Raw genomic sequence first — 136243 nt, 5'->3', positions numbered from 1 at the left:
CAAACAACAATAACAACAACAAATACCTCATGGTATTACTATTTACCCTCTGTTTTACTCTTGTCCTGGAATCCTCAATCTCTTGAATCATACCTAAGTCTGTAAGAGTAAAACAAACTTGAGAACTGAAAGATTTTTTTTTTAATTCTCTTGTACAAAAAAACTCTTCTTAATCTAAAGGATCTTCGCTGTGAAAGTGCAGCTGTTTTGTTTTTCAGATTAAAAACAAACACAATACAACAAAACAAAACAAAAAACCTTGGCCTATTCCTACACAGACATAGAAAAGTGATAAGTTCAGTAATTTTCCTGAGAAATTGTCATCATGACGACAGGCAAACCAGGCCATTGGAACCCTCTCCTTCACATATTCTTCCTGAGCACTTTATTTCCTACTGGCATTTGATTGTGACCTCTTCTCTTTCCAGCCTGTATAGACAAGTATTCCTGGGTGAGAGCAGACCCAATGGGAATTGTGTCGGGAAGGTGTTTTATGGGGGTGGAGTGAGAGCAAGCACTTCAGGAAGAGCTTCGTGTCTGTGTTCTGGGCTGCCTCTTCATTTCCAAAGGGCAGTGAGAATGAAAGGGGAACCCCAGACATTCTGTCCTCATCTTTAGCTTCTGTCTGAAGAAGTCTAACAATTACATTTTTTTAATTGAGGGGTGAATTATTCAGCTAATCTCCCTAATCCCCCTCTTCCCCCTTGAAGGCATCACAATGAATGATCTTTGTATTAACAAAGGTGAGGGTGAAATGGAAGGGGGATATGAGTGACATATATCATTCTTAGTTCCTGTGAAATTCACAGAGCTTAAAGAAATTGACCTAGAAGTAGTTGGGATAACAAGGTATTTAGGGTGGCTAGGGTTCCTGTATGTGATGGAGACAGTTTCTCTCAGCTTTGGAGGAATGAAGAGGAGAGGGGTGGGAGCAGCATTTACTCTGTTTGGTGAGTGGACACTTGGTGGCGGTGGGGGGAAGGAGAGGCACTGAATTCTTTTCCTAGAAGACTTATGTCAACAGCTGGTGTTAACCCAAGAAGGGTTCTCCTAGAGCTTCCTTTGGTGAGCAGACCCTGTGGACTCTACCTCCAGGGGTCTGACTCCCTGTATCTCCCATCCAGGATCCCTCAACTTGGATGTTGTTAAGTGGCTCACAACACTGGGCACTTAGAGTGATTGGCTCCCAAGCAGGCTGGCTTCACCTGGACACTTTTCTTCTGTAGCTGTTGGTACAGGTCTCAGATTCCTAGGGCAGAGTCAGTGACCGAAGACACGAGGCCCCACTCAGTGGCCAGTGCCCACCACAGTTTTCTCCCTTCCTGCCATGCCTTCCCTGAAACATACAAGAGAACACCTTCCCCTGATAATGGGACACAGTTTGTGCTAATGGATGCCCTAGTGATCTAAGCGCAGGAAGGAGGAATTTTCCTGAATACCTACAATCCTCGAGGTCCTCAGACCAGGGCAAAATTTGTAGGGATCCTTTTACGGGTGCAGGATTCTAATAATGAATGCTGTGCAGAACTATATTGGAACCTGAGGCAAAAGGAAGAATCAGTACTACTGGCCCCATGTTTATTTTAAAATGTTTTATTTATCATGCATTTTTTTGGCCTTCATTTCGATTTTTTAAACGTTGTATTAAAATATTATTTACCTCCATTCCGAGGTATCGAGGTTCCCCACACACACGCTTTTTAAGTTTTCACCAGAGGCAACAGATCTGCGGCCTCACCTTAGTCGTGGCCTTGATAATAACAGAGGCGCAAGGGACTAGGGGGCAATTGGTCTGTGTCCCTGCCAGAATCTGGCTCCTATACCGTGCTGCCGCCTGGGGCACACAGCATGGTCGGTCCAGGCTCCAGGCATGCTACTCACTTCGTGCTGCCCGGCTTCTTTCTCCCCCAGACGTGGTTCCCCTACAGCCCGAGGTGAGCAGCTACCGGCGTGGGCGCAAGAAGCGCGTGCCCTACACCAAGGTGCAGCTGAAGGAGCTAGAGAAGGAGTATGCTGCCAGCAAGTTCATCACCAAAGAGAAGCGCCGGCGCATCTCTGCCACCACGAACCTCTCTGAGCGCCAGGTCACCATCTGGTTCCAGAATCGACGGGTCAAAGAGAAGAAGGTGGTCAGCAAATCGAAAGCACCTCATCTCCACTCCACCTGACCGCCCATCCGGCCACCCACCCCGTCTATTTATGTCGCCGCTTTGTACCATTACCGAACCCAACGAAGGACACTTCGCCGGGTGCAGACGAATATTTAATGTTAACAAGAAAGAGGGACTGCGCCGGGAGGCAGGGAGGCAGAGAGGATTGGAGGGCGTGCTCTGCAGCCCCCTACTCCCCACCCCATCCTCAACCCCCAAACACCATGCAGATGGGACCTTGCAGGTGGGTTGGGGTGGGCTGTGGGAGGCAGGTTCAAGGCCTCCACTCTCCTTTGCCCTCATCCCTCACCTTGCCAGAAAGCTGACTGGTAGGGGGCAAAGATCCTAATCATTCCAACCAAAGCAGGGTTGGGGAACCCCGAACGACCCTATTCTTGCCTCATCCTTTGCCCAGGTAGGTTGATGACCCTCCTGAGGGTGGGGCCTCGGTGCAGGACCTGGCAAGCTCATACTGTCCTTCCAGTTCCTCCTCTTGTTCCCTGTCCCTCCCGCACTCCTTAGTTAGCCGAGATTTCCCAGGTAAGATTTTCTGTGCATATTTTAAAAGTCGCGTTAATATTAATAATAACTGTTAGGGATCTGGCATCGTGATTGGAGTACAGACAGCGCATAGGTTTTCTTTCTTTCTTGTTTCAACAAAAGCTGGAATTGGTGGAGGAGCTGTCTACCCTCACCTCAATCAGGAAACTGAATTTCTCCGGAGCCAACTTTGCCTCCACTGCCTCCTCTGTTCTGCTCTCTCAGTCAATGTGCAGAAATCCATGGAGGATGGAAACTCCAACCACGCTGCTAAATGTCTGTCTACTGTCTCTCTCTCTCTCTCCCTCCCCCCCAACCCCGTCTCCCTCCCTGCCCTCCTCTCTCTCTCTCTCTCCCTCCCTCCCTCCCTTCTCTCCCTAACTCTCTCTACTGGGGATCAGGCCAGGCACAGAAGCAGAACGTTTTTCTAAGGAAAGGACAAACTTCTCTTCCTTGGCAATGGAGAGTGTGTCCCCCAGCAGAGCCCCTCTCCAGTAGCTTCTCCATGGAGGCGGTCACTGAGGAGAGAGCCTCACACTTTCACTTTTACTGATTGTCCGGAGGAAAGCAGTTTTCTTCCAGGAGGCCAAAATAACCAGCCCCCAATTAACCAGCTAATGTAGACGCTGCCTAACATATCCCTCCTCAAAGGCGGACTTGCTGCTGAGGGGGGAGGTCCCTCACCTTCTCCCTTCCCACTGGTGCATTACAAAACAGTGTTCTTTTGAAATGTTCATCAGAAATAGGCTTTTTTAAAATGTTGTGTATCTGTATATAGTATTGTGATGTCTGAATGACAATGTACTGAATGCAAAAAGGAAAAAAAAACACAAACCTGTTTTTAAAATAAAATCTTTTTTTTTTTTTGCCTTGATTTTATTACTCAGATTCCTTCTGCAGACCCTTCTGTCCACTGGCTCATCAGGGCCATCTTTGCTGCCCAGACTCAGCCAGAATGGGCAAGGGGAAGAGTGTAAACATCACCCCCAGCTGCATAAATTTCAAACTCATATTTTGTTTCACTCACGTTCTTAAAGTGAATTATTTGCATTATTGTGGTGATCTAACTATGAGAAAACTTCTTTAGAATAGAAGAGTGTATGTTGGGGAGAGAAGGATGTAATCTGCAAATGGGAAGGCCTGGAAGCAGGTAAGTGAGAAAGTACGTTGCCCGTGGACTTCAGTTACCGGTTGAGACTCACATCCAAATTTCGGAGCTAAGAAGGCAGCATCCAGCCAGCTGGAATTGGACACTGTGGCAGTAGCAGTGGGGGCAATGTGGGGAGCTAATCTTGGACTCCTGGGGCCTTAGTGCCCCCAGATGGTCTGCAATCACTCCAGCCAGCGCAGGGCTAGGACTGGGGCAGGGAAGGTGTGGGCACAGCCTGTCCTGCTGGGTGGCAGCCGCAAACTCAGCACTCCTAGGCTGTTCTCTTTTCTTCTCCATCAATTTATGCAGAGATATCCAGCAGCTAGGACCCCTTGCCTGCCCCCCCCCCCCAGTTCATAAGCCAATCCCACCTTTATTTTCCAGCATTCCTGGGGACCACAGACTTCTAGGCCGCCAGGAGCCATGTAGATTCTGCCATTAATTTGTTTTCCCTGTCGTGTCCCTCGTGCCTATCTCCCTATCTGGCTGAGTTAATGAGATCGTTAAGTTGTCAGGTTAAGAGACTTTTAAAAAGCAATATAGCCTAAAACAATGTTATCTCAGATTAAATCTTTACTGCAGCAATTTTTATTTATATATAATATTTTTCCTCTCCTGAGACACAGAAAGACTGGAGGCATTGGGTTGGAAATCAGTGCTCTCTGATAGCACTCTGCCTGATGGCTGAAGTTCTTACAAGCTTATTTAAATAAACATTTCTGGGGGTGAAACACACACACGCACATGCACACGCACACACCGTGCAGTCTGAGAGAGAGACAAAGAGCCTGAAGAATTTATCCTCCATAGAGATTCTGCTACTGTTGTGCCTGCCAGTCCTGGTTTACTCCATTTCAACTCTATTAACTATCAGAGAATCACAGGCTGGGAAGTGGGGGTTTAGGGGGTATAGGTGAACCTCCCAGGAATAAGGTTCATTCTTAATTCCATCTTCCCTTCTCTCACCACCTGCCAGCTTCACCTCTTCCCAAAACTCTGAGTCTCTCCTAGGATGGAAAGAGTTGAAAATTAACTATGTGTGTCAGAAAAAGAAACTGAGCAGAGCAGAATCCTGGGGCTCTCTTGATATGTGCCCCCATCTCTCTTCACTTGCGAGTGGGTACATTGGCTTTGTCCCATTACAGCTGTCAATACAGAGGAAGATGGAGACTGTAGGGAAAGACAAGTCTAGAGTTCTCCAAGGGATGGGCTCTCTCTACTTCACACAAACTCAGAGTCTGATGAGTCTTCCCATACAGAAAGACCCTCCCTAAGGCCCCAGAAGGGGGCGATGGAAAAAAGGAGAAGGCTCATGCAGGCTCATTGGAGTTGCATTGGGACACTGAAAATCCAGGCAAAGAAGGCAGTCCCTCTGAAGTCCCTGGGAGCCCTGGTGTGCCAGGGGTGTTTAGGACCATCTCTTACATTGGATTAAGTATGTCTGAATGGTTTTTGGAGGATTATCATGTCTGGATCAGTTCTGGAGATTCCTCTCCCATAAGAGTAAGCAAGCATCGAAACTCCTATATAAGACAGGTAGTGGATGAGTATGTATTCTGGGGAGGCAAAGATGGGAAAATGTATTATTCTCATTCCTGGTTGTGTTGGTCCCTTACCTTTCCTTCCTCCAAGAGCTGGCATTCTCTTTGGGGACTCTGAGACATTCCTGTGAAGGTTTATCTGTGCACGTGCACACCCATGTGCATGTGCGTGTGGAGAGAGATTTTGACCAGTGGAGATTTTCCCATGTGTATGCAAGCTTGTAAGTAGGAACGTTGTCATCTCAGGGTATAGAGTGTATTTACTTTTCTTCATTCAAATATGTGAGATTTTTCTCTCCAAGGTCAATCTTCTAGCGCTGATCTGAGAGCAAGACTCCACCATATACGACGGGGTAGGGGGACATAAGAGGTGTGAAGGGCTAAGAACAGAGGCCCTGGAGACAGACGGTCTTTCTCCTCTGGGACTGGGGCTTCAGTGATATTTCTCACAATCCTGGTCACTCCCCACACCCCATGGCTACCCGCCACCCACCCCAGGCCAGGACTGAGGGACCTGGCTGAGCTGGAGACTCACAGGACTCTCCATCCGGAGGTCACTCTACCAAGCTGCCAGGGAGGGCTCAGATCCTTTCCTGGGTTTGGGGGAAAATCCCTTCCCCACCCACATTTTAGTCCCCAGACCTAGCACAGGCAGAATGGGCTTTCCAGCCTGTAGTCCCTCGGCTAAGAACCCACCTGAGGGAGCAAGGCCAGCAGTTCTTGGGGAGATCCCTCCAGGACTGTCTCCAGACTGTCTGCTTCTGAGGCTGATCCACAGTCGGTGGGATCAGCAGGCCAGTGTGGGTGTGAGGCAGGGGCAGGCCCTGGGATATTCTCCATCTCTAGGAGGACTGAACCTGGGAATCCTGCGGCAGGTTCCCCAATTCAAAACCGAGCTCCCCACCCTAGGATCCACCTGTGCCGAACTGGGATGGTGTCCGGAGCCCACCCCTCAAAAAACTCCAAGTGCTGGTTCAGGCAGATGTGTATGCAGACCTGCGCTGGTGGAAGATTGAGGGGCCCTGGGGAGCGAGGGGCTTCTGGGAGGAGGAGGGGGCCAGAGTCTTTTCGCAACCAACCAGGCTCTTCCTCTTTTAGCCTTGACCGTGACTAGGTCTTTCTGACCTTGACATCACAGGGAGTGCGGGGAAGGGGGGCTGGGTGGAAAAGGCCTTGATCTTCCGGTGGCCAGAGAAGGGGAGGGCCGCTCGCCCCCGCGACGCGCCATCCCCCTTCCCGCCAGAGCCCGCCGCCTCTGTTTACACACAGAGGAGGTGTCGTCTCCAGTCTAGACAGGGGCGCTAATAACGCCCATAAAAGGCGGCCTTACTAGAGATGTTCTGTAGCTCGGCTCCCGCGCGCCTACCGCTGGCGGCTCCCTCCGCCTTCTCCGCCCCGCCCTCCTCGGATACCCAGGCTGGGCCTGCGGCCGCCCTGGGGAGGGGGCACCCAGAAGGTTTCTAGAGGCTAAGAAACCCCGCCCCGCACCCTTCTGATCCTCTTCTGTCTCCAAAGGTAAGTAGACCCCCCGCTCTTCCAACCCAGCCTCAAGATTAGCCGTACATCCTCCCACCGCCACCCGCCAGGCCGATTGCCCCCACTTCAGTCCACCCGTGCCCCACCTCCCCGGGACTGGGGGCTTGGATTTGGGATTTGTAGAGGTTGGGGAGAGTAGACCCCAAATAGATCTCAGCCTCTCCCCAGTGCTAGGCCTGGCGACAGGCCATGGTCACAGCGAGCCGCTGGCTGTGGGGCAGAGGGCACTTGGGTAGTCCTCACCCCATACCGAGCTTCGAGGTCGCAGAGACCAGGCCCGGGGCTCCCGGATACAGTGCAGGCGGCTGTGGGTGTGACGTTTGGTGTGTGTGTGTGTTTTAACTCGGTCCCCACACCTTTCCTGACACTCAGTAATTCACTAGGCGGAGGAGATCCTCTGCTGGCGGAGGGGGAAAATGTCAGAGTCCGGAAACTATTTAACTATTAATGTGCTGAAAGGACAGAGAAACTGGGGGGAATGGGCCCATTTAGGGATGCTCAGGTGAGGGATGGAGAGATGGTCTCCCAGATATTCCTGCCTGGGACCCCCACCCCCACTCCCTTCCGGAGTGGCAACCAGGCTGGGGTCTTAAGGAGGGAGAGCCCCAGAGATGCCGCAGAAAGTTTGGAGGTAAGGACGCTGCAGACCCCAGGACACTTGTGTGAGCCTGAAAGCCTGACTGGGCCCCCCACCCCAGTCTCTTCTGACGCACCGCCTCCCCACTCCAGGCTGCAGATGCCTAGAAGGCAGCACCTGGAGAAGGGATCTCCCATGCTTCCTCTTAAATCCTGGACACTCGGAGGGGTGGCTGGCAGCCAGGTGGGCTCCAACCCCTGGAGGAGTTAGCAAAGGAAAGAAAAAGGTGACGGAGCGCCCCCTCCCACCCCTTAGCCTTGTCTGAACCCAACAAAGAGGCTGTACCAAGCTTGAGCTGCCTCAAAAGAAGGAAACAGAGAAGACTGTAGGGTGGGGGGGGGGGCGACCTTCCTCATCTGCCGCCCTTCATCTCCCCTCTCAACGCCTGCTCAGTTCCTACTCACACTCCGTCAGTAGCCCTGGCCCTGCCTCATTTGCATACGCAGCAGAACCGCTTTCTGCAAACTGGGCAGTGACCTTGAACTGGGCCGCCAAGGCCTCTCGACTGACTATGGAGAAGGCAGCACCGCGTGGAGTACTTCTGACCTGGGGTCCGCGGGGGAGCCAACTCCCTGCAGTTCGCAGCCGCTCCATGGTGGCCTGAGCCTCCCGCAGCTGCCTTGCCCCTGCCACCAGAGCGGGCATGGATGTTATAATTAACTCCTGCCGCCGGCTCCGCTCGGCCGGGACTGGAGGCCCCGCGCAGAGGCCGCGAAGATGCGGGAGGGATGAAGGCACAGACAGAAGGTGCGGGAGAGGCGGCGGGACAGCCAGCTGGTGGGTGCGCGGGAGCGGGAGGGCTGCCTTGGGTCTTCAAGAAAAGCCTGGGGCCACATCCTAGCCTTCAGTTTTAATTAACCCCTGAGTTAATGAGTGGGGCATGGTTGAGTCAGTCCAGCTGCAGCAGGAGCTAGAGGCTCAATGGCCAGCAGGCAGGCCGCCTCTTCAAACCTTGGGATTTGATGAATGTGCGGGAGAGCAGACGCACAGAGCCCTCAGCAGTTCCAGAGCCTGGGTCTGGCCAATTATAGTTTTGCGTGTGGGCTGGAAAGTGCGGGTGGATAAAACTCGGCTAGACGCGGCTGCCCAGCGCTTTGGGTTACGAGTCCCTCCAGGTCCCCTTCCCGAGCCCCAGTTGGTTCTTGGCAGGCGTCTCCCGCCATGGCCGGATTTAAATTTGAAGCTTTGCACCCGAGCCTCCCGCCGGCCCCGGGGACCCAGGCTGGGCGCCACGCTCTGGGGCGCGCTTGTGGGCCCCCGAGTTAAAGAGGGGGCTGAGCGGTGCGGTGCCTTAAAGGTGGACAGATCCACGGTGGTGCACTTAGATTGCCTGTGTCCTCGCTGGGATCCTGGAAACCCCTAGGCTCACAATGGATCTCGAGGAGTAGAACACAGGGGATGTGAACGTTGCTGAAGGTTCCCCGAAGCTCTCACTGAGCGGAAATCAGGGTCAGCTGCACGCCGCGAAGAGGGGTTTGTCCGTGTGCCATTGGCCACAGAGTGGCAACCCCCGGGGGAAAATGCCCTTTTCGGATGGGGCCAAATCGGAGGGGGAGAAACTGTGTTCCTGGAAGAAGAAATCCCTCCCTCTGTTCTCAGTTCCCCAGGCATTGCCTCTGCCGCCCGGTGGCCGCTGCTCTGTGTGCTCCGCAGCCTGGCTGGAGGGCGGTGTGTAGGGCTGTGGGCCGGAGGTTCTCGGGCTAGAAAGGGACAGGGAGAGTCAGGGACCTTCCTCCTGGGGTCCCCTTTCTGGGAGACTGGAGTCATCTGGAAGAGTAAAAGAGGATGGGGAGAAGCCTCTACCCGACGAGGACTAGGGATGACTGTGCACAGCTCAGCTCCACGACCCTCATACCAACAATAGCCGCGGAGCACAGAGGCCCGAAGGCCCGGAGACCTTGCAGCCCGCGCAGTGTTCTGATAGAAAACAGCAACAATATTCAAGTCACACCCTGTTTATCTTTATTACCAAAATAACCCCCAAATAAAATTTTTAAAAGTTAAATTTTCAGTGGTGCCCATTAATGCATCTGGAAACGGGGGCATGCATAAGATGCTAGAGATGCTGTGACGTGGAATTTGCAGCTCAGGGATGCTCCTTTCTGCAGCCGCGCAGCCCCTTAATCAATTAAGCACAAAAAGGCCAATTCAGGCGGTCTCCTGCCCGCCGCTCGGTGCCCTGGCTCGCGCCGTTCTGACTGGAGGTGACTGCGCGGGGCTAGCATCTCACCGTTCGGCCTCGGTTCCGGCAAGTGGGCTTGGCGAGTGCCGGGCGCGGGGCGGGCTCCCAGGGGCGGGAGGGCCCTGGCCGGGACCGGCGGCGGTCAGGGCAGGAAAGGGGAAGTGGAAGAGGGGCGGGCGCCGCGCTGCGAGCCCTGAGCTGCGCCGGGCAGGGCGACGCTCGCTCGTGCGGACACATTTCTGTGCGAGGGAGCAGTTCTGGTTGGGGATATGAAATCGCCCTGCGAGCTGTGGAATTCAAAGAATCTGCGTTTCTCTCTGCCGCGTCCTGCAGAGGAGAGAGAGAAAAAGGGAGATGAGAATCTTCGGCTTCGGTTTGCTTTTGTAGCTTGGGCTCATTCCAGATACTTAACTTTCACCTACATGGGTTTCTTTCTGCCATATTCTTGCGTAGACTCTCGGTTTCTCCAAATTTCTCTAGATTTTCTAGTGTTTTCCGCATTTAGACGTTTTCTGAACTATCTACTTTACCCTATATTACTCAAAGCCATGCATTGTATAGGAGCTTGGAACAAGCAAATAGAAATCTAAGTATTTTGCCTACCAGACACCAATAGAATACATCTAGTTTTGAAGGCTTTGTTTTGGTTTTCACTTTCATCTACTTATCTGTGTTCTGTGGACTTGCTTGGGATGGGTTTGTGGTTTCCAGATGTCGATTAATCTCATCAACGGCCGGCGTTGGATTCTCAACCTTGTCCGGAAAGAGCTGCTGAGGTTAGCACCATAAATATAATTTTAAACCCCAACAAGGTAATTCTCCAGAGTTTTCTCCCTCACTCCCAGCATACTTACTGGGATTGGCACTGCTATCTGATGGTCACAGCAGCAGGCTGGGCTGGTTCTGGTGTGTGGGGGTCTCTTCTGCTGTGGGAGTCGTGAGCCTCTTAGGCCAGCCAAGCCCTAATGAGGTCCCAGAGCCTCTTGCTGCAAAGACTCTGGAAGACCTGCAGAAGCCCATCTGACCCACAGAAGTCAAAGGCAAGAGTAGTTCAGGCCCCCAGATTTTCAGGAGCAGGTAGTCAGGTACACCTAGAGTCAGGCACCTCCTTTTTTTTTTTTTTTTTTTTTTTTTTTTTTTTTTTGCTTCTTCTGCCTCCTTTCTGCGTCCCTCCTCTAACTGTGAGTAGAAGTGTGAGGCTGGCTCCCAGCTCCAGGGGCGAGGGATACCCAGCATTAATAATTCTCCCATAGTCCTTCCTAGAGGAGAGGACCCCAAGTGCCTCCCAAAATTCTTGAGGAGAAAGAGCTGAGGAAGAGGAGCGCGGCAGCGGCGGGGCTGGGAAAGACAGTGGCAGGAAAATCTGTCCTTACCCCCACTTTGCCTCTACTGTAAATAAACCCAGAGCCAAAGGGCTCATCCGTCTCCTTAAACAGCCAGTAAACTTTATATGACACAATATCTAATAGTAATTTATTGGGGAGATATTGTAAATTCCAACGGTTTTAGTTAATAAAGGAGCTAATTAAAGAGGGACAGGCTGTGCTTGGCCAGCTGTTGGCGAGAAGATAATACATCTGGGGGGAGTGCATGGTGCAGAAGTGCAGATGTGTGGGTATTTTTGGTGTGGCTTTTTCCCTCTTGCCCCGTGTCCGGCGATTGCCTCACTCTCTGCATTAGGTTTTATATGATATTTTTAAAAACCAGAATCCAGCGAATAAATCTGCCCCAGCATTTTGTCCCCCCCACCCCGAGTGGGGAAGGGGAAGTTGGAGTTGGTGCGGGGTGGGGGGGATTCGCTGTCCCCACCCATCCCCCTGGCGGCGGCGCCCACGTGAGCTGGATGGCCAATGGGTGGCTGGTGCAGGTTTAACTATGTTTAATGTCAGATAGCAATAAAGTAGAAGCTGCCGGTCGGGCCCCGCGGAAATGGGCGAGCATAATCTCCTGAATCCCGGGTTTGTGGGGCCGCTGGTGAACATCCACACGGGAGACACGTTCTACTTCCCCAACTTCCGCGCGTCTGGGGCGCAGCTGCCAGGACTGCCTTCGCTGTCCTACCCGCGCCGCGACAACGTGTGCTCGCTGCCCTGGCCGTCGGCGGAGCCCTGCAATGGCTACCCGCAGCCCTATCTCGGCAGCCCGGTGTCGCTCAACCCGCCCTTTGGCCGCACGTGCGAGCTGGCGCGAGTGGAGGACAGCAAGGGTTACTACCGCGAGCCCTGCGCCGAGGGCGGCGGCGGGGGCCTGAAGCGTGAGGAGCGCGGGCGCGAGCCGGGCCCGGGAGTCGGGCCGGGGGCAGCGTTGCTGCCCCTGGAGCCGTCGGGGCCGCCCGCGCTCGGTTTCAAGTACGACTACGCGGCCGGCGGCGGCGGTGGCGACGGTGGCGCGGGACCCCCGCACGACCCGCCCTCGTGCCAGTCACTGGAATCCGACTCCAGTTCGTCCCTGATCAACGAGGGCAACAAGGGCGCCGGCGCGGGCGACCCGGGCAGCTTGGTATCTCCTTTAAACCCCGGCGGCGGGCTCTCGGCCAGCGGTAAGGACCCCAGCCCACTCGTGAGGCGTACTCAGGACCGGACAGCTCTCGGGGGCGGGCAGTGTAGGACTGAGCTAGGGCCGCCTGGGGTGACAGAATGTGTGGCGAGGAAGGGCTTCTTTTAAAAAGAAGTACGGGGTGGGGGGGGCGCCTATAAACATGTAAATATCCCCATAAAAGAACTGCACAGACTCCCCTTTTCGCCGATCTGCGGCTGGAGGGGGCAGGGATCTCCGGAGAAGGGGACTCTGACCGACATTTCCCCATGCCTGGGGTGGGGAATGAGACCTTGGTCCCTCTCTCTAGGGCCTCTCCCTCCGCTTTCACACAGGCTCCGTTAGCTACATTTTTCCTTTCAAGAAACGTCAGTGGACCTGGTTTACTCTGGCCACTTGCTCCTATCTGTTCTAGCTGATCAGGGACCCCATCCTGGAGGATGTGAAAGGAAAGGGCTAGGATATCCGAGAGAAAAAGAGGTTTGGGGAGAAATGAGGGGATCAAAACCCAGAAGGGTTAGAGATACTACAGTGGGAGGTAGGGTTGAGGAGGGAAGGACCAGTGAAAAGGGAAAAAGAGAGTGATGAAGGTGGGGGAGTTGATGGGGATGAGGGTCTGTGTAAAAGAGAGGGGATGAGACAGAAGAGCCAGGGCCTAGGGGTGGGCAGTAGGCCAAGGTGAAAAGGGCTGGGGAAGGACCGAGGGCACTGGGCTTGTCACCTCTTGGTCCTCTGGCCAACGCTGCCGGTTCGTCTCCACCCAGGCGCGCCCTGGTACCCGATCCACAGCCGCTCCCGGAAGAAGCGCAAGCCCTATTCGAAGTTGCAGCTGGCGGAGCTGGAGGGGGAATTTCTGGTGAACGAGTTCATCACACGGCAGCGCCGGAGGGAACTCTCAGACCGCTTGAATCTTAGTGACCAGCAGGTCAAGATCTGGTTTCAAAACCGGAGAATGAAAAAGAAAAGACTTCTGTTGAGGGAGCAAGCTCTTTCCTTCTTTTAGGGGGCAAGACATGGGCACCGGCCCCGGACTGAGCCTGTCTCTGACAGAGAGCAAAAGGGGGCGCTGCCTGGGACACAGTCCCCGCTTAGAACGCCAGGCATCTCTGGCAGGCACTCCTTGGACATCCTCTTGTCTGTTTTGTTTGTGGTTCCCTCCCACACACCCCTCAGCAGGCCCTGCCAGGTCCCAGAGAGAAGGGAAGAACCCAACCAGGGAGAGAGGAGCTGCAGGCTGGGAATAGGGACAGGGAAAGCTGAGGTGCTGGGGAGGAGCTGGTTTGCAGTGGAACTGGGGCATTTGGCCTCGGTCTGAGGTTCTGGAGGAAAGGTAATCTGCCCCCCACCCCATCTCCTTCCATGGTCTTAAGTCAGCCTGCGGTAGGCAAAAGTGGAGACAGTGGAACCGAGTCTCCCCAAAGTCCCAGTAGCTGGGGTTAGGAGAGGGAGAGAGGAGGCAGCAAGAGTGGAGGGTCGGTGGAGAGATTGGAAGGGGTTAGGGTAGCTCTGGGAGGGTAGGAGGAAGTGCGGGAACCTAAGAGGAAGTGCAGTTTGGGAGAACAGAGTGATCAGTAATGCTCAAGTCCACTGGGGTCTGGTCCTCTAGGCCTGGAAATGGAACAGGCAGAGGTGCAGGCACTTGGCAGACCTGGCTGCGGACAGGGAGATCATCAGCCTTGTGTCCCCTCTGGGGCAGCCTGCTGGAAAAGTCTCCTGGTTCCTTCTCCCCATGGCCCTGCCCTCCCATTCGCTCACAGGTGTGCAGCCATCCACTCTTCCTGCCGCCTAGGCGGCTGCGGACCGGAAGCCGCAAGCACCGGATTGCGAGCTGAGCGGATGCAGCCTCAGGGTTAGTAACCACCCCAGGGACCCTCACCTGGCCCACCAGGAATCCCAAGAGGCTGTGAAAGAGGCTTGCGAACCTAGCATTGATTGGCGGGGAGAGTTTCTGGCAGCCGCGGCTACCGCGGCTGATTCTCCCTTCCCCGCTGGCGTTCACGGTCACGGCCGGCCAGAGGCTGGACCGGCATAATTTACGAGGCAGGAGGAGAATCTGCCCCTAAAGGGGCTACCGGCCGCGGAGGCCCCAGCTCAGCCCGGGTTTCCCAGGCTGGTGACAATGAAGGAGGGGGCGCTGCTGCCCCCCCCCCCTACACAACTCCTTTCTCTCTTTTACCCACCCCCACTCCACCTGCCCCCCAGCGTTGCCCTTTGTCTCAGGATCCAGCTGCTTGGGCCTCACCCTAGCTGGTGAGCCTCCCAGTAGGAGGACCAGAGTAGGAGGAGCACATCCCCAGAACCGGCTGGAAGCCAGAGTGGCTTCTTTAGCCCAGGACATTTTATTCATAGCCCCCTTCAGGCCCCAGCCCCAGTCCAATAGATCTAGGCTGGCTTAGGAGAGAGAGGCAGAAGAAGCCCAGCCGCACCTTCCTGCACTCTTGGTGAGAGTCCCTGGACGTCTGCCTCTGCTGACCCACCCTTGCCAGGAGTAAGAAGGTGAGAAGAGGGGACTGATGGGAGTTAAGCCCAGCATACACAGTGTGAACTGGCCTGCTAGCTTGGAGTTCTTCCTGCCTGGGAAGAGTGTCCCCTAACCCACCCTCAAAAGGCAATCCCCAGAGCCTCCCACTCTCCCACCAGCACACAGCTTCAGGTCCCCCATAAGGGATTGTGCAGAGGCATGGGCAAACACAGGCACAGCTGAGCCCAGCACTCCCATGGGGCCTACGCCACTTTCCTGACTGTACTTGTAAGCAGGCAGCCTCATGTCCCCAAATACAGTCCTGCAGAGTGGCCATACAATCACTTGCCCTCATCCCCCACTGGGCACCTGACACACTTCCCTATTGATGTAAACTTGTTTCACCTATGTACCAGTTTGCAGAAATCAGCATCATTCCAGCTGTCTGCACAACCCCTTCTGGGCTGACCCTGGGTACGTGGCACTCTCCCCTTTGCCTGGTCACCCATTACCCCTTCATGCAGCAGCCCCCCCCACACATTGTGGGTTCTGGGGTGCTGGATTCAAGCTTCACCACTCCAGCCTGATTCCTACAGCCTGGTAGAAAAAAGAGATCAGAACACTCCAAAAGGGGTGAGGGTACAAAGATATGCAATATTCTCTTCCTGTCGCTTTAAACTTGACTTCTGTGAGCTTCTCTGTCAATCTGTGTCCTGTTCTCTGTATCCGTTGCTAGTACCTTCTGTAGTCTCTGTGGGTAGATGCCCTTCCCAGCTCTCTGTTGTGTGCCCTCCTATTCAAACGTCTGTCTTTAGCACGTTTTCCCTTTATATAGTCCTTGTACAGAGTTGCTTCATCATATTAATATTAATAATAATAATTAAAACATGACCGAATGATGATGTGATTTTTTTGAGAAATAATTTTAAACTGAGTCCCCACACATGGTCTCCTCTGCCCAGAAAGAAAAGAATGGGATCCCCATTCCTAGCCGCTCTCCCCACTTGATTGTCTCCAGCTCAGGTGAATAATAAAAATAATAAATGTATAATGATAAAGGAAGAACGGTGCAGGGGCAACAAAAATATACGAGCAACAAAGATCTGTTGATGAGCTGCCATCTCTGGTCCCAAGCAATTACTAGCAGAGAGAAAATTGGGGGATAGAAGATTAGGGGGGAGGAGAGGGATATCTGAGGAGTCATGGGGCCATAAAAATAACGTAGACAGCCCAGAGGAGGCTGAAACCACCTTCAGGGCCTGAAAGAGGATGTCTGAGCTGCAGGATCTCCAGGAAGTGAAACCAGGGTAGGGGCTCAAGCAGGTTGGGGCAAGGATGGCAAGAATGCCCTGGGATATGGGGCAGGGGCTGGTGAAACCACACTTCAACCCCAGGGTCTAACCCCATGGCTTAACCCCAAGAGCACATTCTGTGCACAGCAAAATGACTAGATAGGGGACTAAAGGCCCCTTGGAGCTGGTGAAATAGACGTCCTCTCCCTCGGCCAGCAACTGCCTCTGGGCCTACCTTGCCAGAGAGAGGCCCAGGTGGAAGCCAGAGTCTGGGTTCCAGCAAAGCCCATGGCCCCTCTGCACCTCCACTTCACCCTTTCCTTCTGGGTGTGACATCTTCCCTCTGCCTCTACCCTTGTGTCTCTGGCCCTTGAACTTCCCTTTCTCACAGCCTGGTTCCAACCAGGGAGTCTCCACCAGATTCCCTCTCCACCCTCCTGGGTCTGCTTTGGAAAAGCAGAGGCCCCCATCGAGCCCAGAGTCCAAGTCACAACTCCTGGCTGGAAATCTTTCTCTCTCTCCCTTTCTTTCCTTACTCCTGCAACTAGAAAAACTAACAAATTTAAATTGAATCCCACTCTCCTTTTGCTCCTAACACACAGCTTATCTGGTGAAGTTGAAGGATTTGGGCAAGAAGGAAGATCCCAAGCTTTGGGAGGTCACCATACAAAGGTCCTCACAGAGTACAGGCAAAGCTGGGAACAGAATAGCTTCTGGCAGCTGAGCTGCCAGAATAGCTTCTGAGCTGGGGAGGGACTGGGTGGCTGGCTGTGCCTAGGTCTGAATTAATTTGGTGGGGGGGCAGGAGTTGAATCCCAGTGAACCCAGGTATGGGTTCTCTTCTTAGGACACAACTATATAGGAAGAATTAACAGTGAAGGCATTTCTGGCTAAAAAGAAAGGAGGGAATTTTAGGAGGTCGGAAATAACTGGCCTTTAATTTGTTCCCTTGATTTGACACTGCGGATCTGAGAGAGGAGGTACTTTGCTGGGTGGTGTCTACACAGGTCCCCAAACTCAATAACTGGGGAGACTGTCAGAGAAGGAACGACACTATAACTTCCTCCTAAGGGTTGAAAAACTTATTGTTGGGTATCTGGGCCAAAGAAAATGTCATGTTTGAGCCTCCATCCAAATACTCAGGGCAAGGCTGTATTCAACCTCTGGGCAAGGGTTGCATGTATTTTGCAACTATTTTTCTGGCTTAAACCCTCAAACTACAATTTGACTTTAAGACAAAGAATCTCGTGTCTCTAACTGGGTCTTGAGGAGCAAGAAACGGAGACAATTATCTGGATAATTCAGGTAGAAAATATTTCTGCTGTTGTGTATTTGTAAGCTTCTATCATCTCTGGCCCCTGTTGTCCACCAAGTTCTACTCCACTCTGACCTGCGGGCGGGAGATGGGTCCGGCAGCCGGGGTTCTGTGGATGCTAATGCAGCCGGAAACCCGGCGCGCGATCGGTGGCTCAGACCCAGAGCCGAGCAGGGACTGCCAGCCCTGTCTACGAACAAAGCAAACCCCTCGGGGCCTTGGGTTCCGGACTGGCCGGAGCTCCTGCCCATCATCCTCCCCGCCATTACCAGGAAAGTAGGAGCGGTTTTTAGGCCCCGGGCCGGCGCGGGAAACGCATCCCAGATCCCCCAACCCTCTCTGCATGGCTGGCACATGGAGGCGCCGGAAGGTCGCATGTAATTCAGCGCGCGGCGGGCTGCAGGCGCCGGATCCCGCAGCCACGCGCCTGCCTAGCCTTAGGCCGACGCGGCCGCCTTCCTGCGTCTGCCTCGGTCGAGACAGAGCTGCGGGTTTTCCGTGAAGCGTGCGGCCGACGCCAGCTGCCCCAAACGTCCCGCACCGCTGTGGCCCGCCGCCGCGCTCGCGGTCGCCGCTCAGGAGGAGGCTCCGAGACAAAGGCGCAGCGGCCGCTGGTGAGGACGCGGGCGCCTGGAGCCCTCCGTGGCCTGGCCGGGTGGAAAGGGCTCTGGGAGGTCGATCAGCGTCCCCGGCCGGCCCCAGCCCTGGCTCCCGTCCGCTGCAGGGCCCCCGGGAGGGGAGACCCGACGCGCCTCTCAGTCCCCGGCTGCCCCGTGCGGCTCCCCGCCCAACAGCAGTCCCCCGCTCCGGTCGCCGCCCGAGGGCAGCCGGGCCCCCGCGAAGGACGGGATGACCCCTGCTGGCCGGAGCAGAGGAAGCTGGCGAGCGCCGCCCCGCCCAGCCGCTCAGCCCCGAGCACCCCGGGCCTGGGCGGGAGTACTCCCAGTTTGTGGGAGCCCTGGAAGAACAGCCCGAGTCTCAGGCGCTGCCGGGTGGCTAAGCGCCCTCCCTCTGCTGGGTACGCGGCGTCCCCACAGCGGCGGTCCGCCCTCCCGCTGGGCTTCTCACCGCCGGCGGCTGAGGCTCCTAAAGCCTGTGCCGCCTCAAGGAGCCTGGCACCAGAGACGAGGAACTGGTCTCAGATGAGACCAAACCTCTAGCCACTGTGACCCAGCCGCTGCCGGTGGGTGATCCCTCCTCTCAGAGCCAGAGGCACTTCCTGGAGACTAGGAGATCAGCCTTCAGTATGTCAGTTTCCACGTCCCCGAGTGCAGAACTTCCTTTGAGGGCAGATCTGCGCGGATGGAACTCGCCGGCAGTTCTTGCTAAGAAAGCTCCTGTGAAAGACGCATAGTCCGTATGCGAGGCACGGAAAAGATGTTTCAGAAAACGCACACTTGGCGGGAATGCCAACATAACAGATATATTGAAACAGTCTAAAATGCACAGATAGCTCTATTACATGTACATACTGGGCATGGAAAATATATTTCTCTATAAAACATACATACAAAGGCACTCTCATTTGTACGGGAAAGCAACATTCTGAGAAAAGGTTACACACAGCATGGATAGACACCACACGTAATTTACATAAACAGTACACTTGCATGTATATCCTACACAGGAAATATACAGTCCTCATCTGTTTAGCTACATAAATGTATATATTCCATAGGGCGTATAAAATCACGCATGGAAAATGCATCCAGATATTAACTGTCCACATAAAAAAGTGCATGGAAAATACATCACATTATTATACACATATAAATTGAGTATCTACGCAATGTATGAAAAATACGTTCTGTAAATTAGTTTGTTTACATGGTGTGTGCATACCAAATACATTGCAGTACATTCTTTGAGCTCACATAGTATTGCATTTATAATACACATTTATTTGGCTGTCTTACAGACAGAAGCAGGAGGAAGCTCAGGCATTGGCACTGACAGTCTCCAACAGCTGAGCCTCTTTTCTGTCTTTCTGTTTTTCTATTATTTCTGTCTTTTAAAACCCCTTCTATGTCTAATGGGATTACTTATATAAGTGTTCTATCTTGATTTCCTTAGTCCATCTCTTGCCGAAATCAGCATCTATATTTAGAATCCCAAGTCCTGTTTGCAGCAGGGTCTGACTGCGTAAACACAGCCTATATGGAATGAGCATTATATAATTAAGTTGCCCTGTGTCTCAGGACTTGTTCTTCTAGACCTAAGATAAATATATTAGAGCATTATTCTGGGTTGTGAGTTAAGAAGTGAGGGGAGGAGAGGAAAGTGCAGTGACTTGGCAAAGTTGTGTAAGAGGCAGGTTGGGGTAAAGGCAAGTTCCAGATGTGTGCTGGGCACTCAGAGTTCCTGAAAGCCACAGTTTGTTTAAATTTTTTTTTTAATTTATTTTTAAAATCTCCAGTGGAGAAAGATGGCATGAAGTAAGGGCTGGATCTGGTCTTCTACATCCCTCTCAAACCCCAAAGCAGCTCCACTCCCTCTCAGCCAACCCAGGAGAGGATTCTGGCCCACCCAGTTCTTTAGCAGCCGGTTAGCATCCTTCATGCTGGCCGGGTCTATACAGGCAGCAGGGAAAGTTTATTCTGGAACCCAAGTTTTTCTCAACAAGATCCACTCCTAACGCTTTCAGAGATGGAATCATAGCTTAAAGCATTTTAGAACACAGAGCTAACTGTTTCAGCCCCGGAAAAAAATGAATCCCACTTAGGTCTTTCTTTAGTAGCTAAAAATCCGAAACTACCTGACACACCCTATGGAAAATTTCTTTGAAAGGCAATGCACTCATACCCCGCACAGATATTGTTTATGGGTTCCATGTAGACACTGACATATTTTACTGTCCAAAGGAATCAATTTATTAGTGCCTCGCCAGTCCCAGAGCCGGCCGCTGCTTCGCTAAGCGGGAGCGGCTGAGATAGACACGAGTGGCCAGATCGCTGGTCTTGTTAACAAGCCTCGTCATAAAGATGGAGAAGATAAGGAGAGCAAGGAAGCCCTGGCGGCCACGAGGGGGGGCTTCGAGGGCCAGCCCACAGCGTGTGGGGCAGCGGCGGTCCGGAGTTGGAGCCGGAATTCGGCTCTGGCATCGCTCCTCGCTCGCATTTATCCGGTCTTCTCCCCTTCTGGGGCGTTCATGCTGGAACTCCGATAATTCCCTCCCCTCTCCGCTCCTCTGTATTTTCCCTTTTCTTCATCGAGCCCCAAATTTTTTTTTAAAAATTGTAAATAAAAATGTATAAACCTCTGTCTGTGAGTGCCTGTCTTGCTCTCTGCCACATTTGCTCATTCTGAGACCTGCTGCCTCCTCCTTTCTCTGCATTACTCCGCATCGTTCCTTTTTATCTCTGTCTGGAGCTCTCTTCCATCTCTGGCTTCATGGTTGCTTTTTCTACTGGGTTGGTGCTGGCTCAGGCCCCAGTGAGCTTGTAAAAAAATAATAATAATACAAATAACCCTTGGTTATCTTGTGGCAGAGTGAACACCCCCTGATAAGCCAGACCCCATGGAGGAAAAAAAAAAAAAAAAAAAAAAAAAAAACCTTGAATGTAATTGCTGGTTTGGGTTGCAACACTTAATTCTGTTTATTCTCACCAATGTGCATACTTAACGAAGAGATATTGATATTAAAGGGCAGGGGGGAATTAATTTTACTTTTATAGTCATCTATTAAGAGCACAAGATGATCTGAGTCTCCTTTAAAGGGACCAAAAAAGGGGGAGGGAGAGAGAAAGAAAGGGAGGGGGAAGGGAGAAATATGACTGAAGGCGAACAAAGATCTTTGCCTGAAGAAACAATGTAACACTAGACAGAACTATAAAGTCTGGGAATGTAACAACACAGGACCCTCTCAACCTCCCCCATTTGGAATCCTGTCCCCTGCACTTCCTGCTGAAATCCCAATCCCGACTACACAACAGTATTCAAGGAAAAATTCATGCAATTATCTGGATAATTGTAGGGAGAAGGAGAGAGAGAGAGAGAAAGCATTTCCTTTTTATTGTCTGATCCTCTCTGGTGTCAGTGCAAGAAGGGTGGCTATATGGGATATGGAGGAAAAGGAGGTAGTAGGGTCTCCCAATGTCACTCTGTGACCTACAAGATGGCTACTCCTGAACCAAGAAGGTCCTAGGCAGGAGCTCAGATATTCTTAAGAGATTTTGAAAGCCTCAGTGATCCAGTTTCATTTTCCAAAATATTTGTTTGGTTTTACTTTTTCTGTATAGACCTGCCTCATCTAGTATTGTAATTAGCACAAGTAAGCGAATAATAGATAATTATAGGGGTGTCTATAATATCATTTATTTTACAGCTGCGCAAGATATGATTAGAGTTAATGTCGGAGGCTCTGTTGGAGCCTGGAAGGCAGCAAGAGACAAGGTAGAGAGAGAGTCCTGATTGTCTTTCTCTTTCCTATTTTATGTGTGTGAATCTCCAGAAATCCCCAATTCTCTAAATTCCCTGCCCAGATGTCTTGAGGGAGATCTCTACAATTTTAGGGGTTGGGAGCTCAGAGAAAGGCAAACAACAATTTGGTACTTAAATCTTAGTCTCAGGACCAGTAGTCTCTATTCTCCCCATGTCCCCCCACAGTGAAAGACTTCAACCTTAGTTCAAGACTCCTAAGGTCACAGAGACTTGGCAATTTAGGCCAGTGAGAGGAAGGCAGGGTCTTACCAAAACCAAGTTCATTGTCATCCCCAAGTGAGCACTAGGTTCTCAGTGAAGCCCCCTTTGATCCCAGTTTGGCCTTCCTTCTTGGACCTCTTCCCTAGGGACACCTGGATGGGGGTAGAAGTCAGGCTAGGACTGTGGAGGTTGGTTGGGGTGGGGATGGGTAAAAAAACTGAAAATATGCTTTCTTGTTTCTGGGATTCAGAAGACTAGAAGCCAGGAGCCTGGGGGGAGGGGAGAGGAAAGAGGGAGGGAGAGCCAGGCAAGAGAGATTCAAGGAAAACCACGAGACAGGAAGACAAGAATAAAAGGAACAAGTGAAAGAAAAGGGGCAAGAGGAGAAATCACAATAAATAAAGGAAGGAAATAAAAAAGAAAAGGCAGAAAGGAAATAAAAAGACGGAAGGAAAAAAAGGAGGGGGCATTTTAAAAGGAAAGAAAGATTTGAAAGCAAAAGAGAGGAAGGAGGGAGACAGAGGCCAGGGTCCGGCGGGCCGCACGATCTGCCGGGCAGCCTGCAGCAGTCTGGGTGGGCGGGGGCCGCCATGACAAAGTGAAGGTCAAGTTAGCATCGTACCTTATAAGGAAGGCTTCGGTCCTCCATTTCAGCCTTTCTTTCTGCCAGGACAAGGCCGTAGTATTTCTAGTCTTGTAAACACTGGATTCTTTGGGGCCTTTAAAAAAAAATAAAGACCCCCTTCCTTCCTTTATTGGGGGTGAGCTCCGCCGGCTGGGGGAAGCAGTGGACAGGGAAGTCAACTAATGAAGACTCCGGGAAACTTTTCTCTCCTTTTCTCTCTCTCTCTGGCTCCGCTCCCGCCAGCTGGGACTCCCTCCCTCCCTCCTTGTCTCCCTCCCTCCCTCCCTCCCTCTCACCCTCCTCTCCCCAACCCAACGCCTCTTTTGCTCTCTCTATCTCTTGGTCTTCCGTGTCTCTCATCACAGTCTGGGCTCCTTCTCTCCACACTCCCCTCTCCTACTGCAGACTTCTAAATCCGTTCCACTCCACCAGGAAAAGGAGCAGGACTTAAGAACTGGAAAGAAAACTAGCCGTCACAAAGAAAAGTTCATTTACAGCCTAAATGTCTAATAAGATTTCCTTCTGAAAACAAGGCGGTGCACTCGGTAAGGAGGAGGAGAAGTGAGGCAGCGCCAGTGGGGAGGGCTGAAGAGGTAGGAGGCTTGGATTTATTTATTTCGCAGATCCAGAGGTGGAGAGAAAGGAGGAGAAGCAGGAAAGCGAGAGAGAAGCGCTTTAACCCGGCAACTAGCAAAGGAAGCTGCAGCGGGCGGGACTGGGAGCCAAGCGCGCGGGCCTAGGACCCGGACCTGCAGCCGCTCTCCTCGAGCACAGAGCGGGCTCAGCCTAGGCCTGAGGTGCGGAGAAGCGAGCATACCCAAAATCTGTCGCCCTGTGAAGTGTGGGAGATTCAAGGACGGAGGGAGGCAGGGAGAGACAGAGAAAGGCTGCGCCCCAGCCGGCCAGCCAGAGGGAAAGTGAGTTCCGGACCCTGGGGGCAGTGGCGGCGACCGGGCTGGCTGCAGGCTGGGGGCAGCAGGCGGCTCAGCCGAAAGCCAAGGCGCCAGAGAAAGAAACCTGAAGTGGAGTCTTAGATCTTTTCCCTGCAGAATGGCACTGTGGGGAAAGAGGGAGGGAGAGAGAGAATATAGCATAGGGGTGTCTGTGAAGGGTTCACCTCCTTTTTCCTGGCCCTGTCAGTGGATTTCCTCTTGCTCACAGAGCCCTTTTTAGGCCTATCTGTTGCTTTTAAAATGGGAATTCTAATGACGAGGGAAGGGAGAAATGCTCAGAAAGCAATTCTGGGGACTTCTGGTTCAATGTGATACTCCTCAAAGGCCTAATTTTGTCACATCCACCCTTCTCAACTAGAAACCAGCCTCTAGGATCCGCCCCCTCCCACTTTACCTACCTGGCTAAGGTGCCTAAGGGCTACTAGGGACCCAAAGTAGGACCTGACACCCAGGTGGAAGTAGCCGGGAGCACTGGGGGTGGTCAGTAGAGCTCCCAGGCCTCGGGGCCTAGAGCCCTCCCACCCTGTTTCCTGATAATGAAAAACAAAGAGGGAGGACTTGATTCTTTCTGATGGTGTTCAAGGATCCAGGCTTAGATAAACAGCACCTGACCCCGAGATCTAAGGTGATAGGCGTCTCTTCCACAGACATTTAATCTGGGCAAATGTCCTACTGCTTGAGCTCCAGGGGCTGAGGAGGTGAGCAGGGTGAGGACATTTGCTAACAGAAAGCCCCAGGGAGGGCACGACAGGCCCGCTTCGTATTATGTCCAGTGGTATGGAGAGTGTTTTAAAAGGTTGGAATGAACTGCGGAGGCCCTTTCTGATGTACCCCTCAGCTCTGGGAAGGGGAGCCCCAGGAAGTGAGGGAGTTTATGAGCTGGGACATTTCCCCCTAATGTGGGAAAGACAGAGATAGCCAGACCTCATCCTGCAAAAATGTGTTTCATGCCTGTGACAGAAAATTGGTAGCTGCTTGGGAGATTTCCGGACTTTTAGGGAGTAGAGCAGGGCCAGACGTTTGGGGGAAGGCAGAGGCTGAGGTGTGATTTAGGGTAAGTAGAGGAATCTGAGGGAGCAAGACTAGAAAGGTATCACCCAAATCCATTTTCTCAGAGAAGACACACACACACACACACACACACACACACACACACACAATGGGCTCAATATTGAAAAACACCAGATGATCTCCTTGGAAGGGACATAAACAGGCCAAGCGGATGCAGGTTCATAAAACCTGCAAAAACCCAGACAGGAACACTTAAAATGCCCCCAGAAACAAAGCGCACCGTGACAAATTCTCACCCAACGCACAAGTCCATGCACCAGAATGTTCCCAGGCACAAAGAGACCCTCCTCACCCTGGGCCTCCCCACTGGGACACTCAGGTGTACCTGCCCAGCTCCAGAAACACACACAAATTTGTGCACTTTCCTAAACCTACCCACAGCAATCTCTGGGAGACAAGGGGCAAGCGCTGGGTGGCACACACACTCCCCACACAGAGCCAGACCCGTATCCCCTGAGCCTCAATAATGCAGGATCCATACCCGGAGATAAAAGTCTAGACAATAGACGGCTGTTATTTGCAATGGGGCTCTCCAAGTTTGGAGCCAGGCGATAAATCTCTGGTGAATCTTCCTGTAACTCAACTTCTGGCTGTAGAGACAAGAGAACCACGGAGACCGCAGAGAAAAAGGAGCAAAACGGGGGAGACTTTGAAATCCTGAGCAGAAGGCGACTTCCCCGCTGGGGCAGGAGAGTGCAGGCAGCCACGCTCGCTCGCCTTACATGGCAGGTCCACACTGTGGAAGTTTTCAGATCAAGCTCCAGCACACAGGCGAGTCAGGTTTCCCAGCCCCCCGGAAATCGGGGCGAAGTGTACAGGCAGATGGCGGGGCCTGGAGGCTGGAACAGACCCATAGACCATTTTTGCTGCAGGCAAAGGTTTTGTTTTTGTTTTTGTTTTTGTTTTTTGTCGGTGGTGGTGATCAGAATCTTCCTGCTATGTGTCACCTGAATGTTTTCGCCCCAGTACCCCTCTTCTCCCTAATGTTCTCTCTCTCTCTTTCTCTCTTTCCACCCCCCCCCTTTTCCTTTTTGGATTGATGGGCTGTTCCCTTTTGCATTTTCGACCCAGGCGTCTGATTACAAGTAAAGAGCCACTGAAGTTCATCTCATAAAAATGCCGCGAGCTCACTTTGATCTGCACGGACTGGGTCCGAGCCTAAGTAGGCGCTAAAGCCAGGGAATGGCGGCTCCGGCCAACCGGCCTCCGCTCGCTGGCGGCGGGGAGGCCAGAGATCCGGGTGGCCCAACAGGGCAATTCCACCCAGAAAAGACATTTCTGTGGGTCTGCAACTGGGTTTAGACACCAAGGTCCAGTAGTAGCGGCTCCAATTCAGACTGCTTTTAAGAGATTTCCTTCATTTTAGAGCATTTGGTGAGGGGCCCAGTGAAACTGGCTCATAAAATGGGACTTTTATAGGGAGAAATGGGGTCGCGTTGCTAGCCTCCTGGGACAATCCCTCAGCGGAGGAAGGTGGGTGGGGCTGCGGGGGCGGAGAAGCTGCCCGTCTCCCTCCCCCTGTCACTTCCAGGGACCCAGTAGCCGAGGAACCTCGGAGCAGCAGCATCTACCGGCTTGGGTGACCTGACTTGGGCTCTTGGGTTTGGGACGATGGCCAGGGCTGAGGAGAGGTGGGGGCCAAGAACTAGTGGCTGGGGGTGGGATGTGTCCTAAGTGCAGGGTAAACGGCTGACCTGAAAATCCCCAAGCACACTAGAGAGGTTATTAAACGCCTCGGATTGCTCTAAGGGGAGAGAAAGACGTACAAGAAGGTGCGAGCCGATTTCTAATGAGGGCTCATCCTTGCTGGCCAAGCCTCCAAGCACTGAGGTTGTTCACGGCCTATTGCTTATCTTTTACTGACCCCACACGGGACTGTACTTAGAGTCCAAGCCCACCTGAGCTCTAACGGTCCCTCTTTCTCAGCTCTGGTTTTGTCCTCCCCGTGCCTGGTCTGTGGTATGGGTCCCTTTCCCTGGTTACCCCAATCTACTTTCTAGAACCGGGAGGTTTACAAGCTGCAAAGCTAGCCAGCGCTGTGTGTGGGGTCTCCCGTGCATGAGGGGATTCAGAATTCAGGAGATACTGCCCCCTTCTGAAGCCACCTCTAGTGTCTGTGTGTGGAAGGGAGTGTCACTGGAGTCTGTTTGGGTCCTGGCCAGAGTACCATATCAGCTGCCGGACCGCAGCTGCCTGGAAGCAGCAGGCGGGCTGGAGGTGCTGACTGAGGCCACCAAGAACCGGTGAGCTAGGTAGGATGGCCCTTCCCTGGAGGAATTCAGGTGAAAGATGGGACTCCAGAATTGTGGAAGGGCCACAGGCACCCATGAGATAGGGGAGGGGAAGCCACCTCCTGCCAGGGAGTGGGGCTTGCCAGGGCTCTTAGGAACTGATTTTGGACCACTGCTGAGTCTCTTATTGGGGGATGTACTGATGCCCCAGGATGCGCCCTGGGGCAAGTGACCCAGCCTATGCTTTGGAGTGGTCTTGGACCAAGGGGTGGGCAGTGAAGTGGCCAGCACACACTGTGGGCATTTTTGCCCATCAGTGCCTTGCTGACCTCAGCGTCCAGGGCTTTCTTTCCTTTACCCCAGCAGCAACCTCCAGTTGCTGGAATTTTTAAACAGTTGTTGAGAAATTAACAGACCAAAACTAGGCTAAATAAATAAATAAATAAATAAAGAACTTCGTGTCTTTTAGGGGGAAGAATATTAATTCTCAGAAGCCTCTGTTGGGAGACCCTAGAGTTTCCGGACATCAACTTCTTTGACATTCTTTTTTTTGCCTTCTTTTTTGTTTCAAGGAAATAAAGCCGCCAGTGGCTCCTTGCAGCCGCCTGGCTCACTTTTATGGTGGCCCTGGAATAAACTTTGGTGGTCAAATTCAAGTGCTCAGGCCCACAGCTGGCTCTTCACAGGAAGCGTACCCCTCCCCACTGTCAGCACTGGCTGTACAGAATTTGCCTTGGGGGCTCAGGCCCCACAGTGCCCTGGAGACCAGGATAGAGAAGGAAGCAGGGCCCTGGGGGAACTGGGAAAAGCCAAAACTGAGACTCTGAGCCTTTATCCCCACCTCTGCAAGGGATGGGGTGCCTCACACTTCCCACTTGCTGGTTCCTATCACTGTTTGGGGAACATTTTGCCTCCAATAAACCTGAGTTTAATGAGGTCAGCATGAACCCCATAAAAGCCATAGTCCTTAGTTCCCCATCATTATAATTAAAAACGCTAGCCCCAGGTCACCCTATAAAAAGAGGTAGAGGAAGGAGGAAAAGCAACAGATTTTTCTTCTTGCAGCTCCTGATAGAGAAGTTCCACACTTTAGCAAAGCCCCAATCTAGTTCCTATTTGCCATCATTTAAGATCTGGCCAGGACTAAAGAAGGGTTCAGGAAATATTGCCCAACAAATAATAATGGGTAGAGGGGTGCTGGAGGTCTATCGTTGGGTATCTAGATCCTGCCCAAGAATAGGACCCATGGTAAATGCGGCTCCACTCCAGGTGATGCTCTAAAGGCTGAGCAAACTTGGGGACGTAGGAGGATTGAGGAGTGGATTTAGGGAGTTGTATTTGGGGACACGATACAATTTTTTGTGCCTCCGTCTGGTTTTGGAGCCTCAGTACCTCTCCTAGCTCGGCAAGGAAAATCAAATCCAAATAATATTTTTAAAGTAGAAATCAGTTTTAACCAAGAGTTAGGGGTAAAAAGAAGGTCTGGGTCATTCTGGCTTTCCCTGAATCCTTTTGGGGCTTCAGTCTCCCCCTCCTACCTGAGCAAATCACAACCTGGCAGCTCCTCCTTGGATCCAAGGTTGCTTTTTGCTTATGATGATTGCTCTGGCCCCCTGGATCCAGTCCGGAACCTTCCACTAAAGTGATTCTCTGCTGCCTAAATGTGTCCCATAGTGCCCAGAGGGATGGAAAGCAAAGGAGGGCAAAACCACTGAGTCCACCTCTTGGGCCATAGTTATCTAGGAGGCTAGTGGACATGGTAGAGGGCAGGAAATGACCGAGAAATGGGAAAGAGGTACCAAGGACTGCCTACAGCCCCCTGGGAGCAGGGCTTGGGGCCTCCATTAGGGAGTGGCACTTGGCCTTGCCCTGTACACCCAGGTTCCTCAGCTCCCTTCCATTCCCCTGCTAGTCTGTCCAACAGACCCACTACTCACCTCCCAGCCTCCAAATCATTCAAGGATAGGAGCCCCCAACCCAGCACCCCCCTCATATTCTTCCTGGACCCTGACTCTGGGCTTCTTTTCTGCTCCCAAGCTAAGGCTGAACCCCCGACCCAAAGGACCAGACAGAGAAAATACATAGCTCTCATTCCGATCTTTATCTTTGGGGTTTGAGATTTCAAAATCCACAGTGGATGTAGCTTTCTGCACATTGATTGACAATAAAGGCAGGCATGAAATATTCACCCAGGGCCACTCTCTCATACTAAATATTTAACACAACATTAGAGAAGGTTTTTCCCAGACTTCGCCAGGCACCGGCTGGGCGGCTGGCGCACTGCTTACCACTCGTTTATGACTAATCTGAGTCCCTAGCCGCAGGCAGCACAGCAAGCCAGACAAAGTTGGGACACTGGCTTGCTGCTGGGCTGCCTCACCTTTGGGAAACTTCACACACTCTTCTGAGGAGTCTCTCCAAAGGGGAAAGGGAGTATTGACATACAGCCGGCCAAGAAAAGAATGGACTTCTTCAAACTCTTGTAAACAGGCACTGGCCCTCTGTGGGTTGGCAGGGTAAGAGATCTTGAGAGTTGGGGGGAAGGATTCACATCTCCGTGGGGAACTCGGTCTTCCTCCCCACCTCAGTCTTAGGCTCATCACTGGGAAGAGGGAAGACCCCCCATATGTGGGACCCCTCCTCCTACACCCAATCCTGTGGGGGGGGGGAGAGCAGCAGCTAGAAAAAAAATACAGTTGCCCCCTCCCAGCCACCGCCCCTGCCCATCCCACCACCCACTCCACCCCAACCCTCTCTTTCCTTTGCTCGCTCTGTGGAATGGAGAGGAGGGGAGTGACGAGAGAAAAACGAATACAAATCTGCAATTGATTTTCATAATGTTTCTGCGGTGTTTGCAAACCAATCGCCTGAACGTCCCCATCTTACCTAAGAGAGAACCCCTCCTACGTCTGCGAAGTGCTCCGAACTGATATATGACAATATCTACTTTGGATCACGTGCTCGGGGAGAGAGACTAAGACGGATAACGCGTCATCTCGCCTTCCCAAATTTTCCCCCCTCGCTAGATCGGGTCCAAAACCTCCATCTGGAGCCGGCAGGAGAAGAGAACGATGTTTAACTCGGTCAACCTGGGCAACTTCTGCTCGCCGTCGCGCAAGGAGAGGGGCGCTGATTTCGGCGAGCGAGGGAGCTGCGCCTCCAACCTCTATCTACCCAGTTGCACTTACTACGTGCCTGAGTTCTCCACGGTCTCCTCCTTCCTGCCCCAGGCCCCCTCTCGTCAGATCTCCTATCCCTACTCAGCCCAAGTGCCCCCGGTCCGGGAAGTCTCATACGGCCTGGAGCCATCCGGCAAGTGGCACCACCGGAACAGCTACTCCTCCTGCTATGCAGCGGCCGACGAGCTTATGCACCGGGAGTGCCTGCCTCCTTCCACGGTCACCGAGATCCTCATGAAAAACGAAGGCTCCTACGGCAGCCACCACCACCCCAGCGCCCCGCACGCAGCCCCCGCCGGCTTCTACTCCTCAGTCAACAAGAACAGCGTCCTGCCTCAAGCCTTCGACCGTTTCTTCGACAACGCCTACTGCGGTGGCGGCGACGCGCCTACCGAGCCCCCCTGCCCAGGCAAGGGAGAGGCCAAGGGGGAGCCTGAGACGACCCCGGCCTCGGGACTGGCGTCCCGGGCTGAGGCGGGGGCCGAGGCGGAGGCCGAGGAGGAAAACACGAATCCCAGCTCGTCCGGTTCAGCCCACTCCGCGGCCAAGGAGCCGGCCAAGGGAGCCGCCCCCAGTAGGTAGCAGCGGCCGGGATACTGGCGGGCAGCGAGGGAGGGAGCGGGAGAGGGAGGGCGAGAGCAGGGGGGAGGCGAGGGGAGCGGGGACGGCCTCGTGTTTTGGGTCAGTCCGATTTTATGTGGAGTTTTATAAGCATTCAAAGGATTTTATTATAACCTACAAAGCCCTCTCTCCCAACGACTCGACTTTTTACGATGGAGAAGGGGTGGGGAGGGAGGGGAAAGGGCTCTTTGGAAAAGCCGGGTGAACCCCCCTCCCCGTTATCTCCCTCGGTCTGTGAAATTTTTAAAAGCGCCACCATCGCGAGCGATATTAACTTTGATCGTGAACTTAGAAGAGCATTTAAGGAAGGATGGGGAGCCGGGCTGCCGGGGGGTGGGACGGGAGGAGGGGTGGAGGGGGAGTAAGGGGAGGGCGAGGGAAAGACAGGGAGAAACTCAGAGAGGGGGAGTGGTGGGGGAGAGGCAATGGAGCAGAACCTGAGACCGGAGAGGCCGGCCAGGACTGCTCTGTTTCTTTAAAAAACTATTTTTTGAAATGTTCAAACTATGTGTTCACGGGTCCTTGAGCAGAACCCCAGCAAGCCGGGGGTCATGGCGACAAAGGGTGGGGAGAGCCAGCTCAGGGCTCCACGCGGCTCCAGGGCCGGGGTCTCACTGTCTCCCTGCGGTCCGCGGCCTCGGCGCCGGCCTAGCCCGGTAGCTTGGAAGGCACGGCCCGCCGGGCGTCCCGGGGCGCCAGGGCCCCCGGAAGCGGCTCTCGGGTGTCTTTGGTGCCTACTCGCTCGCTTCCTTCCCGTCTCCCCACTGCTCTCGCCCGCTCTCACTTCTTCGTGCCTGTTCTCCGCGGTCCCCCCAGATTTCTGGAGGAGGGGTGGGTGGGTGCTCAGAGCCACCGGGAGGGCAGTGCAGGAAGGGGCCGAGGACGGCGGCTGAGCCCGCGGGTCCCCGGGACGCACTTGGCCCACCCGACTACCTTCTCCCCTAGACTCCAGTAGCTGAGGGGAGGGGCGGCGACCCCGCGGTGGCCCGGGAGCTGCCGAGCCAGACCTGGCAGGGGGTCCCGGGCTTGCCCCAGCACTGTGGCCCGAGCGAGGAAAGCAGGCCGGCCTGGCGGGAGGGCTGCCTGACGGTGGGGCTGGTAGAAGGGCCGCTGAGAGCTCGGCGGGCTGGGGTCGCCCGGGTCTCACGTGTCTCTCTCCCCTCTCCTCGCACTTGCCCCCTCCCCTCCCCTCCAGACGCCCCCCGCACCCGCAAGAAGCGCTGCCCTTATTCGAAATTCCAGATCCGGGAACTGGAGAGAGAGTTTTTCTTCAACGTGTATATCAACAAAGAGAAGCGGCTGCAGCTGTCCCGCATGCTGAACCTGACGGACCGACAAGTGAAAATTTGGTTTCAGAACAGAAGGATGAAAGAAAAAAAACTAAGCAGAGACCGGCTGCAGTATTTCTCCGGAAATCCTCTGCTGTAACTGCAGACCGGGCCCTTCACGGGGACGGGGGTGGGGCGGGGAAAGGGGAAAATTATTTTATTTTTATTTTTATTTTTTATTTTCTAACTCGCCTTCTTTCCGCGGGTGGAAAACTGGACTCTGGCCAGGGCTGGCCCCCACTGCCGATGCCCGCACTTCTTTCTGGAACCTCCTTCACCTTCCGTCTGACTCGCTGTGGGACAGGGACCGGGCCTGGAAAGAGGGTGAAGGGAAGTGTCTAACCCACAGCGAGTGGACTTCGTTGGCGCCAAGGCCAAGACTCTATTTAAAAGAAAACACACCTTGCGACACTGTCTTGCTGCTCCGATTGGGTGGGGGAGGGGCGAGAGTAGTGGGCGCCTAAGTGAACAATCCTTGAACTAAAAGCCTTCCCTTGCCCCAGTGATAAGATCTGCTAAGACACCGAGTCTGCGAGGGGAGACTTCTTGCGCTCCCCACCCCTACCCCACCTCGCCCCACTGCTAGGGGGCAGCTAAATGTGATCCTGCCTTGCTGTGAAATTTCTGTACCTTCGACCTGGTGTTAGGTGTGCAAAGTCCGTGTCCTACCTCCTTCGGCGCCCAGGCCCCGCCTGAGCCTAGTTGTTCTCCCCGTGACCGTGTAGAGCCCTTCTTTTGAAATTTCTTAACTGGTGCATTGAGGTTTCCTAACCTATTTCCCAGCCGTGCCCCACTCCATGGATTTATAGCTATAGTCTATGCAGTTGTTATCTCCCTTTAAAAAAAAAAAAGAAAAAAAAAAAAGATTAGGGTGGAGGAGGCAGGAGGGAGGTGGGATTGGACGCCTCCCCCATGCTGGGGCCTGAATTTTTGTAAATAAATTTCACAAGCGTTTCTTTTTACCCAGAGGGGATGGGGTGGAGGGGGGGGGAGGACTCTCCTGGAATGAGATTCAAATCACCCATCTCTCTCCATGAGCGTGAGTGCGCGTGTACGTGTGCAATCCCCACCCGGCTCCCATCCCAGAGGGATTGCTGTGAATTTTTTTTGTGTGTGGCAAATAAAGATATTTCATTCTGTTCAATATTATGATTTTATTTGACCCTTTTATTAGCCCCTCTCCTCTTAAAATCCTCAGTGCTCCCAAGGCGGAGGAGGAGGCTGGAGGGTAGGGCCCAGCTGGTGAGGACAAGCAAGGGAAGGTGAGGTAGGCCGGGGCTGGTGGGCCTGCCGGCTCTCCCCGCAGGCAGGGGAAAGAGCGTGGCGGTAGCTTCCTCCTGCTCTCAAGCTGAGGACATTCCACGGCGACTCTTAAAGCTCTCCTTTCTCAAGTGCAGTTCGAGCTGCGTCCAAACGCCCAGCACCGCTTTCCGTTTAAGTACACGTTTGTTGTGGAGTTAATTGTAACCATCATCGAATTTAAATTTATAGGAATTTTCTTGGCTCCACCGCCCTCCCGCCAGATGTCTCCGTCTGTCGCAGTTAAATGTGCAGGGTTGAGGGTAGGGCTTTCGGGTTTTTTCCCCCCCTCTATGAGAAGACTGTATTGGAATTTTTATATACAGTTTTGAAGGAGGGAGGGGAGAGGAGGGGAAGCCAGCCCCCTCCCTTTCCTCACCGAGGCTGGGCCCCTTCCCCTCAAGCACAAATGGCAAGGCTCCTCCAGACACAACAAGACCCTATATTGGGGCCACCCTGATGTTTGTACATTGGGTCTCCCAGAGTAGAAAGCCCCAGAGATTTGTTTTGTAAGGGGTGGGGAGGCGGTGGGGCACTGAGTAATGGGGTGATCCATGGGGACATTCTCCATACCCATCTATATTTCCTGCATGCTTTTTTTATCCCCCCCTCTGTAAAAAGATAACCATAGTCCTTTCAAGCAAAAAGCAAGGGCGCTCGGCAGTCTTGGTTCCAAATTCGTTATTTAGGGGCAAAGATTTGGAAACAGTCTCTCTTCTCTTTTCCCCCTCTTTGGAACTGTTCTTACAGAAATCAAAGAAAATGGTGTTGCCAATATGATTCTGTAGAATGACAGGCAAAACGCCCTGATAATGGACAGTCACAACCAGGCTCCGCCGTTGTTTTCGATGACAGGGACCTGTGCGGCTTAGCTATCTGTAATTTGTCAATGTGAGTCTTGAGATAAAATCCGAAAGCCAAAGTGTGCATACAGCCCCACAATTCCCTTGTGTGTCCCCACCCAGGTATTTTAAGTTGGTGTACCTGTGTGTACAGAAGAAGGAAACTTATATGTACATTTCTGCCCGTGCTGTGGAGTAAGCCTCACCTCATGCACATCCAATGCTTGTGTTCTCTATGGTGTATAAGCCTTGGCAGTGTTTATGAGTGTCAGCAAGAATGAAGCTGAGGGTGCTCTGTGGGTGTGTATGTGTGTGTGGACGCGCAAGACCTCATTTATGCCCTAGTCATATCAAGGAATATTGACATGCTGGCCATGTTTCCTATAAAATAAGGTGGGGCTAACTCTATTGAGCAAACCTGTTTATAGAGCAAAATGTTGATCTCCAAATGGATTCCAATTTTGGAGAAAAATATTTGAAACCTATAGCTATCCCTTGCCTGCAATATGCAGCCCAAAAAGCTCCCCGGCCCCAGAAGGGATTTCGGAAGGCTGGGGGGGGGGGGATCATAGTGAAAGAAAAACAAAGGCTTTTGTGACCCAGGCCCAGAAACCTGCCTGTCCTTGGCAACCCTCTAAAAAGAGAAAAAAGGGGTCTCTGTCCCCCAAACGAACCCATCTTCTGGCCCCTGGGATGTCCAACCCCCCTTGTGGGTCAGGAGCACTCTGGGCTCAGCCTTTCTGGGTAATCCCCTCCAGCCGAGGCGCTGCCAGGGAACAAAAGATCTTCGTCTAGACGCCGCCATAAAGCACCCCCCGTGCCTCTAAACCCAGTTTCATTTCGCCCTTAACGACCCAGTCTGGCCTGTGTTAGAAAATGCTTCCGCTCTAAATAGTAAACAAACCCACAGCGGATGGTCTTGGCTCCCCCAACACACCCCAGACCCCCATGCCATTACCCTCTTGCTCCACATCTTCCCCCTCTTCTCCTCCAGCTTTTCTCAGCTCCCAGCTCCCCAACCCCCACCCCCCCAGTAAATAAACCTGAGGCCGAGTTCAAAGTTTCTTGGAGCTAAGGAGGAATGTTGGTTGTAAAAATCCAAGTTTATAGCGCACGTGGGAGTTTACAAGGGTATTAAGTGGTGTGGGCTGAGAGAGAGCACTCTGGGCTCCTCCCCCTCTCGCTATGGGCTTTAGGGGTACAGAGAGAACCTTGGGGACTTGAAAGGAGAAATGGCTTGGGGCCAGCCTTGTGTTTGGGGTTTCTTTGTCCCTCAGACCCCTGGGTTGCTGAGGAATGGGGATGCAAGGGCCTCTTAGAAGACAGCTCACACAGGCACCTCTGAAAGCAAGCCCACAGGTTTCAGATGTCCCAGATGGAGAGGATGGGCAGCTCTGCTTTGAGAAAGCAAAAAAGTGACAGATCAGGTGTCTGAAAGGTGCACAGACATGGGGATACCTAGAGCCCCTTCTCAACCAGAGGGAGAAAAACTAGCTGGGGCTAATTTCTTGAGTGGGCTGAAGGCAGAGGGGGATTTTCTCACCAGAGCAAAGAAGAACTTTGAACTTCAAGAAGTCAAGGGCGCCACCCCTTCCCTTTCCCCGCCCCCTCTCTGGAATCTGTAGGGCAATTCGTTTCTGGGCCACTATTCCTTCAAGGGGGCAGTCCCTGGGGTTTCCTGGTGCCCCAGGGCTGGATAACACTGTTTGCTGAAACTTCTCTGCTTGGAGCCCGCCAGAACCGTGTGCACGCGACTACACTCTTTATTATTCGTATAAACCTTTGGAAAAGGCAACGCCCGGGAAGTTTTTATAACTTTGTTTGGCATAAAAGTTTTACAAGATTCCTCCTCCCCTTTTTAAAAACTTTTAAGTTTTGGTCTTTCCACGGAATGAAAACTCAGGATCTTTAGGAGGTTGTGGGGAGAGAGGTTCTGGGGCCCCGGTGGGGGAAGTGGGCGCTTCTGAAGCGGACTCCGTCTGCCTATGGCAGAATAAGGCTGAAGACTGTCGCCAGTCTTTGCCTGAGGCCCAACTTAGACCGAGCTTTGGGGGCTAGCGGCTCACAGCCACTACAGGCCTGCAAGACAGTGCTGGCCGCTCCGCTCTCTAAGCACGCTCTTGCAGACTCCCAAAGCTGGGCCAGACCTTTCTCTTCATTCCCTCTGTTCTCCTGCAGGAACCATTCTCTCTGTCTCTCTGTCTCTATACACAACACAGACACACACAGACACACACACACACACACACACACACACACACACACACACGCACAAACCAAACACTCCTTCAACCCACTACACAAAGTGGAAACCCATAACCTTGACTCAGACTGCGAATTTGGGAGAGTTACACACACGGCCTTGCATCTCTGTTTCTTGCAAATTCTCCAGTGGGTCAGAAGAAAGACAGAATTCAAAACACCGAGGAATTCCTGTCCAGAGGTTCCAGAGATTGCAAGACTGACAGAGGAGGGCTGGCGGGCTGCAGTCCGGAAGCTCGGAGAACAAAGGTGCCCATGTGCGGACATGGCTTTGGGTTGCTAAGTCCGCGGGTGGCCCCTCGGATCTTGACCCCCATCTGGGACTGACAGAGCCCCACTCCTTCATTTCCCCTGACTCCAGCCTTGGGGACTCCAGTTCAGCTCAAACTGAAGCTATTTTAATGTTCAGCTCTGGAGGTCAGGACAAAGATTGAGCGACTTCTCCAAAGAAGCGTCTTGGAGGCAGTGGGACCAAAGGTACCTGAGCCCTGGGACCAGGCATGTCAGGGAACCATCAGAGCCAGTAAGAACGTGCCCCCGCGCCAGCTTTTCCTTCCCTCTAATGGCGACTGCTGAGGCCTGGCCGCTGGCCGCTGGCAGCTGTACACTTCGCCTTGTGAGGAGCCGAGTTATTAAGGCTGAAGGCCGGAGAAGGTCAACTCCAAGCCTGAGTAGTAAGGCTGGGAAGAGACGCACCCGAGCCTGGGGCTTTCTCCTCCCTGAGCTATGCATCAGAGAGAAAAACAAGAAAGGCTGGGGAGACCGAAAGTCAAGGGGGAACGAAAGCACTGAGGAGGAAAGAAAAGAGCAAAGAATAAATTGTGTCCTAAAGAAAAAAGGAAGAAGGAAATAAAGAAAACAATGAATTAAGAAAGAGAAAAGGTCAGGAAAAAATGAAGGGAAAAATGTACTGCAGGAAAAAAGAGAAGAAAAGAAAAAGAGAAAGAGAAAGAAACAAATAAAGAGAAAGGAGGAAGAAGAAAAAGGAAAAAAGGAAAGCAGGAAGAAAGGAAGAAACAGAGAAAGAGGAAAAAAAGATGCAAAATGGATCTTCGGAAAGGAATTTAGCCGGTAAGGGAGGGGGGGTGGTTTCTTCTCCGGAGCCAGTCGGCCCAACTACAGCCCTGACTCCCCACTGGAAACCCAATCTACTGGGGCAACTTGGGAGCAAATCCCTGAAGTGGGGGGCCAGGCTTCCCCCAAGCAAGACATCCTCCCATCTGTGTCCTTCTCTCAAAGCTTCTTTCCGAAGTGTTTGCTGTCTGGTTTCGATTCAGGAGGCAAAGTTAAATAACTGGCCGCCTTCGGCAGGGCAAAAGGGCCCGTTGTGTTGGCTCAGGTTTATCGGACTTCAGGATGTGGGGATCCTGGGGAGCACGTCTCTTAGGTAGAGGTGAATATTTGTTGCCGTGTGTGCACAATGGAGCACGAGTTAGACAAGTTTGTAAACGGTAAATTCCGTAGCATCTGGGTGCAATCGTGTAGTGTGCAGTGTCCAGATGTGAGAGGGACTCTGATGGCCGGGCTGCCAGGGTGGCTTCGAGATCCCGAGTAGACCAGAGGCACCTCCAAGGGTCCTGGGTCTCCCATGTCTCTCTTGTACCTTTTTGAAAATCTCTATCTTGGGCTTCTGAGCATTCTGCAGTTTGCCTGGTAGTTCAATGTTCCCCCACTCAGCCTGGGCAGAGCCCCGTGTTTGTGAAGGAGAAAAGAAAAATTTTCCTTCAAGTTTTGGGATGAGAATGATTTATCTGGGTCTCCAAAACAAGAGGAAAAATGCCTGCAACTTTACTCCCTTGTGTGATTTTGTTTTTCATTTCACTTGGAGAGATTTCAATACACCAACTTTACTACTTTATTTTATTATTTTACCCCAAAGGGAGAGACGCTCTTCCTTTTTTCACTCCACCTTTGGAATTTTCCAGATGATTTCCTTAAACTGTTGGGGAAACTCTCCTCATTTTCCTTGGAAAAATCGGGGTGTTTCTGGGGCACGTTGAGGGCTGGCGCCAGGGAAACAGCCCGGTTCCTTTCTGTTCGTTGAGCACTACATTTTCCTTCTTCTGTTTTCACATGGGGACCCCTAGTGCCCCAGCCCTCGGCCTGCCCTCTGGAACCACAGATCTTCCTGGAATATGCTAGGATTGAGCAAGGGGCACCCTCCTCCTCTCCCTGGCTCACAATCCCACAGGCAGCAGGAGGCTCAGTCCCCTGTCCCTGCTGCCCTTCCAGGTTCAGGGTACCAGGAAGAAGCAACCAGAGTGAGAGGGCTTTCGGGGTGGGTGGGATTGGTCAAGATGTACGTGCAGCCTGAGCCCTGCTCTGGCCTGCCACCCCTGGATTTTCATAGCCCCAAGTTGAGGCAAGAAGGGGGAGCCCTGAAGTCTCTCAGCACTCCCAGAAAGTTGGGGAAATGGTTTAACTGGCTGAGCGAAGCCACACTGATTTCTCTTGACCCCAATCCAGTTCCCCAGGGGTGCAGGCCTGAGGGTCTTGGCTCTGTTGGGCAGGACCTGTGGGTGCCTGGCAGAGGCAGCAGGCGGGACGGCCGTGGCAGCCCGAGTGCCTTTGAACGCCAGGCCCGGACAATAGGACGGAAACGGCCTTTGCTCCTGGCCTCGGAAAGACTGAGCCCAAGGGGGCAGGGCTGGAACACACATCCAACCGTACTTTCCTGGACCCGCTCAAATGTTCCCCTTGCCTCGTCCTCACCCTCACGTCTTCCTCTCTTTCGCCTCCACTGGGGCAGAATCCCAAAGTCTGCAAAAAACCAACAAGTTATTCGAGTCTGCGTCCGCGCTTGCCGCGCTTGGGGTCTTGTTTAACAGCTCCGGGTTTGCGTTTATCCTGCGTAATTAGAGGCAAACATTTGTCCCACCGGGGGTCCCACTTAGGCTGATGAATTTGATTTCTTTTTTCATTAATGGGCCGTGTTTATCATACTTCTAATTATTTCAACTTTAAACACTATTCGTTCTAGTGAGGAGGTGAGAGCTAGGCGGGAGGCTCCTTCTCCCGGGGGGATTATTTCCATTAATAATGGCAAGAATTCTGAAGCAGCTCCAACCCCTCCAGGGGCTGAGGTAAGGAGTGAGTTTGGGATGGAGGTCGGGCTGGTAGGGAGAGACAGGTCCTGAGGCGGGAGTGACTCTTCCTCTCCCGTTGGTTCCCCAGCTTAAGTCTTAGGGCTTGCTGTGTTTTGAGAGGTAATCTGGAGTTCGTCTTCTTCACCCTCCGCTACCTCCCTCGCCCCTCCCAGCCTGGACTCAGATCCTTCCCCTGTGAGCCTCTTGGCAACCTTCCACCACCCCAGCCAGATCCCAGCCTGGCTGGGAAGAGGCTCAAGGAGCCCTATCCCAGCCCCTAGCTGCTAACACCGACAGAAAAGCCAGGAAAAGTTAGGGTTGACCAAGCGGTACCTGGGTGTGGAGGAGAGGGCCCAGTAGACCCCCAAACGGGGGGCAAGGGCAGGGGACTGTGACGCCAAACTCCATGGACAGGCACACCAGGCGGGAAAATAAAGGAGATGTGAAAGAGCGGGGGAGGGAACCCCCCCAAGGCCATATAATTCTCAATTGCTTTGGTCTTTAATTTCATCGCCCCATAAATGAGGAAATATCAGTTCCCATACTAAATTTTTATCCCCGGCTGATAAATATGACGAGGAATTTTCGTTGGGTCCTCGTAAAAGCGAACAGTTTCGATCAAACTGGTGGGGAAAGACTTATGCAGATCATACAAACAGAGTGGCCATAAAGTCTCCGCCGTTTCCCGCGGGGTGGGAGGTGGGACAAATGGTTCTCTGTATTGACGGCTGCCCAGGCTGTCCCAAGTCTCGTCTGGGGCCTAAACAGCCTAACCTTGCCCCAGCCAACCCCTGTGCCGAGCCCACTGCGACCCCTGCAAATGAAAACACAAAACCATTTCTAATCTCCCCTGGCTGGTCCTGCAAGCGAGTCACACATTACACATTTTCTACCAGTGTTCCCGGGGTCCATGGACCCCTGTGGTCTCCTCTCTTGCCCCCTGGCTGAGGGAGTTCCGTGGATTTCTTTCCGAAGTCCTTTTCTAGCAGCCGCGGGCTTGGGCCTCTCTAGAAGCGATCCAGCCTCCGCACTCTTCCACGCCAGGGCGCCCGGAGCACCGGTCCTTTCCCGGCCAGGCTTCAGCCCTTTGGAAAATCGAAACCTGAGGCTTCGTCCAGGGGAAAATGTGGGGCGACCGGAAAGACAAGCTATTTTCCAGATTCCGTTTCCTGAGGAAGGGGTGGAGAGTTTAGTTCGCTTTGGGAGAAAGGCGATGGAGAAACGGAAAGAACTATTTAAAACATACCTTGTCCCTTATTTCTCGTTTTCCTTTATTAAAAAAAATAAAAACCACACAAAGACGCTGGTTCCTCTTTTCTGTTAAAAAATGCCCCCCAGCTCATTCGTTCTATAAAGGACACTTCCCTGGGTTGAATTTTGTCGCATCTGGTGTCCTAGTTTCCCGTGTGATACGTGACTCCCACAAACCATCCGAGGCCCTGCAGGTTCCCTCTTCCTCTCTGGGAATATTCCTTGTTTTAGTGGGGGCAAGGTCAATTGGAAAGCGAGGAACGCCAAGGCCTGGAGCAAAGCACCCGAACGGACTCCAAGGCCAAAGCCTTCCAACCCCTGAGATGGTGATCCAGGGGCCGCCCACTCTGCCAGGCCCGGACTGCATTCCGTGGTCGGGGAGCTGGCGCCTCTGGTCTCTGGCTTCCTCCTCTCCGGACCCCTAGATCCACTGGAAACCTCCTTTACCCTCCTGGAGCAGCCCTGAAGTGATGATGACTCCCTCCCTGGTCCACTCCATACTCTGGGGATTCCCCCGTCAACCCGCACAGGGAACTTATAACTCAACCAGCTTCCATTGAGCGAGGTCCCCAAACTGAGCTCCCAGGCCAAGCCCCGAGAACCCGGACGCAGGAGAGCAGAAAGTTTAGTTCTGTTTGGGATTCCTTAACTTTTTCCCCTTTCTCTGCCCACTGGAGCCCTCCCTCCAAACATCACCCCACACCCCTCCCAAGGGAAGAAACGGGGAAAGGGCACAAAGAGAGGAAAAGAAGAGGTAAAAGACAAGGGAAAAAGTACCTGGATCGTGTCTTGACCTTTTAATTTGAATTTGACTGTTTTGAGCCCCGAGTTGCCTTGCTCTCTCCCTCTCTCCTGCATGTCCCCCCTCTCCGCCCCACTCTCCCCAAGAGTTACAGGCTGGTTCCCGGGTAAACAAACCCCGTTCTCTCTAGAACCCCCCACCCACCCTCCTCCACCCCTCTCCTGCCCCTGCCGCCCCGGGGGCGCTTCCTTTGTTCGCGGGGAAGGGCTCCGGCGCCCCTACCCCGAGGCGGCTGCTAGGTGGCGCTGTTACTCCACGCTGCGCGCTCCGCCTGCCGACAACTTGACCCCGCTGACGTCACGGCCGTCTGAATCATCAAGGCCATTTTCAAATCCCATTGGTCTAGCCGTCACATGGTGAGGACCGAATGCGCGGATAATTATGGAGCTGATATTTCCCCCCCTCCCCTTCTTTTTCCTCCCGCCCCTCCAACCGCCCCCCCTCCCGGATGGGGAAAAAAAAAGATGTCAGCTCCTCCGCTGTAGTATTGCTCCTTAAAAACCCCTCTCTCTGAAAATGACATGCCCTCGCAATGTAACTCCGAACTCGTACGCTGAGCCCTTGGCTGCGCCGGGCGGAGGAGAGCGCTATAGCCGGAGCGCAGGCATGTATATGCAATCTGGGAGTGACTTCAACTGCGGGGTGATGAGGGGCTGTGGGCTCGCACCCTCGCTCTCCAAGAGGGACGAGGGCAGCAGTCCCAACCTCGCCCTCAACACCTACCCGTCCTACCTCTCGCAGCTGGACTCCTGGGGCGACCCCAAAGCCACCTACCGCCTGGAACAACCTGTTGGCAGGCCGCTGTCCTCCTGCTCCTACCCACCTAGTGTCAAGGAGGAGAATGTCTGCTGTATGTACAGCGCAGAGAAGCGGGCGAAAAGTGGCCCCGAGGCAGCTCTCTACTCCCACCCCCTGCAGGAGTCCTGTCTCGGGGAGCACGAGGTGCCGGTGCCCAGCTACTACCGCGCCAGCCCGAGCTACTCAGCGCTGGACAAGCCGCCCCACTGTGCCGGGGCCAACGACTTCGAAGCCCCCTTTGAGCAGCGGGCCAATCTCAACCCGCGCGCCGAACCTCTGGAGTCGCCCCAGCTCGGGGGCAAAGTGAGTTTCCCTGAGACCCCCAAGTCCGACAGCCAGACCCCTAGCCCCAATGAAATCAAGACCGAGCAGAGCCTGGCGGGCCCAAAAGGTAGCCCCTTGGAGAGCGAAAAGGAGCGGGCCAAAACCGCGGACTCCAGCCCAGACACCTCGGATAACGAAGCGAAAGGTAAGGCTGCCTGGGCAGCGGCGGCCGGGCTGGGACGCTCGGGTACTTAGTCTTCGTGGCCGGGGCTGGGGTAGGGGGAGGGTTGGGCCGAGGAATGCGATCCCGGCTTGCGACTCGTGTCCGCTGAGCGCCAGGCTGGTGGCGCTTCATTTGGCTAAGGAAGGTAAGCGGCAGAGTGGAAAGGCCGGGCCGCCAGCGGCCGTGGGCGCCGAGACCCGGGAGTGGTGCGCACCGCGGGCAGCCTGCGGGCGACTTGTGCTGCCCCGGGCTGATGACGGCTCCCGGGTGCTTGCTGGCTTTGGTTTGCTTGCTTTACGGCGGTTGCTTGGGGGGCTGAGGTCCCTCGTTCAGGTCAGAAGCTTGCAAAAAGCTTAAAATGGCGATCTTGGGCCAGGGACTGGGGAAGGCTTAGGTGAAAGGGGATTTCGCTTTACTGCGCTTTCCCAGTTGAAAATTGTTTCCTTCGAAGCGCGATTTGTTATTGTTTGTGGATCTGATTTGTGTGTGTGGTATGGGCTCCTGCGGTTTGAGCTCGGCCGGGGGGCCTTGGGCAGCGGGGGGTTGGGGCGGAAAGAGGTGGAGGTGTAGGGCTAATCTCCACGTTCCTCCCTCCCCCAGACGCCTGGCTAGGGGATGGCGTTGGAACAGGGCATTTGGAATGTTAGTTTCTTGTCTTCCCTGTAAAATTTCTTTTTCTTTTTCTAGTTAAATTTAAAAACATTTTTTTTCGTTCTTTTCCAAAAACAGTTTACAAATGAGTGGTTGGGGATTTTCTGTTCGCGTGGCAAGTGGTTTTCTCCTGAAAGGGAGTGTTGCTTTAGTTGGATTTCATTGTGATTTCGGCTGGAGAGAGAATGCCTAGCCAGAGTTCAAGCTCAGGGTTCAAGATTCACTTCTGCTGCTGGAACTGGGGTCCTCCAGGACCTTTCTCTGACACCTGGAGAAAGAATGTGGAGGAAACGGGAGCAGTGGAGGGAACCTGAGCGGACCTACTTTCCTTGAAAAGTTGGAGCAAAAATCATCCAGAAAGGCCCAACTGGGAGGAGAGGAATAAACCTGTGTCTCCTGCCACTAACTACTGGAGTCTGTGTATAAGTGGGGCTCGTTGGATGCAGAGGCAGATGAGATCCTGAGAGCTGAGCAGCCTGGGGGCGGCCTGGATCTTGTGGTGCTTTGTATATGGATATGGTGCACACGCATGCCTGGCGGCGACCTGTGTCACACTCACACTCACACACACACGCCTCTCTCATGCTTCGCGCACACTCACGCATGCCCCTGTGCACGCGTGCGCGCGCGCACACACACACACACACGCGAGCGTGTGCGCGCATACTCGCACTGTTTTGGCGGGCAAGGGCAAAAGCCTTGCCCTCTTGGGTCTCCTCTGCAAAGGTAGCCTTGGCAAATCAGCCCATAGAGACCCCAGCAGAAGATGTGCACCGGTGTGTTCATGAGGCTGAGGGAGAGAGTGAGGTACCCACACCCAGATAGTCTTCCCTGTGACACATGTGCTGCAGGAAAGCTTAATTTTGTGCCCTCTCCCCAGATCCTGAGCTTTGTTGGGAAAGAATTTTAGGGTAGGAAAAGTTGCGTCCTAGCCCCACCAAAAGCAAAGTCAAGGTTAACAAGTCCACCTCCTAACTCAAACTGCCCCCATTCCGGTAGGCTCCCTTTCTCTCTTGCCCTCCCTACAACTTAAGCCCTTCCATCCCACCCAATTCCTCTCAGTCTGCACTTTGCCTGTGCCCTTCTTGCCTCCACTCCCCCCCATATGGTGTCTCCACCAGCCCAGAGGCAAGAGGGCTTTTAGCCAGACTTCCCCATTTTTAATTCCTCCCTTCCCCCAAAACCCAACAATCCCAATGAGAAAATAAATAGGGCAGAGTTAGATGTGGAGAACATTTAAACAATTTGGCAAGAGACTGCAGGTGCAGAGGTGGGAGCAGAAGTAAGGACATTCAGATGTCTTAAACTATAGCCTTAAGTTTGCCTTTTTTTTTTTTTTTTTCTGGTGCCTCTCAGTTCCCCAAGGACCCCTGCCTCACTCCCCATCAAAAGAGGATCTAGGAATCTGGCAGTTCCATTTGGCAAAGCAGGGGGCTGGGGGTGAGAGTACAGAGCCATCAGCAGCCACCTTTGCTGGGTGCCCTTGTTGGGTCTCTGGACTCTGGGCTTTTTCCCTAGAAAGGATGACCAAGGGCTCTCATGCTGCTTGAGGAGCAAGGCTGGTCCATTTCAGCAAGAATGTGTACCAAGGAAAGAAGCTGTCAGTAAGATAATGGGAATTACACACTCTATCTATATCATCTCCTTCTCTCAGTAGACACATGTGTACTTATCTGTGTGTGGACATTGTGTAGGAGTGTGCACCTCTACAGGAATACACGTGCACACACAGGCATTCACATCTATATAGACTAGATGGAGACTTCCAGGAGGCTGCATTTCCTCAGGATATCTCTCTCCCTTGACCTTAGGTCCTATGGCTAGGGCAGTTGTCTGAGGATCCCTCAGCATGCCCCAGAGCGGTTGCCCCTGACCTCTGCTGCCTTCACAAGCAACCCTGCTTCAGCTATTCACACCAGGGGGAAATGGCCAGGAGAGGAAGAGCTGGCAACGGGAGATTGAAAGGGGCAGAGTTGCTCTGTGGCACTTCAGGTGGGAACAAGGGCTGGGGGTCTGGTACAGGGACAACTGCAAGGGCCTGTGGCCACAGGGACTCTAAGGCAAATGTCCCTCTGTCCCTCCACTGAGTTGAAGGGGGTCAAAGCTCTCTGGGAATTGCTCTGGGCAGCAGGGTGGACTCTGCAACTCTGTCTGGGGCCTGGGAAGCACTTTTCCTTCCACTTAGATTTTTCCAGAACTGGAATGGAACCTAGAGGAGGGAGGGCCTGGTGAGGTTGAGCACACGCCCGCCCGGGTCAGTCAGAAAGCTGAGGGAGAGTGGGAGTACTCAGAATCTGCCAGGTCAAGGTGGATTGGGGTCACATAATTAATAAATGCTCCAGAGGCAAGAGCTTTTTGTCTTTCCCCACGGAAGTCTAGACCCCAACGAAATTCTAAGAGTCCTGAGCCCAAGAACACCCCGCCAGCTAGGCCTGTGGGGTGAGAACAGCTCCCCTCTGCTCCCTCAGCCGCCCCCCACAGCAGACTGGCAAAGGCTGCAGTGGGCTGCGAGGGTCTGCCTCTTCCGAGGGATACTTATGTAAATAATGTTATTTTTAACAGAGGAGATAAAGGCAGAAAACACCACAGGAAATTGGCTGACAGCAAAGAGCGGAAGGAAGAAGCGGTGCCCCTATACTAAACACCAGACGCTGGAATTGGAGAAAGAATTTCTGTTCAATATGTATTTGACGCGAGAGCGCCGCCTGGAGATTAGCAAGACCATTAACCTTACAGACAGACAAGTCAAAATCTGGTTTCAAAATCGCAGAATGAAACTCAAGAAAATGAACCGAGAGAATCGGATCCGGGAACTGACCTCCAATTTTAATTTCACCTGAGCGCGTGGCCTCCCCTCCCCCTCCCCTTTCTCCCTGCTCCTTCCTTTCCCCGCCCCCTCCTCCCTTTGTGCCTGGTGCTATATATTTTTTTTTTCCTCCCTGAGTATAAATGCAACGCGCCTGCCAAAAAGGCAAAGACCTCAGACTCTCCTTCTAAGGGACCTGTGGTTCGTGCTGCGAAGATGCCTCCACCTAAAGCATGAGAGAAACGGGGTGCCGGGGTGTGGGGTGTGGTGTGCCCGCATAGATGAGGGTGGGAGTGTGGCTGGTGTGTGTGTCAACCCCTCACTCACCCACGCACTCACACACACCATCCTGTCCTCCATGCAAAGTTAAGGTCGAACCCACCTGATCACAGGGGGAAAAAATCAACCAGAGAAGGTCTGTAATCTCGCAGAGCACAGTCAGAATCGCTCCTTCCTTGCTGCATTTCCTCCTTAGGATAATAGACGTTTTGGAAAGTTCGGCTAGTGTTTGTGTGTTTGTTGTAGCGCCCAGCGCCTCCACGAAACCCTCTCCATGTCTTTACCTCCCAGTCGCTCTGAGAATCTGCTTGAAGTCTCGTATTTGTACTGCTTTCTGCTTTTCTTCCATTCTCCCAGCACCCCCCACATAGCCCCCGCCACTGACACCTCAGAAATTCCATCCAGAGGAATACAAAAAAATTTAAAAATTAAAAATAGAACATAGTGAAGCAAAGACAGACTGCCCCCCCCCTTAAATATTGCCCTGTCCCTGTCTGGGAGTTGTGTTATTTAAAGATATTCTGTATGTTGTATCTTTTGCATGTCGCTTCCTTAATGGAGAAGAAAATCCTAATAAATTTCCAGAATCGTAATCCTCAAATGGGTGGTTTTTTGTTTTTAAGTGTTTTTTTTAGCAACACCCCCCACCCCCAAAAGAGGCTGAGTGTGTGGATGTGTGTGTGTTTTGTGTTTGACTCATCTCCTAGAGCCTTTCTAGAATGTCTCTTGGCGGGTTTAATGTAAGTGAGAGACCATAACGTTGATTTAAATATTATCCAGGTGACCACAATAAGTCAAGGTCATAAAACAGTAATGTCAGGACGGTCTTGGTGCGCGCGAGAGGTGGATTTTATGATCTGCAAATATAATGTGGTGCTGCAGTAAAAGATGCATTTAAAGGTGACTGGAGGAGGGAAAGAGGCAGAGAGCAAACTGCAATCTTGAGGAGCGGACGGATCTGATTGCCTGGGGTGCTGGGCCAGGCGCACCCCACCGCTGCTGGGGGAACCCCAAGAGCCCCCCACCTATCCAAAGAGAGGAATAAACTTAACCGCCGGAGGGGGACGAGGAGATCAGCCAACCCCCCCCCCCCTCGACAGCAGCAGCAGAAGCACGGGCAGAGGCAGGAGGAGGAGGCGGCGACAAGGTAAGAGAAGCGGTTTCTTGTTCTTCTCTTGGCGGCGGAGTGGGGACCAGCGGTGTCCCCAGGTGCCTGGCGTGCAGCGGACACAACAGGGAGGAAGGTGTTTCGGGCATCCGAGCTTGCTGAGAGCCCAGGCTTGTCTTGTGGCCGTACTCACAGCTGAGGGCAGTGGCCGGGAGCTCCCTCTCCACCCCTCCCAGACCCGTTGCCGTGGGGTTCGGTGGGTAAAGGGGTAAATTGGTGGTTTTTGGCTTCTTTCTCTGCGCGGGCACTTAGGGTCGCCTCGAGGTCGACACATGGATGTTGATGTCGCTCCGTCTGGTCGTCTGCTGGGGGAAGAAGAGGGAGGGTGGGCGAGAGAGGGCTGGAGCTTGAAGCTTAGGTTTCTTGCTTTCTGCTGGTTTGGATCCGAGCCTTATTCAAGCTCTCGGTCCCCACGCTCTCTGGCCGTGGGGTTTTGCCAGGCAAGTGGCCTGATTGGAAGAGGCTCTGGAGCACAAGCGCCTTGGTTTGGCCACCCATAGAGGCAGGGAAGCAAAGCAGAGCTGAGACAGGGAGAAGACCAGAGGGAACCTAGGAGGAGAGCCAGATGGACAAGACAGGGGACCCAGCTCAAGAGTGGAAGGACACTCCAGCTTCCCTCAGGGCCAGGGCCAGAGGCAGGGGAATAGCTCCAAGGCTGTGCTGGGGGCGGGGCGGGGGTTTGGCGGCTGGAGGTCCCATTTCACCAGAGTTTCCCTGAGCAATTTGCTTAGACCAGAGGCTGTTGAGGCAGTCAGACCCCCTACCCACCCAGCCACCCAAAGTCTACTCTCTAGTCCTTAGGGAGGTTGTGGGGGCGGAAAGGGGGACGGGGCTGAATTTCTTCCTTCCCCAACCCCCTTCCCTTCTCCTCCCGATAGATGCAAAGCCGATCCCGCCCTGCTCGCTCAGCTGATCTGTGGCTTAGGTAGTTTCATGTTGTTGGGATTGAGTTTTGAACTCGGCAACAAGAAACTGCCTGAGTTACATCAGTCGGTTTTCGTCGAGGGCCCCAATCCACCTACCCTGCTCCTTCCCTCCCCAGTGGGACTGCCCTACAGCCCCCTCCCAGGTAGGGCAAAATGGGTACAGACTGAGGAGGACAAGCTGTGACTGGGACTGCAGGACAAGTCTGGGGAGCCCCGCTTCATACTGTCCACTCCTCAGCCTGTCCCAATCCCTGTGACTGAGGGAGAGGAGTTTTCCCAGCAGCTATTGTTTCCTGGGCCCAGCTGATGGAGACAGACAAAGAAAGTCTAGCCAATTCCAAGGAAATTGAGGAATTTGAGTAAGAGGTGGCCTGGTGGGCCCTCTCAGTTGGGCAGCAGGGTGGGCAGGATCAGGAGAGAAAAGAGCACAGAAAGAGAAGGGAGTCTCTGGAAGGGCTAGCTTCTCTCACCTGCCAGCCTCCAAAGACAAAAATCTACCTCCAGTCGGCTGGGGCTGGAGCTTCTCCCTAGACAAGTGGGGTGTCTGGGGGGGCCCCAAGAGTTGGGGAACTCTGAGCTCCAGCTCAACCACCTCCCCTTCCTTTTCTATAGCTCCATACCCATGAGAGGGGGATATTTAGGGTGTTAGTAGGTTAGAGAAAAGCCATCAAGTCCAAGTAGAAACACTCCCCCCCCCACACACACCCTACTGGGAAACATCAGGGCAGGAACCTGGCTCTAGTTTCGGTCTAGCTGTCTGTGGCCCATAGGCCTTGGTCTGTTGTGTCTGTGGCTATCAGGCAGCTGCTTGTCTTTGCGCTTTGTGAAAATGTCTGGGTGAACGGAGGCTGCCAGCGCCCACCATTACCATATTGTTGGGAAGGTTGTTGGCTGATGCCAGGGGGAGGAGGGGAGGATAATGGAGTAGAGGAGAACCCGAGCAAAGTGAAACTTTGCAAAGCTTCTTCCCTTCCTTTCCCTACCTGGCTCCTCAATTCTGGCCCTGGTTGCTAGAGAGAAGGCTCTCAAAAGAGGCTTCTCTGCCTGTGGAGAAAAATGGGAGGGGGGTCAGGGAGAATGGGGAGATACACCCCTGTTCTCAGAAAGACTGGGAAAGAGGAAGCCAAGAGGAGGAGGATAGGCTCCTGGTTCTCTCACTTTGGAATTATTATGATTATTAAAGTATTATGAACTTTGAGACAGGGGAATAAAATTACATCCCTGTAACAGAGTATATACATGGAGTTCTATTTTCTCACAGCGGGCTGCTGGAGGGATATATCTAACCTTGTATATGAGTGTGGGTCCCTTTTTCTATATGTCTGTCTTCTCCAGACTCTCTCAAAGCCCTAGTATATTTTTACATGCATACTTCGTGTATTTCTCTCTGTCTCTACAAAGAGATTTCTTTTGACCCCAGGGAGGCTAGAGGAGAAAATGGGAATAGAGCCTTTCTTCTCCCTGAGTTTGTTAGTCTTTCTGTCTATCCCCCAGCCCTTTGTGGGGGAAAATAATCTCTTTCCTTGAAGGAAAGTGCTCAAATCTCTCTATGGCTCCCGGGGAAATAGGAGGTTTTCAGAGAGCAAGGCCAGCTGGTGCGAGGCAGGCAGGGGCTCCCCTGGTTTGGGAGCCCCTAGCAGTCTCTGAGTTTTCAAGCTGTCAGAAGCACAGGACCAGTTGGAGTGAAGGGAGTCCCAGGCAGGGGCGGGGTGCTCAGGAGTGCCTGGCTAGGAGAGAGTGTCCCTGATGGGCCGAAATTCACCAATGAACGACTTTTGCGCTTTGGGTCTCTCTCTGCCCCCATTTCCATTTCAGAGTCCGCGGGCTTATGGGGGGTTGGCCACAGAGTCATGAGTCTGGGGTGTCCCCCTTCCCAGATCCTGGGGAATGGGGCGAGTCCTCACCCCGCCAAGGTGAGGGCCAGCCTGGTGGCCAGAGTCCACCCCCCACGGCCCTGGGACGTAGATTATGGCTAAGGCGATGGTGATTATTTATTCGCTTCGCTGGAAGGGAGTCTTCAGAAGAAACAGCGTGAAGAGGAGGGAAAAAATTATCTCTCTCGTCTGCGGATATTAAGATGGATTTTTATTTCTTAAAGGACCCTCCCCGCCGAGAGCGCATAAGCGTAAACTTAATATATGCTCCGCAGCCCAACTCCAGAAATCGCAATAAAAGTTAAAACCTCCCCTACTGGTTTTTTTTAATTATGATATGGGAAAGAGGAGCAGGATTTATAGAGCTGAACTCGCGGCGTGTGAGTGTTTAAGACTTGCGGGAGACGGAGGAAAAGGCAAGAGCTCGTCAAGGAGAGCCTTGGTCTCTGAGATATCTTGCTGGCTGCTGGGGCTCCGACTTAGCCCGGCCGATCCTCTGTGGCCTCCCTGGGACCTCGGCTCCCCGGCTCCCCGGCACCCTCCGCCCAGGCCCACGGCCTTGCCTCGGCTCGGATATACAGCCTTTCTCGGGAACAGGTGAAGGGCAGCGGCGGCTGGGGACGGGGGGCGGGGGGGCTGCGGGTGGGCACTGGGCTTTGTGTGGGTCCCGTGCGGGGAAGAAGGTTTGCAGTCCGGGGGAGGGTCGCGGCCCGAGGGTGGCCCGGCGGACGCCTTGGCTAGGAGGGGTGTCCGGCCCGGCGCGAGAGCTCGGACAAGGTGGATTGTGTGTGGACTTTGGCCGCAGACGGAGCAGAGCGGGCTCCGGGGCGGAGGCCAGCCGCGAGGCGGGCAACCGGATGTTGAGTCTGTAGGAAGGACCTTGAGGTCTGTTTGGTGTTTGGGCTGCCGGAGGGCGGCGGCCCAGAGTGTGGAGCGCGCAGTGCGCGGGGCGCGGCGGTCAGCGTGGGCGAGGCAGCAGGCCCCGCACACCTCTGCAGCTGCCCGACCGCGTCCAGGGCGTCTTCACAGAGGCCGGCCAGTGGTCAGAGCATGGAAAATAAACGCGGTTAAAGGTCTTTCTTTCTTTTTCACATAAGAGGTCCTTTTCTCTCTCTCTCTCTCTCTCTCTCTCTCTTCCGGAGATACCTGGATTTGGTCCAGAACAGGTTGCCCGCGGGAGGGCCCCGCGAGCGGCAGCGCGCGAGGGAGGGAGAGAGGGAGGGAGGGTAAGAAAGAGGGAGGGAGGGAAGGAGGGCGGGCAGCGGCGGCTGCGGTGGCCGGGGCTTCCCTCCCCCGGCGGGAGGCGGCTGCCCTGCATCTGTGGCCGTGGGGAGCCGAGGAGCAGGTAACGAAGGCGCTTCCCGAGGCGGGATTGGACCAAGCCAGAGGGACCGAGTCTTCCGGGTCTCTGCCCAACGCCCTGGAGGGGAGAGAAGGTAGGGAGATCGGCGCCCGCCCGGCCTGGCGGAGAGGCCTCGGGAATGTTGAACCTGTATTTGATTTTAGGCTCACACTCATGTTGTGAGTCTGTCTGCCTCCGGAGATGCGGTTTGTCTGTCTGTATGTCTGAGACGTTCCAAGCCCTAGGCTCTCCTTCCAAAGGCTGAAAAAAATCGGGAAATTTCGTCGGAATGTACACTTTCATTCATTGGATTCTCTGCAACTCAGCGGGGCTGGCTGCTGCGCCCCCAAGTTGGAAGGGAGCTTTCGTCCAGCTTTCTGGATGCCGGATCCTCTGGTTCCCTCCGCCATGGGCTGAGTTTCCGGCTCCAGGTTCGCGGGTTGCCCTGAGGTCTGAGGCCAGACAGCTCCTAGTCTGGCAGGGAGGGCGGGGGAGAGATTAGCGGCTCTGGCCCCTTAATTGTACTTCGGACCCGTATTGTCTCTCCTTTCGCCACCTCGGCTTCCTCAGTCTGGGCTCCAAAGTCACTGCAAATTTCCTTGCGACACACACATCACACAAAGATCAGGTAACAAGGCTCCCCGAGCCACGGGGGTTTCAGGCAAAGAGCACCCCCAGTTCTGGGGCCGCTCCTCCCTCAGCCACTCCCCAGGCTGGGAAACTAGACCCGGTTGGGGGAGCCGGAAATAGCCCCGTTTGCTGCGGGGCGGCAGGGCGGGGGGCCGGCGGGAATGCAGGCCGTGGCGTTGAGAGGGCCACGTTCACAGGCCCTGGGGGTTTCACTCCTGCTGGGCTTAGGGGCCTGACTCCTGGCGTGTAGGGATCCCGGATACCCACCTGGGGTGGGGACAGGACGCGGTCTCTCCTCGCGGCGGGCCAGGAGAATTCAGTTTCTGCTTCCAGCGCAGGCCTTAGCTAGGAGGAGTTGTGTGTGGGTGTGTTTTTCCCAACAAAGAGGGATCAGGAGCGAGAAGGGGGGAAAGTAGAGGGGAACCGAGGAGGGGGCGGGGAGGGGGAGAGGGCAGCCGAGAGGTGAAATGAGCCCATTTCAGGGGGAGAAGGAAAATGAAAGCAAATGGAGCACGGCCTCCTCCGCGCGGGCGGGTGCTGACGAGCCGGGGAGCGGGCTCCCTGCCTGCGGCGGCTGGGGACCGGGAAAAGCCTGTTTTAAATTTAATCCGAACTTGACGGTGTGGATTGAACCAGAGGGAATTTAAATCACTAAGAGGGAGGCGCAGGGCGAGGGGAGGGGATGACTCTAACCTGTCTTTCTGTCTGTCTGTCCTTCCCATGGTGGTGCTATCTTGGTTGTGGCTGCAGCTGTGCAGGTCTGAGGTGATGGAGTCAGGGTGCCCCTCCCCCTTAGGGGGGTCTTCTCTGCCCAGTGAATTCTTTTGGGGTCCTAGGCAAGCTCTAAGAACCAGAGTGAATGCAGAGCTGCTGGCTAAAGCTGGGGTTCCCCCCACCAACAGGGACTCCCAGTGTCCTCAAGTCCCTCGGGTTTGCCCCATCCCTGCTGAGGAAAATTGAAGGGAGTGGTGGGGGTTGAGAGGGAGTGTGGGAATCTGGCAGGAGATTCAGCAGGAGTAGGTGAACCTGGAAAGACAAGCCCCTCTATCAGTGCCCCCACAGCCTTTGTGCCCCCACATCCACAGGCTGGGATTGGGGGGGGGGGCTCAATTTCTGCTTCAGAGCCCTGACCTGCCATCCCACCTCCAAATGCAGAGACTATGGGTACAGCCCACAGATAATTGTGGAACCCGAGGGACCTCGGCCTGGTGAACTCAGGGACTCCCAGCCTCTTCCAGCCCCCCTCCTCCTGGCTGCTGCTGTCTGCAAGGCCTAGGCAAACCGGGGCATTGGTGGGGAGGGGGCTGTGGGCGAGGCCTGCTTCCTGATCCACAGCTGTGTCTGTGCCTGAGTGGGGAGGGTCTGAGTTCACGCTCTCAAACGAAGGCAACATCTCCCATCAGTTTCACGGGGAATTTGACGGCAGCAGGGAGCCCTGGCTGGGTGATCAGGTCTGCCCTGCTGTCGCTGCCTCTGCTGGGTGGGCAAGCAGGGTGGGCAGGCAGCTCCAGAGTTGAAAAGAAGGTAGTGGCCAAAGGGGGTAGGACAGAAAGGGGCATCTGTTTACAGCCACTGTGTCTGACGGGCTCTCCCAAATAGTAGAGGCCCATAGGAAGAGGTCTTTAGGGATGCCTTTCTTCTAGGAAAACTGAGGTGGGGGCACATGGGCCCTGTCGGCTGGCGAAGACGCACAGGGAGGAGTGGTGCATGAGACCTCCTTCCTCATGTCTTCTTTGCTCCTTGACTGGAGCGTGGCTCAGCCCCCAGATGCCTGGGGGGCTGCCTGGGCTGAGATGGGGTTCTACATCCTCCAGAGGCCTAGAGTACCCACCCCAGCAGGTCATCCAGGAGGGGCAGGAGAGGAGGCCTCTTCCTCCTTTGTGTCCGGACAGAAGTGGCCGCGGCGCCCGGAGCCGGTCCCGCGGCAAAGGCCCTGTGAGCAAGCGGACAGCACAATGCCACGGCTGCTCCCAGCTCGCGCCCTGCCTGTCCCGCCTGCCTATCGCCGCCCTTTCTCCCTCCAGCTCTCTGCACGCCTTCCTCTCCCTGCTCTCCCATCTCTTTTCATCTTGCCCCCCCTTTCCTTTAATTCTCCCCTCTCCTTTTCTTTTTATCTCAGTCCTCCGTTTTCTTCTCTCTCTTTCCTTCCTTCCTTCCTCTCCATGGGCCTGGCGCCGTGTTGCAGTTGTTATGTCTCGGGCTCAGTCTTTCTCAGGCTCTGTCCCCTGATGTCCTCTAGGTCTCTGTCTGGCCCCGGGCCCGCTGAAGGCTAGCTACACGTCTCTGCTCAGTGCTGCCAGCAGCCGCCCCAGAGCCGGGCAGGGTCCCCAGGCTCCAGGGCTGGGGGAGGTGCTGACGGTGCTGGGGATTTGGAGAAAACCTCGGCAAGGGGACGGGAGGGAACCTCCTGTCTTTTCCTTGAACTAGTGAGGGAGATTTTTTGATTGACAGCTAACCGGACTCCATCAAGGCCAAAGAGATATTCTGTTTCTTGATGTAATTTGGATTTCCCACGCCAGTCCAGTCCGGGGGAGGGGAAGACAATCAGAGCTGAAGGCGAGGAGGCTGAGGCCCCGGGTTGTCTCTCCCTAGCCAGGCACTTCTCACACACCCCCGTGGGTCGAAATCCCAGCCCCGATAGACCGAAAAGGAAAGAACCGGAGAGGGGGAGGAGCAGGGACGGGGAGGGGACTTGGAAAGCTGGGGTCAGTGCTGTGGCGTGCAGATCTACACTTCCCCCCTCAACTTTCCTCCCCCCCTTCCACAACACACATGCTACACTCTCTGGGACACCTCTCTCCAGCCCTTCTCCACCCCAGAGGAGACAGGTCGACAGAGATACAGGAGAAAACCATCCTCCACCCCCACCCCCAGCGTTTGGTCCCCTCCTGGGGACAAGAGTGGGAAAGAAGGGCAGGCGTCTCCTGTCTGGGAATCCTTGTCCTTCCCTGCTGCCTCAGAACCTGTGTCTCAGCCTCAGCTCCTGCCTATTTCCCATAGCACAAACTGGGACTCCTCTCTTCTGACCCTGAAATTGCACTCCTCCTTCAAACTCACTCTGCTTTGCCTAGGGTGCATCGTGTCTCTGGGGACATCACCTGCCCTTCTCTCTACACCCCCCCAGCCAAACTCCCTGCTCCCTCTCTTGCACCCACTGAGAATTTCCTGTTTGCTAAAAACCCACCTTTACCAAACCACCATGGGACAGTCTGATGGAAAGCCCAGGGCTGGGCGACAAACCCCAAATTCAAGGAGGAGGGTAGCAACCAACTTATTGGGGGGAGGAATCCAAGTTGTCTGATCTTCCTTACAATCTCACTGCCCCCTCCAGAATTCCTGCGTCCGACCCTGAAGAAATTGCTTTCTCCCATCCCTCCGTTGCTTTTTTCTCGTTCCAAAAACAGCCTACAATTTTATTTAATGAAAGACACATTTATGAACAATCAAATGATCCTCATAAAAATTTTATTGAAGGACGTAAAAACAAGCTACTTGCCCACGACCGAGGTCGCTCTCTCTCGCCTTGCCCGCTCTCACCCTGGCTCTCTGCAGACAGAGCCCTGGAGTGACTTCTTTTGGGGGGGCAGGGTGTCGCAGAGATGGAGTTGGGGGCAAAGGAGGGTGAGCAGGAAGACGGGACGGGTATGCCCCACTTGTGCTGATCTCTCCTCCACTTCTTCAAGCTGGCAAAGAAAGATAAATAGATATAGACAATAAATTTAAAATAAAGGAGCTTGCATATCTGTGCCAAAGCAAAGAGAGGACTTCTGATGATAAAGGTGTATGAGGTCCGGAGGTCCTACCCCTCCCACAAGCAGACCACTTTCCCCAAGCTGCCCTACCCCAGATTTGGGGGGCTGAGTTGGCCAGTGGCAGAAGGACGCTCCCCCTTTCCCTCCTTCCCTCCCTCCACCCCAGCTTCCCCAGTCCCCTCCCACCCTCCCTCCCTCGCTGCTGCTGCTCCTCCTGAAAGAAATACATACATACACACTATTTAAAAACGCATTTTTAAAAGCCACGTTCCGAACTGACAATCGCTGATCTCGGCTCGCGCAGAGACTGCGGGAGCGTCGGGGCCGACAGAGACGGATTACGTCAAGAAATAGTTCCTCCACCTACCTCGGCCGGCCTCTCCGCCCCTGCGGGGCTCCTGTGCCCAGCTCGGCCCTAGGGGTCCGGGAACCCTGGCTTCGGGGACTGGCATTTTCACCCCATTAAGAAATCCTCCAGGGTGTGTGGGGGGGTGCGGGAGGCCATCAGCTTATGGGTGGACATGGGCAAGGGGGTGTGCTGATGAGATACGAGTTGTCCTGAGGAGGTGGCCGGTGCCTTGGATCCAGAGTTCCGGATCCCCAGGAAAACGCAGGTCGCGGGGATCAGCCGAGAGAAGGGGGTGGGAGAAGGGGAAAAAAAAAAAAAAAAAGGCAAGAAAAAAAAAAAAAAAAAAGCCCCTGCGCATTGATCCGCGCCGTATTTTTGGGTAAATACGATCACGTGGGGCCCGGGGAACCAATGAGCTGCGGGGAAAAGGCTGGAAAAATAATTACCTGCCTTGATTGTTCTGTGAGCAGATAAAAAGTACATATACAGTTCATACAATAATCTTATGTATGTAAAACCCTGTTACGATGTCGGCGACGGGGCCCATCAGTAACTATTACGTGGACTCGCTCATCTCTCACGACAATGAAGACCTCCTAGCGTCCAGGTTTCCGGCCACGGGGGCTCACCCCGCCGCCGCCAGACCCAGCGGTTTGGTGCCGGACTGTAGCGATTTTCCGTCCTGTAGCTTCGCGCCCAAGCCGGCAGTGTTCAGCACGTCGTGGGCGCCCGTGCCCTCGCAGTCGTCCGTGGTATACCACCCGTACGGCCCCCAGCCCCACCTCGGCGCCGACACGCGCTACATGCGGACTTGGCTCGAGCCGCTGTCCGGCGCCGTCTCCTTCCCCAGCTTCCCGGCCGGGGGCCGTCACTACGCCCTCAAGCCGGATGCCTACCCCGGGCGCCGCGCCGACTGCGGCCCGGGTGACGGCCGCAGCTACCCGGACTACATGTATGGCTCGCCCGGGGAGCTGCGCGACCGCGCCCCGCAGACACTGCCCTCGCCCGAGGCGGACGCACTCGCAGGCAGCAAGCACAAAGAGGAGAAGGCCGACTTGGACCCCAGTAAGTTGGGAGCAATTTTCCTTTACAACCGGCGCGGGAGGGGAGGGGAGGCAGGGCGGGGGGGGGGGAGCCGGATTACAGCCCCTCGGAGCAGCGCAGGGAGCGCGGGAGAGGGGCGAGGGTGAGGGGGCGAGGACTCAATAAAAGCGAATTACCTTGGGGAGCTTTCAGGGGCAGGAAGGTCTGAGAAGGGAGCCCAGGGAGCCAGGTTGGGAGAGGGCTGAGGGGGGCTCCACTCTCCCTGGAGCTGGCTTTGATGAGACACCCCCCACTCCCACCCCACCCCCAGCCCAGGCTTTTTTGGCTCAGTCGCTACTTTCTAAGAAATGCACACAGGGCCAAGGGATGGGGTGGGGGTGAGGTTCATTTTATGGTTTGAGGTGGGATAGGGGAAGAGACAAGGAGGACACTGCGGACAGAGAGGAAATACCCCAGGGAGAGATATCACCCCTACCTCCCAGCCAGCATGGGGGTCCTCACCCCATCAGGGATTCATTGAACAGAAGGTGGCTGGACTTCTCCCCTCCAGGAGCACTAGGTGAGGGGTCTGGGGGATTTCACAACCTGGGAACTTGGAGAAATCAGGACTTCCAGAGTTGGGGAAGAGAAGTGGGGTCCCAGTCTCCTTAAACTTGAGAGCTCTCTTCTGAAGGTCTGCAGGAAAGAGGGTTGAGAACAGGGCTCAGGAATGAGGAATGGAGGGGGAGGCATCTCCCCAGACTGAGAATTATACCCCCCCAACACACACACACACACACACACACACACACACACACACACTCCCATCAAGGAGACTGGAGCCTTAGAGTATTGCAAAGAAGGGCAGGGGTAGGTGGGGGGGGGGCAGGTGGGAGCTTCTGGGCCAGAGAAAGGGGAAAGAAGGGGAAACAGCAGGGGAGGGGGTGCAGCCCCTGGGTGTGAGGAAGTGTCTGGGGAGTCCCAGGAGGGGGCTGCAGGAAATCCTTTCCTCCAGCTCCATAAGGGGCCAGGGGCTAATTATACCCCTCTGAAGGCTTCCCTCCTTGCCCTCAGCTACTCCCATAAACCTGAAATTGGAGGCTTGGCTCCTGCAGAGCCTGTCCTGGGGCTGGCGGGAGGGGGGCACTGGAAGCCTAACAGGGAGGCTAAGATATGGGGAGCCTGTCCCAAGGCTAGCAGCTCTCTGGGGAGAGGAGAAAGTCTTTCCCCATTCTAGCATCACTCTGAGAATTCGCCTCAGCAGGGTTGAACTCCGAGAGAGAGCCGAGCCGGGCACTGAAGAGGGTAGTGAGGGGCTTAGGGACTCTCAGGGTCAGGAAACAGAACTGCTGAAATTTCAGGACTTGGTCGTGGGCTGGGAGGATGGGAGGGGGCAGAGGAGGAGGGAAGTGGGGAGGAGAGAGACCTCACTATAAAAATAAAAAACAAGAGAGAGAAGCGTTTATGGGCCTATGAAACGGTTGGGAATTTGGACTTTTTATGAGCATATTCTCGAATTACTACTCTTGAAGCTGAGGACCAGACTGTAGGGGCTTTGATAGCCTTGATTTCCTCTAGTTTCAGGTGCTAGAAATTGAAGAGGGGGACGATGGGGAGAGGGCAACATGCAAAAGGAGACAGGGCGAAAATTCCCAAAGCAAAACGTGTCCAAATTCAGGTTCAATTATTGCATTGGGGGAGCCTGGCTAAGCCTGGGGGTAGGGTGGCAGGGGTCCTGGGCTAGAAAGGGGCTCCACTGACCCCTGCCTGTGTTTGGCCCTCCAGGCAACCCCGTGGCTAACTGGATCCACGCCCGCTCCACGAGGAAAAAGCGGTGCCCCTACACCAAGTACCAGACGCTGGAACTGGAGAAGGAGTTTCTCTTCAATATGTATTTAACCAGGGACCGTCGGTACGAGGTGGCCCGGGTTCTCAACCTCACCGAGCGGCAGGTCAAAATCTGGTTTCAGAACCGCAGGATGAAGATGAAAAAGATGAATAAAGAGAAAACCGACAAGGAGCAATCCTAAACCTTGCCCCAGCCTGCTGCCTCGGCACAGCCAAGGGAAAAACAAAAAAACCCCGCAAAAATACCCCAACCCAGGCGGGAGAGAGCACGAAAAGAAAAGGAAAGAGCAAGATAGAGAAAAGCCAATCGGCTTAAAAAGAAAAAAAAGGAAGGGGAAAAGGAAAACTCTTGCGATTTGGGAGGGTTCAGTGTTGAGAAATTGGTGTTTTAGAGTTAGTTCTACCCAGCGAGGAGGAGGAGGCGGGGAGAGAAGCCGCGTTCTCTTCTCCTAGCGCAACTGAAATAAATGACACACACAAATGTGATTTTTCCCCTCCTTTCTCCAGAGAAGCCAGTACTTGAATCGCTATATTTCTATTTTTTTTCTGTATCGTATTTGGTCCGGGCCATTCCTCCCCGGCCTGGGGTGCTCTGCGTGCAGATTTTGTACAAAATAAGACGCACACACATACACAGTAACAATTCCCAGCCCAGGAGCTGAGGGGCGAGGGCCCAGACCGTGCTGTAGGCTGGGTTCAGCGGCGCAGGCCGACGCCTCGGGCGTGTGTACATAGCAGTGTTTCTCCTCATCCCCAGCGTCCGTCCTGTAACGTGCTTCTGTTTGTTATGGTAGAACAGCTCTGTGTTAATATATCGAAGTCACTTAAAAAACCAGAAACCCAACCGCATCCAGTTCTCGTTATTTCTCCTCCCTGTGGCTCCCAGGCTGCTGTCGTGGAGGAGGCAAGTGCTCGGTGCCTTTGGGGCCAGCCGGAGCCAGGGAAGGGGCTCCCTCTACTTCGGAAGGGCAAGTGCCTGCCGCTGCTCTCAGGGCAGGGTGGGGTGGGCGTGAGAGCTCCAGGAGTGGAGTGGAGGCTGCTGAGGCCCTGGCCCAGCTTGTGCCTGCCCTGCGGAGGCCTGTGAGTTTCCTGGTAGCTCCTTGGAGTCCTGGGGTGGGGGGTGGGGGTGGCATGGCATGAATGGTTTACCCTGGCTGTAATTAATTGTAATAATTTATGAGTACACGAGATCGGAGGGAAGAGATAGGTGAAGATGAAAGTTGGGTGCTGGGTGAGGGCCCGGGCTGGATTCTTGCCTGTCTGTCTTGGTGCTTCGAGGGATGGCTGGGAGGGAGGGAGGGTGTGCGGGGAGCAGTGAGGGAGAAGGCTGAGCAGGCCTCAGGGAGCAGAATAGGCACTGGGGATTGCGTTGAGAGTAAAAGAAGGGGGCGAGAAGAGGAAGGGAGAGAGGGAGAGAAGGAAGGAGAAAGAGGAAGTAGAGAGGGAAGAAAGAATGGGAAGGAAGGGAAAGAAAGATAGCAAAACAAATACAATCAGAATTAGATTTAGTTTCAAATTCCCAATTCATTCTCAGCTTCTGTCTCTCTCTCCCTCTCCCAGTCCTCTTTTCTTCTCAGTCTCTCTCTCTGTCTCTAGTGGTTTAGTTTGAATGTTGGTATGGGGGCGACAGGGTTATGCTGAGTGGCTGCAGTGTTTCTGGGGAATGACGTGGCCAAGGCCTGAGGAAGCTGGTCAGGGAGTAGCCAGGAGCGGAGTGTTCCCTGATGATGGGGGTACCCCAGGCACAAGGGTAGAGGCCCGCCTGTACAACAGCCTATTGGGGCTGGTCAGTTGCACTGCACCCCAGAGCGCCTTCCCCAGCACCGGTCGTTTTCATGTGCTAATCAGAAGCAGACACGAGCTGCTGGGTATGCCTCGGCCCGGCGCCCCCTTTCTCGGAAATCCCCCAATCTGGAAACTATTAAACTCAGACGTCTTGAAATATAGCGCTTTAATATCTCAGGCTGCCCATTCTGGCGAGGGTGCAGGGTGTTGTTCTGAGTACTTGGGGAATACCACCATAAAAGAAAATCATTGGGGATCCCAGTCCTTCTGCAGCTTTCTCCATCGCTTGGCCTTACAGGATTGGTGAGGCCCTTGGAGGGACCAGCCCCTTCCCCATCATTTGAATCTCCTACCCCCTCCTTCCATTCAACACTCCAATTTCGGGGGCTAGAGGAAGGTAGGATCCTGGCACAAACATTTTGTTTGGATGATATTTTGAGGGGGGCAATCAAAAGTCGCAAACACTGGTTTTCCCAGTGGCTGAAGCACCCTCTTTCCCACTGAAGAAACCTCCACCCTAATTCCAGAAGCAGTTGTTTTCTTGGTCCTTTTGAAGGGTGCTTTGCCTGTCGTTTATCCTCTTTTCTCAATCCAAACTTCCCCCTTTGGCCAAATATTTCACTGTTCTGGGACCCTGGCCTCAGTTTTGCACTGGGCGGAGGCCAGGGCACCCGTGTCCCTGGGTCCTGACTGCCGGTCCTGACTGCGGAGACTCGGGCTTTTCTCAGCCCAGGCTCCGCGGCCTTTCCGGGCCTCCACCCCGCCCCTGCTCCAAGGCCCTGTCGCCTCCCCTCGTCCGTCAGCGCGGCCTGCTTCCTGCAGCCCGCTGGATCCGGCCTTACTCCGGACAGGAAGGAGGGCCGCAGGGCTCAGGGCTCCGAGGGCCCTGGCGAGAGCGTGGGATCCAGAGCAGGCCCACCCGGCCCAGCCCACTGTTGAGTTCCAGCTCAACCTTCATCCTGCAGGTTAGGATTGGATTCAATTTTTTTTTAAATTTATTACAATTTGTGAATTAAAACCACAACACAAGATACATCTAGGGAAAGAAACGAAAGCTTGGGGGGGGGGGCGGGAAGAGGGGCTAGCAAACGCTCTCCTGCCCTAATCTTCCCCTCCCACCTCTCCTCTGCTCCTTTGTCAGAATCACAAAACCCTAAAGGTTGTTCCACTTGGGAAGGCAGCGGATAGGTACATTTCCGCAGCCCCGAAATGCCACTTTTATGGCGCTGTTTGTCTCCCTGCGCTGGATTCTGAATGGGGCTGAACAAAACAGCAGCGCGGAGCTGGCTAGACGTCTGGGCTTAATTGTTTTATGGTTTAAATAAGGTGGACACTCTTTCCTTTGAAATCGGATTATAGGAATGTTTTGTCTATGGCCCACGGAGAACAGGACCTCACTGGCTGGGAGGGAGAGGTGGGGAGAGAGCGCGCGTAAGGGGGGGGGGCGGGTTGGGCTACAAACCAGGGGGCAAACAGTCGGGAGAAGGGAGAAGTCAGCGTCCCACCCCAAAGTCCTGCGGGCGGCAGCGGAGTAGGCGGTGCGGAACCAGCGGCAGGGTAAGAGGATCGAGCAGTTTTGGGCGCGCGCCGCGGGCAGGAGGTCTCTGGAGCCTCGGAGCGTGCATCTGCGTGAGCTGAAGTGTTCCGAGCCCAGAAATGCGCCTGAATAGGGGGGAGATTCCGGCAGGTCCTTTGCGCAGGGTCTCTTAATGCGGCAAGGGAGGGTGAAAGAAGAAAATAGTGCGAAACCTTTGAGAAGGTTATTTGGAGAGTTTGGAAAACAAAAGAACACCGGTCCCGGGGGAACTCCCTTCCAGGGACCCCTCGCTCTCGCACCCATTTGTAAACTCCTTCCTCTCACTTCCCACCTTTGGGCCAAGGCTGGGACCTGCTGGCTCTGTTGGCATTTTCCCGGCAGGACTGCATTGGAGCAAGTGGACGCGAGGTGGCGCTGTTGCTCAATGTTAGAGGCGGCGGCGGTGCCCCTGGCTGGCCTGGCCGCACTGACATTTGAGGCACCGCCCGGAGGAGCGGCGGGGAGAAGGCCCCGCGCCCCGGCCCAGACCGGCCCCGCTGGCTCTGAGCAAATCAATCCTCTCACCTGCGAGGTGTAAATAAATCGCGAGTGGCGGCGGGAGATGGGCCCTCGCTCTGGCGGCAGGCTCGGGAGGCTCAGGAGGGCGGGCGTCGAAAATAATCGCTTTGCGAAAGAGATAAGCACCAAGCAGGCAGCGCGTAATTAACACAAAAAGGCAGAATGACCCGGACAAACGAACATAAATCCGTGGTACCTAGGAGGGCGGTGTAGGCCTCGGGGCGAGGGGCAGAGACGCCCCAGCGAGGATGGCTGCTTGTGGTTCCTTTATTTCCAAGCTCCGGGGGCGAAATCAACCAGATACGTGTAAAAGAAAAAAAGACAATCGGGGGGGGGGAGGGAGGAAAAAGAAAGAAAGAAAGAAAGAAAAGGTGAGGGACCCCCAAAAGGGGAAATCGAGTCCAGCTTGGGTTTTTGGGACTGGTGGGCTCTCAGAGCAGACGGTGGTGGCGGCACACTCGGGACAGTCGCATTCCAAGACACAAAGGCCTGGAAGAATAGCTCTGTGGCAGGGTTTTCGCTGGACCATAAAATGTCGAGATATCCCCCCACCCTCTAAAAGATAAGGCACAGGCCCCAGAGCAGATCTGGCCTGCCGAGCCTCCTCTTTCCAGGCAGGAAAGGGAAAATATTTATGACAGTCCCCCGTGACCCAGATGCTGGGAACCCAGAGCCCATCTCCTTCAGCCTGGTACTCTGAGCAGAGGAGGCTCAGAGAAGGCAGGGCTGAAACCAAGGCTAGAGCTTGCTCTAGCAGTGGAGGAGACCACTGTCATGTCCCCAACTGTCCTGGACCCTAAGGAGACCTGCGGTGCTGGCACAGCCCTCCTCTGATCCTCCCCTCCTGCTGCTCCAGGGCCAGAGTTCTGAAAGCTGCAGAGTCTGGGCAGTAATTAATTCAGGTGGAGGTGGGTCCCTCCATATTCAAGGGATCCTGAAAGTGTCTTTGGCTGGGGCACCAGTGACTCTTCTTTGGGAATTTGGCTGAAAGTGGCCATTTTTTCCCAGCAATTATTTAGATATTAGAGGGACTTGGGGGCTGGTGTTATTCTACTCCATCCTTTCCTGCACTGCTGTTCCTTCATCCATCTCCAGAGCTGGGCTCTGGCTGGGGAAGAAAAAGATCTGGTTTTCCAACAGCCTCCTTCCTCATCCAATCCTGAGACCCCAGGATGTGGAAAGAAAATAGGGAGCAAATTTTTTCCTGATGCAAACAGCTAGAGATGCACGTGTATTTGTCAGGCTTTGGTTCCCTGTGTGCCTGGGCGAACAGTGTCTGTGAGGTGACAGGGGTGCTTCCAGGCATGATAGTTGAGGGAGCGTGCGTTCGATGCGTTTTGGGGTGGGAGGTGACATATCCAGTGTGTGTGTGTATCCTGAATGTGCTCCACTGTTGCCCTGTGTGCACCAACCTCACACACTGTGGAAGGGGAGGGCTGGAAAAATCCTTCTAATTCCTCTTCCTAATTCGTATGCACACAGCACACGTATTCACAGCTCTCTCACTTTCTCTCTTTTCTCTCTGTCTGTGTTAAGCCCCACATAGCTGTACACGCTTATGGTGTGAGAAGGGACTAAGGTGTGAGATGGACTAAGGTTCTTTTATCCATTGAATTACCTTGAATTTACCTAGTCTTGGGGATGGGGGAGGAACCCTCTAGAGAAACTATGGGTAAATATTTAAAGAGTGTCTGTTGACAGTTCCCATCCACATCCTGGCCTGGGCAGCCTGCCTGGGGAAGTAAGGGGTGTAGTGAGGCCAGGAGGCCCCTCCAGGTCGAGCTGGCATGTCCTATAGGGCTAGAGTGTGTGGGTACAAGTAAGAGGTCTGCTCCGGTCCCATCCGACCCAGATACAAATAGTCTCCTGAGAAGAAACATCTTGGATCAGCCCATCCAGAAGTCAGAGACCCACCAGCTGCCCTGCCCTCTGTCCCCATAAACTGCTTTGCTCTCAGAGCCCCCAGCCAAGCTTCAGGCAGGAGCTGGTGTCTGAAGGGGCCAGTGCAGCCCTGCCTGGGTCTATGCAGTGTGCCCTACCTCCATCCCTCTCCTCTACCCAAAGCAGCCAGGCAAAAGGTTCTTAGGGATAGGGGAAGATGGGGCGGCTTCCCACCCTGAGGAGGGGCACATGGAGGGTTGTGGTTCCTGAAGTACTGGGGGATATGCTGTACTGATGTGCTTGCCCCTTCTGAGTCCCAGGCTTACAGACCCCCTGGGGAACCCATCTTTTGGGTTAGGAGACCTGCTCTCCCACGCTGGCATTCAACGCCCCTGAGGGGGAGGGTCTTATACCTGTTGAGGTAACCTGGATTGACCTGCTGGCTCAGGTATCTCTGTCTGAGAGGAAGGAAAGGGGAAGGGGGGGAGAGGCACCTTCAAATCGGAATGCGCACCTTGGAGAAGCTGGCCCCAGCCATTAGCTGGGGCTGGCTCACCCCCCACCACACACACATATACCACACCCCCCTCCCTCCCCCTTCCTCTCCTCCCCTTCCTCCAGGTCCCCCCAGCCCTGAACCCCTCAACCCCCCGCCATCCCCCCTTCTCTCTCTCTCTCTCTCTCTCTCCCTCTCCCTCTCTCTCTCTCTCTCTCTCTCTCTCTCTCTCTCGCCTGTCTTCATGTCGTGGATTGATGAACGCGAATCGCGTGTAAGCGCCGCCACCGCCGGGAGTCTGAGGAATTCGCCTGGGCTGTTAAAGGAAAGAGCTAAGTGCGTGAGCGCGAGCTCTACCTACCGACAGTGAAGAGAGCCGCCGCCGCCGCCGCCGCCCGCGCCCGCCGCCGCCGCCCGCCCGCGCCCAGCCCCGGGAGCCGCGCCGAGCCGGCCGGGCCCGGCACCCAGGCGCCCCCCCACCTGCCCAGCCCAGCCCCGGGGAGCCGGCCGGCCCGGGGTTCGCTCCCGGGGGAGGGGACTTTCGGGGGTACCGGGCGGGGGAGTCGCGAGCCAGAGGGGAGGGGGCGGCGGGTTTTCATGTGCCCAGCATGAGCTCCTACTTCGTCAACCCCCTGTTCTCCAAATACAAAGGCGGCGAGTCCCTGGAACCGGCCTATTATGACTGCCGGTTCCCCCAGAGCGTGGGCCGGAGCCATGCGCTGGTGTACGGGCCCGGCGGCTCGGCGCCCGGCTTCCAGCACGCCTCGCACCACGTCCAAGACTTCTTCCACCACGGCACCTCGGGCATCTCCAACTCGGGCTACCAGCAGAACCCGTGCTCGCTGAGCTGCCACGGAGACGCCTCCAAATTCTATGGCTACGAGGCGCTCCCCAGACAGTCCCTTTATGGGGCTCAGCAAGAGGCGAGCGTGGTGCAATATCCCGACTGTAAATCCTCCGCCAACACTAACAGTAGCGAAGGACAAGGCCACTTAAATCAAAACTCGTCTCCCAGCCTCATGTTTCCATGGATGAGACCCCACGGTGAGAAGCCTTTTCTCTTTCCCCCTTGGTCTCCCGCGCTCCGGGGTCTTCCCCCCCTCCCTTGCCTCCTTTTTGTCTGCCCTCGCTTTCCCTCCTGGCTTTGGGGTCTCTGCGGCCCCACCCCCCGTGCTTGAGTGGGTTTCTGGAGGTTGGGAGGTTCAGCTGGGGGTGGGGCACGGGGATCGCCTGGGATATTTGGGGAACTGGGGTGAAGGTGGTGTCTGGGAGCAAAGGGTTAAAAATCGTTTTCTCTACCACTGTCTGTCTGCCTCTCTCTCTCTCTGTCTCTCTCTTCTTGCCATCCCTAAAGTCAAAGTTGGGGAGATGGCTGGGCAGGGGCCCCAAGGACCCTGAGGTTATCAGCCTTTAGAGCAAACCAGTCTTTCCAAAAGGCAGAAAGCCTCAGTCCAGAACAGTGGCCAGGCTGTCTTGGGGTGAAGTGAGACCCCTGTTTCCCTCCCCTACCTGGACCAGAAGGGTGACAAGACCCCAAGGACAAGTGTCCTGACTCTCTGGGGTACCCACTGCCTCCTCTCAGAGAACTAGCCTTAAGGCTACTACCCCAACTTTGCTTTAGTTCCCTCAGCTGGAGAGAAGAGAGGGAGTCAGAGAGAAGAGAAAAGAGTGCAGGAAAGGAGAGAGGCCATGCAGATTAGAGGGCTCTGGGGTCCAGAGGACCCAAGCCCGAGCTACCCCCAGTCAAAGGTTTGTGGGCTTTCCCTGAGACCTTCAGAGTGGCTCAGGCCATGAGCCCCTCCAAGGGTGGCCCCTCATAGCCCAATTTCGAAGTAAAAGGGGAAGCGAGAAAGCGACAAGTTCCAGCGGGGATGGCCCGTGATTTATTTGCTGGTCTCCAGTTAGCAATCAGGCCAAGCAGTGATACATTCCAGGAGATCAATTATTTTTCTTCCTGGCAAGGCATTAGGCAGAGAGATTCAAGGAGGGGCCAGTGAGCAGAGCCCCCTTCTTTACCCTCAGATCTTTCTCCTTTCTTTTGGGAAACAGATTCTATCCCCAGCTCTGCTCACCAAATGCCACTCTGCACTTGTAAACAAAGCTGCAAGGGCCAGTTTCCTGAGACTGAAGGCCTGGGGGTGGGGGGACTCTGCAGTGCTCCCCCTGGCCCCTGCCATCCCCCAGTTTCTCGATAGACCCCAGTCCCTGCCCCCACCCCCATCCCACCTCCCAAGGTGAAGCCAAACCAAAGCAAGCCCCCAAACTTTCTTGCCCTTGTCAGCTCCCTGCTCCTGCCTGGTCTTCAGGAGGGAGGGGAACTGGGGAGATCACAGGGGGGAACTTTAGGGGAGGAAGAATGGTGAGGGGAAAGCCGAGCCCCCACCCAAACATAACCAGACTGGGGTTCTATTCTGTCCAGCTCCAGGGCGGCGCAGCGGAAGGCAAACTTACAGCCGGTATCAGACCTTGGAACTAGAAAAGGAGTTTCTCTTTAATCCTTATTTGACACGAAAGCGCCGGATTGAAGTCTCTCATGCCCTGGGACTGACTGAGAGACAAGTGAAGATCTGGTTCCAGAACCGAAGGATGAAGTGGAAAAAGGAGAACAACAAGGATAAACTGCCCGGAGCCCGAGATGAAGAGAAGGTGGAGGAAGAAGGAAACGAGGAAGAGGAGAAAGAAGAGGAGGAAAAGGAAGAAAACAAGGACTAAGCAAAAAAGAAAGCCCCCCCTCCCTTAGCAACTCCCTTGAAGTTTCGTTTTATGGTAGCGGATAAATTGAGAAGTTTACGACTGTCATTTGCTTTTATAGAGAATAGAATGACACTCACAACTCTAACTACCTGTCAGATACTTGCAGCTCTGGTTTTATTACCTTTGGACTTCCCCCGATCTTTATTTGTTTGGGGGCTGGAGGGGGGGAGACCGAGACACAGCGAAAAGTTCGGACTCTGTCTCAGTCCTTGCCCCAACACACACACTTGTCCCTACCCCTACCCTTTGGAGTCCTGCCTGGATTTTAAGGTCTGAGACCTGGCCTCTTCGCCCCTCGCTCACCCCTTCTTGTCACACTCCCACCTCCCTGCTTCTCTGGTATTTATTTTAGAGGGGAGCCCTCTCAAAATGCGGAAGAAGACTTCTGGCTTTGCTTTTATGCTAGGATTAGTGTATTAGATTTACTTCCTTTCAAAAGAAAGGAAAGAAAAGTGAAGGAAGGAAGGAAGGGAAGGAAGATGTTTAAAGAAATTTTTAAAATGATAGCAAGGACTATCCCTTCTCCCTCTCTGGGGCTCCCCTACTTAGAAAGACCCCCTTGACTTTCTGTAGAAACCTGATGGAAACCTGAAGGAGATGCGGGTCTCTCCCCCCCCCCCCATGGGGTAGATAAGGAGCCTGCAATCCCGGCTAAAATCCTACCTAGCCATCCCATGGTCACTCGGGCCCATGCCTTCCTCCCCTTCGCTGTCTGATTTCTGTTGTTGGGCCCAGCTTCCTCTGAGCTGCACTAGTATTAGCGCTCAGAAATCACCATAATCATGAAAATAATAAGAATGATAATAATAATAATAATAATAATAATAAATCTTTAACATACTACCTAAAGGGAACCTGCAATAATCTTGAAAAAATAAAAAGAAATTTTAAAAAATCCTAATATGCAAGAAAAAAAGAGAAAAAGATGAAAATTTAAAAAAAAAAAGAAAGAAACCTCCAACGTATTTTATCACTACCTATAGAAAGAAATCCTGCTTTGAGAGTATTCGTAATGCGGTTTTGTTGTCGTTTGTTGCTGCTTATTTCACTAAGAAAAACCCAACAACTGAGACTGCCTAGCCCGCCGGTCCTGTGCGCTTTTATTGTGCTTCTAACCCCAGTAGAGTAGAACTAAATTGCACTGAATGTATAGTTAACTCTGTCTTGAATTCTCTGTTTATGCAATGTGCTCGAAAGAAAAAAAAAACGTTAAAATATATCTATAATAATAATTTTGGGTCATTTGTCTTTATGTCCAGCTATGAATGTAGATTTTGTGTCCCAGCAGCCCTGTTCCTGGTCCAAGTACTTTGTATTGTATACGTGAGTCATAATAAAAAAAAAAAAGGAGAAAAAATATTTGAAGCTGGAATGACTTGCTTTTTCTCCAACGCCCCCCTCCCCCTCTCCATTCTCTACTCTTCCTTCCCTCCTTATCCTTCTTTCCCAGCCCCGTGGAAAAGGTCTCCGTCACTGATCTGAGTTTGAGGTGGGGGAACTCACTAGGAATTGAGAGGGCAGTCTGGGCAGGGAAGGCAGGTGAAAGGTGGGGGAGGTGCAGAGGTGGGGCAAGAAGAGCAGTGTGCTCTAAGCATGCTCTCGGAAGAACCTTGGCTCCAAACTAAATGGGTTTCTAAATACCAGGATCCCAATGGGAAGGAAGAGTCTCCCCAGTTATTCACCTTCCTCCTCTTCAGCCTCGGGCTGGGCCCAGAAAAGACTCTGCCCCCGTACCTCTCCCACAACCAGGCCTTTTTCCTCCAGGGACTGAGGATGAGACCATGGGGGGCTTTCTGGTCTCCACATGCCCCTCATGGTCAACCCTGGGCACCCAGCACCCAGCACAGAGTGGGGAGAATGTGAGGCCCCCCGTGCAGCCTGGAGGACTTGGCTGGGGGGAAGATGGCTAGGAGTGGGGGTTAAGGAAGCTTCAGCCTGGGGGAAAGGAAAGGAGAAGGGGAAGGTGAGTGAGTTGCACACCAAGCAGCCTGGATCCATGTTCTGAAATTCAGATGCCATCAGCATAGGGCCATCCCTGTCACCCAGGCCGTTAGCATCAAACCTAGCCTCTGTTCTGGTGGTTACAAGCGGGCCTGGCTTCACCTTGGCAATTGGGCAGCCCGCCTGCCCTCATGGTGTGGGCCATTGGCCTGGGGGTGAGGACATGGGCCTGCTGAGTGGACAGTCCTCCATCCCAGCCACAGCAGGGTAAAGAGGATCTTCACTGGACTCCTCATTCCCCAAAATAAGGGATTGAAGGCTCAGGGACTCAGGGGGCAAGGGGGTGTCTTACTCCTCCCTGGACATCCTAGGCAGAGCAATCTGTTCATGCCTGTAAAATTCTGGTCAAATAATACCAAATTCCAGAGATACAAGTCATCTGGCTCAGTCAGGAGAAGGGGAAAGGGAAGGAGATGGGATCTTCTGAAGGTCCTTAAAACCAGATCCCCCAAAGACTGAAATATTTTTGAGGCCAGTTCTCTTTCTCTCTCTCTCTCTCTCCCCCTGGTCAATGATTTTCACAATCTTAGGCCCAGGCTGACTCTTATTTTGTGTAATTTTACCCGCATCTGGGTCCCTGGCTCCCACGCAAAGTGGTGGTGAATACAGGATTGGGTCAGGCATCCTTGATAAGGGACTCCTGCGGCCTGAGAGAGAGGCTGGCTATTGGAAGCACAGGCTGCAGGCAATCGGGAACAGCTTTGAACAGCTCTGGGGGAAATCTTTAGATAACTGGGGTCCCTGTTGTGAGCCGCTGAGCCAGCCAGGTAACTCTGTTTGCTGCGGGAGGCACTTGCTACCCGCCGCTGGGGAGGCCCGAAAAGAGAGCATTTCGCTCAGACCTCAGGCCTTCCCACCGGCATCCCTTCCAGACTCCGAGGGCCGGCCGCGGGTCGTTTCATTTTTTAACGTGGAATTATGATTGCTATTAATAAACATCGCCGACCTCTAGCCAAGTTGCTTGAACCCTACACTACGTGGCTCCGAAAGACCTCGCTGAATTTCCCTCACACCCAATGCCCCATTCATCCCTGGTCCTGCTCAGCAATGCCCGTGGCCCCAAGCCGGGCGTCGGAGGGCGGGGTGCGCCTGGCGCCCGGCATCGCTTGAGATGCAAAGCCTCGGGTGGGCCAGACCAAGACAGCTCCAGCCGCCCCTTCTTGCAGCACCCGCTCCCCCACCCCTCTGCCCACCGACTCTTTTTTTCTCGTTTGGAGAGAAAAGGAGGTAAAACCCGTTTTATGGGGGAACTTAATTGCGAACGGGATGCGCTCTCTTTAGAAACGCGTCCTCCCAAATGCTCCCGCCGTCCCATTACCGGAATGGGGACCATTCGGCGGCAGCAGATAGGACTTTCTCCCATTCTTTACTTTTTTATTAGCCAATCAAAGTGGCTTCCGAAAGCTATTTGTGATTTGTGAAAAATAGTATCTTTCAAAATGCTGAGTTGAAGCATCTCGCTCATTTCGCCTTGAATTTATTATTCTAATCTCAACCGTAGAGATGGGATAATGTAGCTATTAAGTTGGGGGGCAAATTCGTTTCTTTGTGTTTTTTTTTTTTTTAATTTCGGCATTTCTATCTCCCTCCCCACTTCATCGCAGAGGCCAAGGGAGGTGCGGGCCTGCAGAGGACCTGTGGGTGAGGGAGGTAGTGAGTCGTCTAAAGGGCTTTGGGGGGGACCCTAGGATGGGAGAGTAGATTGGCTCCCCCCCCCCCAGCCTCATCTTCCTCAAGTGAGATCTCCCACCGGCTGCCTGCCGGCTCCAGAAAGTTACCTCATCCCAATTACACCGAACTCAGGACAGGTTGTGCCACAGACCAGAAGTAAAATTTCCGGTGAGCAGCCCGCAGTGCCGTCCCATTCTCCCAGCAGCCCATTGTGAAAAGCTGGGCCAGAGCTTCCTTGTCGTAATTTTTAACTACCTGTTATAAAATTTATGGGTGGGTTTGTAAAAGAAACTAGGTCTCTGCATCCGGCTGAGGAAACTGCTTCGCTTACTGAAGGAGGAAGTTTGGGGAGGGAATGAGGGACCCCCTATGGCTTGGGGTGGGGCACCCAGCCAGGATGTCCCCACGCAGGCCAGCTCCGTGCGGGATCAAGGGGAGTGCTTTGGGCTTTCGAATCTTCAGCTAATGGGGAGTGTTGGGCTGTGACTAGGCTGGGCTGTGACTGGTTGGCAAATAGTCTCTATGGGGGAATTTATTCTGGTCTCCCCCACATTGGATTCATCGCCAAAGTTAGGGGTCTAGAGAAAGGTGGGGGACACCTCAGGTGCTCAGAGTTTGCTATAGAAGGTGGAATTTGGGGAAGGTATGGTAAATTTCTTTTTGTGGGGAGGGCCTCCAAGGTGTTTCCCAGCTGCCCGGGAGGCCAGAATTTTTCTGAAAAAGACAGGTAGGTGTGGGTCACCTGACAAGATAGAAAAGGCTTCAAACTGCCTCGCATCCAAAGGGGTGGGGGGAGTAGGAACCAAGATCTTGGGCCTTCATTTTATTTTTAATTCGAAAAAAAAATTGGGAGTTATCTGCCATCTAAACCTAGGAATTGAGGAGACTTGACACTAGGGATGGTCTTGGAGAAGGATAATTGTAATTTTCTCTGAGAAAGGAGCCTGAGGATGATGGGTACTTTGGGGGTTCTGGAGGCTGCCCCCAACTCTGCTCCTGCTGCCTCTGCAGGGTTACTCAGTAGGGGTCTAAGCGTTTTCAGTTCTTCAGACCGGGGCCAGGTCTGGCTTGGTTATGAGGCTTCCAGCAGCGTGTCCCTCCTGTTCCTGTCTAGGGCTGAGTGGGGGGCTGCCAGGGCTCCCCACTGGGAAAGATGTGGTTCTTTTCCTAGAAAAAAAGGTGGGAGTAGGGAGAGCATCCTTTTTCAGTCCCTTCACCCCTCCAGCCGTCACTGCACCAACCAGTGCCACAAACCTTTGCAAAGCCTCGCTTCCCCCAGATTCAATCTTAATACCCCATTTATTAAGAAAAATATTTAAAATTCGGTATGGCAGAGGGAGGGGGCCGACTCGGGGCCAAAATCCTTCCTTTCCTCCTCTTGCGTCCCCCGTTTGCCCTTTCTGAGCTAGCTTGGAGCAGCCTGGCCCGTTGGGAGTGGGCGGTGGGTGAGGGTGGGGTGGGGGTCGGGGGATGCTCCCTCTCCGAGAGAATTGGGTAAACATGGCGACCGCGGCGCCCATTTGCACACGCTACACAAATGCATCGCATTCCCGGTTGTTTGCAGAAAATTTACAGCTGAGTAATAAAAGTTTACGATCGACTCACAAGTTGGATTGGCCACAAGAAGTCATGTGGATTCCATCCATGAACGTGAACTTTTTATTGTGGTTTGTCCGTTCGGAGCGCTCCGCAGAACAGTCCTCCCTGTAAGAGCCTAACCATTGCCAGGGAAACCTGCGCTGGGCGCTCCCTTCATTACCAGTATTTTTTTTTTTATTAATCTGATTAATAATTATTTTCTCCCCCCATTTAATTTTTTTCCTCCCAGGTGGAGTTGCCAGAAGCTGGGGGCACCTGGGGAGGGGGGATGTGGGGGAAGGGGCAGGAGTTGAGGGCACCCCTCTCTCCCTTCCCGATCCTCTAGCCCCCCAAGGGGCAGGAGGAATGCGGGAGCAGGAGTTGAGATAGGGAGCTGCAGATGCCTCCGCCCCTCCCCTCTCCCAGCCTCTCCCTCCTGCCCCTTTCTTGCAACTCTCCTTAATTTTATTTGGCTTTTTGATCATTGGGATTATTCTTTTTTATTTTTAAATTTATATAAAGTGTATATGTGTGTGTGAAGCTGAGACAGGCTCGGCAGCGGCACAGAATAAGGGAAGACGAGAAAGAGAGAGTGGGAGAGAGAGAGAGGCAGAGAGAGAGAGGGAGAGGGAGAGTGACAGCAGCGCCCGGTAAGTGTTTCCTTATTGGTTCAAATATGTAACTAATGGTCCGTAGCTGGGTGGCGGTTTCAAGATAAGGACAGCAGCGGCTTGTCTTGGTTAGAGAGGAGAGGGGGGCTGGCGAGAGGGTGGGCATGCGGGCAATTAGGGGGAGAAAAAGTGGGCGGGGGGGGGAGGATTGGGTTAAGCTGTAATACGGTAGTGTGGGAAGAGTGTTGTCCTGATGTCACTGTGCGCCGAAGTTGGGGGTCGGGGGGCAAAAGGACTGCGCCTGTGGGGCTCAAGGCCGGGGTCTAGTGCGCTGACGCGCTGCCTGATGCCCATCCTGTCCTTACCTATTAAGAGATCTGTGGCCTCTTGGCTAATGGGACTGGGACGGAGGGGGCCGGGAAGCTCAAACTCCAGGGCAGGAGACAAAACTGTAGACTGTTACTATTGCCCCCTGAGCAAAGTCAGCCCCCCAACCCCCAAACAAACTTTCCAGAGCCCCCTCCTTGCCCGCAGCCCCCTCCCTCCCAGAGAGCGCCTCCGCGAGAGCTCACACATGCGCAGTGCGGGCCCAGAGCCGGGCGGCGGAGCAGGAAGAGAGCGCAGCTACGAGGGCGGTGGGGCCTGTTAATTGGCAATTAGGGGGGAGGCTGTTGGCTGGTGCGCGTCAGCAGAGGAGAGTGCGTTTGCCCACCCCCAGCTCCCGCCCCCACTCGAGCGGACGGAAAGATGGGAGGTGCCCAGCACTGCGGGTGGATGAGTGGGGGTGGGGGACGAGGTACTCAAAAGCCATCTTGTGCTTGCAGAAAAGGGGCAAATCTGCCTTCTCTCACCGGCCCAGAGTCCTTCACCCCCAGCCGCGGCCACTGTACCCGGGATACCCATTGGGCTGCTTCACCCGCCTCGCCTGGCCGCTCTGAGCTAGGATCTGCCTTGTCTGAGGCGGAGGTGGGAATTGGGGAGGCCCCAGGCTGGCTGGAGAGAGGCCCAGGCCTCGCTGGCGGGGCCTCTTGGGTGAGTGGAGGCAGTGAGGACTCAAGGCGCGGCTGGCTCCTAGGGTAGGGACGTCAGAATCAGGCGGCCCGGAGGGTCCTGGGCGTTCGGGATCTTCCTAATAATTGGTGCTAATGGCGTGTTGTATGGTCTTAACCCGACACATATGGTTTCATAACACAGTGGCTTAATTTCTTCCAAATGTACGTGGCCCTGAATGTGTTGCAGTTTGATATATGACCCCGCCCTGCTCCCTGGCCTGGGTCCGAGGCGGCCCCTATATGTGTGAGCTTCTGTTTGTAAAGGGCGATGCACACGCAAGCGCTTACACACCCAGGCAGACACACCCCAGAGCTGGGGGAGGATAGAGCATATTCCTGGAGAGGTCTGAGAGTCTGGGGGCCAGACTCACCTTCAATCCGAGCAAAGAGCTGCCCCCCACCTCCAGTCTTCTCTGGAGGCGCGACTAGGCTTCTCCGCCAAGCCCGAGTGGGGGAGGGGAACGCTCCTCGATTTCCTGTTTAAACCCTGACCCGTCGCCTGGGGGTCGGGGTTGGAGGGTTGGGAGGGAGAACCTGTTTTTATCAAATTCTCAAAAACGTAATTCGACTGCGTTCAAATCAAACCCCATTGGGTCCGAGTTGATGGTGAATCTTCTCTCCCCTCCCCCACAATCCCCTTCCCTTCCTCTCCTGCCCCCCCAAAATTCCCGTTTCATATCCGACATAAAGGCCTCTGAGGTATTCTCCCGGGGGAAGAAATGGCATTTTCTCTCCCTCTTCCACTCCCCCCCCCCCATAGGACTTGTGTGTCGGCAGAGGCGTCTGCCGAGGGGCTAATTTCGCGTTCCTTGTTTACGATCGAGAAAAGCGCTTGGCTCTCCCCAAATGGGCCCAGCCCGCCGCCTGCTCAGGCTGCCGCGCGCTCTCCCGCAGCTCCAGCGCGGCCCAGGGTCTGACGCCCCGGGTGGGTAGCCACGCGGCTGCCGCCAAGACCTCGAGTCTGTACGACCTGAGCAAGGCAAGGGGAGTGCAGTGGGCCAGTGGAGGGGCCCCCGGAGGCCTGAAAATGGGAGCCTTTCTCCTGGCGTTTTGTGGGAACCGCCGACCGGTGAGGTCTCTATTTCTCTTTCGCCTGTATTTTGTCTGCGCCCCCCCCCTTTGTCTGCCACCGCCCCCCTCCCCCGCCGCCAGCCCTGCAGATGGCCGCACTGACTTGGTTGGGGGTGGGGGGACAAGTCTCCTTTGTTCGTCCTCCCCCGGAAGAGTTTCCAGAGAAGGCCACTCAGGACAGTGGGTATTCACCTGGAATATTAGAGGGTGCCCCCTCCCTTCGGAGGGGTGGGCCTGGGGAAAGCTCCAGTATTTATCTCGGCCTCCAGGGATCTAAACAGATACGCAGCAGGCGAGATTTCAGGGTGCTCTCTTCATGAGTGACCGGATAACGGCACCATCCTGAGGTGTTCTTATATAATATTTTTATCAATTGATTTTCTGTCCCTTCCTGGCGAGGGTCCTGCAGGCCCCCACGTCCTTCACCCCTTAGATCCTCCTCATGAGACAGAGGGATGCAGAGAAAGTACAGCAGGAGTGACTGATCCTGGTTTTCCAGTTTTCTAGCCTGGCCAGGGGATACACCCAGCCCCAAACACCAGCCCTTTCCTTCCTTCCTTACTTTCGATTTTCACTCCCTTCTTCCTCTCCCACTCTGGTGCTCAATTAGAAGCACAAGAGGGGCCACCAGGGGCAACCCTCAGCCTCCTTGTAGGCCAGTGTCTCCGTAAACGTGGTCCTCAGTGCAGGATAGCCCTGGCGTGTGTATCTAATAATAGCCAGGGCAGCTGAGAATAGAATCTGGCCTTGGGACTCTGCAGCCCAGGGCTAAATCTGGGCAGATGCACCAAATGTGTCCGTGGGGTTCTGGCAACTCTCCCCGGAGCGCAGGGCCCCCAGGGTTCCCCTCTGAGTCCACTCTTTGAGCACCTCGGCCCTGCCCCTTACAGGCTTTGTCAGTCCTGCCACGGACTGTATTCCGCGCGCCAGTTCCTAGCTAAGGAGAAAATGGGCAGAGCAAGCCCTTTCTCTCCCTGGTCTGACAGTTGTGATCCCTACGAAGAATGCGCCCTTGTTTGGAGAAGGCGGCCTTGTTGGGTTGGCTGTTGTGTTCCAAAACCAGGCTTGGTAGCTTTATACACTTATTATATATGGGCTCAAATGTACAGACTCCGACCTATGCATGAATATATACAGACTCGGATTTCCTCGGTGGTTAAGTGTATATTACCATGCTTGTACTCGCTCAAACACCGTTTTATGTGCATGCAAAATTTTGTTAGATGGAATTGGGCTCAAGGAGGCACTCGGTGCACCAAGAAGGCCCTCTGTGCATGCTCTCCTGCAAACGTGTGCGTGCTGAAATCGGACTACGCGGGTTCCAGGAACCGACTGATGCCACAGTCTTTCTCAAGATCTTATTGCCTTTACTGTTCAGCCAGCTGGGCTGGGGAAATATTGAATCCCTTCTGCTTTCTCTCCACACCTCCCCCCTAGACTTCCCCAGCTCCGAGGCTGTTTACCAGGGGAACACTGTGGTGTTGAAAGTGAGTTTTGTGGGAGACTCTTTTTGTGGGTAAGGTGGACCTTTGGGCAGTTCTGAGCAGTTGGCGAGGCCTGGTGCTTGCCGCCTTGCTGGGACAGTGAAGGAGATCTGAGTGGTTAATAAGGTGGCTTCTGGGCCGTGGTCTGAGGCAGCTGTTTGAAGAGGCTGGTGGAGAAGGCGAGACAAAATGGGTAGGGGTGTGCAGTGAATATCTATCCCCGACTCCGGGCCCTGCTTACCACGAAGCCCAGCTTTGCCTGCGTCGTCCTCTGTGGGGCCGATTAGGGCCTCTCTAGGCTCGCCAACCACCCAGATCTGGTTACTGGTATGACTTTGTTTTAATTCTCTCTGCTACCCAAGAAGCTGGGGAGAAAGCTGACAGGCAGGACTGGAGAAGAGTCTGGGTCTAGCTGCCTGTGGGCCTAGAACCCTGAATGTGAGCCGGGGCTGGGAATTCCCAGCCTCCCTTCCTAGTCTTTCTCCCATCCGGGGCCACGGAAAGCCAGAGCAGGGGAGAGTGTACATATCCTTGAACCGCTCCTGAAAGAAAGCTACTGGGGTTTTCTTCAACTCCTTAGGCAATCAGGTTCCTCCCAAGACTTTCCTGTCCAGACACGCTGCGGGTGCCGGGACGTGCAGCTTTCTTCCAGCTTTTCCCTCGGGCACTGGGGGCATCCTTGGGCTTTTGGACCTGGGCCACGCCCGGGTGCTGGGGTGACATTACCCCCAAATTGTGCTCCTCACCCAGCCCACGGCCTCTGCCACGGCGGCTGCGGCCGCCCCTGTTTATTGTGTCTGTGAGTTGTTTACTTGTTTTGTCTGCTGCCACCCTGCGTCAGAAACCCGCCAAACCAGCAAACTCACCCAGGAGAACAAAGTGCGGCGCTCTCCTGTGCTCCCTCCCCTTTCCGGCACCCTGCTCCCGCCATTACCTCCTCCTTCACTCTCCTTTTCCCAGGGGAGGAAGCAGAAATTGTCCTAAAATAGGGCAGCTGTTTATGGGGTTGGGGGAATTATGGGGACACCATAAACCTCCGGGTGTCCGGGTGGTAGAGAGACTTAGAGCTGCCCTCCCCTTGCCTTGGTCTTTTCTTCCTTCCCCCCTGGCAACTGCTTGCTTAAGGGGGCCACAGTCATTGAGAAAGCTGAGTCCCCCTCACCCTACTCCTCCATTCCTTTCTGCAGGAGTTTTCCCTGAGACACAGGTTGTTGGGTTTTAAATCAGAGTAATGTTGGCAGATTCATAAAACTAGATAAAGCATGTCGTTCTCCCCTCGCCCTCCCTTCTCCTCAGCCCCCCAAAATAGCAGTGAATTTAAGCAAATCCTACAAAATTAAATTGCCCCTTCGCTAAAGATCCTATAAATCTCCAATCCCGCCAGGTGTAGAATCGAAGAGGCCGCTGTTCGCCTCTAATTTTGCTCCTGGCTATCAAATCTAAAAGAGTATCATCGAAGTAAGTAATATTCTTGTTTCTGAAATTAATTCCTCCCTCCCCGTCTCTCTCTCTTTTCGCCAGTGCAGATTAAATGGTTCTCTCAGATCCGCAAACAATAAAGGACGAAATTATTTATAGGGAAATGAAGATGGTGTTTCATTGTTGGCTTATTATTTCCAGAACATAATAACATTTTATTTTCAAGGGGGAGAACGTAGGCTAGGGGAAGAAATGGGGAAAGGAAAAAGTGTAAGGAGAGGCAGGGCACCCCCACCCCAAACTCCTACTGTATATGACTTAATATGACATTTACAATTCCCTCATGACAATTCTCTGTGACGTCATAAATGCCCTGCTCTTGAATTTTAAAATTCTCTTAAACCTCCAGAGTAGGGCCAAGCAGTGCTTAGTGTGGAGGGGTAAAAGAAAAGCCAGGAAGCTGGGGGTCCTTTGGCCCCATTTTGGGGGGCCAAAAATATTCTAAATATTTTAGATTTTCAGTTTTTTCCTCCTGGATCAACCAGGGCCACTTGCTTTTCCTCCCTGAAATGTCACTCGGCATCTGAGTTTCCCTCCCCATTTCCAGTGGGGATGAGATACTCTGTCCAAAGGCTCTCTTGCATGGCCTCTCCTCAGCTGATATTCAGCTGTTTGGGACAGAGGTGGGATGCTTAGGGGCCCGGTCTCCAAAAGCCAGAAATGATTTCTTCCAGAGATGAGCCCAAGGGATCTCAGGGCTGAGTGGGATGGTGGGACAGAAATGCTTGGGATCTATTTTACTTTTTAACCTTCAGTTAGTGAAGTGAATTGAGAAGCTAATCAAATGCCATTGTGGGAGTTTGTGTCTGCTGGTGGTAATAGCATCAACTGTAGAAAGGTCAGGCAGAAGTCTGGAAAGAGAGAGGGAGGAGAGAAGATATGAGGGGAGTGAGCAGAGCCTCACCATGCACCTTTCTTCTCTGTTTAATTGCAAATAAAGCAAAAACAGCTTGGGTAGCCTCTCAACCTCTTAGCTAAAGAGAGAATTTGCCAGCCCAGGCCTCAGAGGTGTTTGGGTATTTGGGGGCAGTTCTCAGGCGCTTGACATGCCCCATCTGGCCTCGTCCTCCTTCCCCCCCTCCCTGCTGAGCCCCAACCCCATTCAGCTGGCCAGCCTGGGCCCTATCCCCAGAATATAAGCACCCCCAAATGGGATCCATTTCCGGGTTGAATGTGTCAAATTTCACCTTTCTCCAAGTGTCTCCATGCCTGAACTTTGAAAGGAGGAGGAACATTCTGTTTTGGAATGCAATGTGTATGGGGAGGTATGTGCTCAGACAACTTCCCCCACCGTATCTATAAGAAACTGGAGGCTCCTTGGGTGAGCCATGCTTTGGTGTTCCCAGGCAGACCCAGTTCCCCGCATTCAGGTTCTCTGGCGGACTTGGAGACTCTCTTTGCAATCCTTTGACTCTGGATTCTGTGGAGATCAAAGGAACTCCTACACAAAACACTGGGCATTTGGAGTAGGATTTATTTTTTAATTTTTAAGTTAAAAAATTCTAATCAGAAGCCAGTTGGGCCAACTGAGCAGTCGCCCTAGAACAGCAAAACCTTAACCAAACAGTGGGATTGTAAGGTGAGCTGAACAATTATTGAAACTGCAAGAGGGATTTCAGCCTTTGCCCAGTGGCACAAAAGGGGCTGGTGGGGCCACCGCTCTCCCCCTGCTCTTGAAATCAAGAATTGGCAGGGGTGAGTGGGGCAGCTGCAGTGGCTGCCGGGCAGCCAAGCGCCCAGGCCGAGCGCTGAGTCCTGCGGCTCCCGTGTCCAGGTCCTTGAGCAGCCTCCGGAGGCGCCGAGCTGTGGTTGGTGGCGCCGGCAGCCAGAAATGGAGTGTGTATCTGTGTGCAAGGCTGGGTGGGTCACAGATGTCTGCACAGAGTTGGGGGAATCTAGGAAAAGAAAGAAGATTGGCAGAACACAAACTAGCTAGGACTCCTAGAAAATATTGTCCCCCAATAAATATTCCAGATCTCAGCCCTCTCACTTCAGATACCCTTCCCCAAGCAATTAATATATTTCCTAGAGCAAAGTGGAAAGCAAAGGCAAGAGGAGGCCTGCCCAGAAACCCCTTCCCAGCCAGAGTCCAGTCACACCCACCCTCTCCCCAAATGAGAGCTGCACAGGCTCCCAGCCCCTGGCCTGGAGCAGGTTAAGGCTGGGGCAAGCGCGCTTGACTCATTCTGAGAAACCTTCAAGTGCCCAGCCTCCTAAGCACCCCTTAGCCTTGGGGACTCCTGGCCAGGGACTGCCCCCCATGCAGGCCCATGGCGTCTGCAGTTAAGTTCCTCTCCTATAATTAGCGCTCATGAGAAGCATGTGTTTTGGACTGGGGACATAGGGGGACTGGAGCAGCAAGAAACAACTTTCCCCCTTTATTCCTTTTCTGTGTTTTTTTGAATTCTCTTTTCGAATCCCCTAATTACAGCTCCGAAAGCGAAAATCTGCTCTTGCCGCCAAACCCCCTCGGAATGCCTGATTCCGGAGGCCCAAGGGGCAGAGCAACTCGGAGACCTGCGGGCCTGATGGGGGTGTTCTCTGACTGCTCTAGGCTTGTTTTATAGAAACAAAGAACAAGTCCCCCCCTTCCCAGTACTTGTGCATATTTACAGAGCTCAACTGCAGTTTTAATAAAACATCTGTTCTTGCTTCTGCTGATGAGTTTCCATAATTGTTTTCAGACAAATTTAACAGGAAAATATAAATATATTTAGAAAAACCCAAGTCCCATCTATCCCCCCATTGACATTCGTTGTTTCACCCAAAAAATAAAATTAACATAAAATGAGAAGAGAAAAATATAATCCAGTGGAGGGAAGATCGAGCTCATCTGACCTGCTCTCCCCCCTTGGAGCGAATCCATGAATTTCAGCTGCATAATTAAAGATCTGACTGAAAGAAGGTGGCTTCTTTTTTCAGGAATAGAAGGTGATGGGGGAGAGTATGTTGGAAATTAATTTTGCCAAAAATCTTTAAGCAGTGGGGGAATTTATTTGTATTTCTGCTTCCCCTTTTCTCCCCCTTCCAGCATTTCTGCCTTTTTCCCCCAGCAGCTGGTTTCTGTTCATTATAAATCGGCGAGACCTTTTAGTCTCTGCCCTCTGTTTAGGGACGTAATAAAACACTTAACTTTCCGGGGCTGAGACTTACATTCTGCTCCTCAGGTCGCCCACCCCCGCGCCCACTACTTTCAGGCCCCAAAGGAGACTATCCCCAACTTTGGGGCCCCTTTCCCCTCCAGACTTTGTTTAGGAGGGGCTAAAACCCAGGCATCCTTGCTGGGGGGCTGCAGCACATGCTTCCCCAGAAACCCCTTCTTTCTCCCAAGGTCCTTCCTTCCCCCACCTCCCATAAAAGAGATTTAAAAATACATAGAAAATCAACACTCATTGAAAGTGAAACCTCATTAAGACATCCTATCTTCCATCATTCAATTTGTTGTACATTGCAACAATTTAATATCTTGAAGGAAATATCACTGACATGATTTATCCCTCTAGCAATCTCTCTGAAATGGGGGGGGGTGGAGGGAATTTACTCTCTCTTCCGGCCTGTTCTATGTGTTACACTGCTACCCTTAGGGCAGAAATGAGGCTGGGAACTCTGAGAGCGGCTGCTTGTGTCCAGGGGTGCGCTGACTTGTTTCTTAGCTCAGCCCCCTGGGTCTCCCCCCAACCCCCAGTTCTTTCCCGATCTACCTCTTGCCCTCCAGGGGGCCTGGAGCCCCAGCCAGCTGTTGAAAACCTCTGTCCAGGCATGCCATGAATTGGAGGACAGCTGGATTCTAGAGCAAAAAGCAAGTCACGCTGGTGTCTGTGTTTAGGTACCTGCCATGTTACCCCAAACCAGACAGCTCATCCCCAGATTTCTTTCTTAATTTGGAACCCTCCTCTACCCTTTCACTTTTATCTCCTTGAGCAGAAGAAAGTATGGTCCAAGAGGGGGAACCTTTATAGTGATAGGGGTCTTTCTCCCACCCTTTTAAATACCAACAAATTTCCCTCCTTTCTGAAGGAGTGGGGCTGTATTTTTAAAAACCAACACAAATTGCCCGGCAGGAAGACTCTTCAATCCCCCAAAGAAGCTCATGTATTAGCTAACATGTTGTCTCCACCAGCTCCTACACACTGTCTGCTTTTGGGTTCGAAACTTTATTTTTCCCCCCTAGCGACACTCCAGGGAAACCTTAACGTTACAGAAGATGAATAAACGAGTTTTTTCCCAGCGTAGTCCCGTTTATGGCTTTATTGCTACCCATTGATTACTCCGCTTTGTTACACAGAAGGAAAAGATCATAAAATCCGGCGACATCCGGGTTCTTGTTATAGCTAGCCCCCCCCAAAATTGGTGAAGAAAAAATATGAGCTTCCACTGCTCCCTTCGCTAGCCCCACTGCCCCCTCTTTGTCAGCTCAAAGCATTTTCAGCCTATATCACGATATCAAATTAAGTTTGGATTAATCAGGAGAAAAACCCCATCTGCACACCTTCCGCTGTTTCACTTCACCCACTGCAGCTCCCTCAGAAGCCTGGAACTCAGCTGCCTTTTCCTAATCTTCTCTTCCTTTTTCTCAGCCTCAAGGTGGAGAGAAAATAGGGGTAGGGGTTGCTGGGAGGCCCCGCTCAGCCAGGTGTGGCTTGTCCTTGAGTGAGAGCTCCCCAGAAGACCTTTGCTGGAATATCCCAAGCCTCAGAGCTCAGGTCCAGGGATGCCTCCTTTGGCAGGGCAGGGCTTCTGACTTGTGCAGGGGCTTGAGCCTGCTAGACGCTAACTGTCCTTCAGAGCTCCACCAGCCTTCTCTTTTTGCCTGGAACCTATGTGAATTACCCCACTGGCCCTCGCTGGCTCCAAATCATAAATTCTCACCAACATAAACAGGAGTTGATGTGTCTAGAAAGACTCTCAGAGTTCTTTCTTCTTCCTTTCTTTCTTCTTTTTTCTCTCTCTCTCCCACCTTTTACTTCCTTCTTTCTTTTTTCTGTTGTATTTTTATATTTTCCCTTTTAGGGAAAAATGCTGCAGGATTTCCCCCCCAAAAGGGTGTTCTGAGAGGCAGAAGGGGGCTGAGAGGAAGAGGAAGCCCATGCATGGCCCCGTTCACTTCAGCTCTGCCACCGTGTCCTGAAGTCTCATACTTACCCCTTTAGACCTCCTTGCTCCCTATATCCCCCTTCCACCTAAGACTCTCAGCCACACTTTCCTTCCTCTGAGCACTATGTTTTATGCAGTTTCTTCCTACTTTTGATTTTTTTTAATTATCAGGGAAAAAAATATTGGTTTAGTGATGAGGACTCAGTCCATGGAGGGTCAAACTAGGATTTCCTGTAGGCTTTCTGGGGATTCCCCCCTGAGCTGGGCAGTGGGGGTGGGGAAGCTCATCCCATAAAGAAATCAGGAAGTAATTTTAGAAGGGGGGAGATATAAAAGATGAAATCAGATTGAAAATAGAGGGATTTCTCCAGACCTGTCTCTGCACAGCACAACAAAGTTAGCTGGGGCTGAGAGATTTCCTAGCAGGGCAGCTCTTCTTCCCTGGGCCTCAAGGCCCTGCTAATGCCAATTCACCCTTCTTCACCTCCAAATCAGTTCCCTAACATATATATTTTTAAAAGAAATCCAAGTCTTACTTTCAAAGCACACACTTAGTCTCAACTAGGGAATCAACAGAAGCAGAAGCGATTTTTTTCCCCCTTCTTGACATCTGGCTTGCGATTGGCTGGAAGAGGGTCAGCTGACTTTGTCATTTTGTCTGTCCTGGATTGGAGCCGTCCCTATAACCATCTAGTTCCGAGTACAAACTGGAGACAGAAATAAATATTAAAGAAATCATAGCCCGACCAGGTAAAGGCAAAGGGATGAATTCCTACTTCACTAACCCTTCCTTATCCTGCCACCTCGCCGGGGGCCAGGACGTCCTCCCCAACGTCGCCCTCAATTCCACCGCCTATGATCCAGTGAGGCATTTCTCGACCTATGGAGCAGCCGTTGCCCAGAACCGGATCTACTCGACTCCCTTTTATTCGCCACAGGAGAATGTCGTGTTCAGTTCCAGCCGGGGGCCGTATGACTATGGATCTAATTCCTTTTACCAGGAGAAAGACATGCTCTCAAACTGCAGACAAAACACCTTAGGACATAACACACAGACCTCAATCGCTCAGGATTTTAGTTCTGAGCAGGGCAGGACTGCGCCCCAGGACCAGAAAGCCAGTATCCAGATTTACCCCTGGATGCAGCGAATGAATTCGCACAGTGGTGAGTTTTACAGCTCCGAGATATAAATTAAATAAACTGAACTGGCTTTATGACCGGCTTCCCTAGAAGAACGGGCGGAGAGAGTTTTTTATGGCCCCATAAAAACAATCACGCTCGTCTCCTCGCCGACGCCGAGACAGGGCCCCCTCTTCTGCCCCCTCTGCTCGCCTCCCGCTTGCTCGCAGGGGCCTGGCCCCCTCGGCCCCTGACGGGTTGGAGGGCTCCAAGGCAAGCTGAGGGGGCAGGAACAGGGCAGGGTATGAGGGGAGGGGGTAGGAGGTGGGGGAGCCCCCCAAAGTCGAGTCAGGCTGAGGAAAAGGGAGGGGGGAGAGTAGCGGGCAGAGAAGTGGGGAGAAGTTTTCAAGGAGCTAGGGTGCTTGGGGGAGGTGGGGGAGCCCAGTTGTTGAGAAATAGGGCCCTCATCCCCAGTGTTTGGGATTTTTCAAAAACCAGTTTTTACACTTACAGCTTTCTGCTTGGTTCTTGCCCCCCCCCCCCTCCACACACCATTCTTTGGGACACTCACCTACCAGCACATGGTGGGGGACTGAATGAAGTTGGGATCCTGGCTGTACCCCCAGTGGGGGTGGGGCAGGGCAAAAGGGAGAAGGCTGGAGTCCGAGGGGGCCCGTGAGCTGCTGGCCAAGTTGGGAGGGTCAGGACTTTGCTAGGCTAAATCATCTGTGGAGGATGCCTCGCTGATTGTTTTTAGTGTGTTTTGTGCCCGGATCTCTAGGGGTCGGCTATGGAGCGGACCGGAGGCGCGGTCGCCAGATCTACTCGCGGTACCAGACCCTGGAACTGGAGAAGGAATTCCACTTCAACCGCTACCTAACGCGGCGCCGGCGCATCGAGATCGCCAACGCGCTCTGCCTGACCGAGCGACAGATCAAAATCTGGTTCCAGAACCGCCGGATGAAGTGGAAAAAAGAATCTAATCTCACGTCCACGCTCTCAGGGGGCGGCGGAGGGGCCGCGGCCGACAGCCTGGCCGGAAAAGAGGAAAAGCGGGAAGAGACAGAAGAGGAGAAGCAGAAAGAGTGACCAGGACTGTCCCTGCCACCCCTCTCTCTCTTTCTCCCTTGCTACTCCCCCAATTCCCTCCTAATCACACACTCTATATTTATCACTGGCACAATTGATATGTTTTGACTCCCTAAAACTAAATTAGGGAGTCAAATATGGACCTGAAAGTCAACTCTGGACCCCCTCCCTCACCGCACAAACTCTCTTTCACCACGCGCCTCCTCCTCCTTGCTCCCTCGCTAGTTCGTTCTCGGCTCGTCTGCAGGCCCTTTCCCTTGCCCAGGCCTTGGGGGCTCCGTCCCTGAACCTCGCTTCAGACTCCACAGATTTCCCTCCAAATGAGGACTTGGCCTCCCACCCCCTCGGCGCCTCCACCCCCCGCCCCTGCGCAGAGAGCCGGCTCCCGGGCCGGGGCCTCCGCTCCGGGGCCTCAGGGCCCGGCCTGGCAGCCGCGGAGGGCGGGAGGCCCAAGGAGGGCGCGTTGTGGCCCCACAGCAACCCCCAGGGCCTCCCCGCAGCCCCACACCCGGCCCCTCTGCCCCAGCAAATGCCCAGCCCAGGCAAATTGTATTTAAAAAATCCTGGGGGTCATTATGGCATATTACAAACTGTGACCGTTTCTGTGTGAATATTTTTAGCTGTATTTGTGGTCTCTGTATTTATATTTATGTTTAGCACCGTCCGTGTTCCACTCCCATCTTAAAAGGGGAAAAAAAAAAGAGGGAAAATTACAAAAAGAGAGAAAAAAAAGTGAATGACGTTTGTTTAGCCAGTAGGAGAAAAAAATATAAATTTAAAAATCCCCCCCTTGTGTTACCCTCCTGTATAAATCCGACCTCTGGATCCGTTCTCGAATATTTAATAAAACTGATATTATTTTTAAAAGTTTATATCGGGATTTCTGTTAATTCGCTCGTGCGCCGGCCTGGGATAAAAGTTGGAGCCGGCTCCGAGCGCTCTTGCGTCTTCCCGCCGCCTGCAAGACCCCTGCGCTCGCCTTTCCCGGGAGCCGGGCGCAGAGCCGGGGCCTCCCTGTCCTCCTAGTGAACGCGCTAAGGGGCCTGGGAGGGCTCTCTGGGCTTCCCAGCGGAGCAACACACTCACCCCGCAAAAAAAGGCCGCATAGGATCTCGTTGGGGGTGTGGGAGGGGAAGCCTGAGGTCGCTCAAATTGGTCTCCAAACCCACAGAGGCCTTTCTTCTTGCCTGTGGTAGCCTGGGGTCCTCGGCTTCTGAACCCCGAGCCCCCAAGGGCCAGAAAAGAAGCCTTGGCCAGGCACCAGGGTCTCCCCCGTCCACTACCCGGAGTAAGGAGGGGGGCGCCGCGGGAGCAGCCCCCAGCCAGCGCCAGGCCCAGGCCGAATGTTGCGAAACGTGGCGGAGGCGGAGAGCCGAAGGGAAAGAGAAGACCGCGGGATTTGAGCCTTTCCGCAGGGACTGAGCGATTCAAGGACATCTCGAAAAAGAAAGCCTGGAAACTGAGCCTGCTCTGGGACTCCTGACGGGGCTGGGACAAAATTCCTTCTTCCTCACAGCCCCAGTCGCAGTCTGGTTCCTTACTCCTTGGCCTCTAAAACTCGGCGGGTGAGGAGCGCAGCCAGACCCTAACCCTGCCCCTGCTCAAGCCTTCTCTCCTGAAGCCCAGCCAGAGAAACCTGAGTGGACCTAGGGAGTGAGGTAGTGAGGGGGTCTCCCGGAGGGAAAAAAATCCGCCAGAGTTTTCCAGACCTTCCAGATCCCCGCCAGCGCCCCCTCCAGTGCCTCCGCCGGCGGGGGGGGGGGGCACAGGAGGGGGGTTTCTCCTGGCAGGGGCGGGGATTTCCTGGGGAGAGGCAGGCAGGGAAGAATAAGACCTGGGGCTAGGGGAGGGGGTTCGGAAAGGGGCCGAATGGCTGCGGAGACCCTGGCCACAGGCTGTGAAGGTTGCCCAGGCGTCTGCCCTGCCCACCTCCTCCATCCCCCACCCCCAGCCAATCTTTTCCACGCCTCCAGATAGCTGAGGAATTGCTCTCCTATGGACCTTCTGTATCTAGGTCCCTGAAAACCTGTTCCAGAGGCCTTTTCCAAAAAGGGCACAAATTAGGCCTTTTCCTCTGTCTTGCTCATATAATATTTGTGGAGGCTTCAATCTTGCTTCTCCATGCCCTCAATTAACATCTATTTTATATCCCAAATATCTGCCATCAGGGTCATACACAGGGATGCAGAGCAGTCCTCCAAGCCCATTGTGTCTGGTTCTACACACACACACACACACACACACACACACACACACAGAAAATTGCCTAGTTGCCACTCTGGGGTCCCAGTATGGTGAGGTTTACTCAACTCCCCCAGGATCCTCACCTCCAGGCTCATCCCAGAGTTCCCAGTACTTTCAGCTTCCTGACCCTCCCCCCTATCTAGTTCTGTCCACCCAGGACCCCCTTCCTCATAGCATCCTGTCCACCTCTCCAGGGTCTGGGTTCACTTCCCCATGCTAACAGTCACCTCCTCAGCAGTAGCAGGGCCTCGATGCTTGGTGTAGAGAACCTGAGGTAAATCCTTTGGGATCTCCAACTTGGCCAGGGGCCTCCCTACCCAAATCTCCTTTCCTCAGCCATTTTTGAAGATTGAAAGGTTCTGGGGGTGGAGAGACAGGGCTATCCGTTAGTTTTTGTATCCTAAGCAAGACCTCATCTTTCCTTAAAATTAAATACAGTTTAAAAGGCCGTTTCAAGGGTTTGTTGCAGCCGCAACCAGCGACTCTACAGGGTAGAAAATCCAGCGGTCTGAAGGCGACAAGCTAGGCTGCAATTCCTCAAAGTAGGCACCAGGTGTCGCTGTGGGCTCGTTGTCCCGGCTACCCCCCAATTCCAAGAACCATTTTTTTTCTCCCCCCCTCTCTCTCTTTCTCTCTCACTCCCTCTTCCCCTTGGTTGGGCTTTGCCAACATATCAAGATGCGTTTCGCCGGCTTCCATCACTAACCTCCCGGAGGTCATCAAGCCAAATTTATGAGTGGCCGCTCCAGTCACGTGACTCTATTTAAGGCTCCCTTATTTGGGAAGAGCGCATAGGATAAAGAAAGAGATATCTCCACCTATAAATTGTGCACTTTGGAGAACAAAAAACCCCTCAACTTCAAAGAGTCACAAATCACCCTTAATCAAAAAGGGTGCAGAAATTTTTTTTGGGCCCTCCCCGCCATGAGCTCCTACGTAGCCAATTCATTCTATAAGCAGAGCCCCAATATCCCTGCCTATAACATGCAAACTTGTGGGAACTATGGATCGGCCTCAGAGGTGCAGGCATCCAGGTACTGCTACGGTGGATTGGACTTAAGCATCACTTTCCCACCGCCTGCGCCTTCCAACTCTCTCCACGGGGTAGACATGGCTGCCAACCCCCGGGCTCACCCCGACCGCCCCGCCTGCAGCGCCGCGGCCGCTCCGGGACACGCTCTGGGCAGAGATGAAGCGGCTCCTCTGAACCCCGGGATGTACAGTCAGAAGGCGGCTCGCCCAGCGCTGGAGGAGCGAGCTAAGAGCAGTGGGGAGATCAAAGAGGAGCAGGCGCAGACAGGGCAGCCCGCCGGACTGAGCCAGCCACCGGCCCCGCCACAGATTTACCCGTGGATGACCAAACTGCACATGAGCCACGGTAAACTTTAGGACTTCATTTTGCGCGCTCGGGTCCGCCTGGGTTTTATAGGCCATGCGGGGCAAATAAAGAAAAAAAACCTGCGGCCATAAATTTTACGATCCAGGCATCAATGGCTCGTAAAACTGTCCACTAAAAGGCTTAGAGGCTGTGTGCGCCCAAATTTACGACGACATAATTGGATCATAGGAACAAAACGTGTATAAAAGGCAATATTCAATTTTTGGGGGAGAGGGAGGGAGTTAAAAAAATAGAGGGATCTGAAGGGTGAGGAGCGCGGGGCTCCAGAGCGGGGATCCCCCCGCGGCTCCCTCCCTCCCTCCCCTGTGGAGCCGGCTCAGCCGGCGCTGGCCGCTCCGGAGGATTCCAGCGACTCGGGAGGGGCGGGAGGGGGGTCCCCGGTGCTCGGATCTCTAGGGTGCTTATTGTTCGGTCCGAGCCTGGGTCTCCCTCTCCCCCCAACCCCCTCAGTCCCTCCGGCTGCTGAGTGAAAGCTGCGGCGGAAAGTTTTCTGCCTGGGCAGAGGCGCCTCTCCGGGGCTAGACTGGGCTTGGCTGGGCTGGGCCGGGCCCGCCTGCGGCCCGCTGGGCCTGCCCTGCCCTGCTCGCCTCCTCTCCCTCCGGCGGCGGGTGGGGGCCTGGGCCGCGGTCGGGGCGCTGGGGCGCTGCACGCTATTCACCCCTTCCTGGCTTGGGGGGGGGGCGCTTATATTTCCAGAGACGGACGGCAAGCGGTCCCGAACCAGTTACACGCGCTACCAGACTCTGGAACTGGAAAAAGAATTCCACTTTAACCGCTACCTCACTCGCCGCAGGCGCATAGAGATCGCCAACAACTTGTGTCTCAACGAGAGACAGATCAAGATCTGGTTCCAGAACCGCAGGATGAAGTGGAAGAAGGATTCCAAAATGAAAAGCAAAGAGGCTCTTTAGAGGCAGCGGGGAGGCCCGCAGATAGCACCCCGAGCCCGCTTTGGTCCCCGCGCCTTTCCTTTTCGGTTTTCCTCTCTATATTTTGGGAGCAAGGACGGGGGCGGCAGCACCAGCTCCGGGGCCTCACAGACAAAAGCTCTTTTCCTTGGCATTCCGCATCCCCACCGACCCCAGTTTCCCGAGGGGCTATCCGCGCTGCCCAGACTCCCTCCAGTTCTGCTCAGCACCGGGGAAGGGTGGCGGGCAGGGCAAGCTCCGCGGGGGATCCCCAAAGGGCTGCGGGAGCCGAGCTGGTGCTGAACGAACCCGGGCCTGGGCCTCCTCTTGGGCTTTCAGTCCCAACGCGGCCCTCCGGTTTAAGGTGGGCCCAGCAAGTGTTCCAGGACCCGCGGCCCGACCCTCCGGCCTCCCCTGTCCTTTGTTCCCGTATTAGGCTGGCCAGGCGGCTGAGGGCTGGCGAGAGTGGTTGTGCTTGCCGGAGTCTGGCCCCAGACTCGGGGTGCTTCGTTGTAGCGACTAAGCTCCATGTTTGGCTTTTAAATGATTTGCATATGAAAGGGGGAGATGACTGGAGGTCTGCCTAGGGCCCCCTCAGTGGCCCTACGCTCTCCAAACCTTCTCACCCATCCCTGAGCCCGGTAACCTCTCCAGCCTGCGCCCCCGCCCCCACCCGCATGCCCTCTCAGGTCCCTCTGCCTCAGACCACTAGCTAGCTCAACTATGGGGGTTCCCTGCCACTGGACCCCAGCAAGCAGTCCTAGGTTTCTTGGCTGCCCACGAGTCCCTGCCACAACTCTCTGTGCCCTCCTGCCCCATCGCTGTTGTCCAACTATTTATTGACTCCAGGTCTTTCCTGAAACTATATTTTGTCATATCAAATAAAGACAAAGAGAGAACAGGACTAAAGATGCAGCAATGCCTCTCTGTTTGGGGCATGTATTGGGTAAAAGTATCTAAATGGGCTATAGAGTACAGCGGAGGCCCACAGCTTCTCTGCCTCTTTTGAAAAAAGAATTTTTAGGAGCTCCGAGAGGGATTGAGAAGAGGGTGGTGAAACTGAGCTCCTTCCCAGATCCCTGGTTCCCAGAAGGGCCTTTGGGGAAAGGGGAGGGCACTTAGGTGGTGTGTACTGGCGTTTTCCATGCTGTGGCTTGTCCAAGGCTTTCAGGCCTCTGTACCCCACTCCCACTTTGGCTGGGTGAATCTGAGGCCTTTAGACAAGCAAGCAGACCACTGCCTCCCAGAGCTAATCTGCAGGGCCCGGAGGCTCCATGGTGCTCAGACTCTTGGGTCCTTTTGGGCCTCTGAAGATCTCTCCCAGGCCTAGGTGACCCATTTGGTCCCAAGAAGGATTCTCAGAAAGAGTTGGTACTGCTTGGCGAAGGGGTCTGAGGCGAGTTAAAGGAACTGTGTGTTAGCTTTTTAAGGTACCGGGGGAGATGGGAGCCTACAGTGAACCTGCCTGGCTGGCAACGTTCAAACCAGTTTCTCCCACTTCTAGGGCCTAAGGCTATGCAGGACAATTAGCTGGAAAAGGAGCTGTGTAGACTGGTGCCTCAGTCCCGTCTGTTTGCCATCATTTGTCTCAGTCTCTGGGATTTTGTGTGGAGGGGGAGTGGACTAAAGGGAAGGGGAAAAGGCAGATAATTCAGGTGGTGCCGAGGCCGGCTGTGGCCCATACTCTGCTCTGCTCCGGGCCTCTGGAATGGGATGGGGGAGGAAGTACTTTATAGGAGAAACAAATGTGGGAAGGGTCCATAAAACTTTACTGCATTTCCTCTCCTGCCTCCCACAATGGGGGTGATTTCCTGGAGCCAAGCCTAGGCCCCCCACACTGGGGGAGGGTGCGGTTCAGGAGCTGGGCTAGAAGGCTGCTCTTACAGCCAAGAGGGAAAGGGAGCAGAGAGACTCTGGGGAGGGGCAAGGGGAATATTTATGATTATTAATGCTGATGCTCCTTGAATTTATTATAAGGACTGACTTCTCTGCATCCCACTGCCTAAGCTATCCATCTGTCATTTTTTTTTTTTTTTAAACCCAGGAATCTTTCCTCACCCCGTGCCTAACACGTAGGAGGTCTCAACAAATGTTTATTGATCTGTGCCCATTGCTGTGCCCTTCCTTTTGCACTCAGGCCAAGTTAGGGCACCCGTTCGGTCTCTCCCTGACTAGCACACAAGAGTCTGCCCAGCCTAGCACCACCTCGGCTCTGCTCTCAATCTCTCTCTCTCTCTCTCTCTCAAATAAAATGTGTAATTTTCTTCAGGGAGTTATTTTAATTTTTTCTCCATGCTGAGTAAAACTATTGGGTGAGCGGTGAAGCGTGGAGAAGCACTGACGTCTCCAATGGGTAACGGTTAACTAAAAAAGAGGCCACGGCGCCCGCCATCACACCCTCCAGCATCTCGGGCTGCAGAGGCCCTGAGCTCCCTCCCCAGGGGATGCACCGCCCCAGGGGTAGAACCAAGGGCTGGGCCAGATCCAGGGCCCAAGTTGTCAGACCCGCCCTGCAGGGCCCACCAGCCCCTCTTGGCCCAGAATGCCTCCTTCCTGCAGTGTTAAGGCCTCTTTCCCTGGAGGAGCTGGAGGGTTGACTCAAGTTTGCCAGACTTGGGTGGAGGCAGCCAAGCCGGCCTGCCCCCGCCCCTTCTGTCAGGGTGCAGGCCTGCCCCAGGCCCCGGCCTCTGCTTCTGTGGCGTCAGCTGCCACAACTTTAGCAGAGGGCTCCGACGTACTCCCCTACCCTGGGACTAGGTACGGCCCAGACCCTCGCTTTCTCCCTGAGCGGAGTCTTCTGCTTTGAAGCCTGGGGTGGTTCTCCCACCAGCCAGCCTCCTGGAATAATCTGCAAGCATCAGGATTTAGCCTTGCCCTGGGAAAGTTAGTGGAGGGGCTTCCAAGTCCCAAGCAGAGACCATGGAGCCTGACTCCCCACTTTGCCCAGAAGCCCACCCCCTCTGGCAGCCAGGAAAAAAAAGGGGGGGAAAGAAGCCGTGACTTACCTTCCCGGGGGAGTGGGAAGAGGGGGACATGACCCACTCTGAGCAATTAGAGGAGAGAGGAGGGAAAAAAAAAAAAAAGGAGGAAAAAAAATATCAACACAACCTCGAAGGCAGGCGACAGGTCCTTATGGAAATAAGTAAGTAAGTAAATAAATAAATAAGGATCCACCCTCTCCCCCCTCCCCACCCTGCAAGGGGGGTGTGGGGGTGGGGCAAAGGAGGAGCCCAAGGGCTTTTTAGTGTAACTGAGCATTAGAGAAATACGCAAGGCTTCTATGTGAATTTAGGAGTTTGAAACTTTTGGAGGTTATTTATGTGAATGGCCCGAAGGCAAGCCCGTGAGTGGCTCTTGGGGGACCACGTGATGTCATTAAACCAAGTTTTATGGTGTAGGGAGAGCTGACAAACCCACAATATATTTACATCATATATAATCTTAACTGTCCAGCCACGCAGCTGCTGGTGAGGTTTAATGCTAGGACAGAGGGCCTGGCAGTTAGAGGGGATTACGGCGCTGGGGATGATGGTGAGAGGTTACATCTTCGCAAATGAATCCCAGGCGAACGCTGTAAGTTAATTTTCTCTCTCTCTGACCCTTTCTCCCGTTTTCCTAATCCCCCCTCCCCATGATAGAAGGCAGTTCCCACTCATTAAGGGGAGGGGACGAAGGCCTCCCCAGGCATTCCCAGGCTAGGGTGGAAGAGTAGAAGCCGCTGGGAGGTAGGAGGATGGGGGAGCTTGTCTCCTCTGACCAGTCTCCCCTCCCTGCCCTTTATTTACTCCAGCTGCGAGTCAACTGTGGTAAAGAGAGGCCTGGGTTCTTTAGAGCTCTGCCAGTTCTTCCTGACCCTCTCTCCCTCCTCAGTTGGGAAGAAAGACTGCGGCAGACACATGGGTATTTGGTGTTTGTAGGAGTGTGCCAACTCTAGGCGCAAGCGCAAAGGGCCTCTGGGCTCCCCCCCAGACCAGGGAGGGTGCCAGTTCAGCCCTTGGGCCAGTGGCTCACAGTCCAGGCAGGTCAGGCAGCTGGAGAGGGAGGCCAGGAAGGCAGGCTTTGGGACTTCTGAGTCTCCAGGGTGCGACCTGAAATTGCAGAAGCATCTTAAAGGAAGCTGGCTGAGCCCAGAGAGCCCCAAAGCATTTTCTCTTTCCTCACCACCAGGCCTGGTGGACAGCTGTCCCAGCATCTGTAGTCTGGGGTCTTGGTCGGCCTGGAGCCAGGGTAGTTTCATGCCTCCCTCTAGCTGTTGGGATCTTTCCTGGCATTCCCAAGCCCTTGCCTGAGGCAAAAGTAGGCCCAGGAGGGACTACTTTTAGGAGTATAAATGGGTTGGAGAGTGGAGGCAATGTTTTTCCTAGACTGACCAGGAAAAGCCCCCCAGCTCTGGGGAGAGAGTGACCTCCGGGTGGTGGAGGAGCCATCAGGGCCCGATATGGACATGGAGTTCTTCTGCCAGTCTCAGGCTCAGGCTCCCTAACGGTGTCTAGGAAGGAGGCTTCTAGCACGGGAGGCACGTGTCCTCCACACCTGGGAGCGCAGCCCCCTCCCCATGCAGCACCCGGAGCTAAGCCAGGACAGCAATGACATAGAAACTCAGTCTTCTTGAAGGGGCCGAGAGAATCCTACTGAATCTGGCGGGATTCGGAATCAGGAATCAGGGCGGAAGGTGGGCCCATGGAGGGCAACTGGTTCAGGCCAAAGAAAAAGGAGAAGAGTGGCGGGGAGAGCCAGGTCTGCGCCTTCCCAAAAGGGAGGATTGCTGTGGGGATCCAGGGCACACGCTTTTGTGGAGAAGCGCGGTTGAGGACGGGAAGAGGATGTAGTTAGTGTGCCCCTGCCACCCAAGGGGACTGAGGAAGAAGCAGGACTCAAGCAGAGACAGAGAGACCAGGCCCGCTCTGAGAGAGTGAAGGGGAAAAGAGACCCAAAGACACCCCTGAGCCAGGCGATCTCCAAGCCCAGCTCTAGCGGGCTCTCGGGCTCTCGCTTGCATAAGCAGCGCTGAGGCAGGACTTGGGGGACTCCCTGAAGCCATCCCTTGGGGACCCCTGTCCCAAACCATGATTGGGCCTCCCTCGGTACCATAGTCCTCCCTACTCCTTTATTTCCCAGGGAAGCATGAGGATCCCAGAGGATTTCCCCAGGAGCCCATTCAAAAAATTAACTCCCATATTCTTCCTTTCTCATAATTAGCCCTCTCCACTCTCCCTTCCTCACTAGTCTGTGATTTGCGGGGAGTGGTTCTGGAAAATTTCCATTCAAGCCTCAGGGAGATGGGAGTTTTCCTTGCTTTCTAACTTGACTCTTCCCCTCCAGCCAGCTCCCCAGGGCTTTAGGGAGCAAATCTAATGGTCTTCATCCAAGAATTTAGCCAGGGCCAAAGTTCCACACCCAGGCAAACTCAGCCTTCCCATACCCCTGGGTAAAGCGCAGTCCCATTCCGTTCCTCTCCGTGGAAAAGGGTGTGTGTTTCTGTTTTATAGATTTACACAGCGTCTCTTGGGGGTTCCTCATCTCTTTTTCTGTTTCTTAGGCTCAAAAGTTCCATTTAAATATCACTCCCTCTTCCTGCCCCAGCAATACTAGATCTTCCTTCCTCTCAATCTGTCTGGGCCAGTTTTTTGCTATTTTGTAGAACAAATACATAAAGACAAATATAGATAGAAGAAAGACAAATATAAATTGGGCCTGAGATTCTTGCTTTTTCCACCCTGCCCCCACCCCGTACTTGATTTTGGGGTCTTCCTGGAGCGGGAGGTGGGTGATCCATCAAGTGCCAAGGTGCTCCAGTCAACCCGGGAAGCTTTTAATTTTGTTCCTAGGTCTTTAACCCTGGAAAAGGTCAAACAACCAATCAGAAATGCGCTAAGCAGGGTCACATGGCCCCCACCAACCAATCAGCCAAAAAGTACTTGGGTCTCTGTCTCGCCCTTCCCCTCCATTCCTCTTCCTCCATCCCTCCCTAATCGTCCTCTTTAGCTCCTGGATCTGCCCTATCTCAGATAGGAATGGAAACAGCGGTGCTGAGAATATTCTAGCCCCTCCCTTTGTCCCTGAACTAGTTCTAGGGACTCTTTGGCTTGCATCCTGTAGTTCTAACCATGTGCCTTGGCCTCGAGGTCAGTCTCAGTTGTACAGGGATCTGAAGTTGTGGGAGTGTCCTCTGGATCATTCCCATTCTCTTCGGTGAGATCCTATCCAATTCACAGGGCTTTATAGACGTGGACTCTCGATCAGGGTGTACAGTAGGTGTGGATATGAAATCCAGTTCTGAATTCAAATTCTGATGGCGATTATCCCCTAAACACTTACCTTGTACCAGTTTCCATTCTCTTCTGATCCTCCTGGGGACAGGTGGGGGTGAGTAGAACTTTTTTTAAATTTATCTCTCTGGAAGTGCCCCAGAGCCATTTGCTTTGTCAAATGACCTCTGATGTGCGAGAAGGGAGCAGAAGTGGATTGAAAGTTGTGTTTAGTACCTCTATCTTGTTGAATAACTTTGAGACAGTTGAAAGAGTGTTTTGGAGGGATGCCTGGGTGGCTCTGTCAGTTAGGAGTCTGCCTTGGCTCAGGTAGTGATCCCAGGACCAGGTCATGATCCCAGGGCCCCTTGCTCAGCAGGGATCCTGCTTCTCCTTCTGCCTGCCACTCCACCTGTTTGTGCTCTCTCTCTGACACATAAATAAATAAAATCTTTTCTTAAAAAGGGATTTGGAAAAAAGAGTGAGCACAGAAAATCAGGACCCTCCCTTGATATATTATAAAGAGTTGATGAATTTAAGTCTTTTTCCTTTGCATTCTAAATAATAATAATAAACAACTAAGTGATGATCCTGTGTTCTGGCCAGTAGTTATTAAAGGACACAACCACCAAAGGTGTGGCTTCCTGTGTTTGTGTTTATATGGGTCAAGTCAGAACAAGCAGTGGGTGGGAACTATTTCTGAGCAAGAGCACCTGATGGCACAGAAGCTGTGCACGTAGGACAGAAGTGCTGTGTTTCCTGAACACCTGGGCTGGGCCCTGAGCCAATCCACTCGTGCATGGGTCCAGACCCAGACATTGCTCCCTCCAGTACCCTCTGGTCTCCAGGGCTTTGTTCCATGGTTGATTTTAAGGTTGAATTCCCCTTCCCTCCCCTTCTCCTCTTGCTCTTCTACCTTCTTGAGCTGACTGAAGGGCAGGAGCTCTGATGGACTGTACCACCCAAACCTCTAAAGTCTCTTTAGGGGCATCAAGGGTGCAGGGGTGGAAAGAATAAGCCAATATGAACTGGGCTTTGACAGCATGCTCATTGGTCTTCTGGGTGGGCCTGATTTTGGGACAATGCATAGGACAGATGGAAGGTTTGGAATGAGAAGTCAGAGGAAGGGCAGCTCCTCTCAGAAACCAGAGAGCCCCCACTTTCTAAGTCAACTTCAACCATACTGCACCACTCACCTCTTTCATCTGTTAGGATTAAAGCACACACATTTATTTTTCTCTGGTAGGTGGTGAGGTAGTCTTTGAGACCAACCTTCACCTCCAGTGTGAGTTTCTCACATTGGAGTTTCTAAATCTCATGAAGGGTAGAAAAAGAAAGATGGAGGCTTGTTTCTGTCCAAACAGGCACTGGGAAGAGAGATGGTATTGCCTCAATTCCCTCTAATATCCATGTGAATTTTATCTGTCTCTTTGACTCTCCCTTTCTGTGTACCAAGTCTTTGGGCTGAGTTCTTGAACTGAAACATCAGGATCCTAGACTTCAGTTCTCTGTTTTCTTTTGCTGGGGGGGCATGAATTACTCTGAACCTCCTGCTCATGGGAATGGAGACCCTGGAGCTCTTTGAGATGGAGAAAAGAGACAATCCAGATTTAAGATCCCGAAGCTAAGGCTTTCTGGATTAGTTCAATTTAAGGAAGGAACTTCCTAAACTGCTGGAGGGCCAAGAAAATCACATTCCCTTTTATTGGACCCTTGTAACCCAGAAGAGTGTGTCTGCATAATCCCTTGGCTGCTTTGATGGGGCTCTAGAAGCTCAAGTTGTCTAGACTGAGGCATTGGGGTGGTTGAGATCTCTTTGTCCTTGAGTCCTACAGAACCCTGGGATCCATCTTCTTCTGCCATTCCTAAGGGTCACGGAGGGGGCAAAAGGAAAACAGGAATACCCAGGAGGATTCACTCTGTGTGTGTGTATGTGTGTGTGTAATGGGGGTGGGTGGGTGGGATGCAATTCGGGACTTGAGATAGTTGAGCAAGGCAATCCAGGACTTGTTCAGCCTCTGATGACCAGGCCTTAAGATCTACATTGAGAAGTTGAATAGGAGAATTATGCAGGAAGGCAGCTTTTTCTCTACACCTGACACACATACAGAGAAAGTTCCACCATGATCTGCAGCCCCACATGGCCTGGGTAGACTATGTGGGCTCAGCTACTTGGTATTCCTTCAGGACTGCAGGTGTCATACAGTTCTCAGAGAGGTAGGACAGGCCGGGTTCTGCCCTTGAAAGTTCCCTATATCTCCCAGCCCCCTGAACTAGAACACCACACTGGAACACACAGAAGTATATATATGTGTTCAAGTATGGTATGAAAGAGAATCCCTGGCAGGATACAGTAAACCAGCTGACTTGAGCTAACTTCCCATTCATTGTCCTGCCCCATTTTTCCCATGGGTTCAAACTGGAGACCATTTCTCTTCCCCAGCCCACCCCTGCCCCTTCAACCCCCGGGGGGAACTGTTAAATTTCCTCTCTTCTGCCTCCCTGGAAAACCAAGACCCTGGAGCAGCCCCACAGATGGTGGCACCCAGGCTCTTGATGACCTTTAGTGTCCTGTTGTTCTGTTGGGTTTGGGGGGGGGGTTGGGAGACAATGTGGGACTACAAGACCAGACCCCTTATCTGATCAAATCCTCCCTTTACTTGCTATTGTAGACTCAAACTCAAACTCAGGGCTGCTTCTTTGTTCAGTGGGGAAAATTTTCATCTAGTAAATATTTCTTTAAAAAGTCAACTTTTTGGAAAATCCAGTGTGTGTGTGTGTGTGTGTGTGTGTGTATGTGTGTGTGTGTGGTTTGTGTGGTGTGAATGAAGGGAGTAAGGGTCAGGTCCCTCATTTTAGATTGTGTCTCTCCCTGTCCTCTGGGTGGAGGATGGGGGCGTGGGCTGAGGTTTTATTGAGGGTGCTTTTCCTGTTGGGAGTAGAGATGGGGTCATAAAAGCCTAGAGGAGGCTGTTTTGATCTGGTGACTTCTCAGGAAGTAGCATCTGAGGTTTTGCTTTGAAAATCACTCTCCCCCAAGCTGGCCAGCTAAATTGGATTGCACTTCCCCAAGCCCACCTGGGGCCCCTCCTTACCTCTCTTTCCCCAGTAAACCAAAGGAGAAAAATAAAGAAGTCCAGAGCTTTCTAAATCCGATGCCTCCAATAAGAAAAGGGCTCCTTGGTGATTTCTTCCCCCTCAAAGTTTAAAAACCATGCAACCTTTCGTTTTTCTTTTTGTCCACACAGACCTTGGTTCCCCCCAACCCCTCAATTTAAAAAGAACTAACATAGAAGGCGATCAGCTTCTGAGCCTGATGATAGTACTGTGACTCCTGGGGACTCTACCATAACTTCTGGGTCTGCTATTCTCCTGTGACCCCTTTCCTGAGCCCCAAACCCTTTCTTTGGAAGGTGGGACTTCAGGTATATAGAAAACTCTTGAGAAGAGATATTGGGAGTGAGGCATATAGAAGAACCTATCTAGAACTGAATGAATGGAGGAAGCTCTCTACAGTGACCGGGTTTTATGTAATTAAATTATGTGTGTGTGTGCCCGAAAGCCCACAGCCTTCTCACATCTCACGGTAATCACATTATCTCCAAACTAAACCGTATTTTACCTGAATAGCTCCATTTTGTAACGTTAATGAGTCTTCCCCCCAAAGACACCCCAACCTCCCACCGGTCCCTCCACCCCCATCCGTGGGCTAAGGAGATAAAGGGAATAGAAGTAAAGAGCTCTCTACCTTCATCTCTATTAGGGACGCTTTCAGGCCTAGGGACCAGGGCTCTTATCTATCACTGGAGAAATGCCCCCATATGCTGGAAATGAGGCCACAGATTATATGTGTTCTTGGGCCTCTTAGACCTTATGCAGGCTCTAGTTTACCCTCATTTGTTCCCCAGAGAAGTCTGGACTGGAACACCCCAAGCCCACAAGCACTAGAAAATCTCCTTCATTCCTAGGACTCAATGCAAATATACCTATCGTTATAGAGAGCTGAGCAGTCCATGAGCAGTCCAATAGCTACCCTTGTGAAAATGTATTTATAGGTCTATCTATGTCTATATAACAGGATGTATGTTTTATTTCACTCTCTACTCCACATTTAAATGCAGGTGTATAGATCTTTAGATTTATAGATCCACAGTGAACATACCAGTCCTCTGTCGAATTCCTGTGTGTGCATTACCAATCTTTCGGTAGTGGTTGGATGTATACGCTGGGATGTATTGGTACAGCTCTTGCTAAACATCTGGATGAATATTTGGGTTTTTTTCCCCCCTATTGGAAAGAACTATGTGTGTGTTGCTCAATCTCTGTTTTGAAAATTTTATCTAGATTTATGCAAGGGCCTCAATGCGTAAAATAGCTACATATTGAAGCTACATATTTGGAGATCTTTATGGTCTTTGCAGTTTTGCTGCAAACTTAAACATTTAAGCATATGTTTAGAGATGGTTCCATGATACATATATCTATATGTAGGGGCATAGATCTCCCTCTGAAAGGATTTAAACCACTGCATCTCTCTGTCTATCTCTGTGATCAATAGAGACATCAGGCAAATGGGCATGGAGAACAAATACCTTTTGGATGTTTTGCTTATTAAAGTGAGTGATTCTGTTGCTATCTCTAATGCTATCTCCAAATCTAGTCCAACTGAGTCCTCTGCCCCCTGGAAAAGCCACTGTAAGGACCATAGCCTCTCTCTCCAGGCTGTCCCTGTGCCCTAAATTCCCCGTCAGTCTCCCCATCCTGCAGTACCTCTCAAGACAGCCACTAAGGAGAAGGGAAGAGAAGAAGGGGAGAACCCTTCAACCCGGCTCCTCTTGGCTCCTCTTGGCTCTCAGGGTGAAGAGACTGACCGGGGCGTGAGAGTCCTCCACAACCCCAACTGGACCTTTGGATTTGGGGGAAAGGGGTGATTAAGTCCTCAACCGTTTTTTGGAGGGTGCCCAAATGGTGCCAGGGTCACCGCCCGACCCCTAGATGTCCCCTCCCGGGTTGTTCTTGGTACCTAGGGCCCAATTAAGCGGCCGCAGCGCTCCCTACAGCCACGCTCTTATCGGCCGGGATTGATGCCTCCGCCGCTCCTGTATATCATTTCCAAGATTTTTTCTGTCCAACTCCTCGGCTCCTTTGGCTTCCGCGGCTTTGACTAATGATTGCTACAGATGCCAACGTCTCCAGAATCCTAATAGCCAGGCAGGCGGACTCTTATTTACCCGGCAACATTGCTGCGTGGGGGTGGGGGGGAAGGGGGTTGGGGCAGCAGGGGTTAGGGTGCTGTAGGTCCGAGGACAGGGAGAAGAAGGTTGTGACCAACTCAAGTTTCACTGAACTTCTTCCCCAATGAGGAAGACATCCCAAGTCCCTCCTCTCCCCGAGGGGGAAAATATCAGAAAACACTGCTAATAGTAACTTTTGCTTGCCTCGTTGGAAGGGATCAAAGAATAAACAGGACATGGGAGAATAATCAGAGGAATGTTTATTAGTTGTAAATAGATGAGAGAGCGGAAAACCAGCGGTTTGGGGAGGAAAGAGAGTGTTTTCTTCGCAGGGAGAGAGACGGGAAAGAGGTCAGCCACGGCGGGCTCAGAGGCTCCTTTTCTTTATTCCATGGCTCACCCATCCCCTCCCCTCCCCAAATCCACACTTCTTCTAAATGAAAGTTCCTTCCCTCTTCCCCGTCCTTCACCTCACCTTCAGTACCTCCGGCGCAGGGGCCGCTGACCCGCGTGTTGTCGGACGCAGGTGCCCGCAGCCCAGAGCGCTGGGGCTGCCAGGCCGAAGGGCCTCTGTCTGGGGCCGGGAGGCAAAGGCAGAGTCCGCGGCCGGCTGCGGGCTGGGGGGCCGCCCGCCCTGCGGTCCCGCTGGCGCTCAGGGGCTGAAAGTTGTGGACGATTTTGCTGGTCCTGGCGCTTGTGGCCCTCCGGCGTGGGGCGGCTCTTTGGGGAAAGCGGCTGGAGCTCCTCGCCGAACCTGGAGCCCGGCGTGGTTCTGCCTCGGGTCCCCATCCAGACCTTCTAAAACACGCCATATTCGGGTGAAGAGAAAACACAAAAACGCGGAGCAGCGCAGCTCCGGGCCCAGGCGTGGAGTGATAACTCAAACACGGAACATTTTTCTATCAGAGGATAATGGAGCACAAAATAATTCAGGAAGGCGAATGGGCAGGGCCCGAGTGGCAGAGCCCGGCGGCGTGGGGCGGCTGCAGCCCGGGCTGCGCGCCGAGAACCGTGGGAGGACCATTTCGTTGGAGTGTAGGGCGAGGCAGCAGCCTGGACCGGACCCAGGCCACCCGAGGGGCAGTCTCTAAATCACGGCCCGTCAGGAGGACTCGGAAACACAAAAAGAGAGCCGAAAGATTTAAACAGTCGGAGGCAGAGGCGTCCCGACGCGACCAAAGCGAAAATCAATCACGTAATTAAACCGGGGCGAGGGCGAGGCCCGAGGCTGGGGGTCCAGGGTTCGGAGGAGGCGGCCAAGGTGCGCGCCGAGGCGGGCGAGCGGCCCGGGGATGGGGGCTCGCCCGCCGGGCCGGAGCGCGGAGGGGCTGCGGGCAAGTTTAGAGCGGATCGCAATGGATTCCGGCTTGGCTGGGAAGAACAGGCTGCGTGTCTTCTCCCAAGCCAGATCCAGAAGCTACCGATGGCCCCTTCTCCGGGCCCCCCATTTTTATGGAGCTGTGGTGCGGGGTTAAGGGTTGCTTCCCATTGTCCAGTGGTGTCAGGGATGTGTCTAGGGAAGTTTGTCTGGGAGCCCAGGGGGAACCAAGATGCTGCCTCTGGGTTGAGGGGATGGAAGGGGTTGGCACCCCAGTTTCAGGCGCTTGCATAAGTGACCTGGGCCTTGATTGCCCCAACTCAGAAGTCAAGGCAACCTTTGGAATGACTCCCATCTGTGGGCCAAGACTGGGAAAGTAGGGGGCAAGTGGGCTTTATTAAAGGAGAAACTCGGGGCTAAACAAACTGGGCCCCTTTGGGCAGGGAAGGAGAAGGGACAGTTCCTGGGAGAGGAAAATGAAGCACATTGGGAGCTCTGTTTAGTGAGGGAATGATGCTCTTGTTATTATAGAGGTTAATAATGGTAATGATCTTGTATGGCTGGGTCAGTCCAGAGAGACCAAGCTCTCCACAGTCCTTTCTCACAGAGGTTTTTCTGGATAGTCAAGGGGGCCCCAACTTGGTTGTGGTTGGGGAGAATAAAATAAAGACCTTCCTTCCCTTCCCCTGCCCTTTCCTCTCTGACTCCTTGAGGACTCCAGAAAACAAGGGAATCTTATAAAAAATCTCCATCACTCCCCCACCCCCATTATTTTCCTCTGTTCTTTCCAGCTCACTAAAATGCACTGTCTCCGGGTGGTGGGCTTTCCTGGAGTGCCCTTCTCATGAAGAAAGCAGTTCTAAGTCCCCAGGAATTCTGTTCTCTGACCCTGGAGGAGAGACACCCAAGATTTTCTTGCCTACTCCATAGAATTCTCCCTCTTTCCTTAGTCTTTCCCAGTTTCTGCCTTTCTTGGTTCTTGGTGCCTGATCCCATGCTTCCGTGGCAGCTCAGAGGCCAAGAAGAGATTGGGCCATTTTGAGATGCCCTCGTCAAGCCCCCAGAGGGTTCCCAGCCTCCTATCATTTCATTAATTCTGGAAGCACAGGCCAGGGAGCCCACCATAAGCTACTCCAGAGCCAGCCTAATTCCTAGAACTTTCAAAACTACATTTCACCTCCTTTAAAAGTAAAAGTCCTTTTCCCCCCTTAACAGGAAAGTTAAGGTTACAAATCTCTAGCAGTGCAAGCTTCCTCCAGCCTTAAGTCAGAATTTTTAGCAGTAACAACAACAAGATTAATAACAAAAAGAATTAAAGCTTGCATCAAGAGCAGAAAGGGACACCCTAGCACAAGTTTTAAAGGGGATATAATCCAGCAGCCTTGGATGAGAGTGGGGGTGAGTGAGGCCAGGATGACCAAGAAAGGGGGTGAGGAACCCAATCTCTAACTAACAATTTCTCCAGCATAAAAATGAAACATCAAATTCGTTAGCCCAGGGCCTTCATTTTTCCCCTTCCACATTATAACTAGTTATTGAACTCGCTGGAAGATCTAAAGGCCATTTGCGAAGAGACAAATTTCAATGGAGTTTCCCCATCAATAACCCCATGGCAGTGACCTATTGGAACAAGTCAAACACCCGAGGTGAAATGCAGGTCACTCTGTCTAACCAATATTAAAATGCGGCCACTTTTTAAAAAGCCACTTTAAACGAGATTTGAGGAAAATTGAATTCCAAGGAAGGCAAGGCAAGGAGGGGGAAATCCTTGCCTATGGTCTCGGAACAAACAAGAGAAATTCATCTTTAATATTTTAAAGGGGGGCAAATTAACATTCCATGATTGCTTTTTTTTTTTTTTTTTTTTGAGACTATAAGCGATTCCAGGAGGAAAAAAAAAAGGTTTAGTATTTTCTGGTGACACGTCCAGGTTATTAAAATCATTTTAGACCAATTCATTACTTTTACTGACAAGAGATTTAAGAAAAAATCAATTAAGCATTTGCATATTCTTTTGCATACATTACCTCTGCCTGCTGGCGTTAGAAAGGGACAAAAACACACATATAGACATACATACGCCGCAAAAAAATGAGATAAGAGTCTTGCTTTACTTTGGGGTTTTCAGGATGCTTGGAGAAAAAATAAAAATGGAGGGAATTACTTGATGCATACCATCTAATAGTCCATTTATTTGAGGAAGAGGAAAGCGAGGTTTTGCGATTTTTTCATCTCTAGCACAATAACAAAACCACATCATACACCCACACAAAATCCTGCACTTCCGAGAGTGGGAAAAGGAATGACCCTCATTTTCCTTCTCTTTGCCCTCCAAATCCTGAGTTGGTTCTCCCATTTATTTTTCTCCCTAGGAAAATCCAGGGAGTCTGAGGGGTGAGATTTTAATACAGCACAGAATGTGTGGAGCCGCCGAGGTCCCCCAGCCGGCAGCTTGTTACTGGGGAGGGGAGGAATATGGGTTATCCAACGGTCAGTATGGTAATCTGGGCACAATAAGGCCTCGCACACAATGGACACATATTTTTCTTCAGCGGTGTCAGAAGGGAAGCGCTTTGTACTGAAACGTGTTTCCGAAAGAGAAACCAGATAGAGATTTAGAAAGGAGATGGGGAGGGTGGCATTCAGAGAGCGTTTGGAAGCTGGCAAAGGGTGGTCAGAAAAAATAAAAAATAAAATAAAATTGGGGTAGAGAGAGGTGGAGGGCAAGCGGGATGGAAATCCTTGGGCTGGCAAGACAAGAGCAGCAGGGCAAAGCACAAAAGGAGAGAGGACCAGAAACTAGGACTCATCACAGGCAAGAGCTGCTTGAGTGCCCCCCCCATTAAGCCAATGCTAAGTGCACGAGCTCTCCAGAGGGATTTTATTTCTGTGCTTGTAATAATATCCAGGTGAAATTGTTTGCATGTATGTGTGTGGTAGAGCCCAGCTGGCTTGCTATTTTCCCCTTGTGATAGGCGACTTCCTTGCTATTAAGGTATAGGCACCCCAAAAGGGCTTTTGGACAAATGATGTAGATGAATGTGGGCCCATTTGGAGGAATCTCTCAGATTTCACTTCCTGGAGGTGCATGTCAAGTTAGATGTGCAAACCTGGGATGAGAACCCCACATATTTATGGCTGCACAAGGAGGCATTTAATGTATTAATAAGTATTAACAGTATGTATGCATATGTATTTGTTATGTGTAATAACCAAAGACAGACTTGACATTCAGCTGGAGGCCACTGAACTCTCTGTATCTACTTAATATGTATTGGCCCAAAGTGGGTTTCCTGCTCTGGCTCCCTTGACCCACCTGCAGGAACTTAGAATCCTGGGGAGTGGTGGCAGAGGAGGGGCGACGCCTTGGGAGGAATTCCCTAAAAAGCCCAAGAAGGTGAAGAGATGGAAGAAAAGAGGGTTGGGGGAAGGGCGGGGGGCAGGGCAGGTAGAAGATGAGTGTGAGGGCTGGGAGCAGAGGAGCCAGGCCAAGACCTCACCTTTCCTGAGAAAGAAAGAGTATTCTGGGTGAGGATTGGGTGGGGCAGCCTGATCCAGGTGCGGGCCTCAAGGGAGGTTGGGGGTGGGGCTGGAAGGCTATCTTCTTCAGAACCCTCCCCCCAACCCTACCTGCCTTCGGGAGCTTTGGCTTTCCCTGGGGCCAGTCTGGGGCTGCAGTTCAGACTCTGTGTAGAGCAGCATTCAGCATTGGTTTCCCTTTGCCCTCTTCCACTAACTTATAATTAACCCACCCCTACCCCCAACAATTACAACAAATAAGCCACCCTCCCAGGCTCCAAACCACTATCAACTGAACCCCAGCCTCTCCTCCCCACAGTTTCACATTCCTCTTTCAACCAAACTGGCCAGTCCTCACAGGCTGACGGTCCCAGACGGGAATGGGCAGGGACCCACTGGGAAATTTGGGACACTTCTCTGAGAGACGGTGCACCCCCAGGGAATTCCTGTTCCCTCGACCGCCTGGTGGTAGGGGCACAGGGCATTGTCCTCCTGGGGACAGAGTATCCAGGGGCCCCCAAGCACTGGCTCCTGGTGAGCCGGGGGTGAGCAGAGACTCAGCATTGGAGGACAGAGAGTGGCCAGGGGGCCCAGGTGGTTCTCATTCCTGCCCTCAGGGTGAGCCCTAAATTTTGACGTGGGGACCCCCTCTCCCGCATCCCTAAGGTGGTAAAAGACAGGTGGGGAATCTCCCGCCTTCAGTCTCCCTCTCACGAGGGCTTTTTTTTTTTTTTTTCCTTTTCCCCTCCTCATTCCCTTAATTGCAGATGTTCTAATTAAACCCTCAAATAGTTGTTATGCCGTTTTAAAAGGTACTTATTCAAGTGTCAACCAGGCTGGGCTGGGAGGAGGCAGCGTAGGGCGGCGAATTAAAGGTAGATTGACTAATCACGGCGGCGATCATAATAATAAAATCAGAGGGAAAAAAATCACATTACGACTTTTCGTGGAAAGGAGGGAGCAGGCAGCCAGCGGCCGCCAGCCCTGCGCCGCCGCCGACACAAAGAGTGCGGGCGATTCCGCGAGACTGATTTATGACGTTTTACAGCCCTATAAAAGCTGTAGCGACGAGGCAAGCGCTCCTACCACCGCTGGCAGATTTAGTCTAATAAATAAAACATAAACAGTTAACTTTATGTGTCACTTTTATTGTTATCAAGTAAAATATAGCCGAGCCCCGGCAAGCTATGATTTTAAACTATAATTGTTATCAAGTACAACAAGGGGACCCAGCTCCCTCCCTGGGTTCTCCCTTCTGCTACCTCCCCCCAACTCTGAGTTATGGGATCAGCTAATTGGAATTGGTGGCATGACGTGGCCACTCCTGGCTGGGGTGGGGGTGTCAGAAAAAGCAGCCCTGTCTTGCCCCCTCCCTTCTCCGTGCCCCCGCCACCCACCATCAGGGTATTCCCTGTGGGTGGGCGGCAGAGAGGGGGAGCTGGTAGGAATGGACCGGAGACCCCCACGGCCTGCCCAGCCTCCCCCACCTTGGTGAGCTCACCCCTCAGGTTTTGGAAAGCAGCCTGGAGCTGGCCCCTGGGAATGTGTGTTTACATGTAAACATATGTGTTACATGGATACGATCCCTGGCCGGAAGCAGGCTCTCCCGCACAGGCCTCCCTCTTAACTAGGTCGGCCTTCTGTGGAGATGAAGAAAGAAGAGCTTCCAGGGCCTTGGCTGGGCACCATCTCCGGGCACTGACTTCTGGAAGATCTCTCTCCTCCTTGCCCCACGTCCTTAAGGAGCCAGCCTTAGAGGTAGTTGTCAGAAAGCCACAGGCCAGTTGGATTGAGAGTAGAAACAGCAGCCAGCAGTAGAAGAGTTCCTCTGCTCTGCGGCTGGGGCAGGGAGGGTCAGTGGGTACCAGGGGAGGAGGACAAGGCTTCTGAACTCTGCTTTTGCCAACCACTTCCTGTCTCTCTTCAGCGGGGGCTCAACCCCCAGACCTCCAGAAATGACGTCAGAATCATTTGCATCCCGCTGCCTCTACCTGCCCGGTCCAGCTGGGACCCTGCCTCGCCGACCCCGTGGCCATAGGGTTGGGTGAGTGTGTATGGGGAAGGGGGATGGACTCTGGTATCCTTGGATGGGGGGCATCCCAGGCTCTTCAGCCTCCTGGGCTCAGCCTGGGCCCCTCCCCATCCAACCTCCACTCCAGTCCTCCTCATTCAACTTCCTCTTCCTGCAAAAGAGGGGCGCTGCCCAGTGACCTACACAGACCGACACAGGATCGCCATGAATGGAGACCTCTGGAAAAACTCAGGAGACGAGGCCCATCGGGCCCACCGGAGGCCCACGGGGAGACTCTGGGAGGGGGCTGAACCACAGCCTCCCGAAAGCCCCCCAAAGCCCAGGCTTTGGAAGGGAGCTGGGGGCTTCCCATCTCCTTTTGCAGGGGAGGGCTGTCAGTCGGCGGGGTGCGCAGTGGGGGTACCTTGGTCCCCGCCTGCTAGCCCCCCATCACCACCCCCACCACCCCCAGCACCACCACCACCACCACTACACACACAAAAAAATTGGATACATTTTGAATAAAGCGATTCGGTTCCTTATCCGGGGACTGGGTTGCTCCGTGTGATTGGCCGGCGGAGTCACATGGTGAAAGTAACTTTACAGGGTCGCTAGCTAGTAGGAGGGCTTTATGGAGCAGAAAAACGACAAAGCGAGAAAAATTATTTTCCACTCCAGAAATTAATGATCATGAGCTCGTATTTGATGGACTCTAACTACATCGATCCGAAATTTCCTCCATGCGAAGAATATTCGCAAAATAGCTACATCCCTGAACACAGTCCGGAATATTACGGCCGGACCAGGGAATCGGGATTCCAGCATCACCACCAGGAGCTGTACCCACCACCGCCTCCGCGCCCTAGCTACCCCGAGCGCCAGTATAGCTGCACCAGTCTCCAGGGGCCGGGCAATTCGCGAGGCCACGGGCCGGCCCAGGCGGGCCACCACCACCCCGAGAAATCACAGCCGCTCTGCGAGCCGGCGCCTCTCTCAGGCGCCTCCGCCTCCCCGTCCCCAGCCCCGCCAGCCTGCAGCCAGCCAGCCCCTGACCATCCCTCCAGCGCCGCCAGCAAGCAACCCATAGTCTACCCATGGATGAAAAAAATCCACGTTAGCACGGGTAGGCAACTTTGCTTTTTGCTCTCCCCCTCCCTCCCCACTTCCCCAGCGCTCCCCACCCTCCCCGGCCCCCTCCGGCCCCCGTCCTCCTTTCTCTCCTTCCCCCTCTCTCTCCAGGAGCGACTCTGGGTTAGCACAATTGAACTGGATTTACGAGCGAGAATGGGTAATTACATCCCCCATAAATTTTATGGCTTAGCTACTCTGGGCAGTCCGAGCCATGTGCTACGATCTGTTATGTATGTGTGAAAACTATGCTCGCTTTCTAAGGGCGCATAAATAATTCAGTGTCGTTACAATGAGGATTCCCCTCTTATTACACTACAAAGTCTCCAGCTTCCTTCAACTTCTTTATAACCCATTTAGCTTGATGACTTTATTTCCACCACCCCCTCCTCCTGTTCCGTAGAGCTGAGGATGGGGTGAGGGTGGGGGGCGGGAGCCTGCTGCCTCTGAACCCCACTATTTGCTTTTCCCCTCCTCGTCCCCCCCAGTGAACCCCAATTATAACGGAGGGGAACCCAAGCGCTCGAGGACAGCCTACACCCGGCAGCAAGTCCTGGAATTAGAGAAAGAGTTTCATTACAATCGCTACCTGACCCGAAGGAGAAGGATCGAGATCGCCCACTCGCTGTGCCTCTCTGAGAGGCAGATCAAAATCTGGTTCCAAAACCGTCGCATGAAATGGAAGAAGGACCACCGACTCCCCAACACCAAAGTCAGGTCAGCGCCCCCGGCCGGCGCTGCGCCCAGCACCCTCTCGGCAGCCACCCCGGGCACTTCTGAAGACCACTCCCAGAGCACCACGCCGCCGGAGCAGCAACGGGCAGAGGACATTACCAGGTTATAAAACATAACTCACACCCTGCCCCCACCCCATGCCCCCATCCTCCCCTCACACACAAATTGACTCTTATTTATAGAATTTAATATATATATATTTTTTGGTTCTTTTCTCTCTTCTTTCCACCTTATACCTTGTCAATTCCAAACTGACTAAACAGATAAACAAGCCCTCTGCCCTTCTCTCCCTTCCACTGTTAAGGACCCTTTTAAGCATGTGATGTTGTCTTAGCATGGTACCTGCTGGGGTTTGTTTGTTTGTTTGTTTGTTTTTTTAAGGCCATTTGGGGGGGTTATTTATTTTTTAAGGAAAAAGCTGCAAAAATTATATATTGCAAGGTGCGATGGTCTGGTTTGGGTAAATTTCAGGGGAAATGAGGAAAAAAAAGGAAAGAGAGATTTTTAAGCCAATTCTCATCCTTCTCCTCCTCCTCCTTCCCCCCTCTTTCCTTAGGCCTTTTGCATTGAAAATGCACCAGGGGAGGTTAGTGAGGGGGAAGTCATTTTAAGGAGAACAAAGCTATGAAGTTCTTTTGTATTATTGTTGGGGGGGGGGCCTGGGAGGAGAGGGGGGACGACAGCAGACAAAGCTAAATGCATTGAAGAGCCTCTCAGAGCTGTGCAGTTTGAGGAGCCAAAAGAAAATAAAAATGAACTTTCAGTTCAGAGAGGCAGTCTATAGGTAGAACCCCCACCCCACTCCACCATCGTGGTCATTGTGTTTTTGGACTGAATTTACTTGATTATTGTAAAACTTGCAATAAAGAATTTTAGTGTCGATGTGAAATGCCCCATGATCAATAATAAACCAGTGGATGTGAATTAGTTTTACGTCAATGTCTGATGGTTTCTTTTTATCCCCCTCCTCCTTCTGGCCTGGTAACATCCCACCTTCTCTATAGTTGCCTAAGTTTACTCTAAGCAAACACACAAATCTTAACTCTCAACTCCTTCTCCAACCTCCTTAGGTGCACCAGCAAGGGGATTGGGACAGGGGATCCTCAAAAAAGGGGATGTGGAAGATTAGTGCTGATCCCCCCCCCCCCCCCCCCCCCCCGTCCCTTCCCTGAGTCTGCCAAGAGGCCAGACTCTCCTGGGGGTCTTTAGAGTGGAGCTGGGAGGGTCTCACTTTTCTATAGTTAGGCACAGTGTCTTCTTTTTGTTGATTTCCCTCTCCCTTCTTCTCTTTTCTCTCTGCTGAGTAGGCCTGCCTTATTTGCAGACAAGAAGGCAAGTTTAGGGAGTGGGAGGAAGAGAAGAGTTTTTTTTCATCTTTTAGGACTCTTTTGGAATGAAGGATTAAGGAAGATGCCCCCTCAACCTGCCTGTGCTTCTTGAAAGAAGGAAGATTTTGAGTTGGTGACTCTGGAGCAGCAAAGTGACCCGTCAGGGTGGCTTCTCTGTTTGTTTAGACTTGGAAAGAAGGGTGAAGTGGAGGCCAGAGGCGTGGGAGGCCCCCTTGCTTGGGTAGGCCTCAAAGCCTGATGCCTGGAGATAATGAAGAACTTTTATTTTTTCCCCTAACTTTTATCATGGACCTGCCAGGTGTTGAGAAAAGACACAGGGACTACCCCTCTTCCTATAAGCTCCCAGGTCTTGGCAGGGCTTGGAAATAGCTGGAAACAGGCTGTCTGACTGTTTAAAGAAAAAAAAAATTAATTTGTTTCCTTGGGGATTAAAAAGAGAGAGAGAGAGAGAGAGAAACAGTAGCAACAAAAACTGGCCCGGATTACCTGAATAATTAATTTAAGCCAAAGGCTCCCAAATCATCCTGATCCTCAAGACCAGGCCCTAAGCGGGGCCTGCTCAAATTTTTGCTTGCTTGTTGGAAGAAGTGGGAGTGGGGGCTCGGTGGGCTTCTCAGACAATTTATCTAAATTTCAGAATAGAAGGCACCAGAAGTTGAAGAGGGAGGGCAAAGAGATCCAGGATTTGTAGCTGGGGATACCCCTATCCCCTCTTCCCAAATTCTGGAGGGAAAGGTAACAATGGGACCAGTTGTGAAAATCTGTTGTTCGGTGTGCTTTGGATTTATTTCCTCTCAACAGGAAAGGTGCTGGCTGGTACTCGGAGTGGGGTGCATGTGTGTGTGTGTGTGTGTGTGTGTGTGTTTGAGAGAGAGAGAGAGAGAGAGAGATATCACTTGGTCCTGTAGGTCTACTTTCTTCTCCCTCAGTGGTGCCCTGGAGATAGCAAAACATGCTGCCTGCAGTGTAAACGAGCAGGGCCAACAATTATCTGGAGTTATTTCATGTAATCAAGTGAATTAGGGGCCAAATCTGACTGTAACTCCTAGCATCTTGAGGCAATTGACTTTGGGGCAGGAAAAGGGGGTCTAACAGTGCTTGGGAGAAGGGAAGGAAGGACTGAGGGTTGGACTTAGGTGTCTTTGCAACCCAGTAAGGAAGTTTATATGGAGGAAGAGGGGAAAAAAAAAAAAAAAAAGAAAAGGAACTTAGGATCTATAGTCTTTTCTAACTTTCCTCCTTTGGTTTTAGAGGAATTTATTCTCTTCTCTTCCCTAAAGTGGAAGAGATGAAAGTGAGGAGGAAAATGACTATCTTTTCTTTCTCAAGCTTCTCCCTGAACTTGCCGAAAGGACACTCTCGCCCAGGAAAGCAGCAGGCGAGGACTGGGATGGTTCTTTTATTTGCCTTCTTTAGGGAGTTCAGTTACTCCCTCCCGTCTAACGCATACACACTTAGCTGTTCTCAGTGCCTCTTGGTGTGACAAGGGGAAACATCAGAAATCCCTAATTCTTGACAAATGAAACAAAACTAAACCCTCATTCGTTTGAGTTTTTGAAGATTTTGGCCTCTGGCCTTCCCTCCAGTGGGCTCCATTCTCTCCTCTTTCCCGGGAGCGCTCCTTTCCTTGGGCCTGACCACCCCAGAATGGGATCAGGGTGCGGGAGAGGGACGGGGTGGGGTGGAGTGCGGGCGTGGAGGGCCGACCTGAGCCAGGCTCCTTGTTCCAGCAGTCTGGGTCCCCCGCTGGGGCTGCTGCTCCATGCAAAGCTGCCACAGCCTCATTGGGAAGCGGAGGGTTAGAGCTTTTATCGAAGTTGAGTTGGGTTGAGCAGAGGGGAAAGGCTGGGGGGTGGGGGAGGACTCAGCCCAGGTTCACGGGGAGGACACAGCATTTTCTCTCCCATCGCCTTTATATTCGGCAGCGCCTCTGACCTCTCCCCCACCCCCATCTCCGACCCTCCCAAGCCAGGCTTTGCTCAGCCCCTGGTCTCCAGATACGATGCCACTGCTTTTGAAGGGCTGGGGATTTCTTGCCCAGAGTAATGGGAGAGGCAAGGCGCATGAATGCCTGCTAGCGCATTGTATCTCTCTCTCCAATGGCTAAGTTAAAAGAAGACCGGGTGAAAGCGGCAATCTTCCAAGGTCCTTCTCTCCAAGCACCAGGAGATCCCCACAGGTCACAAATCCCCTTGCCATGTAAGTAGTTAGCACTCGATCTGCTCAGGCCGAGGAGCATAGCAGTTACAACTCTGTCTCTGTTTGCCATTCCATTTTTAGCTCAACTCCCAATCTTGGGGAGGGAAGGCGGGAAATCCAATCACGGACAGAGGGCTTCTGCTTGGGGAAAATGGAGTTTCTGTGCTGAGTTATGTACCTGGGGAGTGAAGAAATTTGGCTCAGAAAGAAGGTGGGGAGCTAAAGTGAGCCTGGGGAGCGGGGGAAGGACTGGGGAACTTTATTTCTCTGAGGGCGTCTTGCTGCTGCTTGTATGAAGTTTCCTACAAAGTTTGCTCTGCAATCTGTGCATTATCTTTTTTTTTTTTTTTTTTCCATATGCGTGGACTTAGCGGATTGCAGTTCAGAGCTGCCTTCCCGCTGTTAGATGGATGTGTATGTGTGTGTTTGGGGGAGTGGAACGGAAGATAAAACAAGGGGTTCTCCAGAGCTTGGGACGAGGGTACCCTCTGCTAGGCACCATTTCTCTGCTTGTCCAAGATAAGAGAAGACAGACTCTGAAGGGGGCCCTCGAGATTGAGGGTGCCATGACCGGGAGGAGCAGCGTGCGGGGGGAAATTCCACCATCTTTTCCTCCAATTTTTGCCCAGTGCTGGGGGAGCGTGCCATTGCCCTCACAAAGCTACTTCTCATAGTTTTCCACAGTTTCTATCTGGTATCCCACTTTCGGAGAGCTAATTCTAAGAGACCCTTCACAGGCTTGGAAAAAGAGACGGAGGATTCCCCCAACTCCAGTGGCCACCAGAGCAGAGGGAATATTTATTACCTCTCTGGATATCATTATCTAAGAATACAATTTTATGCACTTCCTAATCTGTTAGCTTGATTTATCTGGGTGGGCAGGAGCCCAAAACAAATATTTGGGGGATTTGGTAGGAAAAAAATCTTTGCCTCTGACCAACCTTTCTGACTGAACTGATCGCCCCCCCTCACGCCACCAACTTGGCCTGCTTTTTCTACCCCCCCCCCCCCCATATAGCTAACTCCATTTAAATTTTTTCTCTGCAGCCTGTGGTATCAGAGTTTTAGTTGCCTCTTGAGAATGAAAAATGGCTGAGCACACTGTTCAAGCCAGAGACCCGAAAGGCTCCCCGCAGCCACCCTAAAATCCCTGTAGCTCCAGATGTGGGCTTCTTTTTTGGATTTGGTAGCAGCCAGGAGCCCCTTGGAAGACCTGGCTCTTGTCTCCAGTCCTCAGGGTTTATCTTCTCTTCTCTCTGGGGCCAGCCCCGTGGCTGGGTCCATCCTGAAGCGGAGCATACATCCATGCACACAGGGGCGAAGGCCTCTGCAGCATCACCTCCATGCTTCCCAGTCCCTGCAGATCCGCCTAGCTTATAGATTAGGAGGCAGGGAAGACAGGCAGAAGGGTAGGGAGGATGTCCCACATTTGAGGGTGAACAGGGTGATGCAGTCTAATACATGGAAAGGACTATTTTAAATTTCCAGTTCCCGTCAGCAATTGCCAGATTTCCTAAGATGTAGGGTCCTCTAGCCTCTCTTCCACCAGTGGGGATGGGGTAAGGGTTAAGCCCAAAGAGGTGTCACCTTTACCCACTCCTTCTTTCTGACCCTCTCTGCCCAGTCTCCGAGATTGGGAAAGCGAGATATATTTGAACTTCCGGGGGACCAGCCTTAAGACGGAGTGTGGAGGAGGCACTGCCAGACTGTGCGACCCTAGGTTCCCGCCGCCGGTCCCTGGCTTCTCAAGCAGCCGTTGCCAGAGAATGGGGCACAGAGCGGCCGCCGCCTCCGGGGGTCCCGGCTCCCTTCTAGAGCGACCAGGGTCTTGAGGATGGCGAAATCGGGCCAGCCCGGGCAAAGGTGAGGTGCGAGAGGCCGGCGGCGGCCCGGCGCCCCCTCAGGGTTCCACGCCACGGCCGCTCCGGGCGCCGTGTCGCCTTCAGCTGGGTCACGACCCTGGGCTCCGCCCGCGGACAATAGGGTTCTGGGAGGGGGCCGCGGGCTGCGCGACCGGCCCAGCGGGTTCACTGCGCGGTGAACTCTGCTCCACCTCCAGGTCTCGCCCTTTAAGAGCCCAAGCTCCCCTTTCTTTGCCCTATTCCGCCTTCAATTTTTTTCCCCGTAGAATATTGAGCACACTCTCCATCGCTCCTCCACCGAGAAATACCCCACCGTTACCACCACCAAATCGGATTCCATTTTCTTTAGAAATGAAAGCATAGTTTCCTCCGGAGTTACAAGAGCGGGAAACGGGACCCTCTCAAGGTTTTTGTGGGCACGCAGAGAGAGAAGAATCCCAGGCTATCAAACCAACAAATGGTCCTCTCCATCACAGGAATTCCAGGCCCAGAATGGGGCCTCCCTGCACCTCCACCCCAAATCATAGGAAGCATTTCTTCCCTCTGCCCCTGGCCTTTGTCTCTGGGCAGCAGATTAGGATCAGGGCTCTTAACAAAAGGGGAGACCTTGCTCTCAAATCTGATGAGCAGAGACAGGACTCCGTTATCCACTGGGGGATAGGGTGGGGGGGGCAAGTAACTTGGGAGGTGTACCCCAACCAGTTTGTTCTTGTTCCTCGATCTCTCCCCATCCCAGTGATTGCCCCACCCTTATTTTTGACTCTGTCCCTTTGGGCGGTAGCACAGTGTTTGTAACTTTGTGCATGTGGAGTCTTTCCACTCAGCTAGAATAGATCTTGGAAAATAAGGTTGTAGGATATGGTTGGTTCTAGCTCTAGGCAAAAATAGCAGGCAGTTTGGGGAGAGAAGAAAATGGGGGAGGTATGGAATATTCCCCAACGACATTTGCTCCCTGCCTTTCCCCAGCTCCCCACCTCAGCTCTATCTTTGCCAAGCTCAAAGGTGAGATGGAGAGATGCTCCCCTGCCCCCAACATGCACACCAACTTGGGAACCTTTCTCCTTGGACTCTGTCTGACCATTTCGACCCATTTTGGATTGTGACTGCCTGTACCCCTGCCTGTCTTTGCTTGGCCATCTCCAGGTCTCTGCCTGGCATCTCTATCGCTCTCTGTGCTAGGTGGTGTTTCCTCACATCCTTGCTCCTCTGCCCTTCTCGTCCTGCAGTGATCCTCTGGGATGATCCCCAGCCCCAGTGTTCCTCCTGGGACTCCCCTCCAACTGAGAAAGCAGAGAAGAAGAACCAAAAGGTGGGGGCAGAATCTGGGAGGGACAGCTGAGGTTCAAAGGTTCCCATCTGAGCCTCCAGTCCAGGCTACTTCAGGCCGATAGGACCAACCGCTCCAGAGCCAGCAGCATACAGAACAAGGTTTTACAGCCTGGGCAGATGTCGGCTTAGCCAAGTCACCCGGATTCCCCTTTATCTCCTCCACCAAAGAGCCTCCAATCCCCACCATACCTTTGTTCTCTTTCCTTTCCTCCTGCCTCCCCCTCCTCTTCCTCCGTTTGATCCTGCCTTTCCCCCTCAAATTATTTCTTTAGATCTGGAAGCATCTGTTCCAGCCTGCCCCTCCCCCCACACCCTCCTTTCCTCCTTTTCCTCCTCCCTCCACTTCTGGGACTCAAAGAAGCCCCCAAATGGAGGGCCTCTGGCGTCTGCTTTGTTACCCCAGGGCCCAGACACCGGTAAGGCCAACCCTGGAGAACCCTCCCCAGCCTCCAGTCACTTGCATTTCATTCTCCCAGCTGGAGAGGGCCCTGGAATTGCAGTTTGAGTCTTGGTCCCCAGCAACCAGTCTTTACTCTGACTGGGACAGTTACCACTGAATTCAGGGGAAAGCGAGGAATCTGAGGTTGAAGGGTTTGGTGAAGAATTACTTAGGTAATTGCCCCAGTTCTTTGGGGGCTGTTTTGGGCTCCAGAGTTTGAACATATCTACATATCCTGACCATAGAGGGGAGAGGGCCTTGGCAAGACAGCCTGCCCCTTCCCTTGATGGCAAAGTTGTTTTCTGAGCCATTAGAACACCCCCCAACCCCTCCCAGAATTCCATAACCCTAACTGAGGAGACCAAGACAGTGTCTGCACTGTGCATCTTAGAGGGCCTCTTTTCGCTCTCCTCCAAAAAATAAAAAAGAAACATAAGCAGCAATATATGGTCTCCAAAGCTTAAGGAGAGGGTGGTAAACCCAGTCTGGGTAAATAATAGAATGTCTTTTCTTCTCGTAGTCAATCCAGTTCAGTCTGAGTCTAGATAATTCAGGCCAAGATAATTCAGACTCTTGAACACTGACTGGTAGACCTGGCTTCAGCAGGAGCCCACTTTCTACCCCAGAGTACCAGGCTGGAATGAATCCGAGGTCCTCGATCTAGCACTCACAGTTGAAAACTGGTAGAAATGAATGAAGTCCTCTCTTCCCTCCCTTTCCTCTAGCTCCATCCTGAGATTTCGCCCTGCCTGGCATCCTGCTCCCTCTTCTGTCCTTGAAGACTGGTGGTTGGCCAAGAGCCCCAGATTCATGCTCCCTGTGGCTCTGCCACTCAGTTTCCATGGCAATGAGAGGCAACTGAACTATTCCCCCTACCCTTCAACTGGTTGGATAGACCTGTATCAGCCAGGATGTTCTCTGGGGGAACCTGACGGAAGAAAGATACAGGAGACAGGAGTCTGTATTTTGTTAGGGCATCTTTGCTAATTAGTCAGGATGGAAGAGAGAAGTACTGGAGAGAGAGTCCCTCTCTGGCCTATAATTTCACACAGTCCCTTCTCTCTGCACATATGTTTACCCAAGAAAACACCCTCAAAACTCACATGACAGATTTATGCTAGGACCTCATCACATTCGTTTCTTCTGTTCATATCTGCATGGGTACGTGACTTTGTGTGTGCTTGCACACTCGCACTTGTGCATGCGGGCATGTGCATGTGAGTAGAGGTAATGTGTGACAGAAAAGAACATCCCAGCTAGAGCTCCTGTGAAGTAGGCTCTTTGACTTCTTCCTAATGTCCCTGGTAACAGAGGCTTCTGCTGCCCCCTCTTTCCCCCACTTTGCTCCCCAAGGCTTGCCCCTTTATTGAGGATCATGTGGCCTGAGGACTCACCCTTGATCCTGCAACTTGGCTTCTTAGGCCCAGGGTGGCTCTAAAAGAAGGAGGTGGGTGAGGGGGGTGGGGTCAGAGGCCTCTGGCAGATCAGATTCCTCACTTAATACTTTCACTTCTTCAAAGTTCAATCAAACATTTCTCTAGCCCGCCAGTCTGCATGACTCTGCCAGTAGGCAGGGCCAAGGAAACCACTGCCACCACCACACCAGCAGCAGGGACAGCAGCATGACTCTCTCCTGGGGTTGGTAACTGCCTTACAGTGGTACTGGAGGAGTCAGTGCGCTAACTTGGGAAAAGCACGTCCATAGTGCTCAGCATACAGGAAGCTTTCAGTAAGTGCCATTCTTCCTTCCTTCTCCTCCTCCTCCTCCTCCTTCTTCCTATTTCTATTAATAATAATGGGTATTTTCTTAAGCAGTTACTATGGACCAGGCACTGTGCTAAATTTGCTATCTCATTTGAGCCTTACAATATGGCTATAAGGAAGTTGTTGTGGATCCACTTTTTACACAAGGGGAAGCTGAGGGGGGCCCAGGAGGCTAGCTATAGACCACATTGGGAAAGCCAGGATTCCAGTCAGACTGGCCTGACTCCAAAGTGGGTGCTCTGAACTCCTTCAGTTCTTTGCTTGTGCCAGACGGGGCACTGGCTATGAGGATGGGCTGAGTTTAGCAGGGAGTGCCGGTGAGATGCGGGACTGAGCGCAGGCAGGACCTACAGTCACCTGGGTTTTGCTACTTGGCTTAGCAGGTTCTTGTTCTCATCAACAGCAAGCTGTAACCCAGTGGTTCTCAAACATTCTGGTCTCAGGATCCCTTTATGCTCTTAACCATTATTATTAAAATCTCAAAGAACTTTTTAAAATATGGGTTATATCTATTGATATTTACCTTATTAGAAATTAAAACTGGCGTGCCTGGGTGGCTCCGTGGGTTGAAGCCTCTGCCTTCAACTCGGGTCCTGATCCCAGGGTCCTGGGATCGAGCCCGGCATAGGGCTCTCTGCTCAGCAGGGAGCCTGCTTCCTCCTCTCTCTCTGCCTGCCTCTCTGCTTACTTGTGATCTCTGTCAAATAAATAAATTTTTAAAAATTAGGGAAAAAAAAGAAATTAAAACTGAAACCTTCTAGGAATCTTTTAAAGTCATAATAATGAATCCATTACATGTTAACGTAACTAATTTTCAGGAAGAATAACTATATTTCCCAAAACAATTTAGTGAGAAGAATGTCACCATTTCACGTGGAGGCAAATCTCTTTGATGTCTAGCTTCATAGAGAACGAATGGATTGTCGTACCTGTTTCCACATTCAATTTGTTGCAATACATTGTTTTGGTTGAAGTATATGAAGTGCATAAACTCATGCAACTAAGTAGCTGGGAGAGGCAGGACCTCTCGCAGAGCTCCTGAAAGGGTTTCCAAGAATCCCCAGGGATCTTTGAACCACATTTTAAGACCCATTGATGTAACCGTCGAAGCTAACCAGCAGAAGCTACTCCCTAACACTTATACTGGATACTGTATTAGCTCATTAGTGGTGCTTCTAACTCCAAAACTTATCATCATTTCACTTGATTCCATGCTGTATTTGGAATGTGTCATCCTAGGCAACTTACTCAATTTTTCTATACCGTAGATTAACCGACAGAAAGATAGACATATACATACGTAAATGTGATGTATGCCGTATATATTCATTGTTTTTTAGTATGAAAGTGTGGAGTAAAATACAAATTTATAAATAAAATGGACTTCCTGTGTTTAGCATTGTTTGAGATGGCAGCTTAGCTTTTATTGTCAGTCTTGTGTTTCTGGAGGGGAAACTGAGCGAAAGAGGGTGATGTGACTTGCTGAAGATGACATGCTCAGCAAGTGGTGGACAGTAGAGTCGCACTCCTGTCCTCTAACTTCTAGACCTGTACTTACCCACTCAGAAGCATTCTCTCTAGAGACATGGCTATGTAACATGTGTATGGAAGGTGGATGTGGGTCAAGCACAAACTCTTCCTGGAAATATGAGGTGATTGTATTTATCCGAATATATTTATGTGTGAGAGGAGAAAACTCTCTTGTACCTGCGTGCAGAGATATAGTTTTGTTAAGAGGTACAAGGCACTAGCCTGACAGTGTTTTTCCCTCCTCACCAAACTCTCCATGTGTCTGTGGTCCTAGGCTTGATCTGTCCATTGCCAGGAATATTTCTTCCTTCTAGATCTCCTGTTGGTGTGTAAGGTCTCACTGTGGGTGTGTTAAGTGCCCAAATCTTCACATGAGCACACAGAATGGGTGTCACAATCTGATATACCCTTCTTTATCTTCCCCCGAACATCATGTCTCACACATCTTTTCAAAATAAGTGATCTACAAGTGTCCAACCAAGGGAAGCATAGCTGTGTGAACCGGGCTGTGTCTCTGTGTAGATGCAAATGTAGAGCCCTTGGGTATCCACATACTTGTCTGGGTAAGCCCCATGCAAATGTATGAGCAACTGGAGTCTCAGTTCTTTCATTAATCTGATAAGTATTTATGCACAAATTCTATGTTTTATGGCTGTGGAGGCTCATGTTTATGCAGGATCCAATGAGAAGAACCTTCGGTAGGAAGTCAGACTGCCTGAATTCTAGTCAGAGCTTTCTGCTTCCACTTGCCATAAGCAACTTCCTTATCCAGTGAGAGCCTCCACTTCCTCAGCCACATAATGGGGGGTAATAATTATCATCTCAGCTACGACTCTGGATGGGGAGTGTACTGAGGAAATAGAAGGAGATGACTGAGTGAACAAGATCCTTTTTTTTTTTTTTTTAAGATTTTATTTATTTATTTGACAGAGATTACAAGTAGGCAGAGAGACAGGCAGAGAGAGAGAGAGAGAGAGAGGAAGGGAAGCAGGCTCCCTGCTGAGCAGAGAGCCTGATGCGGGGCTTGATCCCAGGACCCTGAGATCATGACCTGAGCTGAAGGCAGAGGCTTAACCCACTGAGCCACCCAGGCGCCCCAAGATCCTTTTTTTTACTACCAAAAAGTTTAGGGCATCTGGGAGTTGCAGAGGGTTAACCCTCTGCCTTTGGCTCAGGTCCTGATCTCGGGGTCCTGGGATCGTGCCCCGCATCGGGCTCTCTGCTCAGTGGGGAGCCTGCTTTCGCCTGCTTCCCCCTGCCTCTGCCTACTTGTGATCTTTCTCCCTGTCAAATAAATAAATAAAAAAATCATGGGGCGCCTGGGTGGTTCAGTGGGTTAAAGCCTCTGCCTTCAGCTCAAGTCATGATCCCAAGGTACTGGGATGGAGCCCTGCATCGAGCTCTCTGCTCAGCAGGGAGCCTGCTTCCTCCTCTCTCTCTGCCTGTCTCTTTGTCTACTTGTGATCTCTCTCTGTCAAATAAATAAATAAAATCCTAAAAAAATTTTTTTAAATAAAAAATAATAAAAAATCTTTTTTAAAAAGTCCAAACACAATAGTAGAGAAAATAATTTAATCAAGCACTCATATACCCATCACCTCACTTTAACAATGATCAACACATGACCAATCTAATTTTATCTACATTGAACCCAACACTACCTCATATATTTTAAAACAAATCTTAGATGTTGTATCATTTCTCCTATGAACAGTTCAATAAATACCTCTAAAAAATAAAGACATTTTTTTGTATAACATACCCACAATATCACTATCATACCCACCTAAAAATTTTCTTAGTAAAATTTGTTAGCTTTTAAAGAGTGGAGAAATGTCTTTAACAATGCAGATCTGCTGACTCCCTTGTGCTTCATGCTCAGAGTTGATGAATGTCAATAAGGGAAAATGAGTAGAATAGGGAGGAAAATATGCAGTTTCCTTTTTTTATTTCAATCTTGAAATCCCACTTCACCTCCAGACACTCCCCTCAACTCATTAGGTCCATTAGAAATGGGCTGACAGGGGACCCTGGAGGTCTAGAGCTGGTGGAAGCAGCCAAGGGTCTGCAGGCCCTTGGAAGATACTGGAGACCTCATTTTGGAAGAAAATAGCTGTTGAGCCAGAAGGAATCTGAGCAGAGGGCCTGCCCAACCATTCTCCAGCATCAGATTTCATCCTTGGCTTGCCAGGCAAACTTCACAATGTCTGAAGTCTCACTGGAGTTACTGATATCCAAAGACATGCAGATACGTACATGTGATAACATCCCCTTACAAAACCCAAAAGGAGATATGCACAGAGGCACAGGCAAATCCACTTGCCTGTATACAGACCACGTACAAATGCAAACATGTGAACACTCAGAGACAGATGCAAATATATAAGTACATATCAGCAAACTTAGCCACGTGGGAAAACACAGAGACACAAATCCAAACATTCAGACATATTTGAATATGCAGGGATACAAATGATGTTCTGAAACAAAAATACAAAAATCCAAATATATGGGACGCCTGGGTGGCTCAGTTGGTTAAGCAGCTGCCTTCGGCTCAGGTCATGATCCTGGCGTCCTGGGATCGAGTCCCACATCAGGCTCCTTGCTCGGCGGAGAGCCTGCTTCTCCCTCTGCCTCTGCCTGCCATTCTGTCTGCCTGTGCTCACTCTCTCCCCTCTCTCTGATAAATAAATAAAATCTTTAAAAAAAAATCCAAATACAAGTCTGGATGCATGCAGATATCTATTGGGCCACTTTTACTCATCACCATTTAACAGGACCAAGTCCATTCTAGCTGGCTCTTTCCCTCTCATCCCATCAAACGGGTCAAATATCAGCCAAAGCTACAATCTGTGTCACATTCACTCAGATATGCACCAGGGACAAGTCATCCCAAGGTCCTTCCACTGCCCCTGGCAGCACAAATTCTCTCTCCACCCAGTCTTCTCTCCCCAAAAGACAAGGCTAGGGGTACTGTGGCATGGTATGTATGCGTGTGTGAGACCATAAGGACACTCATGTCTTTGTCCTAGGAAGTCTGCTCATTAAGAAGGGGAAGGGAAGGGGTACCTGGGTGGCTCAGTCATTAAGTGTCTGCCTTCAGCTCAGGTCATGATCCCAGGATCCTGGGGTAGATCCCTGCATTGGGCTCCCTGCTCAGCGGGAAGCCTGCTTCTCCCTCTCCCATTCCCCCTGCTTGTGTTCCCTTTCTTTCTATATCTCTCTATGTCAAATAAATAAATATAATCTTAAAAAAAAAAAAAAAGAAGGAGCGCCTGGGTGGCTCAATGGGTTAAGCCTCTGCCTTCGGCTCGGGTCATGATCTCAGGGTCCTGGGTCCTCTGCTCAGCAGGGAGCCTGCTTACCCCCCCCCTCTCTCTGCCTGTTGCTCTGCCTACTTGTGATCTCTCTCTCTCTGTCAAATAAATAAATAAAAATATTAAAAAAAAAAAAAAGAAGGGGAAGGATACTGGCCATGTACAGACTCTAAGTCAGCTCAGACTGTCAGGGGAACATTGCTTTGCCTACACTGTCTTATAGGTAGAGGTGGACTGATTCTTCACTAAATTGGTTAACCCAAGTGGGTATTTTGGCATCTTACAGACATGGCTTGAGACTTCTTTCTCTGGGCTTGAGTGAGGCTATGTCAGTCATCTGGGTTTGACTCTTTTTTTTAATAAGATTTTTATTTATTTATTTGACAGAGAGAGAGATCACAAGTAGGCAGAGAGGCAGGCAGAGAGAGGAAGGGAAGCAGGCTCCCTGCTGAGCAGAGAGCCCGATGCGGGGGCTCAATCCCAGAACCCTGGGATCATAACCTGAGCTGAAGGCAGAGGCTTTAACCCACTGAGCCACCCAGGCGCCCCATGGGTTTGACTCTTTTAATGAATTTACCAATCCGTTCAAAGAATAAAGGCGATGGTGCTAAGTGGATCAGACTGTGGTTGGCTAGGCCTTGCATGGCCACAGAGTGATTCTAAATCAAAAAGGGTGGCCAGAATCTGACAATTAAAAAAAAAAATCCATCAATTAAGTAGAGATAACCAGTGGGGCTATTTGGCACTATGTTCACCAGAACCAGTCAACTGACTAAAATGTCCTCATTTCATCCAATTTTCGAGAGATGTAGCCACAGCCACAGTATCTGAGTCAAGGAACCCAAATAGGTTTGTGTTGAAAGCTGAATCAACACTGGCATTTAGGGTAGGGAATGGGCTATGTAAGTGACTGTACATTTTTGGAAGGACAAAGCTGTGGTGCAGGGCTGTGTGTATGATTGGATGAGGACAGGTATCTGGAATTGTGCCCATTAACAGCCAACATCACTGACAAGGAAATCAAAATTGTTTAGTATAACCAGTGCTTTCCCTTTACATGGAATCATGGGATGTTAGGTATAGAAGGGACTTCTGAGCTCATGTGGAAACTGAGGCATGGGCAGTTTTAAATGTCCAAGATCATCCAGCAAATTATCAGATATTTGAGATATACTTAGGTACTAAGTGTCTCTAGGAAAGCAAAACAAAGTACCAGAGACCAAGTGGCTTGAACAATAGAAATGTATTTTTTCAGAGTTCAGGAGGTTTACGAGTCCAAAATCAAGGTGTTGGCAGGGTTGGTTTCTTTCTTTTTCTTTCTCTAAGATTTTATTTATCTGAGAGAGAGACAGGGAGAGACAGAGAGAGAATGCACAAGCCAGGGGAGGGGCAGAGGGAAAGGGAGGAGCAGACTCCCAGCTGAGCAGGCAGCCTGATGTGGGACTCAATCCCAGGATACTGGGATCATGACCTGAGTTGAAGGCAGACGGTTAACCACTTAACTGGCTAAGCCACCCAGGTAGGCAGAGTTGGTTTCTTTGAGGGTCTCTCTCCTCATCTTATAGATGGTCTGCTTCATATGGTCTTGGCTTCACGTAGTCTTTCCTCTATGTCTGTGGCCTAACCTCCTCTTCTTATAAGCAGACCAGTGAGACTGGGTCAAGGCCCACATGTATGACTGCGCTTTGCTTAGTTACTTTTTCAAAACCCCTATCTCTAAATACAGTCACCTTTGTGGTATTGGGGGGTTAGGATGTCAACATATGAATTTGGGGAGGAACATAATTCAGCCTATAACAGACACCAAGACTCTAGACTCCCAGTCCAGTGCTGTTGTGCCCATATCAGACTAGTAAGAGAGCTAGTGGATTTTGTTCCTGAATTGGTTCCATTTTGTTTTGTTTCTTAGGGATGAGGGAGCAGTTTAGGGCCAACAGGAGATTTAAAATTGCTTCCCAGGGCCAAGGCCCAATGGGAAACTGAGTGAGCCCTGCCTGATGAATCTAGGATTCTATACTATATTATAAATATAGTATATATTTATATGAGAAGTATACAGTCTATATATATATATTACTATATATATATAGTAATATAAACTACATATATAGTTTATACTACTGACTGTTAGATATATCCATAAGTAAGCAATCAGCTATTTGGTATATAGGAGAGACCAAGGTCTAAGTCTTGTTTCCTAGAGGTAGAAGACAGACGACCACCACCAAATACTGGGAAAAGTAACAAGAATCTTTGGCTTGGAAGGAACTCTGTGAGGTTAACTTGACCATATCAGGGGGATGAGAATTTACCTGGTTCATTCAGACTTGACAGATGTCTGACAAGTTCTTCCTTATGGATAATCAGCATTCCTCAGAAGCTGCAATCCCTTCCTTGACCTTCAGTCCTCAGAATTAGACAATAAGACAGGTTTCTTTCTTTTTTTTTTTTTTCTTTGAAACTTGAGGAAGTTTTGACAGCATATTAAGGAAACATGTCTATTCAACACAGCCTCTTTCCTCATATGAGACTGGAGGGTGGGGAAACCAGAGGTAAAAAAAAAAAAAAAAAAAAAACCAACAGTCGTGCTTACCCCTTTGCTCGCTGCCTGAGACCTTCAGCCCCTCTCCAGGCCCCGGCCAGCTCTATGGAGTGGTGCAGAAATAAGGGGAACAGAGAGGTCATCTAACTTCACAGAAATCACAGGTGGGCTCTAGTGGGATTAGGGAGCATGGTAAGGGTATGATGTAGACTGTACCCAAAAGGCACTGCGACCAGGCAGGAGAGCCTACATCATCGTGATGGCTGTTGGCGCCTGTGCTGTATGCCAGGCAAAGCCAGCTTGGATCCTGGGGTTTAGAGGGAGCAAGTTAAAAAATATCTAGCTGAAGGGCAAAGAGAGGCAGATGCTGCATGGCCTTAGGGATCGAAATACCTGGGTTCTGGTCTCTGTCTGAGCCTCAGTTTCCCTTCCTTCACAGTGAAGTGGTTAGATTAGGTCATCACTAAGATCCTTCCAGCTCTGAGCAAACACTAGAAGATGCTGGGGGGCAGGGAAGGAATACTCTTTGTAGAAAATCAAATGATGGACTATGTGTCTCCGTGAACCAAACCAGGCACAGAAAACTCTCCATCTTCATTCCAGAGTTGGTGGGGGGTGGGGGAGAGGGGGTGTTAGCTGTGGTGTCTCCTCATTTGACAACTCAACCTTTTCCACAGGGTCCCTGCAGGCGCACCGTGGGGAGCTGTTTCCCTGAGGGACCCTGCCCCTGAGGGGAGGAAGGCAAAGACAAGATGGGGCAGGACGATGGGAGGGTATATGCCTGATGCTAGCAGTCAGGTAAAGGCAGAGAAATGAGCCCCCTATCTGCTTAGTTTCAAATATCAGAATAAAGGGATCCAATTTTATAGCTTTCATCTGAAGTTAACAGATAATGAGATGCAGGATTAGCCTTATGCAGTGAAGCAGTTTAAAGGCCCTGGGAAAACTCCGTTTCCCCCTCCCCAATTATCTTGCCACTGAAATGCCTTGAGTCCCACCATTAGAGCACATGGTGTTAAGTGTAGTCCTCTGCTGATCACATCCTTTTACATACAAAAGCACCACTGGGTGCTTTATCAAGCAGGGATAGAACCAGAAAGGCAGTGCTTGGTGGAGGATGCTCCAGGAGTGAGGGGTTCTGAAGATTAATCTCTAGATACTTCTCAGTTGAATGTCACGAGAAAGCTAGACTCTGCCTGGGGAAGTGTGAACTCAAGGACTCCTCTAGAAGGTCCCAGAGGCCTGAACTATGGGGATATTTCTAGTCTTGGGAAAGGGGTAGGCTCCACGTGGTGAGGGTAATCCTTATGTGAGAGATCACAGGGGCTTCCAGGAAAACTGAATTCAGAGAGACGAAAATGCCAAGAGCATACATGCGCTTGGATTGGCCACTGTAGAAGCCCAGTGTAGAAGTGAGCCCCCTTCTGCCTGTCCACAGGATGTAAAACTATTTCAGGAAAACACACACACACAAACACACACACACACACACACACACACACACACCAGTTTCATTTCCATGATTATCTGCTTTTTAGCTAATCCAGGGGCATGACTTGGAAGAGTTAAAACACAGCAGATGGGGAAATCTGGTTCGAACCTGGCTTTGCAACCTTGGGCAGGTGACTTAACTTTTCTGAGATTACATTTCCTCCTCAAATTTAGGATAAAGCACCTGGCATATAGTCATCTTTAGAAACAGAAGTGATTGAAGTTATGAATTATTGAGGGGGCTTCAAGACACTCTCCATAAATTGGAACTAAGTCATGGAATGAATTACTGCCGTGTTTAGAACAAATCAGAAGCCCACATCTTGACAACTCATGCATAATGTTCTTTTTACCTGGATGAGTCTAGTTTCTTTCCAACTTTATTTTATCTCTCAAGATCTGCTAATAAATGGTACACAAAATGTTCTGGGCTCCTCTAAGCAGCCTGGAAACCTTAGGGTTGGGGTGAGGATAGCTTTATCCACAGAGAGATTGGATGGCTGCCTCCATGAAAAGGGTTAAGAAAGATTATAAACTACCCTCACACAAATTTATGTCATGCTGCCTGCCACGGGTCTGAAATTCACCGTTATGGCTATTTCCCTCGATCTGAGCAGTGGCTCCTGAAGACCTACACCAAAAAGCGTGGTTTCCCAGGAGAATATTTATGCAGACACCCTGGTGGCTTCTTAATCTGGCTATCTGGTTTTTGCCCAGTAGAGGTTAGAGTGGGACTCCAGACAAGTAAGTTTTTTTTTTTTTTTTAAAGATTTTTTTATTTATTTGACAGACAGAGAGCACAAGCAGGCAGAGAGGCAGGGAGAGAGAGAGAGGAGCAAGCAGGCTCCCTGATGATCAGAGAGCCCGATGCGGGGCTCGATCCCAGGACCCTGAGATCACGACCTGAGCCGAAGGCAGAGGCTTTAACCCACTGAGCCACCCAGGCGCCCCCAGACAAGTAAGTTTTGATAGGACTGGGGACATGAAAGGGCCAGAGGCAGACAGTGGAGAATATGGGCAACAGAAAAGCATGAGGATTATAGAAAGAGGAAAAGACACCAAATGGGTTATGGGACCCACCAAAAATGTCAGCTATGCCAACTGTGGTTTGGAGAGCTAAGAAGCAGATTCAATGCTAACATTTTATATTGACTCTTTATAGCCAGCTTATCTTTATATTGACTCTACCTGGCTCTCATGTTCTCCAGCCTTGACTTGCTTCTTCCCAGGAGTGATGTGTACTTGGGCAGAGAGATGGAAATCTGAGCTCAGTGCCAGGGTAGTCTGAGCAGCAACACCCCGGATCTCAATGACAGGCCAAGAGGCTCCGTCTGTGATTAAGCCTGTCATGTCATTGGCTGTAGTTCTCTGCCCTGGGTTGGGGCAAAGGAAATGAGCAACAACGAGTGTGCTCTGCAGATCCCTGGGGCTCCAGGGGGATTTTTAGGTGGTCGGAGAGACCAGTTAGAATCTGTCATCCAAAAACATGTCTGGCTTGTGTTTTCATTATAATCTCTGAGAAGATATGGATTCTTCTTTAAAAGTGAAAAGAAATGAATATTTTAAAAAGTATAGCCATTATCATGATTATTCACTCAGGAAAAAATATGTTTGTGAATATGTATGCATCTGTAAATTTATATATATATAGATATATACACACAAGCACCTGTCTTCCTACCTTCCTTCCTTCTTTTCCATTCTTTTCTCATTGCTGAAAGAGGCCAGTGGGATATCTGAGGCCCGGCCTCTCTAAGGTCTGGCCTGAACCACATGAAAGCCCCCAGTATGGATGTTTCCTTTGCAGGACCCACATACTCCTACACGTGACTTCGATGTTCTGGTATCATGGCGGCAACCACCCCCTCTCTAACCCATCTGCCTCTAAACCCTATGCTGGTAATTTCTGCCCCCAAAAGAACAGTCAGAGAGGCAAGAGTTTGGTTCCTCCCACATCATCCTCATCATTGCTATAATGTCAGGGAAACAGCACTAATACCCAGAACTCTCTGGGGCTCAGCTACTGTCCTTCCCAACCTTTCCTCCCCCAAATGATGGGGAAGCTTTCTTAACAGGGATGGAAAAAAACTTGCAGACAGGAGAGGAGAAGTGGGAAAGCGGAGATTGTGCTAAACAGGTGTAAACACAGGGAGGGGCTCTGTAAATGTTTCCTCTCTGAGAGGGGGACTTTGTGGATGGGAGGAGGAGGAGCTGAAGGGTGGTAATTAGCTTATTACTGTTTCCCCCCGGGTGTTGTGAGAATTCCTTAGGAGACACTTGTAAAAAAGCAGAGGGAAGACAGTAAATACACATCTAATGATATGCTAAATAAATTATTATTGTTATTATTATGACTATTATCATAACAATTGCAACTTGCTCCTTGCATCCACGTTTCCACTAGAGATGGGAATTGGTCCCCCTACAGCCAGGCCTGCATGCTGCCAATATGCCCCCATTCTCCACCACTCCCCCAGAGACTGGTGGAGTAGCAGGGCAGTGTAGACCAGGCTTCCATGAACAGCCACTCTCCTAGATTCTGCAGGAGAGCAGTTTGGCCCACGCAAGGCCTGGTCCTGGTGCCTGCTCTAGTAAAGGTACGAAGAAGGGCAGAGAACTGCCTGACTCCTAAGAAAAGGCACTCAGGGAGGGCCAAAGCAAAGGTAGACAACTGGAAATGGGTCACAGAAAGAAGGGGGAAGTATCCAAATTAGAGGATCCTCAACCCAGAGGTCTCAGGCTTCCTGGGCTCTGCATCATCCCAGTCCCTGTGAACAACACTGTGCGTATGTATATTTTGCTGGGGAGAAGGCAGGTTGTTTTTATCTGCTTCTCAAAGGTGGTTTGGGACCCAGAAACAGCTAAGAGCCATTACAGCCCAGACAAAGGGACCCAGGACCCTTTAGGATCAACGAGGTAGGGTGAGGGTTTCTCCATTTCCTGTCTTTTGGCCAAGGATAATCATCATCTGAACCCGTAGGTTCTGAGGTCTATAGCAGCTGCCCCCAACCTACGCCAATGTGGCCAGAGCCCAGACATCTGCCTGGAGTCCTGCTTCAGGCAAACATATGTAAATGCTGCCTGCTTCCCCACCCCCCTCTCCCTCTAAGCATTTCTTTAGGGAAAGTACCCACCATCTCCGTGGGCATTAGGTATTCTGGGGAGGGAAGAGGGCGTGTCTCAGGAGGAAACGGTCAGAGTTTGGGGGACTAGAAATGAAGCTCCAGACACGGGCAGAATGTCCCTAAAGACTCTTATGGAAAAAAGGAACCAAATCTGGGAGAGTCTTCCTGCTCCAAGCCTGGTGGGAGAGGGAAGGCCAAGACCCTCACTGGATAGAGAAAGTGCCCATCCCACCCAGCTCATTGCCCGTGACCCACCCATCCCCAAACTCTGGGACCTCTTTCACAGGGACCAAAGCTTCAGGGAATGTTGACAATTTTAAAAAGAACTATACGAAATAACCCAATTAGGAGATATTAATGAATCAGAAAATTTGGTAAGTTTTTCCAGTTAAAAAAATTTCTTAAAACCCTCAGTCATTCTGATGCCTTCGGTAATATCCCTGGAGCCTGGCTGAGGCACAAGGCCTTTCCTTCTGCCAGGGTTCTTGTCTAATGCTGATTTATTTTTGTTTTATTTATGTATTTCTTAATGCACCAAGTGGTGGTTCCTCTTTGGGCCTCTCAGGCTGACAGGCAACACTTTCCCAGCTCAGGGCCCAGCTCCGGTTTAGTTTTCAAACACTTGGGGGTCTGGGGAGCCAGGAGGCTGGGGTGGGGGTCTGAGGTGTTCCAGGGAGGTAGAGCCTGGCTCTGGTGCTTATTCCACCTCTCACTCCCCCATTTCAGCTCTGGCTGCTCTCCGCTGGGCACTAACCCCTGTCCATGGGCTCCTGCCGGGGCACCCAGGTGCCGGTTAGCCCGCAGCAGTGGCCCACAGAAGGGAGATGGCCTCTGCCAAAGGCAGCTGCTCTGATCGCCATTCAATTGACCTCAGGTACCAGGCCACCCCTCTGGGCCAGGCAGCAGAGTCCCTGTTCTGGAGAAGCCCTGATCTGAAGGGCAGAGCTGTGTGGAAGGTGACACTTGGCATTTAACCCCAGGCCAGGGCTCTTCATTCCCTTCCCAGCATCCTAGATATCTAGTGGCCGGCCACTGATGTGGAGTGTAGGGAAACCTCCGCAAACCAAACCATTGAGCAGAGAGGTTTGTGACTCCCTGGTTTTTTTTTTTTTTTTTTTAAAAAAAAAAAAAAAAAAAAAAAGAACTGGGACCAGGAGAAAAATGTCTTTTCTCCTGGGATGGCTGGTGGCAAGGGAGGAATTGCAGAGCCTGGAGCCTGTGGTGTCTGGAAGGAGGCTGGTGAGAAAGCCGGGTAGCTGTGAGCTGGGGGGGACGGGGAATGAGCTCTAGAAGTGTCAATCCACGTTCCCCACTTATTGAAGTCAAATTCTCCCATAAAGGCCCAGGGCAGTGCTGTTAGAGAGTTGGAGGGTATAGCCTTCTGTACCCAGAGCAGAGGGAGCCCCAAGTTGGGGAGCAACAGAGAAGGAGCTGTCCAGTGGAACAGAACTAGGCTCCAGGGGCCTGGGCCTCAGAGAAAGGGGGTGAGGAAGGCTTCCTGAAGCTCCCATCAGAAGAAGCCCAACCCTTGAAAATTTATCCCTCAATCCACCAGGTTCCTGCCACACAGGCCCCACACAGGCCCCCCCAGGAGTACAGGAGGCCCAGGTGAAAGCGAGCTTTATTTTGCCATACTACACTACCTGGCTTTCCTGGCCCTATTCCCATGCCCCAATCACTTTCCCTGCACCTCTTCTCCTTGAGGCTGCCTATGTTCTGTTTACCCTTCAGTCAACTCCATCCCTCTGCAAGTAAAGAACTCTGCTAGCTGATTTCCTAGATGGCCAGATCCTGCTTTTCCATTGCTTCTCCGGCAATATTTCCATGAACAAGACTCTCTCAGCCCCTACGTATAAATATGTCTGAGCCCCAATACACACACATCACGAGGTAATTACACCCTTATATACATACAGATATCTCCTCGGAGTTATATTCGCCAAGTGTCTATAACTCTACAGAGAGATAGCAGCATGTACATATAGGACTGTAATTACTTATGTCTATTTTTATAACTATGTAGTTATAAATAGATATGCCTATATATAGTGATAATAATATAGAACTATCTCCATATCCATATATGGCTCTGAGTGAATGTTCTAACTACTCTATATCACAATCAATAAGTATATATCTCCTGATCCATAATTCCAACCATATACATTTATCTATATAGCTGCTCAGAGATATAAATCTGTCAGGATATCAAATGTCCATAAAACTGGATGGCTATAAGAGAGTCGTATATCTCCTCATATATAAATCTGCTTCTGTAACTATTGTATATGCACAAATACAATGGAAATAATTATATTTTCCTCCAGCATAAATCTGTAAATACAAGCACAGCACATTTAGGGATGGTTAGAGATAGAGCAATATTTTCTAGACATCAGTCTGTCAATAGAACCACCAGTGCCTCCAAACAGAGAGAGTTATAGTGGGGGTTATAAATAAAGTCTCCAGATGAGAACGGATCAGTAGAACTAGAAGTAAACACAGCTCTAAGCTGGCCTGCCTTCTCCTCCTCCTTCTTCTCCTTCTTCTTCAAGATATTCTTCAAGTGAGCACGCTTTACATATGACAGGGTGCAGAGGTGTCTGGGTACAGCTATTCCCTACCCCAACACACAAGGAGGGTTGGAGGTAGCTAGGCTTTGGGAAACCATCCAGGAGTGGCTGGGGGGCAGTCCAGGAGCCCCCATTGTGTTAGTCTCCCGGTGGTTGAGAGATCCGGCAAATGGAGAGGCCTAAGGGAGAAAAATGGAGAGTCTGGCTTGAGTCACTTTGCCCCTTCTTAGGCCCCCAATCCTTGCACCAGGGAAGCCCGACCAGGCATCTGAGTGTGGCAAGGGCAAGAGGGGCACGGAGGCCGGCCCAGGAGAAGGGGACTGCGGGTGGGCGGGCTGGGGAGGCCGAGATTTAGCCCCGGCCTCTCTGGCAACTCATTGCCCAGAGCAGCCGCCTCGCACCGGCGGCCGCCTGGAACCCAGGATCTGGGCTATGTCCGCTCACCCTGCGCTCAAGTGCTCCGACCCGGGTGTGTTTCATTTTATTAGTATTTTGTCCAACTGGTTATTACAGTGTTCCCCCTCCTCGTGTGGTGTTCAAATGCAAGGCCGCCCCGGGTTCCCTTTTGAATCTTTGTGTGTGCTCCGGTCTTAAAGAAGTGACTCAGTGGAAAGTGTAGGTCTCCGTCCCTTTCAGACCAGATGGGTCACCGGCTGTTGAAAAGAATCAAAACCTCTGAAAAGGTTCGTGACTTAAATCTTTTAAAAGTTCTCACGCTTGTTGGTTATGGTCATTCCCCCCCTCTTTTCTTTTCCTTTTAAAAAGTTGGCTAATTTGTGTTTTTATATTTATTCTTGGATTTCTTTCTTTCTTTCCTTTCTTTTTTCTTTTTCTTTCAGTACAATTGTTTTTAAAGGGGGGTATTTCGTTAGACCCGAAACTGTGGGGAGGCTTTCTCTTTGGCGAGTGTCCTATCCCTACGAATCTGCCTCTCCCTCACCCCAGCCACAATAAATACATTAATACGATTATCAGAAAATTGTACCTGGAGAAAATGAGGTGGACGTGGAAGAATCCGGGATCGTGGTCTTCGCTTCCTTTATGGCAATCCGCTCGCTCCAAGCCCGCGAAGGAAAATTCAGCGCGCCTCAAATCCTTCCTCCTCCTCCTCCTTCTTCTTTTCTTTTTGTTGTTGTTGTTGTTGTTTTTGTTTGTGTGGTTTGAAAAGCCCCTAGAAAGGGAACTTTCCCTGGGCCTACCGGAAACCCCGGCCCTGCTCTCCCCACTCTCGGGCGGCCATAAATGTTTTTCTGCTT

At 52.3% G+C, this 136243-nt stretch overlaps 9 protein-coding genes and 6 long non-coding RNA genes across 25 annotated transcripts in view; 9 read left to right on the top strand and 6 right to left on the bottom strand.

Annotated features, from left to right (window-relative positions):
- The window catches only part of HOXC13 (homeobox C13), a 6556-nt gene extending 4388 nt beyond the window's left edge, over positions 1–2168 (top strand). The window contains exon 2 of the mRNA XM_059183567.1: positions 1912–2168. Coding sequence (XP_059039550.1) covers positions 1912–2168 — 257 coding nt within the window. The remainder of the gene's footprint in view (positions 1–1911) is intronic.
- A 9497-nt stretch (positions 2169–11665) lies between these two features.
- Positions 11666–13274, top strand: HOXC12 (homeobox C12). Its single transcript, XM_059183583.1, has 2 exons — positions 11666–12275; positions 13036–13274. Exons 1-2 carry the CDS (start codon positions 11666–11668, stop codon positions 13272–13274), a joined length of 849 nt encoding a protein of 282 aa, XP_059039566.1.
- Positions 13275–18736: 5462 nt separating this feature from the next.
- On the bottom strand, positions 18737–22804 carry LOC131837913 (uncharacterized). The gene is made up of 2 exons (XR_009356379.1): positions 22603–22804; positions 18737–20776 (listed from the first exon to the last, which is right to left on the bottom strand). It is a non-coding gene; the product is annotated as an uncharacterized LOC131837913 (long non-coding RNA).
- A 7127-nt stretch (positions 22805–29931) lies between these two features.
- On the top strand, positions 29932–33101 carry HOXC11 (homeobox C11). Its single transcript, XM_059183566.1, has 2 exons — positions 29932–30613; positions 31856–33101. The coding sequence occupies exons 1-2, from the start codon at positions 29932–29934 to the stop codon at positions 32086–32088; spliced, it is 915 nt and encodes a 304-aa protein (XP_059039549.1). The 3' UTR covers positions 32089–33101.
- Positions 33102–41923: 8822 nt separating this feature from the next.
- On the top strand, positions 41924–47152 carry HOXC10 (homeobox C10). The gene is made up of 2 exons (XM_059185135.1): positions 41924–42797; positions 46029–47152. The coding sequence occupies exons 1-2, from the start codon at positions 42047–42049 to the stop codon at positions 46304–46306; spliced, it is 1029 nt and encodes a 342-aa protein (XP_059041118.1). The 5' UTR covers positions 41924–42046; the 3' UTR covers positions 46307–47152.
- A 3557-nt stretch (positions 47153–50709) lies between these two features.
- LOC131838677 (uncharacterized) lies at positions 50710–52883 on the bottom strand. The gene is made up of 2 exons (XR_009356672.1): positions 52759–52883; positions 50710–51939 (listed from the first exon to the last, which is right to left on the bottom strand). It is a non-coding gene; the product is annotated as an uncharacterized LOC131838677 (long non-coding RNA).
- Positions 51824–87593, top strand: HOXC6 (homeobox C6). 7 transcript variants are annotated; one of them, XM_059185129.1, is made up of 3 exons: positions 51824–51955; positions 85334–85679; positions 86416–87593. In XM_059185129.1, the coding sequence occupies exons 2-3, from the start codon at positions 85526–85528 to the stop codon at positions 86721–86723; spliced, it is 462 nt and encodes a 153-aa protein (XP_059041112.1). In that variant the 5' UTR covers positions 51824–51955; positions 85334–85525; the 3' UTR covers positions 86724–87593. The 7 variants fall into 7 exon arrangements, with proteins under 7 accessions (XP_059041112.1, XP_059041114.1, XP_059041111.1 ...); XM_059185131.1 differs by having other exon boundaries at positions 51895–51955; positions 85454–85679; XM_059185128.1 differs by lacking the exon at positions 51824–51955 and adding an exon at positions 74237–74374.
- On the top strand, positions 51829–112400 carry HOXC4 (homeobox C4). Of its 4 annotated transcripts, none has more exons than XM_059185120.1 (5): positions 51829–51955; positions 109225–109351; positions 109521–109637; positions 109786–110727; positions 111221–112400. In XM_059185120.1, the coding sequence occupies exons 4-5, from the start codon at positions 110289–110291 to the stop codon at positions 111574–111576; spliced, it is 795 nt and encodes a 264-aa protein (XP_059041103.1). In that variant the 5' UTR covers positions 51829–51955; positions 109225–109351; positions 109521–109637; positions 109786–110288; the 3' UTR covers positions 111577–112400. The 4 variants fall into 4 exon arrangements, with proteins under 4 accessions (XP_059041103.1, XP_059041105.1, XP_059041102.1 ...); XM_059185122.1 differs by lacking the exon at positions 51829–51955 and adding an exon at positions 74291–74374 and having other exon boundaries at positions 110283–110727; XM_059185119.1 differs by lacking the exon at positions 51829–51955 and adding an exon at positions 74291–74374.
- On the bottom strand, positions 55940–56743 carry LOC131838676 (uncharacterized). The gene is made up of 2 exons (XR_009356671.1): positions 56611–56743; positions 55940–56174 (listed from the first exon to the last, which is right to left on the bottom strand). It is a non-coding gene; the product is annotated as an uncharacterized LOC131838676 (long non-coding RNA).
- Positions 56539–60307, top strand: HOXC9 (homeobox C9). The gene is made up of 2 exons (XM_059185124.1): positions 56539–57657; positions 59401–60307. The coding sequence occupies exons 1-2, from the start codon at positions 57120–57122 to the stop codon at positions 59643–59645; spliced, it is 783 nt and encodes a 260-aa protein (XP_059041107.1). The 5' UTR covers positions 56539–57119; the 3' UTR covers positions 59646–60307.
- On the bottom strand, positions 62229–66132 carry LOC131838678 (uncharacterized). The gene is made up of 4 exons (XR_009356673.1): positions 66082–66132; positions 63540–63621; positions 63117–63349; positions 62229–62953 (listed from the first exon to the last, which is right to left on the bottom strand). It is a non-coding gene; the product is annotated as an uncharacterized LOC131838678 (long non-coding RNA).
- HOXC8 (homeobox C8) lies at positions 66221–70322 on the top strand. Its single transcript, XM_059185125.1, has 2 exons — positions 66221–66764; positions 68140–70322. The coding sequence occupies exons 1-2, from the start codon at positions 66329–66331 to the stop codon at positions 68430–68432; spliced, it is 729 nt and encodes a 242-aa protein (XP_059041108.1). The 5' UTR covers positions 66221–66328; the 3' UTR covers positions 68433–70322.
- LOC131838679 (uncharacterized) lies at positions 80880–94464 on the bottom strand. Of its 2 annotated transcripts, none has more exons than XR_009356675.1 (2): positions 94280–94464; positions 80880–81316 (listed from the first exon to the last, which is right to left on the bottom strand). It is a non-coding gene; the product is annotated as an uncharacterized LOC131838679 (long non-coding RNA). The 2 variants fall into 2 exon arrangements; XR_009356674.1 differs by lacking the exon at positions 94280–94464 and adding an exon at positions 87810–87994.
- On the top strand, positions 89718–93496 carry HOXC5 (homeobox C5). Its single transcript, XM_059185133.1, has 2 exons — positions 89718–90345; positions 91063–93496. The coding sequence occupies exons 1-2, from the start codon at positions 89892–89894 to the stop codon at positions 91275–91277; spliced, it is 669 nt and encodes a 222-aa protein (XP_059041116.1). The 5' UTR covers positions 89718–89891; the 3' UTR covers positions 91278–93496.
- Positions 112401–134711: 22311 nt separating the features above from the next.
- Positions 134712–136243, bottom strand: part of LOC131838668 (uncharacterized) — a 3020-nt gene continuing 1488 nt past the window's right edge. Inside the window, exons 1-2 of the long non-coding RNA XR_009356670.1 lie at positions 135973–136243; positions 134712–135166 (exon numbers count right to left, since the gene is read on the bottom strand). The exon at positions 135973–136243 is cut by the window's right edge and continues 1488 nt beyond it. This is a non-coding gene — a long non-coding RNA (uncharacterized LOC131838668). The remainder of the gene's footprint in view (positions 135167–135972) is intronic.

The sequence above is a fragment of the Mustela lutreola genome, chromosome 8 (assembly GCF_030435805.1).
Source record: "Mustela lutreola isolate mMusLut2 chromosome 8, mMusLut2.pri, whole genome shotgun sequence".
In the NCBI taxonomy this organism is placed as follows: domain Eukaryota; kingdom Metazoa; phylum Chordata; class Mammalia; order Carnivora; family Mustelidae; genus Mustela; species Mustela lutreola.
This window is presented reverse-complemented; position numbering and strand designations above follow the sequence as displayed.

Coding starts and splice junctions, on each gene's coding strand:
- HOXC8 (XM_059185125.1), top strand. CDS start 66,329: ATGAGCTCCTACTTCGTCAACCCCCTGTTCTCCAAATACAAAGGCGGC. Junction 66,765..68,139: donor TCCATGGATGAGACCCCACG/GTGAGAAGCCTT, acceptor TATTCTGTCCAG/CTCCAGGGCGGCGCAGCGGA.
- HOXC9 (XM_059185124.1), top strand. CDS start 57,120: ATGTCGGCGACGGGGCCCATCAGTAACTATTACGTGGACTCGCTCATC. Junction 57,658..59,400: donor GAAGGCCGACTTGGACCCCA/GTAAGTTGGGAG, acceptor TTGGCCCTCCAG/GCAACCCCGTGGCTAACTGG.
- HOXC11 (XM_059183566.1), top strand. CDS start 29,932: ATGTTTAACTCGGTCAACCTGGGCAACTTCTGCTCGCCGTCGCGCAAG. Junction 30,614..31,855: donor GGCCAAGGGAGCCGCCCCCA/GTAGGTAGCAGC, acceptor CCTCCCCTCCAG/ACGCCCCCCGCACCCGCAAG.
- HOXC6 (XM_059185126.1), top strand. CDS start 85,280: ATGAATTCCTACTTCACTAACCCTTCCTTATCCTGCCACCTCGCCGGG. Junction 85,680..86,415: donor GCGAATGAATTCGCACAGTG/GTGAGTTTTACA, acceptor CCGGATCTCTAG/GGGTCGGCTATGGAGCGGAC.
- HOXC12 (XM_059183583.1), top strand. CDS start 11,666: ATGGGCGAGCATAATCTCCTGAATCCCGGGTTTGTGGGGCCGCTGGTG. Junction 12,276..13,035: donor CGGCGGGCTCTCGGCCAGCG/GTAAGGACCCCA, acceptor GTCTCCACCCAG/GCGCGCCCTGGTACCCGATC.
- HOXC4 (XM_059185120.1), top strand. CDS start 110,289: ATGATCATGAGCTCGTATTTGATGGACTCTAACTACATCGATCCGAAA. Junction 110,728..111,220: donor AAAAATCCACGTTAGCACGG/GTAGGCAACTTT, acceptor CGTCCCCCCCAG/TGAACCCCAATTATAACGGA.
- HOXC5 (XM_059185133.1), top strand. CDS start 89,892: ATGAGCTCCTACGTAGCCAATTCATTCTATAAGCAGAGCCCCAATATC. Junction 90,346..91,062: donor CAAACTGCACATGAGCCACG/GTAAACTTTAGG, acceptor TTATATTTCCAG/AGACGGACGGCAAGCGGTCC.
- HOXC10 (XM_059185135.1), top strand. CDS start 42,047: ATGACATGCCCTCGCAATGTAACTCCGAACTCGTACGCTGAGCCCTTG. Junction 42,798..46,028: donor CTCGGATAACGAAGCGAAAG/GTAAGGCTGCCT, acceptor TATTTTTAACAG/AGGAGATAAAGGCAGAAAAC.